General features: G+C 46.6%; 4 protein-coding genes and 1 pseudogene across 9 annotated transcripts; 3 read left to right on the forward strand and 2 right to left on the reverse strand.

Annotated features, from left to right (window-relative positions):
- The first annotated feature begins 7,955 nt into the window (after positions 1-7,955).
- On the forward strand, positions 7,956-23,159 carry LOC142921696 (heterogeneous nuclear ribonucleoprotein L-like). Of its 4 annotated transcripts, XM_076063003.1 has the most exons (13): positions 7,962-8,303; positions 10,185-10,303; positions 12,560-12,797; positions 13,179-13,264; positions 13,396-13,492; positions 14,930-14,999; positions 18,233-18,319; positions 18,800-19,047; positions 19,403-19,524; positions 20,204-20,405; positions 20,977-21,034; positions 21,862-21,957; positions 22,416-23,159. In XM_076063003.1, the coding sequence occupies exons 1-13, from the start codon at positions 8,079-8,081 to the stop codon at positions 22,469-22,471; spliced, it is 1,704 nt and encodes a 567-aa protein (XP_075919118.1). In that variant the 5' UTR covers positions 7,962-8,078; the 3' UTR covers positions 22,472-23,159. The 4 variants fall into 4 exon arrangements, with proteins under 4 accessions (XP_075919120.1, XP_075919118.1, XP_075919119.1 ...); XM_076063004.1 differs by lacking the exon at positions 10,185-10,303 and having other exon boundaries at positions 7,965-8,303; positions 12,582-12,797; XM_076063006.1 differs by lacking the exon at positions 10,185-10,303 and having other exon boundaries at positions 8,177-8,303.
- Positions 23,160-61,478: 38,319 nt separating this feature from the next.
- Positions 61,479-73,758, reverse strand: LOC142921697 (uncharacterized). Of its 3 annotated transcripts, none has more exons than XM_076063008.1 (8): positions 73,561-73,758; positions 70,385-70,525; positions 70,164-70,241; positions 69,313-69,405; positions 69,025-69,130; positions 67,565-67,731; positions 66,428-66,679; positions 61,479-62,263 (listed from the first exon to the last, which is right to left on the reverse strand). In XM_076063008.1, exons 2-8 carry the CDS (start codon positions 70,473-70,475, stop codon positions 62,076-62,078), a joined length of 975 nt encoding a protein of 324 aa, XP_075919123.1. In that variant the 5' UTR covers positions 70,476-70,525; positions 73,561-73,758; the 3' UTR covers positions 61,479-62,075. The 3 variants fall into 3 exon arrangements, with proteins under 3 accessions (XP_075919123.1, XP_075919122.1, XP_075919124.1); XM_076063007.1 differs by having other exon boundaries at positions 70,152-70,241; XM_076063009.1 differs by lacking the exon at positions 70,164-70,241.
- Positions 73,759-85,069: 11,311 nt separating this feature from the next.
- Positions 85,070-88,107, forward strand: LOC142921698 (uncharacterized; annotated as a pseudogene).
- A 1,335-nt stretch (positions 88,108-89,442) lies between these two features.
- Positions 89,443-95,684, forward strand: LOC142921699 (uncharacterized). The gene is made up of 3 exons (XM_076063010.1): positions 89,443-89,518; positions 91,339-91,433; positions 93,543-95,684. The coding sequence occupies exon 3, from the start codon at positions 93,553-93,555 to the stop codon at positions 94,528-94,530; it is 978 nt and encodes a 325-aa protein (XP_075919125.1). The 5' UTR covers positions 89,443-89,518; positions 91,339-91,433; positions 93,543-93,552; the 3' UTR covers positions 94,531-95,684.
- Positions 95,685-104,447: 8,763 nt separating this feature from the next.
- On the reverse strand, positions 104,448-106,497 carry LOC142921701 (gap junction gamma-1 protein-like; the record flags this gene model as incomplete). Its single annotated transcript, XM_076063013.1, has 2 exons — positions 106,170-106,497; positions 104,448-104,730 (listed from the first exon to the last, which is right to left on the reverse strand). Coding segments are annotated over exons 1-2 (585 nt in total), but the record flags the coding sequence as incomplete, so codon positions are not given.
- Positions 106,498-144,179: the final 37,682 nt, after the last annotated feature.

Here is a 144,179-nt window from a genome sequence, read left to right on the forward strand (position 1 = left end):
TGTGGGACGGCATTTTCATGGTCATCTGCTCTTAAAGCACACCAGAGAACACACACGGGAGAGAAACCCTTCAAGTGCACTGTATGTGGGAAGAAATTTTCAGATTTATCTACTCTTAAAAAACACCAGAGAACACACACGGGAGAGAAACCCTTCAAGTGCAGTGTGTGTGTGAAGGCATTTTCACGGTCATCTGCTCTTAAAACACACCAGAGAACACATACAGGAGAGAAACCCTTCTTGTGCAGTGTGTGTGGGAAGACATTTTCTGATTCATCTGCTCTTAAAACACACCAGAGAACACACACGGGAGAGAAACCCTTCAGGTGCACTGTGTGTGGGAAGACATTTTCAGATTCATCTACTCTTATAAAACACCACAGAACACACACGGGAGAGAAACCCTTCAAGTGCAGTGTGTGTGTGAAGGCATTTTCACGGTCATCTGCTCTTAAAACACACCAGAGAACACATACAGGAGAGAAACCCTTCTTGTGCAGTGTGTGTGGGAAGACATTTTCTGATTCATCTGCTCTTAAAACACACCAGAGAACACACACGGGAGAGAAACCCTTCAGGTGCACTGTGTGTGGGAAGACATTTTCAGATTCATTTGCTCTTAAAACACACCAGAGAACACACACAGGAGAGAAACCCTTCATTTGCAGTGTGTGTGGGAAGGCATTTTCACGGTCATCTGCTCTTAAAACACACCAGAGAACACATACAGGAGAGAAATCCTTCTTGTGCAGTGTGTGTGGGAAGACATTTTCTGATTCATCTGCTCTTAAAACACACCAGAGAACACACATGGGAGAGAAACCCTTCAGGTGCACTGTGTGTGGGAAGACATTTTCAGATTCATCTACTCTTATAAAACACCACAGAACACACACGGGAGAGAAACCCTTCAAGTGCAGTGTGTGTGGGAAGGCATTTTCACGGTCATCTGCTCTTAAAAAACACCAGAAAACACACACGGGAGAGAAACCCTTCAAATGCAGTGTGTGTGGGAAGGCATTTTCACAGTCATCTGCTCTTAAAAAACACCAGAGTACACACGGGAGAGAAACCCTTTAAGTGCAGTGTGTGTGGGAAGGCATTTGCACATTCATCAAATCTTCAAGTACACCAGAGAACACAGAAGCATCAGAAGATCCACAAGGAGTGGAGTCTGAAATCAGCTTGTGAAAGTCAAAGTGCCGCAATGAGCCCATCCCTCATGAAACATGAACTGGAAAAAAATCCCAGCTTGGACACTTTTAAAGGTATCGAGGTGAAATATGAAGAGGTGAAGGTGAAATGTGAAGAAGTGATGGTGAAGAGCGAAGAAGTGAAGGTGAAATGTGAAGATGAAGATTCAACTCCAAAATGGGACCTTCACATCGATGGAGGCAACGTAAAGCAGGAGGAGAATTCTGACTGAGGCAGAGCGAGGCAACTCCCAGCAGTTTGTGGAAGTGGAGGTGTGGGTGGACTTCCTCCTTGACAATCCAAAGTCAAGTGGAGACCCGGTAGATGTGTAAGCCAGAGACGATGTCGCTACAATAGATGCACCTTTGTCACGGGCCTTTAATGACAAGAACGTGAAGTTGAACACTTTGTGGGCCCATGGGTTGGGTAGATCTGTAACCAGGAGCGAGAGACAATAAGCTCCCAAGCATTCACTATGTTATAACAATTGCATTTACACGGTGCTTGCTTTATCGCCTCAGCAACTCAAAGTTTCGTGTCGTACCTCGTCTGAAACACTCGAAGAGCATCCCCAAGTAGCAGCTGCCCCTGTGTGGTACAAGGTGGTGGCCCTGCACCGGCCTGCATGTGGACAAGAGCCTGTCAGTAGGGGGCGATGATTGATGCGTCATCTCAGTTGTGTTGTTTGTAGGTAATCTTGATTCGAAGCTGTCGTGACTGCAGGAATCCACACTCTTGAGTTATTTCGGTAAAGTCACCACGTGGGTAGAAACATAACAGATCACGGCGTTTAGATCACAACACAAGCAATCGTCATCAGGTGGGACAACCACAGCAATAGAAACTGCTGAAGTAGTAGGCGCCTACTCCAGCAGTTTCTTCTTCTTGCTGCTGTGCTTGTCCCACCTGATGACGATTGCTTGTGTTGCCATCGAAACGCCGTGATCTATTATTTGTAGCGTAATGTTTAGAATTTGATACATTTTGACCCAGACGCCAGCATGCAACGGCCTACTCGTTTTGAATGACGCAACAATAGTACGTTGTACATACACTGTTAAGTAGACGGTGCGTATTTGTAAAATAACTTCTTGTTAATACGATTTAACGTGATGCAGTCAATTTCGCTGCAGTAATTCAATGTTGTTAATATGCCCGTCAATAATTTAGAATTAATACTTGTCTGATTGTGCGCGTAAATGTAACATTTTATCTGAGGGTCAAACATTGAATAAGTGATGTTAGGACAAAGTGTGTGTGTGTGTTTTGGAAGTAACCTGTACAGATAACTCGGGTGAGACCCGTTGTTCTTGTGATACAGGTCAAAGGGTACTTTTGTGTTTCACAAAGCGTCTGCCTCTGGAGCAACTCATTGTCTTTGAAATAGGGAGCACGCTCGGATCATTTATCAGTTACAAGGCATACCACTTAAAAGTTACACGTATAGGAGGAGGTACATTCTCTACAACACGAATTGTAGTTTTGTCTTACGTGTTGACGTAGATTTTGTCTAGCTAGGACTATAAATGCTCCTTGCTGATTGACGTCTGGATGTTCGTACCTATCGGTTGAAGCAAACCCCACTGCTGTTGTTGAGACGCTGTGCACCAATAAGGGTCCAACACATTGACGGCCTTCAGGCCAGGAAAGTCACAACATTTGCACACGAAGGACGCATTCACGCAAGTACCCCATGCTCCGTTTTGAAGTTTTAAAATGAAGCATCTTTGAATTGTGTTGTGTTTTGAATTAGATGATTTTATTTCTTCATTAAAAGCTTGTATCAATTTACATCTGGAAGACTTCGTTGAAAAGGACATTTCGTGTGAATTTTCTCTCAACGTTAAGTGGATGGCCTTGCCGGGGGTTCGGTTCAATGCGGACACAAACAGTGTACACACACACAGTGTATACACACATACAGTGTACACACAGTACACACACACAGTGTACACACACAGTGTATACACAGTGTACACACACAGTGTACACACACACAGTGTATACACACATAGTGTACACATACACAGTGTACACACACAGTGTACACACACACAGTGTACACAAACACAGTGTACACACACAGTGTACACACACACAGTGTATACACACAGTGTACACACACACAGTCTACACACACAGTGTACACACACAGTGTACACAAACAGTGACACAGCGACACACACAGTGACAAAAACAAAGATACAAAGATCCCCCATATAGCCTTAGACTGTAGGGGCAAGTGCTGTTAGCGAGCACCTATGAAGGCCTGAACGGTACACGAGGGGGTGGGTGGCCAGCACCACGCCCGACCGCCTTTGTCTCCCTAGTGGCAATGTTTACACACCGCACCAGGTACTCATTTTAGGCTGAGTCGACCTAGGGGAAGCCCGGGACCGGTTCAGATAATCGTCACTGGTGTTGGCCGTGAGCGGGAATCGAACCCGGGTCGCCAGGTTCATAGCGCAGCGCGCTAACCGCTACACTATCGCTCCCCACACACAGTGACACACAGCGACACACACACAGTGACACACAGTACATCACACAGTGTACACACAGTGACACACAGTACACACACACAGTGTACACACACACAGTGTACACACACAGTGTACACACACACAGTGACACAGTGTACACACACACAGTGTACACAGTGACACAGCGACACACAGTGACACACGTGGTGTCAATAAAGTTACAGACACCACGTGGTGTCAATAAAGTTACAGGAACCGCGTGGTGTCAATAAAGTTACAGCGGCCTAGAGGGGCGGACCGCGAAGCCTCGGCGAAAACTTCGTGCCAGTAAAACCCCTCACACCCCCTAGGCAGGGATCCCCTTGACCCCTCACACCCCCTAGGCAGGGATCCCCTTGACCCCTCACACCCCCTAGGCAGGGATCCCCTTGACCCCTCACACCCCCTAGGCAGGGATCCCCTTGACCCCTCACACCCCTAGGCAGGGATCCCCCTATGGGCAGTGTTGAGTCTATGGTGTGGTGTTGAGTCTATGGTGCAGTGTTGAGTCAGTGGGCAGTGTTGAGTCTATGGTGCGGTGTTGAGTCTATGGTGCAGTGTTGAGTCTATGGTGCAGTGCTGAGTCTATGGTGCAGTGCTGAGTCTATGGGCAGTGTTGAGTCTATGGTGCAGTGTTGAGTCAGTGGGCAGTGTTAAGTCTATGGTGCGGTGTTGAGTCTATGGTGCAGTGTTGAGTCTATGGGCAGTGTTGAGTCTATGGTGCAGTGTTGAGTCTATGGTGCAGTGTTGAGTCTATGGTACAGTGCTGAGTCTATGGTGCAGTGCTGAGTCTATGGTGCAGTGTTGAGTCTATGGTGCAGTGCTGAGTCTATGGTGCAGTGCTGAGTCTATGGTACAGTGCTGAGTCTATTGTGCAGTGTTGAGTCTATGGTGCAGTGCTGAGTCTATGGTGCAGTGCTGAGTCTATGGTGTAGTGTTGAGTCTATGGTGCAGTGCTCAGTCTATGGTGCAGTGCTGAGTCTATGGTGCAGTGTTGAGTCTATGGTGCAGTGTTGAGTCTATGGTGCAGTGCTGAGTCTATGGTGCAGTGCTGAGTCTATGGTACAGTGCTGAGTCTATTGTGCAGTGTTGAGTCTATGGTGCAGTGCTGAGTCTATGGTGCAGTGCTGAGTCTATGGTGTAGTGTTGAGTCTATGGTGCAGTGCTGAGTCTATGGTGCAGTGCTGAGTCTATGGTGCAGTGTTGAGTCTATGGTGCAGTGTTGAGTATATGGGCAGTGTTGAGTCTATGGGCAGTGTTGAGTCTATGGGCAGTGTTGAATCTATGGTGCAGTGTTGAGTCTATGGTGCAGTGTTGAGTCTATGGTGCAGTGTTGAGTCTATGGTGCAGTGTTGAGTCTATGGGCAGTGTTGAGTCTATGGTGCGGTGTTGAGTCTATGGTGCAGTGCTGAGTCTATGGTACAGTGTTGAGTCTATGGTGGTGCAGTGTTGAGTCTATGGTGCAGTGTTGAGTCTATGGGCAGTGTTGAGTCAGTGGGCAAACGTACAAAATCAGCGGGGGATCAAATACTTTTTTCGTCATCTCAGTTGTGTTGTTTGTAGGTAATCTTGATTCGAAGCTGTCGTGACTGCAGGAATCCACACTCTTGAGTTATTTCGGTAAAGTCACCACGTGGGTAGAAACATAACAGATCACGGCGTTTAGATCACAACACAAGCAATCGTCATCAGGTGGGACAACCACAGCAATAGAAACTGCTGAAGATCCCCCATATAGCCTTAGACTGTAGGGGCAAGTGCTGTTAGCGAGCACCTATGAAGGCCTGAACGGTACACGAGGGGGTGGGTGGCCAGCACCACGCCCGACCGCCTTTGTCTCCCTAGTGGCAATGTTTACACACCGCACCAGGTACTCATTTTAGGCTGAGTCGACCTAGGGGAAGCCCGGGACCGGTTCAGATAATCGTCACTGGTGTTGGCCGTGAGCGGGAATCGAACCCGGGTCGCCAGGTTCATAGCGCAGCGCGCTAACCGCTACACTATCGCTCCCCACACACAGTGACACACAGCGACACACACACAGTGACACACAGTACATCACACAGTGTACACACAGTGACACACAGTACACACACACAGTGTACACACACACAGTGTACACACACAGTGTACACACACACAGTGACACAGTGTACACACACACAGTGTACACAGTGACACAGCGACACACAGTGACACACGTGGTGTCAATAAAGTTACAGACACCACGTGGTGTCAATAAAGTTACAGGAACCGCGTGGTGTCAATAAAGTTACAGCGGCCTTGAGGGGCGGACCGCGAAGCCTCGGCGAAAACTTCGTGCCAGTAAAACCCCTCACACCCCCTAGGCAGGGATCCCCTTGACCCCTCACACCCCCTAGGCAGGGATCCCCTTGACCCCTCACACCCCCTAGGCAGGGATCCCCTTGACCCCTCACACCCCCTAGGCAGGGATCCCCTTGACCCCTCACACCCCTAGGCAGGGATCCCCCTATGGGCAGTGTTGAGTCTATGGTGTAGTGTTGAGTCTATGGTGCAGTGTTGAGTCAGTGGGCAGTGTTGAGTCTATGGTGCGGTGTTGAGTCTATGGTGCAGTGTTGAGTCTATGGTGCAGTGCTGAGTCTATGGTGCAGTGCTGAGTCTATGGGCAGTGTTGAGTCTATGGTGCAGTGTTGAGTCAGTGGGCAGTGTTAAGTCTATGGTGCGGTGTTGAGTCTATGGTGCAGTGTTGAGTCTATGGGCAGTGTTGAGTCTATGGTGCAGTGTTGAGTCTATGGTGCAGTGTTGAGTCTATGGTACAGTGCTGAGTCTATGGTGCAGTGCTGAGTCTATGGTGCAGTGTTGAGTCTATGGTGCAGTGCTGAGTCTATGGTGCAGTGCTGAGTCTATGGTACAGTGCTGAGTCTATTGTGCAGTGTTGAGTCTATGGTGCAGTGCTGAGTCTATGGTGCAGTGCTGAGTCTATGGTGTAGTGTTGAGTCTATGGTGCAGTGCTCAGTCTATGGTGCAGTGCTGAGTCTATGGTGCAGTGTTGAGTCTATGGTGCAGTGTTGAGTATATGGGCAGTGTTGAGTCTATGGGCAGTGTTGAGTCTATGGGCAGTGTTGAATCTATGGTGCAGTGTTGAGTCTATGGTGCAGTGTTGAGTCTATGGTGCAGTGTTGAGTCTATGGTGCAGTGTTGAGTCTATGGGCAGTGTTGAGTCTATGGTGCGGTGTTGAGTCTATGGTGCAGTGCTGAGTCTATGGTACAGTGTTGAGTCTATGGTGGTGCAGTGTTGAGTCTATGGTGCAGTGTTGAGTCTATGGGCAGTGTTGAGTCAGTGGGCAAACGTACAAAATCAGCGGGGGATCAAATACTTTTTTCCCTCACTGTAGTAGAGACGATGGGACGAAGGGTGCTACTTCATGTATTTTTGGTAAGCCGTATAATCTTGGTGGCCTGGCAGCAGAAGGTTTCAACGAGAACTGTTTGGTTTGATCAATTAATGTGGTTGAATCAGAAATGATTTTGGTTTGTATGACGAGGCTGTTGGTGGGATCTCTTTTTATTTTTGTATAGCTACCATCATTGAGTAATTCTTTAATTTTGTTGTTATATTCTATTTTATCCATGATGACAGTGGCATTGACCTTGTCGGCTGAGAGGATGACAATGTCATCCCTCTTTTTTTAATTCATATAATAATCAGATTTCATTATTTTTATTTATTTATTCTTATTTAAATATAATCAAATTTGATTAGTTCCATTTTAAACGAAATTTTATTTACTTATTATTTAAAATAATCAAATGTGATTATTTGTGGTTATAAAGAAAGGCTAAATTATTAATTAAATATTTCTGCCTTTATTTATTATGTAAAAGTGATCGAAATAGGTCAATTATTTTATTATTTAATCATTATTATTGAAAAATAATCCAATTTGATTATTTTAACTTATAATGTATATTTCTTTATTATTTTAAACAATCACATTTTATTATTTTAATGTATGTTTTTTATTTATTTAATCTTATTTAAAAAATAATAAAATGTGGTTTTTATTTATTCTTATTTAAAAGTAATAAAATGTGATTATTGGATTTTTTTATTTATTTATAATGCTTTTACAATAATCAAATTTGATTATTTTTATTTATCATTTATTATTATTTATCATTTATTATTATTTATTTAATATTATAAAAATATAATCAAATTTAATTGTAGTCCGAGTCCGACCTAGGGGGAGGCCCACGACTGCTTCAGATCTCCGTCGCCGGCCCCAGTCGGCCGAGAGAGGCGTCACGTGACGAGTGGCTGTGGGGTCACACCAAGCCGCGCGAACATCGCCAGAGGCCACATCGATCCGAGAATCGATGTCACGCGTTGGAATCGCCCCGCCGCCGCCGCCCGCTGCTGCCGCTGACGCTCGGCGATCCGCGCGGGCGTCGTTTTCGAGCGACAAGATCGCGAATCGATTCCCTCCGGCGCTCCACGCCATCACGATGTTGACCACCGCCGCCGCCTCCGCCGCCCGGCACGCGGCCAAGCGCCTGGGAGTCAATGGCGAAGGCAACGACCGCGTCCAGGCGGGCGCGATGGTGAGCGTCAGTGACGAGCGACTTGACGAGGTGTTTTTATAACGAGAAGATGTTTATTTTACTCCTCCTCGCCCAGAGCCTCGTTGTGAGGCCTGGGCCAGAGGCTTCACTCAGGCGACGTGCCACCACCACCACCAGCCGTGTTTATATTATTTAACGTGATTGTTTAGCTTTGTAACTCGCAGATTCCAGTGCCGTTGCGAAGAGCTTCTCGTTGTTGGTGTTGGGGATGGACCACGCGGACCACAGCATCGCTAGGCTCTGCTTACGTTCAGTAAAACGCGTTTTGGTAAACGTGGATTTCGTGTTCGTTAACACTTTGGGCTATTTCCAGTGTAATTTTTTTAGACGGCGTTTTCTCTTCTAAGGGTGTGTATTCTCTTTGCACTGAACTAAAATAATAAAAATATGAAACAATAAAAACATTACTCATTGTTTTTTTCGGTAAAGTCACGTATGTAGAAATACAATTAAATTATATTTAAAAAAACAATCACGACGTTTCGATCACAACGCAAGCGATCTTCATCAGGTGTCAAGAACAAATCACGGAGGTAAATACAGCAAAAGATGAGAGACGAGAATTCAACAAACCTGAAACAACATTATGTGAAGCACATCCAGTCAGGCCAACAACACAGTTAGACACTTCCTGGCGGACCACGAATAAAAACATTGCCTTCCAGGAGAGATTCGTTCATGAGGCTATCCACATATACAAGCACAGAGACAATTTCAACCGAGAAGATGGATTTTGGCTTAGCAATCATTGGAAGGATTTGTTAAACCATTTCGGGTCTTAATTGTTCACGCTTACGGTGGCTTTCAGACCGCATCCATTATTTTCGTCTCCCCCCTCCTCTTTTCAGAACATAGATGGACTCGTCCATCTGAACAAACTCTCAAATCGCTCTCCGTGGTGCTGACGTTAAAAAAACGCCACTTTTATTCAAATTTTCTTGCTGTGGTTTTCACACCTGACGATGATTGCTTCTTGTGTTGCAGTCAAAACGTCGTGAGAATTGTATTGTTTTATATTTTTATTATTTTATTGTTTCCCTTCTACGTGGTGACTTTACCGGAAGAACCAAGAATATTAATCCCTGCAGTCACGAAAGCTTTAAATCAAAAGTTAAAATACTAATTAAGTTAAAATACCGATGTGTTAAATGTCCCACGCGATGGCGTCGTGGGGTAGCTCTTCGACCCTCCCCAATGTGATTAAAAACTTTGCGGAATAATAAAACTTTACAGCGTCTACAAAAGCGCACCTGGCGGTGGGGGATGCGAGTTCCAGAGTTTGTAACTCGAGGGCCGTTTAGATTTAAAGTTAAACTCGCGAACGTTCTTAGCGATTACTGAAATGATGGCACTGAGCTATGGCCATTTTTTGCCAAACGGATGCAGATTTAAAAACCCCTTTAATGCAAGTGTCTGCATCTGCTCCGATATCACTTGCCGGCGATGTTAGCCGTGGCTTTATTTTGGTGATTTTGAAAAAGTTTTATGGTTTGGCCATGTTTGTTTTGTTGTAGTACGGAGTTAGACTGATGGCCTTAATCTAAGTTGTCTTGTGGTTGTTGTTGTTGTTTGACTTGCATCCCACTGGGATTTTTGCACACAGCGTTGGTGTACGGTGCTATTTCAAGGATTATTTTGCTGATTTTTCCTGGATTTTCTGTTTGCACAGTCACATAATCACTGTAAGATGTTTTTCTTGTTCATGTTTTTGTTTGTTGCGGTTGCACCCGATTCAAGAGCCGAATGGCTCACAGGGCTATACCAAATAAATGAAACTGAAAACTGTCTTCTCGGTATAGGAGGAAACAACAGCTTTGCACAATAGTCGTGTTGAGTTTGCTTCCTTGCCGACGTGCACAGGACACGTTTGAGGACCCACACAAGCCCCCACCGTCAGCTGTGGTTCACGTGCGGGGACTCTTGGACACAGCCCTCGAGTCGGACCTCGTGGAGGCCGTGCGGCACTTTGGCCTAGTCAGGTGACCAGTCGGTGGTGACCGTTGCCCGCATGGGGAAGGAAGCTGTATTATTGTTATTGTTGTTTACCGAAAACACCAAAGATTAATTCCTGCAGTCACGAAACCTTTGAACCAAGTTTAAACCGCCTCTACGGGGAGGTATAAGGTCTGTATCTTTGTGTCTGTCTTTGTGTTGTCTTGTGTTGTCTGTGTGTTGTCTCTGCTTGTGTATCTGCCTTTGTGTCTGTGCTTGGATTTGTTTCTCTGTGCTGTCTCTGCCTGTGTGTCGGTCTTGGTGCTTCCGAATGTTTGCTGCCGTGCTCCACTTTGCTCTATGCATACCTGATGCTAAAATGTCCCATTGTCTCTCAGCCTTGCCTTCTCATGCTAATATGTCCCATTGTCTCTCAGCCTTGCCTTCTCTGCCTATTTAAGGCGACTTCACTGTGTGCTTGTACCTGTGCTGGTCCGCTCTACTTTAATGTCTATGTGTGTGTGTGCCGTCTGTATCTTAAATTTCATACTTAACTTGCAATTTAGCAATCTTTGAAATAACGTAATCAACCAGGCTTTGCGTTAATTGTGTTTTGACCGACCGTCTGTGTTGCTTTATTTGGTTTCCAAATTCTGCTAAACTCTTGTCTGTTTGGTATGCTTCTCTCTCTGTGTCCCCTATTGTGTCGGTGTTAGTTCCCCCTACTTGGGTGTCTGTGTATACATCTGAGGTTATGTGTCTCCCCTCTCTCGTAAATTTAGCTCTTCTGTACCTGATGATGGCTGCTTGTGTTGCAACCGAAACGTCGTACGCTATTATGTTATTTTATTATTTCTTATTTATACGTGACTTTACCGAAAAAAACAAAGATTATTGTTATTATAGTTGTTATTATTATTGGTGTTATTATTGTTGTTATTATTATTGTTGTTATTATTGTTGTTATTATTGTTGTTATTGTTATTATTGTTGTGGTGGTGGTGTTTGCGGACGTGGAGTGAACGTAGACCTTGGAAATTCGAATATTACCGATTTTCGCTTCGACAACTCAAGAAATTGCATAACACGAAAATACTCGATGGTTCTTAAGCACGGGGTGGGAGATGCCCTTTCTGGGGGCGCAAGACGTGCCAGATTATTTTTAACAAGGTAAATCATCGAAACACATTGAGCACGGGCACGTAAGCACCGCTACTTTGTTCCATCAAACCTCTAAATTAATAAACATTGTACGTTTTAAAAAAAATATTGAGAACCAAAGGGGGGGTGGCAAGGCTGCAGATTAAAGCTCAAGAACCACTTCCGTAAATAAAAAGTCGTGGCCGCGTGTGGCGGCGGACGAGAGGGCGCGGCGTTGCCCACGTCACGGCGTGATCGGCGACGCCGGGCGTGGCTTACTCGGGGCCTTTACAGCCTCAAGTGACCAACCAAAAACCGCTTCATCATCTTTGGGGTTCTTTCGGTAAAGTCACCACGGCGTAGAATGAGAATAAAATAATAAATCGATCAAAATTAAAATAACACGATAAAATTCTCACGACGTTTTGGGCCACAACACAAGTGGCCTTCATCAGGTGAAGGGACGAGACTGCCAAACTGAAATGGGACAGTTTCGTCCCTTCACCTGATGAAGGCCACTTGTGTTGTGGCCGAAACGTCGTGAGAATTGTGTTATTTTATTGTATTAATTTATTATTTTATTCTCATTCTACGTGTTGGTGACTTTACCGAAAGAACCAAAGAAGATTCATCCTTGCAGTCACGAAAGCTTTAAATCGAAACAAAAACCGTTTGTTTTTCAATTTTCCCAAGTCACGAATTCCCTCCGAATTAAAGTGCCGCTGCTGCTTTTGTTGTGCCGTCTGACAAAAGCGGCACACGTTCAAGTGTGATTAGTAACCGTGTTAAAAATTAATATCTCGTATTGAAATGGTGCACACACGTACCTTGTTTATGTACGTTTGAAGAGGCTTCGTTTGTCAGGTGATACATCGACAGAAGAAGACTATATTACCCTAAAGATGTATTTTAAATATAATTATATTCTTACAGTACATTCAATTGCAACGTACTACACTGCCAAACTGAAATGGGACGTGGCATCTAACCTGCATCCAACCAGTCTCCACTCCGTTGCATGCATTGAAACATTTCTTGAGATCAAATGAGGTGACTTGGAGCAGACCAACCTCGTGTTTAACATTAACAACAACAGGCACGCGTTTTAAAGTCGGCCACATCTTTGAATAACGGCACTCGTTTGAATCGCTCCCTCCGTGCAGCTACGTGGTGATGATACCCAAGACGCGGCAGGCGCTGGTGGAGTTTGAAGACCCGGAGAGCTCCTGCAGCTGCGTCGACTACTTGTCCAAGGGCTCCGTCTACGTGTGTGGGCAGCCGGCCTACTTTAACTTCTCTACCAGCCAGAAGCTTTGGCGCCCTGGTGTCCCGGGGGACAACGGCAACAGCAACCACGTCCTGCTCTTCACCATCCTCAACCCCATCTACCCCATCACCACGGTGGGCATTGTTACACTTACAGCAGCTGGACATTAATGTGTGAATAGTTTGTCGGGTGTGCCATGCACACACGCGCGTGTTTCATTTATACGAGTGAAATTATGTCCGTTTTGGATTACAGTGAATGGCTTTGCTAAGGAAATTACATTGATCCTTTGGTTCATTTGAGGCAATTGAAGTCGTGTTTTTTGTTTGTGCTTCGAAGTCTACCAATGGCATTGAATAAAAAACAATATATAGACCTAATGTTGATTTTGGAAAGCGTTGATGTCCTGTATGGCTCGATCTTAAAAATTCACTGGAAAAAAAGCTTTTCAAATTTACTTGGTAATGCGTGCAAAATCACCTCGCTGCGTTTGTGTGCTCCATGTGGTCCTGCAGGATGTGCTTTACAACATTTGCAAACCATTTGGGCCTCTGCAACGCATTGTGATCTTCAGGAAGAATGGCCTGCAGGCCTTTGTGGAATATCCTTTCAACGAGATGCATAACCGTAACGATATATCCGCCATTCACGTAATTTTACGTGTTATTTTGGAGATGCTAAATGTATTGTTATTAAAATGAAATGGTCGTGTTTTCCTTAATTTTTGGCCACGTTTGTTTCGGTTGAGAGCGCCGAAAGAGCGAACTCATCTCTGAATGGAGCGGACATCTATTCGGGCTGCTGTACTCTTATAGTGGAGTATGCGAGGGCAAGTACAACCGATATTTTGTACATTCACAAGTGTGTGCACCACAACCTGGTTTTTTTCACCCGCAGACCAAAGATTTCATTTAATATACTGAATTGACCACTTTGGTGAGCAAATAATGCTGAATACACACGGCAATTCATTGCTAGATGAGGGCTTCCGCACTCGATGCCTGTTGTGGGGGTTATTTGACTTGTGTGCGGGGTAAAGGAGTGTAGCATATATTGTGGCAGCATAGAAATACAATGCACCCAATGGATTTTACAGCTGCCCACCACACAGCCCCACAACCTACAACAACCCATTGTGCATGACGGGCATCCTTGCCGTTGTCTAAAGTCAAACTTTTCCCAATTGATATTACCGTGTGAGGGTGGTTCTCATCTGAGCCAGTGCCCTGAGCCAGTTAATGGAAAATTCGCATCCAGTGGGAAGGGTAGAGTTGGTTTTTAATTCGATTTTATTTGGTGACGGGTGATTAACATTCAGCCATAGACCGCTTTGCGAGACCTGCAGAGTACCTGAGGGGAGATGTTACATTGTTAGCAGGAAATAAAATTACAGAACAGTAATAACGAATGCATCATTTTCATAACGGGGTTATGGCACTTCAACATTTTTGAGGTATACGATCAAGGCTAACGCTTTACAGTACACGAGGAACACTGCGAATAAATAATACCGAGTTAGGCAGAGCATGCCAAACTTGTGCAATTAAACAAGTTTCGAATTTAAATAGGCCACCGAGGGATAGCGATTTTTATCTGCAAACACGAAGGGAGCTTGTTCCAACGAAGAGGGATAATCAACACGTGATCTTAAAAAAAAAACTGGTGGCAGAAGGCCACTGTTTTCCCACAACTCCGATAAGCATGCTTTTGCTACGTACGGTGCGAAAGTTTAGCTTATCGTTGACTTCCTACGTGTGGCAGCTCTTATTCATTCATCTCCCAGGAAGTTAAGGGTTGCGTTAAGTACCTCGGCTTCACCGCAAGTTGCGTGCCGTAATTGTCTCGGGGGTAATGACCGCTTAATAATTATTATGCTTGTAAATTTTAAATGGTTCTAAAGTTTCGATTTAAAGCTTTCGTGACTGCAAGGATTCATCTTCTTTGGTTCTTTCGGTAAAGTCACCACGTAGAATGAGAATAAAATAATAAAATAAAACAATCAAATTATCACGACGTTTCGGCCACAACACAAGGTCGGGACGACAGGTTTGTTCCTATCACCTGAAGAAGGCCACTTGTGTTGTGGCCGAAACGTCGTGAGAATTTTATTGTTTTATTTTATTTTTTTATCCTCATTCTACGTGGAGACTTTACCGAAAGAACCAAAGAAGGTTCTAAAGTTATATAATTTTTTCCCAGCATCTATGCCCTATATGCTGGCCACGAATAATGTTTATCTTTTCCCCCTGCTGTGTCCTCTTTACAGGCGACGCGTCTGAATGTGTTTAAAAATGACTCTGAGACCTGGGACTTCACCAACCCTGGCCTCAAGCAAGGTAAGACCAATATCGAGCATATCAGAGCCGCGCTCTCTCGTCAGCTGGTGGTGGTGAGCCCTCGGTGTGTGGGGGGGGGGGGTGACGTTTTTAACGCAAGGGGAGGGGTGTGCACGGCGTGATGAAACAGGCATTGACTATTTCTGTACGCGGCCGGCTTCGCCGTGTTATACTTGAAGATCAGTGGCCAAGTAGAGGGGGAAGTTTGGAGCGTTCTCAAGAGGATAATGCAGCTTCTGCACTTGAGATTTTGGTTGCAGAAAAATGTCACACCTGCAGACACTTGGTTGTCTTGAAGCACATTGGTGTACTGTTTACAATCTACAGAACTTGGTCGTTGTCACAGGAAGTTATTTGAAACGCCATTCCCCTCTTTTGTATCAATCACTGCAATTGTGTAGAGCTGGTCAAGGTTATTTTCGTTTATACCTATCATCTCCATATATATAAAAGGCAAAGTTGTGAATATGTGTGTCTGTTCAAAATGTTTAGCGTACTTCCCGACATGCAACAAACTGGAAATTTGCCATGTGGGTACTTTCCAGACTGTATACCGTGCAAACATTACACAAATACACTTTTGTTTTTGGGGGGGGGGGAGCTCGATAATGCATTTATTTTTTGCACGGCAAGTGAGCTGTGACGTCAAATCTGTCACGTGACCCGTAGTGTAGCGGTTAGCGCTACGCTGCGCTACGAACCCGGCGACCCAAGTTCGATTCCCGTTCACCGCCACCACCGGTGACGATTATTTTAACCGGTCCTGGGCCTCCCCTAGGTCGACTCAGCCTCAAACGAGTAACTGCTGTGGTGTGTGAACATCGCCACTGGGGAGACAAAGGCGGCCGGGCGTGGTGGATCCAAGTCCCGGGCGAAGCCGGGTAGTAACAGCTAGCGCAACATATAACTAAATAATCTTTGTGTTTTTTTAGCCCATGCTAAGCTTGCGTAGTTTACTCTGGGCAGATTGGTTTTAAACTCGTGCCCGTGTACTTTGTTTTTTCTAGTTTACCCTTCAGAACAATTTGGCAGTATAAGTGAATGTTGTGAAGAACAGGATTCACAAGGAGGCATGTGGCTGCTGGAGTGTTCAATAATCCATTGGATTAATTTTTTTGTTACCATTAAAGCTGTTGCCCTGGTACTGGACATGCGATAGACATTGCCATTAAGTTGGTGGCGTTTTAGATTTTGATCAGCTTTGAAGATTTTCCCAACGTCAAGTGCATGTGGCCCATGGGCGGGTACTCGGTTGTTCGGGGTGTATCAAGGCTGGGCATTTTTACACTACAGTGTAAAACCTTGCATTGCGAGCATAATTCGTTCCGGGAACGTGTTTGTAATCCAAAGCGCTCGTACATCAAAGCACTCGTCTATCAGTTGTGTGATCACGTGACTCACGGCAGTACAAAGTGTGTCTACACGTACACTGCTCGTATTGCAAGACCTCGCTCGTTTATCAAGTTAATATTTATTTACAATTTTAGCTCGTCTTGCAAAACACTTGCAGACCAAGTTACTCGCAATCCAAGGTTTTACTTTTATATTTAGATTTACCAGGGTGTGTGTCTGTTGGATCAGAAGTAGGTGCCAACTTTCACTGGCATATTTGAGGTGGACATTGCACGTTGCGTTTTTATATTTTGTAGGGTTGAGAAACCTTGACTGCATTATGTGGTGTCTGGATACTAAGCGGAGAAGCTTAGAGGATGTCAGAAAAGCCGATATTTACGATTGAAAATATCACTTATTATAAAGTAACCCTTTTAATTTGGTACGATTGAGCCTGAACAGGAAAATGGTATCTTTGTCCCGAGTACATTGTGTGTACGCACAGATATTAGTTTCCGAAGAGGTAAGTCTCGCCACTTTATCAAGGGAGCTTCAGGGACACGGTGCGGTTTGATTTAATCGCCAAATTTCCGTAAACGCTTCGAAGAGTATTTTCCTCACTCCCAACATCAACGCTACAAGGAGCATCTGCGAGCATTGCCGCACACAGAAGCACACGGAGGCAATTTGCAAGCAACACACGAGCAATCAAGCGCCCGGCAGCCAACAGCCACCGACGTGAACGGCGACGACACGAACGGCGACATTGGCGACATCCTCGTCGGCACTTGGGAGGCACCAGGGACCAAGCAACCAACACGCCGCCACCGCTGTGACACGCACGGCCGACCCGCGCACCCCACGCCTGCAGCGCCACGTCACGGAACACTCGGCGCAGCACGCTGCATCCGCTGCACCACAACCGCCACGTGCCGCTTGGCAGAGGCCATCGGATAACCCGCGTCCAGCCGCAGGCACCGGGGGACACGGCGCTGACAGACCGGCAAAGCACCGGAACCGCCGCGAAGAAGCTGGGAGCGACGAAAGCCCGCATTCACCGCGAACGGGACTTGGAAATAAGCCGAACGGAATGCGTGCCGATGCGTTTGGGGCTTAAAATCGCTCCGTTGGTGAGAATTTACCTCCACGCTCGTACGTTTAGACTGCCTTGCTAAAGTTTTGTTTGCAAACGAGGCTTTTGACATTGCAGATGCCAGACACAACGCATTTCGCATCGGTTTATAAGCGGCGATCTTTTTCATTTTAAAGGTTCGTAAGGCCCCGTCGCCCACTTCAAGCGTCCCAATTTTAAGCCCCAAACCAAAAAGGGTCGCCGGAGAGCGAGAGGTGCGGTGGCACGGACAACGCGGGGGGGTCCGTTTGTGCCGAGTGTGACTGCTGTTGGCGCAGGAAAGAAGGTGCCGGCCTTTCTGTTGCATCCTCCTCGCGATGGGTCGTCAGCCGCCGCCCGACTCTGGGCAACTTTGTGTTCCCGTCGAAGCGTAGACTGGGTAAGAAACGAGCGGGCATCGCAGGCGGCAACCACGGACACTCGCTGACGCCGCACCTCGGAACAATTTGTCGCGTGCATCTGTACACCTCCAATAAATTTTGTTTTTTTCTTCTTCTTGCGATGAGCATTTCTTTACGCGCTGTATTTTGTATGGCACTCGTTATTTATGTTGTGCCGTGTGAAATCTGCATTTTTAAAATACCGCCGATTGTTTTATGGGCAGACGCAGCGCGCCCCCTTGTGGAGTGTGCCCGGAATTTCTTAATGTGTTGGTAGTGTGAATGTTCTGGGTGCAGAATTAATTTTTTGGATTGTCATATTTTGTGCAGCAGTGAGCGCTTATGTTTCCCGTGGGTGAATTTGGTGATCGTTTTTTTGTTGTTTTCAGAGGGCAATGCAGTGATGCCAGCGAAGCAAACGTCTCTCCTTGGCGAACATCCCAAAGCACACGCTTGCGGTGGTGGCGACTGTGGAGGTAATCCCTTTGTTGCGAATGCTGTAATTTCGGTTTCCTTCAGCTTGCTGTCAGATTGAAAGAACCTGCTGCCTGTTGAGAACATTTCTTATTTGGAATTAGTGTTAAGGTGCATCCTAAAAACCTTTTTTTGCGGTTAACAATTGCAACGTACGAGTTGCTTTGTGTTTTAAGAGACGATATTTCCAACAGTTATCAGATGTATTGGGTATTTAAAACAAGCTATGCTGAATAAGAGCTTGGTGGGCCTCAACCTAAAATAAAAACTAGTTTAGTCTTCCCTAGGCAACTGAGTCTTCTGGACCAATGTTTTCCAGTGTCTCCAAGGGGTAGAGTGGTGAATCCTGGGTTGCCTGATCTTATAGGAAAGGGCACACGTGTGTGTAGGATGATGGCTGTGGTAAATCTGTTTTTCAGAGAAGTTTAGAGAGTTTCAGCTGTTCACGATGCGTTTCCCCCTCTTGTGTATTTGCGTCACAGGCCACCAGCAGCCATCGCCACCGGGCGTCGACTACGGATCTGGCGGCGACGGCATGGGCATGGGCGGTGGGGGAGGAATGGGCATGGGAGGAATGGGCAACCTGGGTGGTACCCAGGGCCAGCACGTGCAGGCCATGATGAACCAGCAGGCCGACAACAAGGTCCTCATTGTGTACGACTTGGACGCCGAACGCTTCAACTGCGACCGCGTGTTTAACATCCTCTGCCTCTTCGGCGACGTGGAGAAGGTGCCTTCGCTGGGTGTTGCGCGCACCTGCTTTGAAATGAGTCCCCGTTTTTTTTCTTCCAAAGGTTCAACCGCGGTGCAATGCGTACGCATGCATGTGGTGCACGTCGTGCGCTGATCGTGTTATATAAAGTGGGAGATTCACACGACCAAATTTGTTCACCGATTGACAACATACACATTTGGTCATTTTCTTTACAAAAATGTACCCAATGCGAAGTGTTCTTTGTGCATGTTTTCTAATGGCCCCTCGGCCAACACTTCACATTTCAACAATGCGTTACAACGAAACTTGTAGATATTTTCGTGCAAGATTGCGCGATGCTGAACCGTCTTACGGGTTGTTATTTTTGTAGGTTAAGTTCCTGAAGAGCAAGCCGGGAGCCGCCATGGTCGAGATGGGAGATCAGTACGCCGTGCACAGGGCGGTTTTTCACCTCAATATGTCTCAGATCTTTGGAAATAAAATCAACCTCTGGTGAGCCTTTTTGTTCCCGTGTTAAATTGGTAAATGTAACTCGTCATATCCTGTTAATGTAATTGGATACTGCTTTCTCTTTAGGGAAGACACTTTAGTAAATATTTAGTGCAAGTGACGAAATTTTAGGACGGTGAAAAAGAGAGCTGATGAATACCGTGAACGAAACACTTGTCACACAGCTCACGAGGACCCCGATTACTTGCTGTCCAGAGCCTTTATTGAAGTGGCGAACATGAAATTTGGATTCTAGATTTGAAGCTTTACGGGGAGGGCCTTTATTGAAATAGCGAACGTGAAATTTGGATTCTAGATTTGAAGCTCTACGGGGAGGGCTTTCACCTATCTGTTAGAGCTTTCAACAGACAACGGGACAAGAAGTCAAAGCTCATCGAGACGCTGACCTTCCTCAAAAGATGCCGCGACAACAAGCTTAAAGGACGCGACCTGGGCTTGCTGTCTTCACTCCAACGCTGTCCTCTGGACAGTCCGGTCCCTTCACCTGATGAAGGCCACTTGTGTTGTGGCCGAAACGTCGTGATTTTTTGTTATTTTATTTTTTACCCACGTGACTTTACCGAATCGAACCAAAGAGCACATGAAATTTGGAACGTGATAAAATAAAAACTAAAAACAGTTTCTTCGCGCTATTCCCTCCCTTCCGCCCTCGTCTCGGCAGCGTGTCGAGGCAGCGGTCGATTGTGCCGGGCCAGGCGTTCGAGCTGCCGGACGGCACCGACAGCTACAGGGACTACACAGGTTCTCGCAACCACCGCTATGCCGACAGCGAGAAGGCGGCGAAGAACCGCAACCAGCGTCCCACCGCGGTGCTGCACTTCTTCAACGCACCCACGGACATCACGGCCGAGATGTTCGCGCAGGTCCGTGCCCCCGCCGCCCCTTCAGCCTGCTGCCAGCAGCGCAGAAGGGGAGCGCGTTCGGTTTCTTTAAAAGTTTTCCCAGGTGAAGCTTTTATAAATATTCAAGTCCAAAGTTTGCACGTGAAACAATCGTGGGTTTTTAAGATGAGCCTATTGATGTTGTGGAGTTTGTGGTGGCCCATGACACGTTTCCTGTGACGGGACAAATGTTAAATGGTGTAATGTAGTTTCCTTTCAGCGGTTAAAACATAAGATGTATAAATAATGCAGTCGATGTTCCAAAGGGACTTTTTTGTTACAGACTAGACAACACCTCGCGTTAATTTGTCCTGTTTAATACATTACGATTCATATTCATTCGTATTCGAAAGCTTTACATTTCAGTCTTTGGACATTGTTTCTGCAAATGGTTGCATTCCCCCTGAGTCTATGCTTGGTGTTCACACTAATCTGAGCACTTTGAAAGACTGCTCCAAAGCTGGCGAATGTAAATTTAAAAATGGAAAACGGGATTGGTGCACGTTAACTGTTACCAACTATAACGTGAACGCCGCCCGTTCTGTCCCCGCAGCTGTGCGACGAAATGTCGATTGCGAGGCCCCGCTCTTTCAAAGTGTTTTCTGGAAAAAGTAAGTCCCGCAAAGTATGTTTATTATTTATCTTACGTGTCACGGCACAGAATAAATCGTGTACTGTATTCTCCATGCAATCGTCGCTTGATTTACAGCACGACACCAGATGATCTGCAACGTGTGCTATGAGGCCATGCTCAAGAAACCCTGTGAGAAATTCTCTCCCGAGAGCAGTCCTTGCTATTCACTCGCGCCCAAGCTGACTGAAGCGTGTTAGCGTAGCCAAGGCATCGGACTGAAGCCTTCCTGCTGCAGAAATTCACCGACGACTGACACCATCCTTTAAACACGGCTTCTTTAGGTAAAGTCATGTAGAAGGGAAACAACAAAATAATAAATATATACAAACACAGACAATTTCAACCGAGAAGATTGATTCTGGCTTAGCAATCATTGGAAGGATTTGATAAACCATTTCGGGTCTTAATTGATTGTTCACGCTTACGGTGGCTTTCAGACCGCATCCATTATTTTCGTCTCCCCCCTCCTCTTTTCAGAACATAGATGGACTCGTCCATCTGAACAACTGCCAAATCGCTCTCCGTGGTGCTAACGTTAAAAATAACCGCCACTTTTTTAAAATTTTCTTGCTGTGGTTTTCACACCTGATGATGATTGCTTGTGTTGCAGTCGAAACGTCGTGAGAATTTTATTTTATATTTTTATTATTTTATTGTTTCCCTTCTACGTGGTGGTGACTTTACCGAAAGAACCAAGAATATGAATCCCTGCAGTCACGAAAGCTTTAAATCAAAATGGCGAAGGGTGTTGCGTTTTACACGACCCAAATGACTCTATGAGCGACGGTCCGTCCACGTGTCCAGCCGATAGGAGCGTGTCCGGCCTGATGGAGTGGGAGACCAAGAACGATGCCATGGAGGCTCTGGCGTGCATTAACCATCACCCCCTGAAGAACGCAAGTAAGTTGTGGGGTGTTGGCCATTTGTGTTGGTGCGATGACATTGAAGCGGGGCTGCATTATCGGCAAATCTTTGGTCGTACGCTCTGTTGAGCACCTAATGTTCAGATTTGGGGGGGGCGCTTGTTATTACCATAGCACCATCTGTGTACACTGGCTGCCTAGCAGCCTTGGGTGAAATTGCAGGAAGCGAAAGCAGTTGTAGATTGTTATATTATATATTAACAGGTTGTTATTTATGGGCGATTTGGATTTCGTTGTTGTTCTTTGCATATACAGAATGGAATTGAAAGTTGACATAGCCAAGCACTTTCACTTATCACAACTCAACGTTATCTTAGCTCCCTGAACGAGTTTGTTGACATCGACAAAGACCCTCCTAAGAATTGCTTCATTGTTTTAAGTTTTTGTGTGCTCCAGTGAAGACGTCATGTGGCTCCCCTGTTTTTATTTTCTCAGATGTTCCATACCTCTACACCCTCAAACTGTGCTTCTCCACTGCCCAGCCTTCATAGAAGACAACTCAACATGTTTCATGCCGTATTGAACGTCGGTGTCAACATCATTGTCACTTTGTGTACTATTTGTGAATGTCCCATCACTCTTGTTGAAAGTTAACCGTGGGTATAGGTCGAAAGTGCAATTGACGCGTTTACATTTTAGTTGTCATTTTTTGGAGGATTAATTTAGATTTCTATATTGACTGTACCGAAAGATTTTAAAGGTCGCAGTGGAAATGAAGAATGTTGAAATTAAAATAATTATGATTAGTCTCCTTAACCTGCCGAGTTTGTCTGCCGTGTGCATTGCTATTTTGTCCATGAGCCCCAAACCAGATTTCACTTGGCAGTCCTCGGGTGCCGTAACTTTAGCGGCTCCAATTAATTTACAATTTGGGGGGGTTCTCAACTTGCTCATAGCCAAAGTTTTTGCTCCCACCACGAGTGATGCTCCTTTCTTGCTGTAGCCCATGGCACTAATATTGCCCATTTAATTTCATAACGGAGAGCTCTGAAATAAATGCCAAAGAGACCCTTTTGGGGGGGGCTGGTAAAAATATACCCCGACTCATTGAAAATCCCATTGAAAAACATGGGTTGGCATTCTGTACAGTGCGTGTATTTAGCAGGTTAATACGCTTGCAAATATAAACCCCAAGAGAAAATAGAACAGTGTTTGAAAATAAAAGTATGGAGAGATGCATGTTTGACATCGAACTGGAATCGATTGAACATGAGCGTGGAGACATGAAGGAAGTTGGGCATAGGGTAGGTGAGTGACTAGTGTGTGGGTGGCTAGGTGAGTGACTGAGTGACTGAGTGTGTGGGTGGCTAGGTGAGTGACTGAGTGAATGAGTGTGTGGGTGGCTAGGTGAGTGACTGAGTGAATGAGTGACTGAGTGTGTGGGTGGCTAGGTGAGTGACTGAGTGTGTGGGTGGCTAGGTGAGTGAGTGAATGAGTGACTGTGGGTGGCTAGGTGAGTGACTGCGTGAATGAGTGACTGTGTGGGTGGCTAGGTGAGTGACTGTGGGTGGCTAGGTGAGTGACTGAATGAGTGACTAAGTGTCTGTGTGGGTGGCTAAGTGAGTGAATGAGTGAGTGTGTGGGTGGCTAGGTGAGTGACTGAGTGTTGGTGGCTAGGTGAGTGACTGTGTGGGTGGCTAGATGAGTCACTGAGTGAATGAGTGACTGTGTCTGTGGGTGGCTAGGTGAGTGAGTGAATGAGTGTGTGGGTGGCTAAGTGAGTGACTGAGTGAATGAGTGACTGAGTGTGTGGGTGGCTAGGTGAGTGTGTGAATGAGTGTGTGTGGGTGGCTAGGTGAGTGAGTGAATGAGTGACTGAGTGTGTGGGTGGCTAGGTGAGTGAGTGACTGAGTGTGTGGGTGGCTAGGTGAGTGAGTGACTGAGTGTGTGGGTGGCTAGGTGAGTGAATGAGTGACTGTGTGGGTGGCTAGGTGAGTGAGTGACTGTGTGGGTGGCTAGGTGAGTGAATGAGTGACAGTGTCTGTGTGGGTGGGTAGGTGAGTGACTGTGTGTCTGTGTGGGTGGCTAGGTGAGTGAGTGTTTGGGTGGCTAGGTGAGTGCGTGAATGAGTGACTGTGTGTGTGCGGCTAGGTGAGTGAGTGACTGAGTGTGTGGGTGGCTAGGTGAGTGACTGTGTGGGTGGCTAGGTGAGTGAATGACTGAGTGTGTGGGTGGCTAGGTGAGTGACTGTGTGGGTGGCTAGGTGAGTGAGTGACTGAGTGTGTGGGTGGCTAGGTGAGTGTGTGTCTGTGTGGGTGGCTTATCAGGGACGGGTCTCGTGTGGCCAGTGGTCGAGACCTGTACCTTGGCTGGGTCAGGTCAGACTAGCCTCCCCTAGGACCCCCTTAGCCGGAGGACCCCGAGACCCTAGCCCAGGAATAGGGCGAGTTAGACCGAAGCCGTACCTCCTCAGCTAGCAGCGGGTGAAGGGGCAGACCCCTTCAAGTAGAAGGCTGTATTGTATTGTGTTAAGCACCTTTGTAATAAATAAGCATTGCCTCTACCGATTCGTCTCTACGCTGTCTTAAAGAACCCACTACACATGTACAGGCATAACTCTTACGTCTTTAACCATTGAACTTGTTTTAAATACATATAAAAACTCTAAACATTTATCATGTGTACAGTATCGTAATTAAGGCGGGTACTGATACCCCAATAAAGTGCTCATATTTGGTCAGAGGAAAACCAATGCTCATTCGGTAATGCATCTCCATTGGAAGCATGTTATGATGACCTCCTACAGCGCTGTTTCACGAAGTGTTCCGTTTATCAAGAACGCATCCTGGCTGCCATAAGAGGCACGCATAAAACTGAAGGCCGCCTGGGATCAAACTTACAAAATAAGCGGATGAGAGCAGGTTGGTGCACTTTCGGAAAATGTAACTTGATAATGAAACGCAAGACCCAATCTAGATGTGACTCACTTGCAGCACTCCACTGCCCCTACTCCACACCCCCTCCACTCTCTCCTCCCTGGCTCCTGAACCCCTCTCTTACCTACATAGCCTCTTGTCACAGCAGCCCTTTTGCCCACTTCAGCAATTGTTTTCTTGCTGTGGTTGTCCCACCTCACGGCGGACGCTTGTGTTGCGCCCGAAACGTCGCGGATTTAATTTATTTTATACCTACTACGTGACTTTACCTAAAGGACCAAAGAGCGAGGCCCAATGTTTAGAGAGTTAAAGGGTATGTAAAGCAAGGCCAAAGGCACGTAGAGGCACAACCATAAGATAACATAACAGATTCTCCTGCGGAGGGAGCTGGTAGTAGGAACGTTGGGCTGCTCGGTCAATGGCCAGGGTCAACGGCGGCACCACCACGTGGTGTATTCCGTAAATATGCTCGACTGTGAGGGCGGGCATGAGCCGGCGTGAGTAGGTTACACGTTGAGTTTTATAAGGGCACCACGGGGTGACCAGCCCCTCCCCACCCAGCCCCACCCATCCCCACTCAGCCCCACCCTCCCCTCCCTCCCCTCCCCACCCTGCCACACCCACCCCACTCAGCCCCTCCACCACCCACCGCACCCAGCCCCACCCTCCCCTCCCCACCCTCCCCTCCCCACCCAGCCCCTCCCCACCCTCCCCTCTCCACCCAGCCCCACCCCTCCCATTTGTGGATGCACGACGGACGGACCCAACAATAATCCCCTGTGGGCTGGTGGTGTAATAACCAGGAGGTTCCTACCAGTATTAACTTTATAACCAAGTGTAAGCCCAGAGTCTCGATGTATTTTATTTCAGTGAGCCCTGGGTCAGCACTCATGAAACATCACGAAAGCACAGCAAGTACAAAGCAATTTTAAAAGCAGTTGCAGTAACAGCTAAGAATATATTAGAATACATTTCACAACATTTTACAATTAACATTGCCAAAAAGGTCTAACTAAAATCTGAAAACTCATACTATCTATGCAACAAAACTGAAAAGCGCTCAAATTTATAACATCCAATTATGGAATTAATAGCTTATTAAAAACCAATAAAATCCTAAGGTTGGGGGTTGACTCAGCCTATGAGCCCTCCAGGGACAATACAATTAGTACCACTAAGTAGGGAAGTAAACAGTGGTTGTCCTATGGGTCGACTCACACCCATCATTGAAATGTGACATTTATAAGACTGGTTAAGGGCCGTAAAAACACAACACCATTGCACATTTGAGCAGGAAATCAACTTTGACTTGACAATTATAAAAACTGAGTGGGCCAGGATCATGTTTAGATGTTATACAAATGTGATATAATTCCACGTGTGGAGGAGCGTTGTGAGTGAAGGATTAGCCAACAATTTGTATTTAAGTTTAGGAACCTGGCATATGAATGTTTTAAGTGCTGGTCTCGTGTAAGACCCCTGCCAAACACGCACATCTGCACCTCCACAAATGGTAGAGTCCTCCGGCTCGATTCCTCTATAGGGTTTTTTTTCCTCTGCCAGTTTTCTCCCATTACTCTGCACCTCGTTAGGCTCAAGTGAAGCCTCAATCCGGTACGAACTCAGTCAGAACATGGCATGGCCAATATGAACCCTGATGACGACCGCCGCTTGCGCTGCGATTGAAACGTCGTAGGTTTTATTTTTATTCATTTCCTTTTATTATTATTTCTATTTTACGTGACTTTACCAACAAATCCGTTGTCAATCTACCATGGGCGTTGTGAACTTCCTACGTTGCTTTTTCTCTCTGTAAATAAATACCCCAGGGCTCATGTCTGACACGACCATTACTGACGCCCTCTAGGGACTCTGTTGTAACTGCATGATTGAGTCCAGGGCTTGCCACGAGGTGGCGAGGGCTACCTCTTGTTGTCGAGCTTGTTGCAGCACCGTCGCCATTTCCCCAAACTGCATGGTCAAGCGGATATTGTAGCCTTCGTGACGTGACATGATGGAGGAGCGGATAGCATCGCACACCTGAGACACCTACAGTGGGGGGAGGGGGGGGCGAAAGGGCAATTTTACAAGCAATAATGGAGGGAAATGTTTTCAATTCCTCATATGATCGTGTTTTGTTTTCGTGGAACTGAACACATTTAAAGGAACATTTTGCATCGGTTTGAAACATTCAGGCTGGCCTGCCTCCAATCCACCCTGCGTTTAACCAGGCTGTGTTGTGAGGAACTCACATGTTCTTGAAAGATCTGGACAAAGTCACACCAGTGACTTCCTCAATGAGGCTAGACTGTGTGTAGCTGGGTCACATAGCCCACATGCCCAGCCACCGCATGCCCAATCAGTTTCTGTCTAGCCAGATAGAAGGGACTGAATGGTCATGGTACAAGCTACAGAACACAGGGGCTGCTGTGGTACAGGAGAATATAAAGCTGATTGGACTTGCCAAGGATTGGTACCAGCGTTGTCAAGATCGGCCTCTGTGGAGGAGGCTCATGAACGATGCTACTGGGCAGTTGGAGGCAGTCGCTCTGCAAGCATCAATGTAGGGTGGAGGAGCGACGCTCAAGAGTGGAGCAGTGGGCGGCTAAAACACACAAGTTGGCACAGTGGGGATCACAGGCCGTGCATCTGCCATTTACCTCGGTCAGATAACCCACAATGATCTGGGCCTGTCCAATGACCTCTTGCCTTCGAAACGGGCACCATGGATTCAAAGGCGCAAGCTATTTGGTGACATTACCACCAGTTAGTGGCGGAGCGGTGAATGGCGGCTGTTGTTGTTTTTCTTCAGATTTTTTATTTGATAATTTCTGTACTTTCTTTGTTGCTTACTCTTTTGTCAACCTTGGACTCGGGGGATCGATTTTAAATAATGAGACTATCCTGGTCCCTTGAGTTCTCACCTCGTTAAACATTTATTTGAACTAAACTTGAGGGAAACACACATTGTCACGGTAAGTAAATGCGCAACCGGTGGGCTGTAAGTCAAATGCTCTTGGAGTGTCCCACTGAGTGTTTTTTTTGTTGTTAAAATAGCTGGAGATAAGAGATAAAGCGAGATGACAGCCAAGCTCCCCCAAGAATAACGTGCGTGATGTCACGTGGCCTAATAGCCAACGTGAGGAATCCTGCCGTATGGTGAAAGAGTTGTGTCTAGCTCAGACGTGGGCAAAGTGCGGCCCGTTGGGCTTTATAATCCGGCCCGCCGAACTTGTCCAAATATTATTGCTAAATTAAATTTCCCCTTCTCCTGTAATGCCCCCGTTTCCCCATTAGATGGCGCACTTTGACCACGAGTTACGACATGTTTTTGTATTTCACATTCTTAGCTCTTTCGGTAAAATTTTGATTTAAAGCTTTCGTGACTGCAGTAATTCATATTCTTAGCTCTTTCGGTAAAGTCACGTTGAAGGGAAACAATAACATAAAATATATAAAACAGTAAATTAATTAATGCAAACCGACACACCTGATGACGACCGTTTGTGTTATGGTCGAAACGTCGTGAGAACTTTTATTGTTTTATATATTTTTTATTATTTTATTGTTTCCCTTCAACGTGGTGACTTTACCGAAAGAGCTAAGAATATGAATTACTGCAGTCACGAAAGCTTTAAATCAAAAGTTATGTTTTTGTACCGTTTATGTTCGTGCAACTTGTTAAATTGCCTTGCAAATGAATGCTTTGCTACCTGTTAAAGGCCAAATCCTTTCACGTAATGATTTTTAACACGTCATTTATATTTAGTTCACACAAACACTCCATCCATCTGTTCCTGGCCAGGCCCCTCTGTCAAATTTTAGAACCCACTGTGGCCCGCGAGTCAAAAAATTTGCCCACCCCTGGTCTAGCTAGTAAAAAAACAGAGTTTGTTGCTACGTGGGTTACATGAACGACCACTGGGTATCTGAAGAGCGCACCTCAAGAAAGGTGACTTCTAAGATCTCAACGGAAGTTGCTTACCCAAATGTACAAAAGGGAGATCAGTCATCAGATTTGAGTCAGTTTTTTTTAAGATACAGCATTTCTTTCATATGTAATCATCATTGATGATTTTTGCCAACCGTTTCCTGAAAATTGCCCTTGCACATTTTGGTCTGAAGGCTCCCCGTCAGGTTCAGTGTTACAACTCTGAGGCTTGTTTCATAATCCTTCGCGCAGTTTCAAAGCCAGAATGAGGGCGCCTAAGGACCCAGGCGTTAAGCCCCAGAGGCTCAAGAGAGCCAGACTAAGGCTACCCTGGGTCGTAGTAACATCCTCTCACCTCGAATAATAGTGAATTCTGGAACTCGTTCAACATCTCCAAGTCCCTGGCGCGTTTATCGTTAATCTCCTGCACCAGTGCTTCCAGCTCGTTTGACAGATCGTCAGAGGTGGGCCTGCCCAAGGGGGTTGAGAGCAGGGTCGAGGCTTCCACGGCGGCTGGAGATAATTGGGTGGAAGGGTCATAGTTGGTGTTGGAATCGTACCTGGTGTTGGGATTGTGACAGGTGGGAGAGAAAATGTACGAAACACAATGTGATCGTGAATTTCTGTACGGGGAGAATACGATCCAACTAGGGAGCACAATGTCCAATAGTGCAAAACTGTTGGAAATTATACTCCCTGAGAAGGTAATTATACTTCACAAAATGTATACTCCCTGGTCAGGAATACATCTTTTTTTTGTATTGCCTAACTGTCGTCTATGACTTTCTATGGCCCTGATGACCACGATCGCCATCATAACCATCCCCATCACGTGTACCATCGTCATGAACATCATCGCCATCACGATCACCACCATCATCACGATCACCACCATCACCCTCACGATCACCACCATCACCACGACCCTCACGATCACCACCATCACTACCACCCTCACAATCACCATAAAGATCTCCAACCATCACTACCATCATCATGATCACCACCAACCCCATCACGATAACCACCCTCACAATAACCACCCTCACGATCACCACCATCACTACCACCCTCACAATCACCATAAAGACCTCCAACCATCACTACCATCATCATGATCACCACCAACCCCATCACGATAACCACCCTCACAATAACCACCCTCACGATCACCACCATTACTACCATCCTCACATTCACCATAACGATCCCCAACCATCACTACCATCATCATGATCACCACCTACCCCATCACGATAACCACCCTCACGATCACCACCATTACCACAATCATTACGATCACCACCCATCACTACCACCCTCACAATCACCACCACCAACCCCATCACGATCACCACAGAGCCATCACCGGCTGTCAGAAGCGGCCTTGCTGCTGCTGCCACCACGGCCAAGTTCGTCACCTGACGTGTCCATGGCGAGGCTCTTCCACTGGCGTCCTTCACCCACAAAGACAAACACCGTTACCATCAAGATTCCCTCTCGATGGCGCAGCTGTCAACCCCTCATCAGTTGCCCCTACCTTACTACGGGCCAATTCAGAACTTAATAAAGTATTAAAGCTTTCGTGACTGCATGAAATTACTCATTGGTTTCTTCGGTAAAGTCACGTATGTAGAAATACAATAAAATTATATAAAAAACAATAAACAATCACGACGTTTCGATCACAACGCAAGCGATCTTCATCAGGTGGTATGTGCAATCCAAAGGTTGAACACGAAATGTAACACTTCTGAAATTCGTGGTCCGCCAGGAAGTGTCTAACTGTGTTGTTGGCCTGACTGGATGTGCTTCACGTAATGTTGTTTCAGGTTTGTTGAATTCTCCTTACCTCTTGGTGGACTTGTATATGTATTTATACCGACCGTGTACCTAGTATTTTTTCATTCTGTCTATGCTGCTATGTGCAATCCAAAGGTTGAACACGAAATGTAACACTCTTCTGAAATTCGTGGTCCGCCAGGAAGTGTCTAACTGTGTTGTTGGCCTGACTGGATGTGCTTCACGTAATGTTGTTTCAGGTTTGTTGAATTATCGTCTCTCATCTTTTTGCTGTATTTACCTCCGTGATTTGTTCTTGACACCTGATGAAGATCGCTTGCGTTGTGATCGAAACGTCGTGATTATTTTTGTTTTAATATAATTTTATTGTATTTCTACACACGTGACTTTACCGACAAAACCAATGAGTAATTCAGAACTTATTGATCACCCCTCGGTGCCCCTTATACATCTCAACGTTCATACTACAAAGTCTCATCACGAGTGAAAAACACAAAACATTATGCTAGTCTCCCAGTGAGAGGTTGAGGAGGGATTTGCTTGACCATACTTCACCACCCTGGTCAATGTGTACTGACCATACTTCACCACTCTGGTCAATGTGTACTGACCATACTTCACCACTCTGATCAATGTGACCTGACCATACTTCACCACGCTGGTCAATGTGACCTGACCATACTTCACCACGCTGGTCAATGTGAACTGACCATACTTCACCACCCTGGTCAATGTGTACTGACCATACTTCACCACGCTGGTCAATGTGTACTGACCATACTTCACCACTCTGGTCAATGTGTACTGACCATACTTCACCACTCTGGTCAATGTGACCTGACCATACTTCACCACCCTGGTCAATGTGTACTGACCATACTTCACCACTCTGGTCAATGTGGACTGACCATACTTCACCACCCTGGTCAATGTGTACTGACCATACTTCACCACGCTGGTCAATGCGACCTGACCATACTTCACCACCCTGGTCAATGTGTACTGACCATACTTCACCACGCTGGTCAATGTGTACTGACCATACTTCACCACGCTGGTCAATGTGACCTGACCATACTTCACCACGCTGGTCAATGTGGACTGACCATACTTCACCACGCTGGTCAATGTGTACTGACCATACTTCACCACCCTGGTCAATGTGTACTGACCATACTTCACCACGCTGGTCAATGTGGACTGACCATACTTCACCACGCTGGTCAATGTGTACTGACCATACTTCACCACCCTGGTCAATGTGGACTGACCATACTTCACCACTCTGGTCAATGTGTACTGACCATACTTCACCACCCTGGTCAATGTGTACTGACCATACTTCACCACGATGGTCAATGCGTGCTGACCATACTTCACCACGCCGGTCAATGTGGACTGACCATACTTCACCACCCTGGTCAATGTGACCTGACCATACTTCACCACGCTGGTCAATGTGTACTGACCATACTTCACCACGCTGGCCAATGTGTACTGACCATACTTCACCACGATGGTCAATGCGTGCTGACCATACTTCACCACGCTGGTCAATGTGTACTGACCATACTTCACCACGCTGGTCAATGTGTACTGACCATACTTCACCACTCTGGTCAATGTGTACTGACCATACTTCACCACCCTGGTCAATGTGTACTGACCATACTTCACCACTCTGGTCAATGTGTACTGACCATACTTCACCACTCTGGTCAATGTGTACTGACCATACTTCACCACGCTGGTCAATGTGCACTGACCATACTTCACCACGCTGGTCAATGTGGACTGACAATACTTCACCACCCTGGTCAATGTGTACTGACCATACTTCACCACCCTGGTCAATGTGTACTGACCATACTTCACCACTCTGGTCAATGTGTACTGACCATACTTCACCACTCTGGTCAATGTGACCTGACCATACTTCACCACGCTGGTCAATGTGTACTGACCATACTTCACCACCCTGGTCAATGTGTACTGACCATACTTCACCACGCTGGTCAATGTGTACTGACCATACTTCACCACGCTGGTCAATGTGCACTGACCATACTTCACCACGCTGGTCAATGTGGACTGACCATACTTCACCACCCTGGTCAATGTGTACTGACCATACTTCACCACCCTGGTCAATGTGTACTGACCATACTTCACCACTCTGGTCAATGTGTACTGACCATACTTCACCACTCTGGTCAATGTGACCTGACCATACTTCACCACGCTGGTCAATGTGTACTGACCATACTTCACCACCCTGGTCAATGTGTACTGACCATACTTTACCACGCTGGTCAATGTGTACTGACCATACTTCACCACGCTGGTCAATGTGTACTGACAATACTTCACCACGCTGGTCAATGTGTACTGACCATACTTCACCACTCTGGTCAATGTGTACTGACCATACTTCACCACTCTGGTCAATGTGTACTGACCATACTTCACCACCCTGGTCAATGTGACCTGACCATACTTCACCACCCTGGTCAATGTGTACTCACCATACTTCACCACACTGGTCAATGTGAACTGACCATACTTCACCACGCTGGTCAATGTGTACTGACCATACTTCACCACTCTGGTCAATGTGTACTAACCATACTTCACCACGCTGGTCAATGTGTACTGACCATACTTCACCACGCTGGTCAATGTGTACTGACCATACTTCACCACGCTGGTCAATGTGTACTGACCATACTTCACCACGCTGGTCAATGTGGACTGACCATACTTCACCACGCTGGTCAATGTGTACTGACCATACTTCACCACGCTGGTCAATGTGTACTGACCATACTTCGCCACGCTGGTCAATGTGTACTGACCATACTTCACCACTCTGGTCAATGTGTACTGACCATACTTCACCACGCTGGTCAATGTGACCTGACCATACTTCACCACGCTGGTCAATGTGTACTGACCATACTTCACCACGCTGGTCAATGTGACCTGACCATACTTCACCACGCTGGTCAATGTGAACTGACAATACTTCACCACCCTGGTCAATGTGACCTGACCATACTTCACCACTCTGGTCAATGTGTACTGACCATACTTCACCACGCTGGTCAATGTGTACTGACCATACTTCACCACTCTGGTCAATGTGTACTGACCATACTTCACCACGCTGGTCAATGTGTACTGACCATACTTCACCACGCTGGTCAATGTGTACTGACCATACTTCACCACGCTGGTCAATGTGTACTGACCATACTTCACCACCCTGGTCAATGTGTACTGACCATACTTCACCACCCTGGTCAATGTGTACTGACCATACTTCACGCTGGTCAATGTGTACTGACCATACTTCACCACGCTGGTCAATGTGTACTGACCATACTTCACCACGCTGGTCAATGTGACCTGACCATACTTCACCACGCTGGTCAATGTGTACTGACCATACTTCACCACCCTGGTCAATGTGTACTGACCATACTTCACCACGCTGGTCAATGTGACCTGACCATACTTCACCACCCTGGTCAATGTGTACTGACCATACTTCACCACCCTGGTCAATGTGTACTGACCATACTTCACCACGCTGGTCAATGTGACCTGACCATACTTCACCACCCTGGTCAATGTGTACTGACCATACTTCACCACGCTGGTCAATGTGACCTGACCATACTTCACCACCCTGGTCAATGTGTACTGACCATACTTCACCACGCTGGTCAATGTGTAGTGACCATACTTCACCACGCTGGTCAATGTGACCTGACCATACTTCACCACCCTGGTCAATGTGTACTGACCATACTTCACCACTCTGGTCAATGTGGACTGACCATACTTCACCACGCTGGTCAATGTGACCTGACCATACTTCACCACCCTGATCAATGTGTACTGACCATACTTCACCACCCTGGTCAATGTGTACTGACCATACTTCACCACGATGGTCAATGCGTGCTGACCATACTTCACCACGCCGGTCAATGTGGACTGACCATACTTCACCACCCTGGTCAATGTGACCTGACCATACTTCACCACGCTGGTCAATGTGTACTGACCATACTTCACCACGCTGGCCAATGTGTACTGACCATACTTCACCACGATGGTCAATGCGTGCTGACCATACTTCACCACGCTGGTCAATGTGTACTGACCATACTTCACCACGCTGGTCAATGTGTACTGACCATACTTCACCACTCTGGTCAATGTGTACTGACCATACTTCACCACCCTGGTCAATGTGTACTGACCATACTTCACCACTCTGGTCAATGTGTACTGACCATACTTCACCACTCTGGTCAATGTGTACTGACCATACTTCACCACGCTGGTCAATGTGCACTGACCATACTTCACCACGCTGGTCAATGTGGACTGACAATACTTCACCACCCTGGTCAATGTGTACTGACCATACTTCACCACCCTGGTCAATGTGTACTGACCATACTTCACCACTCTGGTCAATGTGTACTGACCATACTTCACCACTCTGGTCAATGTGACCTGACCATACTTCACCACGCTGGTCAATGTGTACTGACCATACTTCACCACCCTGGTCAATGTGTACTGACCATACTTCACCACGCTGGTCAATGTGTACTGACCATACTTCACCACGCTGGTCAATGTGCACTGACCATACTTCACCACGCTGGTCAATGTGGACTGACCATACTTCACCACCCTGGTCAATGTGTACTGACCATACTTCACCACCCTGGTCAATGTGTACTGACCATACTTCACCACTCTGGTCAATGTGTACTGACCATACTTCACCACTCTGGTCAATGTGACCTGACCATGCTTCACCACGCTGGTCAATGTGTACTGACCATACTTCACCACCCTGGTCAATGTGTACTGACCATACTTTACCACGCTGGTCAATGTGTACTGACCATACTTCACCACGCTGGTCAATGTGTACTGACAATACTTCACCACGCTGGTCAATGTGTACTGACCATACTTCACCACTCTGGTCAATGTGTACTGACCATACTTCACCACTCTGGTCAATGTGTACTGACCATACTTCACCACCCTGGTCAATGTGTACTGACCATACTTCACAACGCTGGTCAATGTGACCTGACCATACTTCACCACCCTGGTCAATGTGACCTGACCATACTTCACCACCCTGGTCAATGTGTACTCACCATACTTCACCACACTGGTCAATGTGAACTGACCATACTTCACCACGCTGGTCAATGTGTACTGACCATACTTCACCACTCTGGTCAATGTGTACTAACCATACTTCACCACGCTGGTCAATGTGTACTGACCATACTTCACCACGCTGGTCAATGTGTACTGACCATACTTCACCACGCTGGTCAATGTGTACTGACCATACTTCACCACGCTGGTCAATGTGGACTGACCATACTTCACCACGCTGGTCAATGTGTACTGACCATACTTCACCACGCTGGTCAATGTGTACTGACCATACTTCGCCACGCTGGTCAATGTGTACTGACCATACTTCACCACTCTGGTCAATGTGTACTGACCATACTTCACCACGCTGGTCAATGTGACCTGACCATACTTCACCACGCTGGTCAATGTGTACTGACCATACTTCACCACGCTGGTCAATGTGACCTGACCATACTTCACCACGCTGGTCAATGTGAACTGACAATACTTCACCACCCTGGTCAATGTGACCTGACCATACTTCACCACTCTGGTCAATGTGTACTGACCATACTTCACCACGCTGGTCAATGTGTACTGACCATACTTCACCACTCTGGTCAATGTGTACTGACCATACTTCACCACGCTGGTCAATGTGTACTGACCATACTTCACCACGCTGGTCAATGTGTACTGACCATACTTCACCACGCTGGTCAATGTGTACTGACCATACTTCACCACCCTGGTCAATGTGTACTGACCATACTTCACCACCCTGGTCAATGTGTACTGACCATACTTCACGCTGGTCAATGTGTACTGACCATACTTCACCACGCTGGTCAATGTGTACTGACCATACTTCACCACGCTGGTCAATGTGACCTGACCATACTTCACCACGCTGGTCAATGTGTACTGACCATACTTCACCACCCTGGTCAATGTGTACTGACCATACTTCACCACGCTGGTCAATGTGACCTGACCATACTTCACCACCCTGGTCAATGTGTACTGACCATACTTCACCACCCTGGTCAATGTGTACTGACCATACTTCACCACGCTGGTCAATGTGACCTGACCATACTTCACCACCCTGGTCAATGTGTACTGACCATACTTCACCACGCTGGTCAATGTGACCTGACCATACTTCACCACCCTGGTCAATGTGTACTGACCATACTTCACCACGCTGGTCAATGTGTAGTGACCATACTTCACCACGCTGGTCAATGTGACCTGACCATACTTCACCACCCTGGTCAATGTGTACTGACCATACTTCACCACTCTGGTCAATGTGGACTGACCATACTTCACCACGCTGGTCAATGTGACCTGACCATACTTCACCACCCTGATCAATGTGTACTGACCATACTTCACCACCCTGGTCAATGTGTACTGACCATACTTCACCACGCTGGTCAATGTGACCTGACCATACTTCACCACCCTGGTCAATGTGTACTGACCATACTTCACCACGCTGGTCAATGTGACCTGACCATACTTCACCACCCTGGTCAATGTGTACTGACCATACTTCACCACGCTGGTCAATGTGGACTGACCATACTTCACCACTCTGGTCAATGTGACCTGACCATACTTCACCACTCTGGTCAATGTGACCTGACCATACTTCATCACCCTGGTCAATGTGACCTGACCATACTTCACCACCCTGGTCAATGTGTACTGACCATACTTCACCACCCTGGTCAATGTGACCTGACCATACTTCACCACCCTGGTCAATGTGTACTGACCATACTTCACCACTCTGGTCAATGTGACCTGACCATACTTCACCACGCTGGTCAATGCGTGCTAACCATTGTGCCACTGCTCCCCCCGTTGCCCTAAACGTGCTCAACCTGCGCAAACATTAAAGGCCGTGTATATTACGATGATAAAATAAACATTAGGCGAGTAATTTAAGAGTTGTGTTTAATTAAAAGTTTACCTCACGCGAGCCCTCAGCGCAGCCGTTTCCACTTTTCCAGCCAAAAACAAACCGTCACCAAAACCAACACCGCAAACTCTTCACGTTCCCACTTGGACGACTAACTTCAGCTTAATTATTAATTATCTATCACTCGTGACTCACTCTCTACACACACGCGCGTGTGTACATTTACATGATGAGGAAATGTTTTACTTTGTTAACAAAACAACCTCGCGGTGGCCTTCAGGAGGTCGTGGGTTAGATCATGTCCCTGAGAGATGTTAACTACCTCGCCTGGTCTACAGGAGGTCGTGGGTTAGATCATGTCCCTGAGAGATGTTAACTACTTCGCCTGGTGTACAGGAGGTCGTGGGTTAGATCATGTCCCTGAGAGATGTTAACTACCTCGCCTGGTCTACAGGAGGTCGTGGGTTAGATCATGTCCCTGAGAGATGTTAACTACTTCGCCTGGTGTACAGGAGGTCGTGGGTTAGATCATGTCCCTGAGAGATGTTAACTACCTCACCTGGTCTACAAGAGGTCGTGGGTTAGATCATGTCCCTGAGAGATGTTAACTACCTCGCCTGGTGTACAGGAGGTCGTGGGTTAGATCATGTCCCTGAGAGATGTTAACTACCTCGCCTGGTCTACAGGAGGTCATGGGTTAGATCATGTCCCTGAGAGATGTTAACTACCTCGCCTGGTCTACAGGAGGTCATGGGTTAGATCATGTCCCTGAGAGATGTTAACTACCTCGCCTGGTGTACAGGAGGTCGTGGGTTAGATCATGTCCCTGAGAGATGTTAACTACCTCGCCTGGTGTACAGGAGGTCGTGGGTTAGATCATGTCCCTGAGAGATGTTAACTACCTCGCCTGGTCTACAGGAAGTCGTGGGTTAGATCATGTCCCTGAGAGATGTTAACTACCTCGCGTGGTCTACAGGGGGTCGTGGGTTAGATCATGTCCCTGAGAGATGTTAACTACATCACCTGGTCTACAGGAGGTCGTGGGTTAGATCATGTCCCTGAGAGATGTCAACTACCTGGCCTGGTCTACAGGAGGTCGTGGGTTAGATCATGTCCCTGAGAGATGTCGACTACCTCGCCTGGTATACAGGAGGTCGTGGGTTAGATCATGTCCCTGAGAGATGTTAACTACCTCGCCTGGTCTACAGGAGGGCGTGGGTTAGATCATGTCCCTGAGAGATGTCAGTGTGTGTGAGTGTGAGATTGTCAGTGTGTGTGTGAGGTTGTCAGCCTGTGTGTGTGTGAGATTGTCAGTCTGTGTGAGTGTGAGATTGTCAGTGTGTGTGTGTGAGAGATTTTCAGTGTGTGTGTGTGAGTGTGAGGTTGTCAGCCTGTGTGTGTGAGTATGAGATTGTCAGCCTGTGTGAAATTGTCAGCCCGTGTGAGTGTGAGATTGTCAGCCTGTGTGTGTGAGATTGTCAGTGTGTGTGTGTGAGATTGTCAGCCTGTGTGAGTGTGAGATTGTCAGTGTGTGTGTGTGAGATTGTCAGCCTGTGTGAGTGTGAGATTGTCAGTGTGTGTGTGTGAGATTGTCAGCCTGTGTGAGTGTGAGATTGTCAGCCTGTGTGAGTGTGAGATTGTCAGTCTGTGTGAGTGTGAGATTGTCAGTGTGTGTGTGAGAGATTTTCAGTGTGTGTGAGTGTGAGGTTGTCAGCCTGTGTGTGTGAGTGTGAGATTGTCAGCCTGTGTGAGTGTGAGGTTGTCAGTGTGTGTGAGTGTGAGATTGTCAGTGTGTGTGTGTGTGTGAGGTTGTCAGTGTGTGTGTGTGAGGTTGTCACAGTGTGTGTGAGTGTGAGGTTGTCAGTGTGTGTGAGTGTGAGGTTGTCAGTGTGTGTGAGTTTGTCAGTGTGTGAGTGTGAGGTTGTCAGTGTGTGTGTGTGTGAGGTTGTCAGTGTGTGTGTGTGAGTGTGAGGTTGTCAGTGTGTGTGTGTGAGGTTGTCAGTGTGTGTGAGTGTGAGGTTGTCAGTGTGTGTGTGTGTGAGGTTGTCAGTGTGTGTGTGAGGTTGTCAGTGTGTGTGAGTGTGAGGTTGTCAGTGTGTGTGAGTGTGAGGTTGTCAGTGTGTGTGTGTGAGTGTGAGGTTGTCAGTGTGTGTGTGTGAGTGTGAGGTTGTCAGTGTCCGGCAAAACAACCCCCTACCTCCTCGCGGTGCCGGACGGGCAACTCTGTCGTGGACAGCGCTGTGGGGGGAGATCCAATTTTGATTGGCTCCTCCCCTCATGGCATATGTGTCCACCACAGGGGCTAAACGGGGGCTCTGGACGGGTGCGAGGGGCTGGTAACCCCTCCACCTTCAATTAATTACCACGAAACCACGAATTAAACTGAAATATGTAACAACTAAGCTTGTGCCGGAGGCCCCGGGGGGCCAGTCGTCTATGACGTCTCCTGGCCAAACCCCAATTGGCGGAGCCAGGAGATTGAATACCTACCCTCGGGGCTACTCCAGAAACAACGAAAAGCTAATACGGGTGGCCACGTGGAATGTTCGAACGCTCACTGCAGAGGAGAGGCTGCCACTCCTCTGTCGGGAGCTGGACCGGTACCGCCTGGATCTATGCGGCATTCAGGAGGTCCAGTGGACCGGCTCTGGCTCCTGCCACCATGAGGGGTGGACAGTCCTCTACTCGGGGCAGAAGACTGCCAAACAACAGGGTGTGGGTCTTCTTTTGAACAAACGAATGAAGGGGGCGTGGGAGCGTGGCGGTGAGGTGTGGAAAGCTGTAAGCCCCAGGCTACTTTGGGCTCGCCTTCCCATCAACCGGAGGCGAGGAATGGTGGTTGTGGTTACTTATGCCCCCACCGAAGACGAACATCCGTGGAGGGATGCAGGCAAAGCCGATGAGTCAGATGCCTTCTATGACCTCCTGTCACAGGTGCTGGCTAAAGTGGCCCCTCGGGATAGAGTCATCATGTTGGGTGACTTCAATGCCCGAGTTGGTCATGATACTGGCACCTGGTCTAGAGTGATTGGAGGGCATGGGCCAGATCAGCTCAATAACAACGGTAGGAGGCTGCTAGATTTTTGTGCAGCCCATGGGCTTGTAATTACCAACACGCTGTTCCGGCATCGGCGCATCCACACAACATCATGGATGCATGCCGGGTCCAAGCAAGAACATCTGCTGGACTACATAGTGACGGACCAGCGAATGCGAGCCCATGTCCTTGACACCAGGACCTACCGTGGAGCTGATCTGCCCTCTGACCATCGACTAGTCATCTGTAAGATGCGCCTGCCATTCTTCCACTCCGGTGGTGGGTGTACACCCAGGACCCCATTCCAACCTAAAGTGGCCTGGTCTCAGTTATCTGATGAAAGTTGCAAGCGAGAATTTCATCATCGCTTGCGGCTGGGATTGGCATCGTCCCCGACTCCTCCTGATGTCGAGGGTAAATGGGCGAGGTTTAGGACTGTGACTCATGCAGCTACAATGGCTGCTTTGGGTACGCGGTCCAGACCTCCCCAGACACCCTGGATGACAGAGGAGTTGTTCAAGATGGTTGAGAAAAAGCGACAGGCCCACTGTCATCGGCTACAGAATCCCACGTCAGAGAATGAGGAGGCTTACCGCAGCCTTCGCTCGGAGGTTCGGAGAGCCGTGAGGCGCTGCAAGGATGGGTGGTGGTCGCGGGTTGCTGAGGAGATGGAGTCTGCCTCAGTGGCCCGTCATCACAAATCTCTATTTAACTCCATCAAAAAAGTAACCTGCAGCGCCACACCTATTACCATCATTAGGGGAAAAAACGGTGATCCAATCTCCGACCCCCAGGAACAGGTTTGCAGATTTGCTGAGCATTTCTGTGAGGTCCTGGGGGAGGGAAAATCCCTCAGCCAGGAAAACATCGTGGCACAAAGTGAGGATGACCCTGCTAAGGCTGCGGTGCCTCAAATATTGGAAGAAGTCACCCCCTGTGAGTGGCTGGCTGAGGTGCCATCTGTTGAGGAAGTACTGAAGGCGATCCGGAGTCTGAGATCAGTAAAGGCAGCAGGCAGAGATGATCTCCCAAGTGAAATGCTGAGTGAGGGTGGCGTTTGTGCACAGACTGCCCTATATGACATCATAACAACGGTCTGGACCACTGGAAGGGTTCCGCAGGAATGGAAGGTTGCCCTGGTGGTCCCCCTCTTTAAGAAGGGGGACCGCACAGACTGTAACAACTACAGGGGCATCTCACTCCTCAGTGTGCCGGGAAAGGTCCTGGCAAGGATTATTCAGCATCGCCTTGCCAGGCACGAGAGGCTTGCGGAGCCCCAATGCGGCTTCAGGAAAGGGCGGTCCTGCACAGATGCCATATTTTCTGTCCGTCTGCTACAGCAGAGGTGTAGGGAATTCCAACAAGACCTACATCTCTGCTTTATTGACCTGGTCAAGGCCTATGATACCATCAGTAGGCCTGGGCTCTGGGTCGTTCTTCATGCTTTTGGAGTACCTGACCCTCTGCTCACGATCATTAAGGACCTTAATGATGGTGAGCGGGCCCGGGTAAAACTACGTGGCCGGGAGTCAGAGCCATTCCCTGTACACCTTGCGGTACGACAGGGATGTCCTCTGGCTCCCACATTATTTAACATCCATTTTGACCACGTAGTTCGTGAAGCCTTCAATAGCTGTACCGGGGGAATCTCCATATGGTACAGATATAATGGGAGGCTAATCGATGCCCGGGTGCGGTCAAGGGATGGCTCCCTATTGCTCAACCACGTTATGTATGCTGATGATTTGGTAATAGCTGCTCAGTCAGAGGAGGAGTTGGAGACGCTGCTGCTGAGACTGGAGCGTGCCACTAAGAGGTGGGGCCTTACCATCAGCCCCACCAAAACTAAGCACCTGCCTGGGTATTTTGTACTATCGGACACTCCACCCCCACAACTCCCAATCGGTGATGGGGCAGTTGTGGAGAGAGTGGAGAGTTTCCCATACCTGGGCAGTGTGCTTATGACTGGCTCCAGTTTAACAGCAGAGGTCTCACTCCGAATCAGTCGAGCGGCAATATCTTTTCATCGGTTGCGTAACGCTGTGTGGAAGCTACCTGGTCTGTCGCTCCGCACTAAGCTTCAGGTCTTCTCGGCCACGGTCATTCCCTCCCTTCTCTATGCTTGCGAAACGTGGACCGCCCTAATGGAACATCTTCGCCGGTTAGAAACATTTAGGCTGGCCTGCCTACGATCCATCCTGGGTTTAACCAGACTGGATTGTGTGAGGAGCTCACAAATCCTTGAAAGATCTGGGCAGGGTCCCATCGGTGAGCTGCTCCGGCAGGCAAGGCTGCGATGGCTGGGTCATGTAGCCCGCATGCCCAGCCACCGCATGCCGAAACAGCTTTTGTTTGGCCGGATTGATGGGGCTAAGCGGGCGCGGCACGGGCTAGAGAAGAGATGGAGTGATGTGGTACAGGAGGACGTGGAGCTGAGTGGACTTGCCGATGACTGGTACCAGCGGTGTCAAGATCGGCCTCTGTGGAGGAGGCTCATGAAGGATGCTAGTGGGCAGTTGGAGGCAGTCGCCCTCCAACAACAACGGAGGGCGGAAGAGCGACGCTCACAACAGCGAGTGGAGCGCCGGGTGGCTAAAGCACAGCAGGTTGGCACAGTAGGGGGCACAGGTGGTGCATCAGCCAGTCATCTCAGTCAGTCGACCCGTGGCACCTGGGTCTGCCCCGTGACCTCCTGCCAGCGGGCGTTCGACACTTCACGTGGCCTCAGGGTGCACATAGCCTGGCACAAGCGTCGTGGTGACGTCACCGCCACTTAGTGGCGAATGGCGGTTGTTGTTGTTGTTGGTTGTCAGTGTGTGTGTGTGTGTGGTTGTCAGTGTGTGTGAGTGTGAGGTTGTCAGTGTGTGAGTGTGTGAGTTTGTCAGTGTGTAAGTGTGAGGTTGTCAGTGTGTGTGAGAGTGTGAGGTTGTCAGTGTGTGTGAGAGTGTGAGGTTGACAGTGTGTGTGTGTGAGGTTGTCAGTGTGTGTGAGTGTGAGGTTGTCAGTGTGTGTGTGAGTGTGAGGTTGTCAGTGTGTGTGTGAGTGTGAGGTTGTCAGTGTGTGTGTGAGTGTGAGGTTGTCAGTGTGTGTGTGAGTGTGAGGTTGTCAGTGTGTGTGTGAGTGTGAGGTTGTCACAGTGTGTGTGAGGTTGTCACAGTGTGTGTGAGGTTGTCACAGTGTGTGTGTGTGAGGTTGTCACAGTGTGTGTGTGAGGTTGTCACAGTGTGTGTGAGTGTGAGGTTGTCACAGTGTGTGAGTGTGAAGTTGTCACAGTGTGAGTGTGAGGTTGTCACTGACCCTGGTGAATCTTCGTCGTTGTCAAGGCCGCAGGTTTCACCTCCCTCACGACTCTCAAAATGGCGGCGAGCGAGGAGGGGGAGGAGCCAGAAAACTCCGCGTCACGTGGGAGGGGAGAAACTGAAACCTGATTGGCTCCAAGGCGGAGAGATTTTTATTTTTTTTACGGGAAAACTTTATTCTTTTTAACCGTACGACGGATTTACAAAACTCACCATCAACAATAAACACTCGCGTTGGTATTAGCGCGGTCTGATTAAAATTTTTTAAAAAAGTTATTGGTTACGTAAATATTTATAAAACGCGGTAATATCAGAAATCTCATCTGAGTTCCAAAAAAAATGACCCAAATGATATTCCGTATTCTTAGCTCTTTCGGTAAAGTCACGTTGAAGGGAACCAATAAAATAATAAAATATATATGAAACAATAAAAATTCTCACGACGTTTTGACCATAACACAAACGGTCGTCATCAGGTGTGTCGGTTTGCATAAATTAATTTATTTTTAAACGGTGTATTTATGTATTTTTAAACGTTAGCACCACGCGCAGCGATTTGGCAGTTTATTTAGAAGGACTAGTCCATCTATGTTCTGAAAAGAGGAGGGGGAAGACGAAAAATTAATGTATGCTGTCTGAAAGCCACTGTAAGCGTGAATAATCAATTAAGACCTGAAATGGTTTATCAAATCGTTCCAATGATTGCTAAGCCAGAATCCATCTTCTCGGTTGAAATTGTCTCTGTGCTTGTATATGTGGATAGCCTCATGAACGAATCTCTCATGGTAGCCAGATGGCTTACAAAGAACCTCTGTCTTGGAAAAGTCAATGTCACGTGAGCCTTGCTAGTGACGTCATGTCACCAAGGTATTCACCCCACCCCCGTCCAGCGCGCCCTTGAGAGTGACGTCACCTCTGCTTGGTCACTGCCGATATCTGTTCCGGTACAATCCTTATTTGGGCAAAGCTACGCCCAGTGACTGGTGGCTCATTAACATAATGAGTTCGTGAAAGCCGTCGCGAGTTTATTGGGACGGGTTCAGCACCCACGCCCCCATCCCTCGACATATGGCCCGGGCTCATTAACATAATTTTATTCAGTTACGGAGCCGCTCGTGGTAGGGGAGTGTCTTGTACCCCGGACGTGACGTCATGTTACCTGCTGCTGTCGTGTGACGTCCCGAGGTAACAGGAAGCGATCGCTTCGCTCTTGCACTGAAATCCGAGGTGAGAAATTATGATCGTGTGGGTGGTCGTGGTTGTTGTGGTGGTGGTTGTGGTGGTGGTGGTTGTTGTTGTTGTTTACCAAGGTAGAGCCCCTCTCTCTTTCGTAGGGATGTCAGTTGAGTAGCAGCGAGCATGGGAATCGATGTCCAGGTTGGAACTTTACAACGCGGGGCCTAGCCACGCAGGGCCTTGCCTCCTGCCCTCGCCTGATTGCGTTCACTTTAATTATCTCGCTTAAGTTTAATTTGTCTTCACCCGGCTCGCCACTTTGTAACTTTGTTTTATTGTAAATATTCACGCAGTTTTTATTTATTTTCACCAGGCCAAGCCCGCTTGAGCTGCTATACCGCTCTTGTTATCAGAAGCGACCTGCCCACAACAACACAAGGTGAGGCTTTGTCAACGTGTGTGAATGTTTTGACTTAAAACTTTGGTGACTGCAGGAATTAATATTCTTGGTTCTTTCGGTAAAGTCACGTAGATAGAAAATAAAATAATAAAATAAATGAATAATAAAAATTTTTAAATAAAGTAATAAACCCACGACGTTTCGATCGCAACACAAGTGGTCTTTATCTTATTGAATTTAATCTGTTATTTTTATTTTCTATCTACGTGACTTTACTGAAAGAACCAACAATACGTGCGTCAATGTCTATCGGTCAAAGACGCTAAGCGCGTGCCGCTGTTGACTCTGAATGTGTGGAGGGGAACACCTTCACCACGGGGAGAGAGAGAGACAGAGACACTGATAGCCTCGGCTATGTTGATTGATCCTCGATGCATTACTTGGTGGAGTGAGGAAGAATTAATGCTGAGCAGATGAAGGTGGCCAGGCATGGTTCTGGTCACACCACCACCTGTTTACTCATGGCAGTGTGTGACAGTGTCAAGTTTGTGTTTGCAGTAAAGTCTATTAACTCTATTGCACACGGAGGTTATATCAAAACATTAGTTTATTTTTGTTTTCCTAAGGAACTCTTTATAAGAATGGAAACAGGAGGTGAACACAGCACACACATTCAGCTGAAGTCGGAACTGTTCATCCGCAGCATTCAAGGACATCTGAGCCTGGATTCACACCTCTAAGTTCTGATTGAACGTTAATTTATGCATTTCTGCATAACACAAATAGTATTGTTTTCAACACCCTTTGCTATGTCAGCTGAATTTAGCTTTCATAAATATTCCTTTTGTAGTCAGACAGCTGAAATTGTGTGCTTAGAGTTTTGAGTTAACATTCATCTTGAAGATATGAAGGCTTCCAGGCATATTAATGACATTTTATCTCTCATTGTGTGCCATAACAGCCCGTGGAGAGAAACCCTTCAGGTGCACTCTGTGCTGGAAGGCATTTGCAGATTCATCAAATCTGATTCATTTGGAAAACTTTTTCACTACATCATGAATATATTAATAAGTATAGACGTGTAAGTCACGTGTGTATTCCTCTGTGCCTGACGTGTAGATGGTGTGGATATTATTTTTTTCTGTCTGCAGCTGACGCTTCCTCTGCAGAATTGGTCTGATGGAGCAAAGGCACTCAGCGCAGCTCGGTACGACAAGTCAACAATGCGACCAGCGTGCATACAGCACGGACCGGACTGGAAATTTGACACGGCACCAGAGAACTCACACAGGAGAGAAACTCTTCAAGTGCACTGTGTTTAACAAGGCATTTGCATGGCCATCAGTTTTTCAGAACCACCAGAGAACACACACGGGAGAGAAACCCTTCAGGTGCAGTGTTTGTGGGAAGGCATTTTTATGGTCATCTGCTCTTAAAAAACACCAGAGAACACACACGGAAGAGAACCCCTTCAAGTGCAGTGTGTGTGGGAAGACATTTTCAGATTCATGTACTCTTAAAACACACCAGAGAACACACACGGGAGAGAAACCCTTCAGGTGCAGTGTTTGTGGGAAGGCATTTTTATGGTCATCTGCTCTTAAAAAACACCAGAGAACACACACGGAAGAGAACCCCTTCAAGTGCAGTGTTTGTGTGAAGGCATTTTCAGATTCATTTGCTCTTAAAACACACCAGAGAACACACACGGGAGAGAAACCCTTCAAGTGTACTCTGTGCGGGATTGCGTTTGCACAGTCACCACATCTTATAGTACACCATAGAACACACACGGGAGAGAAACCCTTCAGGTGCACGATGTGTGGGATGGCGTTTACACAGTCATGTAATCTGTAAAACACCAGAGAACACACACGGGAGAGAAACCCTTCAAGTGTACTCTGTGCGGGATGGCGTTTGCACAGTCACCACATCTTATAGTACACCATAGAACACACACGGGAGAGAAACCCTTCAAGTGCAGTGTGTGCGTGAAGGCATTTGCACATTCATCTGCTCTTAAATCACACCAGAGAACACACACAGGAGAGAAACCCTTCAGGTGCAGTGTGTGTGGGAAGACATTTTCAGATTCATCTGCTCTTAAAAAACACCAGAGAACACACACGGGAGAGAAACCCTTCAGGTGCACGATCTGCGGGATGGCGTTTACATAGTCATATCATCTCATATTACACCAGAGAACACACACGGGAGAGAAACCCTTCCAGTGCAGTGTTTGTGGGAAGGCATTTTCATGGTCATCTTCTCTTAAAAAACACCAGAGAACACACACGGGAGAGAAACCCTTCAAGTGCAGTGTGTGTGGGAAGACATTTTCAGATTCATCTGCTCTTAAAAAACACCAGAGAACACACACGGGAGAGAAACCCTTCAGGTGCACGATCTGCGGGATGTCGTTTACACAGTCATATCATCTCATATTACACCAGAGAACACACACGTGAGAGAAACCCTTCAAGTGCAGTGTGTGCGTGAAGGCATTTGCACATTCATGTAATCTTGTAATACACCAGAGAACACACACGGGAGAGAAACCCTTCAAGTGCAGTGTGTGCGTGAAGGCGTTTGCACAATCATCTGATCTTGTAAAACACCAGAGAACACACACAGGAGAGAAACCCTTCAAGTGTACTCTGTGCGGGAAGCCGTTTGCAGATTCATCAACTCTTCGAAGACACCAGAGAACACAAAAGCATCGGAAGATCCACAAGGAGCAGAGTCGGAGTCTGAAATCAGCTTGTGAAAGTCAAAGTGCCGCAATGAGCCCATCCCTCATGAAACAAGAACCGGACGAAAATCCCAGCTTGGACACTTTTAAAGGTATCAAGGTGAAATATGAAGAGGTGATGGTGAAATGTGAAGAAGTGATGAGCGAAGAAGTGAAGGTAAAATGTGAAGATGAAGATTCAACTCCAAAATGGGACCTTCACATCGTGAAGCAGGAGGAGAATTCTGACTGTGAGTCAGAGTGAGGCAACTCCCAGCAGTTTGTGGAAGTGGAGGTGTGGGTGGACTTGCTCCTAGACAATACAAAGTCAAGCGGAGATCCGGTAGATGTGTAAGCCAGAGACGATGTCGCTACAATAGATGCACCTTTGTCACAGGCCTTTAATGACAAGAACGTGAAGTTGAACACTTTGTGGGCCCGTGGGTTGGGTAGATCTCTAACCAGGAGCAAGAGCCAATAAGCTCCCAAGCATTCACTATGTTATCATAATAATTGATTTTACATGGTGCTTGCTTAATCGCCTCAGCAACTCGGAGTTTTGTATCTCATCTCACACTCGAAGAGCATCCCAAAGTAGCAGCTGCCCCTGTGTGGCACAAGGTGGTGGCCCTGCACCTGCCTGCATGTGGACAAGAGCCTGTCAGTAGGGGGCGCTGATTGATGCGTCATCTCAGTTGTGTAGTTTGTAGGTAATGTTTAGAATTTGCTACATTTTCACTCAGACGCCAGCATGCAATGGCCTACTCGTTTTGAATGACAATAGTATGTTTTACATACACTCTGAAGCAGACTGCAACTTTTTTTAAAAGCTTGTTAATACGATGTAATGTGATGCAGTATATTTCACTGCAGTAATCCAATTTTGTTAATATGCCTGTCAATAATTTAAAATGTATACTTGTCTGGTTTTGTGCATACTTGTAACATTTGATCTGTAACGGTCAAACATTGAATAAGTGATGTTAGGACAAAGTGTGCTTGTGTGTTTGGAAGTAACGTACAGAGAACTCAGGTGAGACCCGTTGTTCTTGTGATACAGGTCAAACGGTGTTTTTGTGTTCCACGAAGCATCTGGAGCTACTCATTGTCTTTGAAATAGGGAGCACGCTCGGATCATTCATCAGTTACAAGGCATACCACTTGAAAGTTACACGTATAGGAGGAGGTACATTCTCTACAACACGAATTGTAGTTTTGTCTTACGTGTTGACGTAGATTTTGTCTAACTGGGACTAGAAATGCACCTTGCTGATTCACGTCTGGATGTTCGTACCTATCGGTTGAAGCAAACCCTACTGCTGTTGTTGAGACGCTGTGCACCATTTCATGGTCCAACACGTTGACGGCCTTCAGGCCAGGAAAGTCACAACATTTGCACACGAAGGACGCATTCACGCAAGTACCCCATGCTCCGTTTTGAAGTTTTAAAATGAAACATCTTTGAATTGTGTTGTGTTTTGAATTAGATGATTTTATTTCCTCATTAAAAGCTTGTATCAATTTACATCTGGAAGACTTCATTGAAAAAGACATTTCGTGTGAATTTTCTCTCGTCATTAAGTAGATGGCCTTGCCGGGGGTTCGGACACACACAGTGTACACACACACAGTGTACACACACAATGTACACACAGTGTACACACACACACTGTACACACTGTGCACACACAGTGTACACACACACAGTGTATACACATAGTGTACACACAGTGTACACACACAGTGTATATACACACAGTGACACAGTGACGCACAGTGACACAACAACAACCGCCATTCGCCACTAAGTGACGGTGACGTCACCACGACGCTTGTGCCAGGCACAGTGACACACAAAGACAAAGATCCCCCGTGTAGCCTTAACAGACTGTAGGGGCAAGTGCTGTTAGCGAGCACCTATGAAGGCCGGAACGGTACACGAGGGGGTGGGTGGCCAGCACCACGCCCGACCGCCTTTGTCTCCCTAGTGGCGATATTTACACACCGCACCAGGTACTCAGTGACACAGTGACACAGTGTATACACATAGTGTACACACACACACAGTGCACATGCACACAGTGTATACACAGTGTATGTCCACGTTGTTGCTGAGCTCACATACCCAAGGGAGGGAGCAATGGAAAATTAATCTAAATCAACTTAAACTCCAACTCTGTGACGTCACCACTCAGCATTACCTCTTCGGCGTGAAACGCCAGGGGGAGGTGTACATCGCTAGTGACGTCATGTCACCAAGGTATTCATCCTTCCCCCGTCCACCGCGCTCTTGAGCGTGACGTCAACTCCGCTTGGGTCACTACCGATATCGCTCCAGTGGCAATCCTTATTTGGGCAAAGCTACGCCCAGTGACTGGTAGCTCATTAACATAATGTGACCGTTAAAGCCATCGCGAGTTTATTGCGACGGGTTCAGCGCACACGCCCCCATCCCTCGACATATGGGCCGGTCTCATTAACATAATTTTTTTGTCTACAAACTAAGTCGCCTCTGTGGTAGTAGTTACATTGGAGAAACCAAACGCCATGTCTCGGACCGCATTCGTGAACACAAAGCAGACCTTAAACACGGTTGGACCAACACCTCGGCCGTGGCAGATCATTGTTCTAATTCAGTAGGCTCACATGCCACTGACTTTTCCAAGACAGAGGTTCTTTGTAAGCCATCTGGCTTCCATGAGAGATTCGTTCATGAGGCTATCCACATATACAAGCACAGAGACAATTTCAACCGAGACGATGGATTCTATCTTAGCAATCATTGGAAAGATTTGATAAACCATTTCAGGTCTTAATTGATTGTTCACGCTTACAGTGGCTTTCAGACAGCATACATTATAAAAAAAATTTCGTCTCCCCCCTCCTCTTTTCAGAATATAGATGGACTAGTCCTAAATAAACTGCCAAATCGTTGCGCGTGGCGCTAACGTTTTTTTATAAATAAATAAATGCGCCGTTTAAAAATAAATTTATGCAAACCAACACACCTGAAGACGACCGTTTAAGTTATGGTCGAAACATCGTGAGAATGTTTTATTGTTTTATATATTTTATTATTTTGTTGTTTCCCTTCAACGTGACTTTACCGAAAAAACTAAGATTATAATTTTTTCAGTTAGCCGCTCTTGGGAGGGAAGTGACATCATGCTACTTCCTGCTGTCGCGAGGTAACAGGAAGCTGCCGTGTGCGCGCTTGCACTGAAATCCGAGGTGAGAAATTCTCATCGTTGTGGTGGTTGTGGTGGTGGTGGTTGTTGTTTAGAGCCTCTCTCTCTCGTAGGGATGTCAGTTGAGTAGCAGCGAGCATGGGAATCGATGTCCAGGTTGGAACTTTACAACGCGGGGCCTAGCCACGCGGGGCCTTGCCTCCTGCCCTCGCCTGATTGCGTTTACTTTAATTATCTCGCTTAAGTTTAATTTGTCTTCACCCGGCTCGCCACTTTGTAACTTTGTTTTATTGTAAATATTCACGCAGTTTTTATTTTCTTTTGTTACCAGGCCAAGCCCGCTTGAGCTGCTATACCGCTCTTGTTATCAGAAGCGACCTGCCCACAACAACACAAGGTGAGGCTTTGTCAACGTGTGTGAATGTTTTGACTTAAAACTTTGGTGACTGCAGGAATTAATATTCTTGGTTCTTTCGGTGAAGTCACATAGATAGAAAATAAAATGAAAATAACAGATAATATTTTTTTATTTTTTTAAATGAAGCAAAAAACCCCACAACGTTTCTATGGCAACATTAATGTTGAAGATGCGAGGGTTTACAGGAATATTTATGACATTTGCCCTCTCATTGCGTGCCATGACAGTGCTGTTTGCACAGTCACACATAGTCACTGTAAGATGTTTTTCTTGGTCGTGTTTTTGTTTTTTTGCTTGTTGTGGTTGCACCCGATTCAAGAGCCGAATGGCTCACGGGACTATAACCAAAATAAATCAAACTGAAAATCAAAATACTGAAACCGCGTGATGAATTTGGGAAAGTTTTTCACTGCATCTCCAAATATATATAAAAGGCAAAGTTGTGATTTTGTGTGTTGTCTGTTCAAAATGTTTAGCGTACTTCGCGACATGCAACAAACTGGAAATTTGCCATGTGGGTACTTTCCAGACTGTACACCGTGCAAACATTATACAAATACACTTTTGTGTTTTTTAGGGGGGGAGGGGAGCTCAATAATGTATAGATTTTTTGGACGGCAAGTGAGCTGTGACGTCAAATCTGTCACGTGACCCTCGCATGTGGAAGAGGAACGCATTGTAGTGTAGCGGTTAGCGTTGTCTGTGTGTTTGTGTCTGTGTGTGTCTGTGTGTGTGTGTCTGTGTGTGTGTGTCTGTGTGTGTGTGTCTGTGTGTCTCTGTGTGTGTGTGTCTGTGTGTGTGTGTGTCTGTGTGTGTCTGTATCTGTGTGTGTGTATGTGTGTCTGTGTGTGTGTGTCTGTGTGTGTCTGAGTGTCTGTGTGTGTATCTGTGTGTGTGTGTGGAAGAGTAACTCATTGTAGTGTAGCGGTTAGCGCTACGCTGCGCTACGAACCCGGCGACCCGAGTTCGATTCCCGCTCACGGCCACCACCGGTGACGATTACTTGAACCGCTTCTGGGCCTCCCCTAGGTCGACTCAGCCTCAAACGAGTAACTGCTGTGGTGTGAACATCGCCACTGGGGAGACAAAGGCGGCCGGACGTGGTGGATCCAAGTCCCGGGCGAAGCCGGGTAGTACAGCTAGTCATGAATACATGAATGAATATAGACGTGTAAGTCACGTGTGACTGTATATATTCATTCCTCCATGGCTCGATACTGACGTGTAGATGGTGTGGATATTCTTATTTTTTGTCTGCAGCTGACGCTGGTCTGATGGAGCAAAGGCAGTCAGCACAGCAGCTCGGTACGACAAGTCAACATTGCGACCGGCGTGCATACAGCACGGATCGGACGGGAAATTTGACACAGCACCAGAGAACTCGCAAAGGAGAGAAACCCTTCAAGTGCACTGTGTGTGACAAGGCATTTGCATGGCCATCAGTTCTTGAGACCCACCAGAGAACACACACAGGAGAGAAACCCTTCAAGTGCAGTGTGTGTGGGAAGACATTTTCAGATTCATCTGCTCTTAAAAAACACCAGAGAATACACACGGGAGAGAAACCTTTCAAGTGCAGTGTGTGTGGGATGGCATTTTCACGGTCATCTGCTGTTAAAACACACCAGAGAACACACACGGGAGAGAAACCTTTCAAGTGCAGTGTGTGTGGGAAGACATTTTCATATTCATTTGCTCTTAAAACACACCAGAGAACACACACGGGAGAGAAACCCTTCAAGTGCAGTGTGTGTGGGAAGACATTTTCAGATTCATCTGCTCTTAAAAAACACCAGAGAACACACACGGGAGAGAAACCTTTCAAGTGCAGTGTGTGTGGGAAGACATTTTCATATTCATTTGCTCTTAAAACACACCAGAGAACACACACGGGAGAGAAACCCTTCAGGTGCAGTGTGTGTGGGAAGGCATTTCCAGATTCATTTAATCTTCAAAGGCACCAGAGAACACACACGGGAGAGAAACCCTTCAAGTGCAGTGTGTGTGTCAAGGCATTTTCACAGTCATCTGCTCTTAAAAAACACCAGAGAACACACACGGGAGAGAAACCCTTCAGGTGCAGTGTGTGTGGGAAGGCATTTTCACGGTCATCTGCTCTTAAAACACACCAGAGAACACACACGGGAGAGAAACCCTTCAAGTGCAGTGTGTGTGGGAAGACATTTTCAGATTCATCTACTCTTAAAAACACCAGAGAACACACACAGGAGAGAAACCCTTCAGGTGCAGTGTGTGTGGGATGGCATTTTCACGGTCATCTGCTTTTAAAACACACCAGAGAACACACACGGGAGAGAAACCCTTCAGGTGCAGTGTGTGTGGGAAGGCATTTCCAGATTCATTTAATCTTCAAAGGCACCAGAGAACACACACGGGAGAGAAACCCTTCAAGTGCAGTGTGTGTGTGAAGGCATTTTCACAGTCATCTGCTCTTAAAAAACACCAGAGAACACACACGGGAGAGAAACCCTTCAGGTGCAGTGTGTGTGGGAAGGCATTTTCACGGTCATCTGCTCTTAAAACACACCAGAGAACACACACGGGAGAGAAACCCTTCAAGTGCAGTGTGTGTGGGAAGACATTTTCAGATTCATCTATTCTTAAAAAACACCAGAGAACACACACGGGAGAGAAACCCTTCAGGTGCAGTGTGTGTGGGATGGCATTTTCACGGTCATCTGCTCTTAAAACACACCAGAGAACACACACGGGAGAGAAACCCTTCAGGTGCAGTGTGTGTGGGAAGGCATTTCCAGATTCATTTAATCTTCAAAGGCACTAGAGAACACACACGGGAGAGAAACCCTTCAAGTGCAGTGTGTGTGTGAAGGCATTTTCACAGTCATCTGCTCTTAAAAAACACCAGAGAACACACACGGGAGAGAAACCCTACAGGTGCAGTGTGTGTGGGAAGACATTTTCAGATTCATCTGCTCTTAAAAAACACCACAGAACACACACGGGAGAGAAACCCTTCAAGTGCAGTGTGTGTGGGAAGGCATTTCCAGATTCATATCATATTAAAACACACCAGAGAATGCACGCAGGAGAGAAACCCTTCAAGTGCAGTGTGTGCGGGAAGGCATTTGCACATTCATCAAATCTTCAAGTACACCAGAGTACACACATGGGAGAGAAACCCTTCAAGTGCAGTGTGTGCGGGAAGTCATTTGCACATTCATCAAATCTTCAAGTACACCAGAGAACACAGAAGCATCAGAAGATCCACAAGGAGTGTAGTCTGAAATCAGCTTGTGAAAGTCAAAGTGCCACCATGAGCCCATCCCTCATGAAACACGAACCAGAAGAAAATCCCAGCTTGGACACTTTTAAAGTTATCGAGGTGAAATATGAAGAAGTGATGGTGAAGAGGGAAGAAGTGATGAGTGAAGAAGTGAAGGTGAAATGTGAAGAAGTGATGGTGAAGAGGGAAGAAGTGAAGGTAAAATGTGAAGATGAAGATTCAACTCCAAAATGGGACCTTCATATCGATGGAGGCAACGTGAAGCAGGAGGAGAATTCTGACTGTGAGGCAGAGCGAGGCAACTCCCAGCAGTTTGTGGCAGTGGAGGTGTGGGTGGACTTCCTAGACAATACAAAGTCAAGTGGAGACCCGGTAGATGTGTAAGCCAGAGACGATGTTGCTACAATAGGTGCACCTTTGTCACAGGCCTTTAATGACAAGAACGTGAAGTTGAACACTCAGCTCCTAGGTTCAACCTGCAGAGTAAGAACGGCCAGTCTTTGTGGACCTGTGGGTTGGGTCAATCTCTGACCAGGAGCGAGAGCCAATAAGCTCCCAAGCATTCACGATGTTCTCATGATAATTGCTTTTACGCGGTGCTCGCTTAATCGCCTCGGCATCTCGGAGTTTCGTATCTCGTCTGAGACGCTCGAAGAGCTTCCCCAAATAGCAGCTGCCCCTGTGTGGCACCGGGTGGTGGCCCTGCACCGGCCTGCATGTGGACAAGAGCCTGTCAGTAGGGGGCAATGATTGATGCGTCATCTAGGTTGTGTAGTTTGTCGGCAATCTTGATTCGAAGCTTTCGTGACTGCAGGAATCCATACTCTCTCGTTATTTCGGTAAAGTCATCACGTGGGTAGAAACATAACAGATAACGGCGTTTAGATCACAACACAAGCAATCGTCATCAGGTGGGACAACCACAGCAAGAAGAAGACGCTGAAGTAGGCGCCTACTTCAGCAGTTTTGTCTTCTTGCTGCTGTGGTTGTCCCACCTGATGACGATTGCTTGTGTTACGATCTAAACTCCGTGATCTATTATTTGTAGCTAATGTTTAGAATTTGCTACATTTTGACCCAGACGCCAGCATGCAATGGCCTCGTTTTGAATGACACTGCAATAGTTTGTTGTACATACACTGTTAAGCAGGAGTTGCGTATTTTTAAAATAGCTTCTTGTTAATACGATGTAACCTGATGCAGTATATTTCACTGCAGTAATTCAATTTTGTTAATATGCCTGTCAATAATTACGAATGAATACTTGTCTGTGCGTATTTTAAATGTTATTCTTTTATAAGGTGATGTTGATATCGAAAACTGACACATAGCTGGCATGCCATAAATAGGAAATTAACTCTGCTTATTCGAATCAATGTATTCATATATGTTGATAAACTGTTTCAAGCAGATTTTGTCTCTTAACGGCGACTACAGGGACCACGTGATTGTTTAAAAATGTCTTTGATTATAACTATAATTGCCTACAATTCGTCATGTGTAGCTTATTTAGACTACAATTTATTCACTACCCAAAATGTATTTACTTGAAAACATAGAGCTGATATTTGTAAGCAGTCTTTTTTATTTATACGTTTGAAAAAATATATTTGCACAAATTGAACTTGTTCAGATACAAGGTGAATTCACAAGGCTTTGTAAAAAATCCAATATTTCAGAATTTTGCCTTAACGGAGAATATTTTAAAAAATGTTGGTAACAATAAAGATTCAGAAATATATATTGTGCCGTGTCTACAATTTTATTGTAAAGTGGAATTGGTAAAAAAAAAATGTATTTGTACACGTATAGGCGTTGTGGTCCATAAGTCTGGTGACACAGAGGAATTGTGGTCCATAAGTCTGGTGACACAGAGGCATTGTGGTCCATAAGTCTGGTGACACACAAGTTTCATTTATTAGGTATAGCCCTGTGAGCCATGCGGCTCATAAGTCGGGTGCAACCGCAACAAACATAAGTCTGGTGACACAGAGGCGTTGTGGTCCATAAGTCTGGTGACAGAGGCGTTGTGGTCCATAAGTCTGGTGACACAGAGACGTTGTGGTCCATAAGTCTGGTGACACAGAGGCGTTGTGGTCCATAAGTCTGGTGACACAGAGGCGTTGTGGTCCATAAGTCTGGTGACACAGAGGCGTTGTGGTCCATAAGTCTGGTGACACAGAGGCGTTGTGGTCCATAAGTCTGGTGACACAGAGGCGTTGAGGTCCATAAGTCTGGTGACAGAGGCGTTGTGGTCCATAATTCTATGGGCTGTGTTGAGTCTATGGCAGTGTTGAGTCCATGGGTAGTGCTGAATCTATGGGCAGTGTTGATTCTATGGGCAATGTTGAGTCTATGGTAGTGTTGAGTCTATGGTAGTGTTGAGTCTGTGGGTGGTAGTGTTGAGTCTATGGGTGGTAGTGTTGAGTCTATGGTAGTGTTGTGTCTATGGTAGTGTTGAGTCTATGGGTGGTAGTGTTGTGTCTATGGTAGTGTTGAGTCTATGGGTAGTGTTGAGTCTATGGTAGTGTTGAGTCTATGGTAGTGTTGAGTCTATGGGTGGTAGTGTTGTGTCTATGGTAGTGTTGAGTCTACAGTGAAGGAAAAAAGTATTTGATCCCCTGCTGATTTTGTACGTTTGCCCCATGACAAAGAAATGATCAGTCTATAATTTTAATGGTAGGTTTATTTGAACAGTAAGAGACAGAATAACAACAAAATCCAGAAAAACGCTTCGCTACGTGGCCACGAGTGACGGTGAAATATGAAGAAGGGGCGACCCTGAAGCGTGAAGGTCAGGAATCTTCTCCGGGTGCTCCTCCTCCCACGTTTGCAGGCGCCTATCACCGTCATCACAGCATCCCAATGGCAGTATTCTCGACACGAATATCTCGAGACTCAAGGAGGCTATTCTGGACAAATTCATTCGCGGTATTCTTATTATTGTAATCCTCATGTGTGTATGTTGAACTTCTTTCGCACAGTACGTAGCAAACCTTGCTATACATCCTAAATAGAAGAGTCATCCTATGCAGAGGCCGGTGCCTGCCAATAAATGTATAATTTCCACCCTCAAGCTCAGATGAGAGCCGTCAAATGTATATTTGACAATGGTGACACTTTGATTTGTGTTTCTGGATAAGGTTAACATATAGGTTGCATTTTGCATTCAAACAGATGATTATACAGGAATACAGCTTCTGACCTTCAAGTGTGCATAACGTTCATTTTATTTAAGCCGAGATGCCATTCATTAATGTGAATGGAAATAAGCTCAAATATATGTTTTATGAAAGTATACCACATTGATGAAATGTATGGTGTGCATTATTGAAGGTCTGTGAACTTTCTAACAGTTTTCCCAGGAAGTGAAGAAACTTGTCAAGCATTTCTAAAACACTTTATATAAACAAGGTTAATGTTTTAATGGTATCTGTGAAAGCAGAGGATGGAGCTCTTTTTTCATCAGCGGAGTACGGTGCCCACACTCCTCTTACACAGCAACTCTTTGAGTTATGGATCACGCAGAGATCGTAAAACTCTGCACGCCCGACTTGCAGGGCAGCACTGTGGTGTCTGTAAGAGCATTCATTTTGATCTATGCACGTAGTCTTCAGTCTCGGTGGTGCTTTCCTGGGTAAATATTCTAATGAAATATGGATGATGAACGTTAGCAACTGCTCAATCTGCTGTGTGTGTATATTTACATTTCTGCTCTAATTTGATGCGTGAGAAGGGGAGATCCATTTTTCACTTAATGGGAACCAGTCTTCCCGAAAAAAGACTGCAGTATAGTGGTTGTACAAATATACTTACAGCTTTGTTGAACAGCACCACTCACCTTCATTACAGTGGAGATAACCCATGTATATCAGTTCACCAACATTGATCTGTTGTTCACACATTACTAAGGTTGTGGTTATGGTGGTGGAAACAGAAAAATGCATTTGTGGGGGCTACCGTCCCCCGCCATCACCGAATTGTCGGGGCCGTTGGCCCCCGACTCCCCCGTTAAATTCATACCACTACCACAACTGCAACACCCGTTGTATGATTATGCCCGTGGGTACCCGTGTACCTCACGGCGCAGCTCTACTCACGCAGTAACCACCGCCAGCAGCATCGCGTGCTTGAATTGTGTAATCTTGTTTCATTTACCTTCGCAGCCGGTCGGAAGCAACTAATTAGGCCACGCTGCGCAATTCCCGCTCACCAATTGATCTCTACACGCTACACGCGCGGCGCGTGCCGTGAGCGCCGCTGCTCCTGCACGTCCCCGTACTGGCGCGGGCGAAGTGCAACCAGTACCACACAATGCAGAGGCTCACCACACCACGCACGAGTGCATTTAATGATCGAAGGACCCGTACTTTAATTCCCAGGGCGATAGCACGTTGCTGCTGCCCCGGCATGCGCGTCAAGCCCCGAGTGGACTCACCCGTGCGAGCGTAAACACATGGGTAAAATTACTCACTCACGCGCAAACAAAAGAATCACCGCGGGCAGACTCGCCACACCACACACCGCCCCTCCGTACTCACAGAAACAACACAATACGGTTTATACCCTACGGACGGTTTATTCCCCACGAATAAACGAACTAGACTGTGCGTGTCAGTACGGACCAGCAGGACAGGTCTAACCTATCTCGCTACTGCCTGATACTTAATCGACCTGTCTGCCCTCTATTTTCTCTCCCCGTGCTTCCCCAAAGCGTCCCTTTTTATCCTCCTTTCAAAGCCCTCGCACCGCCCATCCGCGGTGCATCACGGGTCAGGCCGTTAATCTGCGGTGCATCATGGGTAGGGCCGTTAATTCGCGGTGCATCATAGGTAGGGCCGTTAATCCACGGTGCATCATGGGTAGAGACGCTAACCCGCGGTGCACCATGGGTAGAGACGCTTAACCCGCGCTGCCCCGCTCCCCACCTGTCTGCTGGTCCGCGTGTGTCCTAGGCATCTCCTCACTGCAGTTCTCAGCGAGTTCTCCGTGGTAGGTGAGTGAGTGGGTAGGTGAGTGAGTGGGTAGGTAGGTGAGTGGGTGGGTAGATGAATGGGTGGGTAGGTGAGTGAGTGGGCGAATGACTGGATGGGTAGATGAGTGGGTGGGTTGGTAGGTGAGTAGGTGGGTAGGTGAGTGGGTGGGTAGGTGAGTGGGTGGGTAGGTGAGTGAGTGGGCGAATGACTGGATGGGTAGATGAGTGGGTGGGTGGGTAGGTGAGTGGGCGAATGACTGAATGAGTAGATGAGTGGCTGGGTAGGTGAGTGGGTAAGTGAGTGAAAGGGTGGGTGAATCGGTTGGTGGGTGAGTGGGAGGGTGGGTGTGGATGTGTACTGTGATGCATCTGCCAATTGTCTCAAGTCAGTCAACCCATGGCATCTGGGTCTGTCCCGGGACCTGTCAGCGAACTTGGCCTAAGCTCCGTGGTGATCTCACGGGTGGTCGGGGCATTTAAACTGGAGCATGATGTGTTTATTTTGCTCCCCATAGAATGTGGAGATTTTACGTGGTAACAACTTCTTTAAACACCACCGAGGCGTCGTTAAGCGTCTCTTTCAAACCGTGATAGTTTGCGAACGGTAGTTTCCCTTATCTCCAGATATATAAAAGGCAAAGTTGTGATTATGTGTGTCTGTTCAAAATGTTTAGCGTACTTCCCGACATGCAACAAACTTTAAATTTGCCATGTGGGTACTTTCCAGACTGTACACTGTGCAAACATTATAAAAATACACTTTTAGCTTCTATTTTAGGGGGGGGGGGGGAGCTCAATAATGCATTTATTTTTTGCACGGCAAGTGAGCTGTGACATCAAATCTGTCACGTGACCCGCGCACGTGGAAGCGTAACGCATTGTAGTGTAGCGGTTAGCGTTGTCTGTGTGTGTCTGTGTGTGTGTCTGTGTGTGTCTGTGTGTGTGTCTGTGTGTGTGTCTGTGTGTGTGTCTGTGTGTGTCTGTGTGTGTGTCTGTGTGTCTGTGTGTGGCTGTGTGTGTGTCTGTGTGTGTCTGTGTGTGGGGGGGGGAGCGGTAGTGTAGTGGTTAGCGCTACGCTGCGCTACGAACCCGGCGACCCGAGTTCGATTCCCGCTCACGGCCACCACCGGTGACGATTATTTCAACCGGTCCTGGGCCTCCCCTAGGTCGACTCAGCCTCAAACGTGTAAATGTTGTGGTGTGAACATCGGGAGACAAAGGTGGCCGGACGTGGTGAATCCAAGTCCCGGGTGAAGCCGGGTAGTTAAAGCTCGTGCTGTTATATTCACAATCAGATGTTTTTATTTCGACTCGAGGAAAATCGGTGAAATCGGAAGCCAACGATAGGCCCCAGTTGTGGGCCCTTCTGAACCTGGTAACAAAATAATATTCTTAATCAGTGATGTCCTCACCTAAGCGTGTGAGACGAGACGGACGCACAAGACTCTAGTCTCCCGTTGCTGTACATCACTCACAGAGCACCACAGCGCCCCCCCCCCCCCACCAGATCCACAACAGCGTTCGCCCCGCAAGACTAAGGCAGCTTCTCCCTGCCTCAGCTGGACCATCAACAACGGCAACATTTGTGTCAACAACAGCAGCAACAGCTAACTTGGCGCCTTTATCATTATGTCTTCAGCACGGCAGCAGCAGCAGCATGGAACAACTTCAGGGCATGACTCAGTCGCAACTCGCGTTTAAAATCGTCACGCAAGACGGCTCTCCGCGAGACGTCGCGGGCACACGGCGCGTCACTTTTCTCCCCCAATAAAACTCGGACAACGTAAATGCGTGGAAACGAGAAACGATGTCGGAACGCAACGGGGCATCGCAAATCGTAAAGATTTTTGCGAGAGCGAGAAAGAAAAGCTTCCTTCTAGACGTCGCCGCCGCGCGCCAACGACGGCACCAGCGTGAGCAGAAGCGCCGTGGCCCAAGCGGCACCGGGGCAGCAAGACGCCTTGCTGGTGGCAGACGCCCGCCCCGCTGACGTCGTCGCCGCCGCTGACGTCGTCGCTGATGACGTCGTCGCCGCTGATGACGTCGCTGATGATGTCGTTGCCGCTGCAAAGGGGCAAGCGGAGAAACGAGACGTCAGTCGCCATCGCTATGATGAGAGCAATGTACGAGTACCGGGGGGCCTCTTACAACCCTCCGCCTCCTCCTCCATCTCCACCACCACCAACACCACCAACATCACCACCAACACCACCACCAACACCACCACCAACACCACCACCAACACCACCAACACCAACACCACCACCAACACCACCAACACCACCACCACCAACACCACCAACACCACTAACACCACCAACACCACTAACACCAACACCACCACCACCAACACCACCAACATCACCATCACCAACACCACCACCAACACCACTAACACCACCACCACCAACACCACCAACACCACCGCCACCATCTCCACCACCACCAACACCACCACCTCCTAGGAGATGGAAGATTTGTTGGAGGTTGTTGATAGTTGAGACTGAAACCTCTTCCTCACTTGTTCACTCTGCCACTCACCCAATCATTCAGAGAGACGATCCATAACACTACGTTTAAAGCTATTTGGTAAATTAAAACGCCGACTGTCACATCATCGACGTTGGGTGCCCGATTGTAACTCCTCTGCGGTGAGCGGTGGACCACCACCAACACCCGAGTGTCAACAACGCTCTTTGCCAAAACAGCAAACCCCTGCCTAGAGTTGCGATGCTGAGAATCTTTTTTATTTTCAAAGCGTTCTTTTATCTCCGTTTGACCGGAACTTTGTTGACTGCCCTCGATGTGTGCACCTCCGTGAGTCTATGGGAGCCTTTAACATTGAAGTCTATGGGACCCTTTAACAGTGAAGTCTATGGGAGCCTTTAACAGTGAAGTCTATGGGAGCCTTTAACAGTGAAGTCTATGGGAGCCTTTAACAGTGAAGTCTATGGGAGCCTTTAACAGTGAAGTCTATGGGAGCCTTTAACAGTGAAGTCTATGGGAGCCTTTAACAGTGAAGTCTATGGGAGCCTTTAACAGTGAAGTCTATGGGAGCCTTTAACATTGAAGTCTATGGGAGCCTTTAACATTGAAGTCTATGGGAGCCTTTAACAGTGAAGTCTATGGGAGCCTTTAACAGTGAAGTCTATGGCAGCCTTTAACATTGAAGTCTATGGGAGCCTTTAACATTGAAGTCTATGGGAGCCTTTAACATTGAAGTCTATGGGAGCCTTTAACAGTGAAGTCTATGGGAGCCTTTAACAGTGAAGTCTATGGGAGCCTTTAACAGTGAAGTCTATGGGAGCCTTTAACAGTGAAGTCTATGGGAGCCTTTAACATTGAAGTCTGTGGGAGCCTTTAACATTGAAGTCTGTGGGAGCCTTTAACATTGAAGTCTGTGGGAGCCTTTAACATTGAAGTCTGTGGGAGCCTTTAACATTGAAGTCTGTGGGAGCCTTTAACATTGAAGTCTGTGGGAGCCTTTAACATTGAAGTCTGTGGGAGCCTTTAACACTGAAGTCTGTGGGAGCCTTTAACATTGAAGTCTGTGGGAGCCTTTAACAGTGAAGTCTATGGGAGCCTTTAACAGTGAAGTCTATGGGAGCCTTTAACAGTGAAGTCTATGGGAGCCTTTAACAGTGAAGTCTATGGGAGCCTTTAACAGTGAAGTCTATGGGAGCCTTTAACATTGAAGTCTATGGGAGCCTTTAACATTGAAGTCTATGGGAGCCTTTAACATTGAAGTCTATGGGAGCCTTTAACATTGAAGTCTATGGGAGCCTTTAACATTGAAGTCTATGGGAGCCTTTAACATTGAAGTCTGTGGGAGCCTTTAACATTGAAGTCTGTGGGAGCCTTTAACATTGAAGTCTGTGGGAGCCTTTAACATTGAAGTCTGTGGGAGCCTTTAACATTGAAGTCTGTGGGAGCCTTTAACATTGAAGTCTGTGGGAGCCTTTAACATTGAAGTCTATGGGAGCCTGTAACATTGAAGACTATGGGAGCCTTTAACATTGAAGTCTATCGGAGCCTTTAACATTGAAGTCTATCGGAGCCTTTAACATTGAAGTCTATGGGAGCCTTTAACATTGAAGTCTATGGGAGCCTTTAACATTGAAGTCTGTGGGAGCCTTTAAAATTGATGACTGTGGGAGCCTTTAACATTGAAGTCTGTGGGAGCCTTTAACAGTGAAGTCTATGGGAGCCTTTAACATTGAAGTCTATGGGAGCCTTTAACAGTGAAGTCTATGGGAGCCTTTAACATTGAAGTCTATGGGAGCCTTTAACATTGAAGTCTATGGGAGCCTTTAACATTGAAGTCTGTGGGAGCCTTTAACATTGAAGTCTGTGGGAGCCTTTAACATTGAAGTCTGTGGGAGCCTTTAACATTGAAGTCTGTGGGAGCCTTTAACATTGAAGTCTGTGGGAGCCTTTAACATTGAAGTCTATCGGAGCCTTTAACATTGAAGTCTATCGGAGCCTTTAACATTGAAGTCTATCGGAGCCTTTAACATTGAAGTCTATGGGAGCCTTTAACATTGAAGTCTATGGGAGCCTTTAACATTGAAGTCTGTGGGAGCCTTTAAAATTGATGTCTGTGGGAGCCTTTAACATTGAAGTCTGTGGGAGCCTTTAACAGTGAAGTCTATGGGAGCCTTTAACATTGAAGTCTATGGGAGCCTTTAACATTGAAGTCTATGGGAGCCTTTAACATTGAAGTCTATGGGAGCCTTTAACATTGAAGTCTATGGGAGCCTTTAACATTGAAGTCTGTGGGAGCCTTTAACATTGAAGTCTGTGGGAGCCTTTAACATTGAAGTCTGTGGGAGCCTTTAACATTGAAGTCTGTGGGATCCTTTAACATTGAAGTCTGTGGGAGCCTTTAACATTGAAGTCTGTGGGAGCCTTTAACATTGAAGTCTATGGGAGCCTGTAACATTGAAGACTATGGGAGCCTTTAACATTGAAGTCTATCGGAGCCTTTAACATTGAAGTCTATGGGAGCCTTTAACATTGAAGTCTATGGGAGCCTTTAACATTGAAGTCTGTGGGAGCCTTTAAAATTGATGTCTGTGGGAGCCTTTAACATTGAAGTCTGTGGGAGCCTTTAACAGTGAAGTCTATGGGAGCCTTTAACAGTGAAGTCTATGGGAGCCTTTAACAGTGCAGTCTATGGGAGCCTTTAACAGTGAAGTCTATGGGAGCCTTTAACAGTGAAGTCTATGGGAGCCTTTAACAGTGAAGCCTATGGGAGCCTTTAACAGTGAAGTCTATGGGAGCCTTTAACAGTGAAGTCTATGGGAGCCTTTAACAGCGAAGTCTATGGGAGCCTTTAACATTGAAGTATATGGGAGCCTTTAACATTGAAGCCTATGGGAGCCTTTAATATTGAAGTATATGGGAGCCTTTAACATTGAAGTCTATGGGAGCCTTTAACATTGAAGTCTATGGGAGCCTTTAACAGTGAAGTCTATGGGAGCCTTTAACAGTGAAGTCTATGGGAGCCTTTAACAGTGAAGTCTATGGGAGCCTTTAACAGTGAAGTCTATGGGAGCCTTTAACAGTGAAGTCTATGGGAGCCTTTAACAGTGAAGTCTATGGGAGCCTTTAACATTGAAGTCTATGGGAGCCTTTAACATTGAAGTCTATGGGAGCCTTTAACATTGAAGTCTATGGGAGCCTTTAACATTGAAGTCTATGGGATCCTTTAACATTGAAGTCTATGGGAGCCTTTAACATTGAAGTCTGTGGGAGCCTTTAACATTGAAGTCTGTGGGAGCCTTTAACATTGAAGTCTGTGGGAGCCTTTAACATTGAAGTCTGTGGGAGCCTTTAACATTGAAGTCTGTGGGAGCCTTTAACATTAAAGTCTGTGGGAGCCTTTAACAGTGAAGTCTATGGGAGCCTTTAACAGTGAAGTCTATGGGAGCCTTTAACAGTGAAGTCTATGGGAGCCTTTAACAGTGAAGTCTATGGGAGCCTTTAACAGTGAAGTCTATGGGAGCCTTTAACATTGAAGTCTATGGGAGCCTTTAACATTGAATCCAAGCATGAATGGAGCAAGCACTTGGGAACCCGAGCAGCCAATGGAGATTCACGGGGTGGCCAGAAACCCAGTTTTTTTAAAACCCAGGACTTTCCGCGCCGCCGACCTCATTGGGCTGACCACGGCCATTTGCATCGTCAGGGTGGACAGACGATCCAAGCCGCCGCCCTCCCGCGTACCTGGCGAGGTAGCTAACAGCTCGTCGTCGTCATCCTCGCCATCGTCAGCACCGCCGTCACGGCCGCTACCGGCGTTGGGGGCCGATGGCGAGGACGTAGAGGCCTCCTTGCCATCGTCCTGGCCCTCCTCCTCGTCCTCCTCGTCCTCCTCCTCGTCCTCCTTGTCCTCGTCCTCCTCCTCGTCCTCCTCCTCGTCCTCCTCCTCGTCCCCCTCCTCCTCCTCCTCGTCCTCCTCCTCACCGTCCGACGCCACTGTGGGGGTGGTTGTGGGGGTGATGGTGGTGGTAGTTAATGGTGGTGGTGGTGGCGGCGGCGGGTGTAGCGGTCTACGCCGTGCTACGCCGCGCTACGAACCCGGCCGAACCCAAGTTCGATTCCCGCTCACGGCCACCAACACGCGGTGATGATTATCTGAACCCGTCTTGGGTCTCCCCTAGGTCGACTCGGCCTCAAACGAGCACCCGGCGCGGTGTGTGGCGAACATCGCCAGCACCGGGGAGACAAAGGCGGTCGGGCGTGGCGCTGGCCACCCACCCCCTCGTGCGCCGTGCCGGCCTTCACAGGTGCTACTTGCTAACAGCGCTTGCCCCTGCGGCCTGTTGAGGCTACACCAGACGTGGGCAATGTACGGCCCCCGGGCCTTCTAGGGCCCGTTGGGCTTTTTAATCTGGCCCGCCGAACTTGTCCAAATATTATTATTATTAAATTAAATTTTACCTTTCTCCTGTAATGCCCCCATTTCCCCATTAGACGGCGCTGTTTTCACGATGTTTGATCAGTCACGTTACGACATATTTTTGTATTGTTCAGATTCGTGCAATTTGTTAAATTGCCTTGCAAATAAATGCTTTGCTACCTGTTAAAGGCCAAATCCTTTCACGTAATGATTTTTAACACGCCATTTATATTTAGTTCACACAAACACTCCATCCATCTGTTCCTGGCCCGGCCCCTCTGTCAAATTTTAGAACGCACTGTGGCTCGCGAGTCAAAACATTTGCCTACCCCTGGGCTACACGGTGGGGGATCTTCGTCTTCGATGGCGGCGGTTGCGGTGCGGCAGCGGTTAACGGCTCGGCGCCGGATCGGAGAGGAATTCCGGCCGGCGGGTTTGTTGCCGGCGGCGACTTTGCTCACCTTCCACGGAGAGGTGCGCCCGCAGCTGGCCGGTGTTCAGGTTGTTGATGGCGAAGCAGGTGTAAGTGTTCGAGTCCTCGCGCCGCAAGTCCACGATGTGAAGGGTGCCATTCTCGAAGATCTGGAAGCGCTCGCCCTCAACATTCAAGCTCTGGTAGTTCCTGAACCTGGCGGTGCGCGGGAAGGCGTGGGGGGCGTGGGGGGCGTGGGGGGCGTGAACCGTTGAGGTTTGACGGCGATGCCGTCGGGGGATTTGAGATCCGGGGTCGGCTGCTTCGCGAGACGCGGAGGCGAACGTCCCGGGGGACGTTGGGGCGGCGAGGTTCACGCGGCCCTCCGCCGCGTTGAGTGCCCCTCTCTCGCTCTCTCGCTCTGAGCCACGTCTGCGTGGCGGCCATCGACAGTCGCCCTACCCCGCCCCCGCGCGCGCGAAATTATAAATGTTAGCCTATGGGAGCCTTTAACATTGAAGCCTATGCGAGCCTTTGACATTGAAGTCTATGGGAGCCTTTGACATTGAAGTCTATGGGAGCCTTTAACAGTGAAGTCTATGGGAGCCTTTAACATTGAAGTCTATGGGAGCCTTTAACATTGAAGCCTATGGGAGCCTTTAACATTGAAGTCTATGGGAGCCTTTGACATTGAAGTCTATGGGAGCCTTTGACATTGAAGTCTATGGGAGCCTTTAACAGTGAAGTCTATGGGAGCCTTTAACATTGAAGTCTATGGAAGCCTTTAACATTGAAGTCTATGGGAGCCTTTAACATTGAAGCATATGGGAGCCTTTAACATTGATGCCTATGGGAGCCTTTAACATTGAAGTCTATGGGAGCCTTTAACATTGAAGTCTATGGGAGCCTTTAACATTGAAGTCTGTGGGAGCCTTTAACATTGAAGTCTATGGGAGCCTTTAACATTGAAGTCTATGGGTGCCTTTAACATTGAAGTCTATGGGAGCCTTTAACATTGAAGTCTATGGGAGCCTTTAACAGTGAAGTCTATGGGAGCCTTTAGCATTGAAGTCTATGGGAGTGTTCTATGTTGAACTTCTTTCGCTCCGTACGTGGCCAGCCATGCAAACCCGCTGGCGGCATTCCAAAACAGACTCGGCTCTCGTGCCTCTGATTAGCACGGTTGGCCACATAGGGTGCGAAAGAAGTTCAGGGCACGTACACATACAGAGAGACCCACAGACACCCAGATCCACGGAGGCACAGATTAGCACGGTTGGCCACGTAGGGTGCGAAAGAAGTTCAGGGCACGTACAGCCCTCGCGACAGGGAGCTTCGAGGCGCGTCGTCAGGGCCGTCGTTTGCGACATGGCCGGGTAGCTTCTGAAAAACAGCTGCACGGCTCGGTGGGCATCAGGCGGTGAAATAAACAAAAAGAGTCTCCAGCGAGCGGAGAGCGAGAGGAGAGGCGGAGAGGGACGGACGCTCAGGCGCGGCGTTCGGTCTCACCACAGGATGGTGGCGGGCGGCCACACCGAGCACTCCATGTACACCGCCTCTCCCTCTCTCGCCCTGTACATCCTGTCTTGCTCCGACAGCATCGACGGGGGGTTGGCTGTGTGAGGCGGTGGTGGGGGGGGGGGGCAGAGACAGCGAGCGGGCAGAGGTCGCTCCCGAGGGTGGGGGGGGGGGGGGTCGCTCCGGGCCGAGCAAGTACTTGCAGTGTTGCACCTTAACAAACTGCGTACTCAACTGGGCCCTGTACGTGTGTGTGTATGTGATGTCGCAACCGTGCACCTTTCCGTCGTGTTTCCGGAGGTTGCTGCTTTGCTGCATACACCTGATGTGAGCTTCTTTGGTACCGTATGTGGCCAGAGATGATAACCGCAGCTGCGGGCGAAAATACAGCAGAGTGTTAGTAGGGTCTCTGTGTGAGTAGTGTGTGGGTCTCTGTGTGAGTAGTGTGTGGGTCTCTGTGTGAGTAGTATGTGGGTCTCTGTGTGAGTAGTGTGTGGGTCTCTGTGTGAGTAGTGTGTGGGTCTCTGTGTGAGTAGTATGTGGGTCTCTGTGTGAGTAGTGTGTGGGTCTCTGTGTGAGTAGTGTGTGGATCTCTGTGTGAGTAGTGTGTGGGTCTCTGTGTGAGTAGTCTGTGGGTCTCTGTGTGAGTAGTGTGTGGGTCTCTGTGTGAGTAGTGTGTGGGTCTCTGTGTGAGTAGTCTGTGGGTCTCTGTGTGAGTAGTCTATGGGTATCTCTGTGAGTAGTGTGTGGGTCTCTGTGTGAGTAGTCTGTGGGTCTCTGTGTGAGTAGTGTGTGGGTCTCTGTGTGAGTAGTCTGTGGGTCTCTCTGTTAGTAGTGCGTGGGTCTCTGTGTGAGTAGTCTGTGGGTCTCTGTGTGAGTAGACTGTGGGTCTCTGTGTGAGTAGTGTGTGGGTCTCTGTGTGAGTAGTGTGTGGGTCTCTGTGTGAGTAGTGTGTGGGTCTCTGTGTGTGAGTAGTGTGTGGTTCTCTCTGTGTGAGTAGTGTGTGGGTCTCTCTGTGTGAGTAGTGTGTGGGTCTCTGTGTGAGTAGTATTTGTGTCTCTGTGTGAGACCCACAGAAACCCACACACTACTCACACAGAGACCCACACACTACTCACACAGATACCCACAAGTGTTTCGAGTACTCGGCCCCGCTTGAACGTCGAAGTGCTTCGTTGAAGCCATCATTTGCAAGAGCCGGGGCGCTTCTGAAAAAAATAAGAGCCACGAAGCTCAGTGGGCATTGCCTGGTGAAGTCAAAAGTGTCGAGTTTAATCGATGGCCTTTAGTGGGAGTAGCTTTGAGAGGGGGCATCGTCTCAAGTGGGGTAGCGGCGCTGTTTGCTACTCACGGTCAAGCGGCAGGGCGAAGGGGTTGTGACGGTCGCCCAGCACAACGATCAGCAAGGCCACTAAACGGGTGGTGGTGTGGAAAGCCTCCATTGGGGGGGGGGGGGTGGCAGATGGTCGGCCTGGAGGCTTCCTTCACTTGGCTAGGAGGGGTGAAGGGGAGGGAGTAGGAGGAGCAGTGGAAATGATATTTATTTAGACTGCAAGAGGAGGAATCCAAAGCGCTACGAAGCTCTTTTTGTCACAGATGTCCAGCTGTGGCACTGGGTCAAAACATGACAACAAACACTAAACAAAAACACGGCGTGAGTGCAGAGTTACAGGAAGAGTAAACAAATCACTTTAAAAAAATCTATACTAATAAAAGTAACCAATGTTTAATGTTGCCACGTGAAGCACACCACCGTGCTACATAGCTCTTTTTAAGAAGAGACCTGGCCCACAAATAGTGGGCTGATATCAAGTGGACATTCAGGGCAAAATACTCTAAACGCGTGGCGTTTCGGAATGTGGAGGGGAAAAAACCGGAGGACTCGGGGAGAGAAATCCACGCGGCCGCGGGGCGCGAGAAACGTCAACTCCAAAGATACAGCAGGGAGTGTCAGGGTCGGTATCAAACCCCACGACCTCCTGTGCACCAGGTGACAACCATGCCGGGTTAAAGACCTCCTCCTTCACAAGGGACAATTGGATGCATGCCTAAGGCTCCCTCGTTGATGGACACGTTCCTCCTGCGTTGAGCAAAATGTTTAGGTTCTCATCGTTTCGCAGAGGCTGCATTTTTTGCCACCGCAGAAAACGAACGTTGGGGGAAACGCCTCCTCACATCGGACTCTTTGTTTTTTGTTCGCTAAAGTCACGTAGGTAAAAAAATCAATAAAATAAATAAATTTTAAAAACAACTCAATTAAAATCACGACGTTTCGGAGGCAGTAGCACAAGCTTCCGTCTTGAGGTGGAAACCATCACGGTAAAAATTGCTACATCAAGTGAAGAGAACTCTAAGCCAATTCTAGATTTAAAGCTTTCGTGACTGCAAGGATCCATACTCTTTGGTTCTATTCGGTAAAGTCACGTAGGTAAAAAATAAAACAACAAAAATCACGACGTTTCGGCCACAACACAAGCGGCCTTCATCAGGTGAAGGGATCAGGCTGTCTCGAGGGCAGCACTGGAGTGAAACACAGCCACGCTCAGACCGTGGACAGCTTAAAGGTCGCGGTCTGAGCATGGCTGTGTTTCACTCCAGCGCTGTCCTCGAGACAGCCTGATCCTTTCACCTGATGAAGGTCGCTTGTGTTGTGGCCGAAACGTCGTGATTTTTGTTTTATTTTTTACCTACGTGACTTTACCGAATAGAACCAAAGAGGAACTCTAAGACACCCGAGATTGTATACAGGTTAAGGGGGGGGAGAGACAAGAAGGGCCGTGGGGGGGGGCTAAGTTAAGCCGCCTTCTGTTATGCTGCAGGGGGTTGGGGACGGAGAGATGGCCGTGTGCAGGTTGAAGAGCATTACACACGTGAACCAGAGGCAGGAGGCAGTAGTTAAGCTGACAAACTGGTTGCCTTGCAGAGCATACTGCTGTAAACTATAAGGCTGCTAAAGTTTAACTTGGGTTTAACTTTATTTTTTTTACCTCCGCGACTTTACCGAAAATAAGCCAGAGTATGAATCCTTGCACATCACGAAAGCTTCAAATCTAGCGCCTCACATCGTGTTAGTTTGGCACCGATGTTCGTGCTGATTGTTTTAAACTAGATCAATAAAACAACATTGATTACACCCCCAGCTCAGGTTTTTTTTTCCCATCAATGAAACAGCCCCTGAAGTGAGAGCACCTTCCAGGATAGAAACCAACACTGCCGCACGTCTGTCCAAGAGCTGTGTAAAAAAACAATTGAGTTGAAAAAAATGTCAAGCCGACAGGGAAAGGGGCTCCTGGCAACTTTGACCGCCAGCCAGGTCGATGTATTGGTAATGAGAATGTGCAATTTGTTTTATCCTTGGAAACACGGACTATGAATAAAACGAGATATTCTTAGCTCTTTCGGTAAAGTCACGTTGAAGGGAAACAATAAAATAATAATATATATAAAACAATAAAAATTCTCACGACGTTTCGACCATAACACAAACGGTCGTCATCAGGTCGAATTGTCGTGAGAATTTTTATTGTTTTATATATTTTATTGTTTCCCTTCAACGTGACTTTACCGAAAGAGCTAAGAATATGAATTACTGCAGTCACGAAAGCTTTAAATCTAAATTTAAAACGAGATACTCGCAGAGTTTACGCTTCTGAATGTGCACTTGTTCAAGCGATTCACTCGGTCTAAGAGGCAGACGCACAGTAAATTATTGGGCGGCACTTTGTAAGCTCCTAAGGTAGACAAAGCGAGCTTGAACACGACGCGCTCGAGTGAAGTCTTTGAGCGACGCATAGTTCATAGTTCATTTATTTGGTATAGCCCTGTGAGCCATTCGGCTCTTGAATCGGGTGCAACCGCAACAAACAAAAAACATGAACAAGAAAACATCTTAAAGTGATTACGTGACTGTGCAAACAGAAAATACAGGAAAAAAATATCAAAATATTCCTGAAATAGCACCGTACACCAACGCTGTGTGCAAAAATCCCAGTGGGATGCAAGTCAAATAACAACAACAACCACAAGACAACTAAGATTAAAGCCATCAGTCTAACTCCGTACTACAATAAACAAAAACATGGCCAAAACAATTTTTTTCGAAATCACCAAAATAAAAGCCATAAATGCAATGTAACAGTGATCATAGGGAGTGTGACCGAATTTTTAACAATAAACTACATAAATAAATTATAACACCAAAATCTAGAGCCATAATTTAGGCCACTGAATAGCAGTGGCAGCTAGGGTTCTACAACTCCTCTAGAGCACATTGACACGCGTGCATTGCAAATAATTCAAGTTTAAAACACGCAGCAAAGATTCGTTACAAAGGCCTAGCGGCAGCCTTCACGCATCCTTTGGAAGCTTGCTAACCCACAACATAACCTAGAGACCATCTTCCAGGTCTCTATGGAGACCATCGCATGACAGCGGCATCTGTAGCCGGCCAAAGTGCCGCCTCGGCCGGCTGGGCAATCTAGCCGAGACCGGTGACACTCCCGGAATAGGCCTCAACGCGGCACTCACCAGCGCAACGCTGCGTAGGTGTCTGGGGAGGGGGTCTTAAGCTATATCCTCCTTCGTGGTGAGGTTATAAACAAAACAATGTCCTCGTGTGGTCGTGGTGGAGGAGGAGATTCGACGTTCCGTGCCTCGAATCACAGGCAGGCGACTCGGTGGGGCTGTTATCACGTGAGGCCTTAGCAGGGCGCTTTTATAAATCGTAGTGCGGATAGGCGAACACGCAGTGCGAGCGAGGCTCAGATTCTGTAGAACTGATAAACACTGCCCATAGACTCAGCACTGCCCATAGACTCAACACTGCCCATAGACTCAACACTGCACCATAGACTCAACACTGCCCATAGACTCAAGACTGCACCATAGACTCAGAACTGCACCATAGACTCAACACTGCCCATGGACTCAACACTGTCCATAGACTCAACACTGTCTATGGACAGTGGCCTAAAATATGGCTCTAGATTTTGGTGTTATAATTTATGTAGTTTATTGTTAAAAATTCGGTCACAGTCCCTATGATCACTGTTACACACAGTGTACACACATTGTGTACACACACGGTGTACACACACAGTGTACACACACACAGTGTATACACACAGTGTACATACACACATAGTGAACACACACACACAGTCTACACGCACAGTGTACACACACACAGTGTACACATACACACAGTGTACCCACACAGTGTACACACACACAGTGTACACACAGTGTGTATACACATATTGTATACACACAGTGTACACACACACACAATGTACACACAGTGTACACACAGACAGTGTACACACATACACAGTGTACACACACACACATACAGTGTATACACACAGTGTATATACACACACAGTGTACACACACAGTGTGTAAACACACAGTATACACACAGTGTACACACACACAGTGTATACACACAGTGTACACACACACAGTGAACACACACACAGTATACATGCACAGTGTACACACACATAGTGTATACACACAGTGTACACACACAGTGTACACACACAATGTACACACAGTGTACACACACACAGTGTACACACACACAGTGTACACACATACACAGTGTACACACACACACAGTATACATGCACAGTGTACACACACACAGTGTATACACAATAATGTCCACGTTGTTGTTGTAGCTGAGCCCACGCACCCAAGGGAGGGAGCAATGAAAATGAATCTAAATCAACTTAAACTCCAATCCCGCTGTGACGTCGCCACTCAGCTTTACCTCATTGGCGTGAAACGCCAAGGGGAGGTGTACCTCGCTAGTGACGTCATGTCACCAAGGTATTCACCCCTCCCCCGCGCTCTTGAACAGAGGTCACCTCCGCTTGGGTCACTGCCAATATCGTTCCAGTGCCAATCCTTATTTGGGCAAAGCTACGCCCAGTGACTGGCGGCTCATTAACATAATGTGTTCGTTAAAGCCGTCGCGAGTTTATTGCGACGGGTTCAGCACTCACGACATAACGGACGGCAACATTAACATAATTTATTCATTCTCTAATTTAATTAGTTACGGAGCAGCTCATTGTGGGAGGAGCGTGTCTCGTTCCCAGGAAGTGACGTCACGTCACCTGCTACCGTGTGACGTCCCGAGGTGAGAAATTCTCATTGCGATTGTGGTTGTGGTGGTGGTTGTTGTTTACCAAGGTAGAGCCTCTCTCTCGTAGGGATGTCAGTTGAGTAGCAGCGAGCATGGGAATCGATGTCCAGGTTGGAACTTTACAACGCGGGGCCTAGCCACGCGGGGCCTTGCCTCCTGCCCTCGCCTGATTGCATTCACTTTAATTATCTCGCTTAAGTTTAATTTGTCTTCACCCGGCTCGCCACTTTGTAACTTTGTTTTATCGTGAATATTCACGCAGTTTTTATTTTCGTTCTTTTGTTTGCAGGCCAAGCCCGCTTGAGCTGCTATACCGCTCTTGTTATCAGAAGCGACCTGCCCACAACAACACAAGGTGAGGCTTTGTCAACGTGTGTGAATGTTTTGACTTAAAACTTTGGCGACTGCAGGAATTAATGTTCTTGGTTCTTTCGGTAAAGTCACGTAGATAGAAAATAAAATAAAAGATAATAAATGTAATGAAAAATAAAAAAAATGGAAAATGAAGCAAAAAACCCACGACGTTTCGATCGCAACACAAGTGGTCTTTATCTTATTAAATTTAATCTGTTATTTTTATTTTCTATCTATGTGACTTTACTGAAAGAACCAACAATACGTGTGTCAATGTATCTATCGGTCAAAGACGCTAAGCGCGTGCCGCTGTTGACTCTGAATGTGTGGAGGGGAACACCTTCACGGGGAGAGAGAGACAGAGACACGGATAGCCTCGGCTATGTTGATGATCCTCGATTCATTACTTGATGGAGTGAGGAAGAATTAATGCTGAGCAGATGAAGGTGGCCAGGCATGGTTCTGGTCACACCACCACCTGTTTACTCATGGCAGTGTGTGACAGTGTCAAGTTTGTGTTTGCAGTAAAGTCTATTAACTCTGTTGAACACGAGGATATACAAAACAATAGTTTCTTTTAGTTTTCCTCTGGAACTCTTTGTAAGAATGGAAACAGGAGGTGAACACAGCACACACATGCAGCTGAAGTCGGAACTGTTCATCCCCAGCATTCAAGGACATAGCCTGGATTCACACCTGAGTTGCGATTGAACGTTAATTAATGCATTTCTGCATAACAGAAATAGTATTGTTTTCAACACCCTTTGCTATGTCAGCTGAATTTAGCTTTCATAAATATTCCTTTTGTAGTCAGCCGAAATTGTGTGCTTAGAGATTTGCGTTACCATTCATCTTGAAGATATGAAGGCTTCCAGGCATATTAATGACATTTCCCCTCTCATTGTGTGCCATAACAGCCCGTGGAGAGAAACCCTTCAGGTGCACTCTGTGCGGGAAGGCGTTTGCACGTTCATCAAATCTGATGAATTTGAGAAACTTTTCATTGCATCATGAATATATTAATTAGTATAGACGTGTAAGTCACGTGTGACTATATATGCATTCCTCTGTGCCTCAATACTGACGTGTAGATGGTGTGTATATTATTTTTTTCTGTCTGCAGCTGACGCTGCCACTTTGTAAATTTGTTTTATTGTAAATATTCACGCAGTTTTTATTTTCTTTTGTTAGCAGGCCAAGCCCGCTTGAACTGCTATACCGCTCTTGTTATCAGAAGCGACCTGCCCACAACAACACAAGGTGAGGCTTTGTCAACGTGTGTGAATGTTTTGACTTAAAACTTTGGTGACTGCAGGAATTAATATTCTTGGTTCTTTCGGTAAAGTCACGTAGATAGAAAATTAAATTAAAATAACAGATAATAATTTTTCTTTTTTACAATGAAGCCTAAAACCCCACAACGTTTCTATGGCAACATTAATGTTGAAGATGCGAGGGCTTACAGGAATATTTATGACATTTGCCCTCTCATTGCGTGCCATGACAGTGCTGTTTGCACAGTCACACATAATCACTGTAAGATGTTTTTCTTGGTCGTGTTTTTGTTTTGTTGCTTGTTGTGGTTGCACCCGATTCAAGAGCCGAATGGCTCACGGGACTCTAAGCAAAATAAATCAAACTGAAAATAAAAAAACTGAAACCGCGTGATGAATTTTGGGAAAGTTTTTCACTGCATCTCCAAATATATAAAGGCAAAGTTGTGATTGTGTGTGTTGTCTGTTCAAAATGTTTAGCGTACTTCCTGACATGCAACAAACTGGAAATTTGCCATGTGGGTACTTTCCAGACTGTACACCGTGCAAACATTATACAAATACACTTTTAGGTTCTTTTTGGGGGGTAGAGGGGAGCTCAATAATGTATAGATTTTTCCACGGCAAGTGAGCTGTGACGTCAAATCTGTCACGTGACCCTCGCACGTGGAAGCGTCACGCATTGAAGTGTACCGGTTAGCGTTGTCTGTGTGTGTGTCTGTGTGTGTGTGTCTGTGTGTGTGTGTCTGTGTGTGTGGAAGAGTAACACATTGTAGTGTAGCGGTTAGCGCTACGCTACGAACCCGGCAACCCGAGTTTGATTCCCGTTCACGGCCACCACCGGTGATGATTATTTGAACCGCTTCTGGGCCTCCCCTAGGTCGACTCAGCCTTAAACGAGTAACTGTTGTGGTGGTGTGAACATCGCCACTGGGGAGACAAAGGCGGCCGGACGTGGTGGATCCAAGTCCCGGGCGAAGCCGGGTAGTACAGCTATTCATGAATATATGAATGAATATAGACGTGTAAGTCACGTGTGACTGTATATATTAATTCCTCCATGGCTCGATACTGACGTGTAGATGGTGTGGATATTCTTATTTTCTGTCTGCAGCTGAGGCTGGTCTGATGGAGCAAAGGCCCTCAGCACAGCAGCTCGGTACGACAAGTCAACAATGCGACCGGCGTGCATACAGCACGGATCGGACTGGAAATTTGACACAGCACCAGAGAACACACACGGGAGAGAAACCCTTCAAGTGCAGTGTGTGTAGGAAGGCGTTTTCAGATTCATTTGCTCTTAAAACACACCAGAGAACACACACGGGAGAGAAACCCTTCAAGTGCAGTGTGTGTGGGAAGGCATTTTCAGATTCATCTCATCTTCAAAGACACCAGAGAACACACACGGGAGAGAAACCCTTCAAGTGCAGTGTGTGTGGGAAGACATTTTCAGATTCATTTGCTCTTAAAACACACCAGAGAACACACACCGGAGAGAAACCCTTCAAGTGCAGTGTGTGTGGAAAGGCATTTTCACAGTCATTTGCTCTTAAAAAACACCACAGAACACACACGGGAGAGAAACCCTTCAAATGCACTGTGTGTGGGAAGACATTTTCAGATTCATCTACTCTTAAAAAACACCAGAGAACACACACGGGAGAGAAACCCTTCAAGTGCAGTGTGTGTCGGAAGACATTTTCAGGTTCATTTGCTCTTAAAACACACCAGAGAACACACGGGAGAGAAACTCTTCAAGTGCAGTGTGTGTGGGAAGGCATTTCCAGATTCATCTAATCTTAAAAGACACCAGAGAACACACACGGGAGAGAAACCCTTCAAGTGCAGTGTTTGTGGGAAGGCATTTTCACGGTCATCTGCTCTTAAAAAACACCAGAGAACACACACGGGAGAGAAACCCTTCAAGTGCAGTGTGTGGGGAGGCATTTGCACAGTCCCCACATCTTCAAGTACACCAGAGAACACACACAGGAGAGAAACCCTTCAGGTGCATTCTGTGCAGGATGGCGTTTGTGCATGTGTCACATCTTCAAAGACACCGGAGAACACACGGGAGAGAAACCCTTCAGGTGCATTCTGTGCGGGATGGCGTTTGCACAGTTGCCACATCTTAAAGTACACCAGAGAACACACACGGGAGAGAAACCCTTCAAGTGCAGTGTGTGTTGGAAGGCGTTTGCACATTCATCTGCTCTTGTAGTACACCAGAGAACACACGGGAGAGAAACCTTTCAAGTGTACTCTGTGCAGGCAGATGTTTGCAAATTCATCAAATCTTCAAGTACACCAGAGAACACAAGCATCAGAAGATCCACAAGGAGTGGAGTCTGAAATCGGCTTGTGAAAGTCAAAGTGCCACCATGAGCCCATCCCTCATGAAACAGGAACCGGAAGAAAATCCCAGCTTGGACACTTTTAAAGGTATCAGGGTGAAATATGAAGAGGTGATGGTGAAGAGGGAAGAAGTGATGGTGAAGAGCGAAGTGATAGTGAAATGTGAAGAAGTGATGGTGAATAGCGAAGAAGTGAAGGTGAAATGTGAAGATGAATATTCAACTCAAAAATGGGATCTTCACATCGACGGAGGCAACGTGAAGCAGGAGGAGAATTCTGACTATGAGGCAGAGCGAGGCAACTCCCAGCAGTTTGTGTGAAGTGGAGGTGTGGGTGGACTTCCTAGACAATCCAAAGTCAAGTGGAGACCCGGTAGATGTGTAAGCCAGAGACGATGTCGCTCCAATAGATGCACCTTTGTCACAGGCCTTTAATGACAAGAATGTGAAGTTGAAGACTAATTTCTTAGGTTCATCCTGCAGAGTAAGAGCGGCCAGTCTTTGTGGACCTGTGGGTTGGGTTAATCTCTCACCAGGAGCGAGAGCTAATAAGCTCCCAAGCATTCACGATGTTCTCATGATAATTGCTTTTACGCTTTGCTCGCTTAATCGCCTCGGCAACTCGGAGTTTCATGTCTATCTCGTCTGAGACGCTCGAAGAGCATCCCCAAGTAGCAGCTGCCCCTGTGTGGCACAAGGTGGTGGCCCTGCACCGGCCTGCATGTGGAAAAGAGCCTGTCAGTAGGGGGCGATGATTGATGCGTCATCTCGGTTGTGTAGTTTGTAGGCAATCTTGATTCGACGCTTTTGTGATTGCAGGAATCCACACTGTCTAGTTATTTCGGTAAAGTCATCACGTGGGTAGAAACATAACAGACCACGGCGTTTAGATCACAACACAAGCACTCGTCATCAGGTGGGGCAACCACAGCAAGAAGAAGACGCTGAAGTAGGCGCCTTCTTCAGCAGTTTTGTCTTCTTGCTGCTGCGATTGTCCCACCTGATGACGATTGCTTGTGTTGCGATATTTGTAGCTAATGTTTAGAATTTTCTACATTTTGACCCAGACGCCAGCATGCAACGGCCTACTCGTTTTGAATGACACTACAATAATTTGTTGTACATACACTGTTAAGCAGGCGGTGCGTATTTTAAAAATAGCTTCTTCTTAATACGATGTAACCTGATGCAGTATATTTCACTGCAGTAATTACATTTTGTTAATATGCCTGTCAATAATTACGAATGAATACTTGTCTGTGCGTATTTTAAATGTTATTCTTTTATAAGGTGATGTTGATATCGAAAACTGACACATAACTGGCATGCCATGAATAGGAAATCAACTCTGCTTATTCGAATCAATGTATTCATATATCTTGATAAACTGTTTTCAAGCAGATTGTCTCTAACGGCGACTACAGGGACCACGTGATTGTTTAAAAATGTCTTTGATTATAACTATAATTGCCTACAATTCATCATGTGTAGCTTATTTAGACTATAATTTATTCACTACCCAAACTGTATTGACTTGAAAACATAGAGCTGATATTTGTAAGCAATGTCTTTGTTATTTATACGTTTGAAAAAAAATATTTGCACAAATTGAACTTGTTCAGATACAAGGTGAATTCACAAGGCTTTGTCAAAAATCCAATATTTCAGAATTTTGCCTTAACGGAGAATATTTTTTTAAATGTTGGTAAAAATAAAGATTCAGAAATATATATTGTGCCGTGTCTACAATTTTACTGTAAAGTGGAATTGGTAAAAAAAATTGATGGTTCAATGAGCCACTCTGTCTACGGGAAAGCTACCCATACGGATGCTTACCTGAAACCGGATTCCCACCACCATCCATCCCAGAAGAATTCCCTCATCAAGACTCTGCACCATAGAGCCCAATGCATATCTGACCAGGAACACATAGGCAGTGAACTCAAGCACGTACACCACGCTCTTAAGGCTAATGGTTACTCCGACTACAATCCACAAAGCTATCACTCAAACCATGAAGAAGGACCCTCTTGAGGCTTTCAAAACCATCACTTTGCCCTACATTGCGGGGATCACAAAAAAGATCTCCAAAATCTTGAATAAACACAAGATCCAGGTCCGTTTCAACACATTACATAAAATCCGTGATCTGGTTCCGTCTGTAAAAGATGTGATTCCAGACATACAGTACCCTGGTGTCTACAAACTAAGTTGCCTCTGTGGTAGTAGTTACATTGGAGAAACCAAACGCCATGTCTCGGACCGCATTCGTGAACACAAAGCAGACCTTAAACACGGTAGGACCAACACCTCGGCCGTGGCAGATCACTGTTACAATTCAGTAGGCTCACATGACATTGACTTCTCCAAGACGGAGGTTCTTTGCAATCCATCTGGCTACCATGAGAGATTCGTTCATGAGGCTCTCCACATATACAAGCACAGAGACAATTTCAACCGAGAGGAAGGAATTCTGGCTTAGCAATCATTGGAAGGTATTGATAAACCATTTCGGGTCTTTTGATTGTTCACGCTTACGGTGGCTTTCAGACAGCATACATTAATTTTTCGTCTCCCCCCTCCTCTTTTCAGTACATAGATGGACTCGTCTTTCTGAATGACTGCCAAATCGCTCTCCATGGTGCTAACGTTTATAAATAAATAGATACAAACCGCCACTTCTTTCAAATGTTTCTTGCCGTTGGTTTTCACACCTGATGATGACTGCTTGTGTTACAGTCGAAACGTCGTGAGAGTTTTATTGTTTTATATATTTTTTATTGTTTCCTTTCAACGTGACTTTACCGAAAGAACCAAGAATATAATTCATTGTTTGTTATGGTCGTGTTACATTTTAAACAGAAAATGTTTATGTTTGCGGGACCTCTTTGGCCCAGAATTAAAATGGTGACAGAGAAAGGGACGTGGCGTGAACACCTACACACACTCAGTGTACACACAGAGTGTACACACACAGAGAAAGGGACGTGGCGTGAACACCTACACACACTCAGTGTACACACACACACAGAGTGTACACACACAGAGAAAGGGACGTGGCTTGAACACCTACACACACTCAGTGTACACACACACAGAGTGTACACACACAGAGAAAGGGACGTGGCGTGAACACCTTCTGCCTATAAACAAACAGCAGCAGCAGCAGTGGCTGTGAAGGTGTTGATCTGACTGGTGTCAGAACATCACAACAACAACAACAACCACCACCACCAGGGTGATGGAGGGTGGTGGTGAAGGGTGGTGGGGGTGGGGGTAGTAGTGGAGGGTGGTGGGGGGGGGTGGAGGACTCCCCGGGACTGCCAAGTGGTGGCCTGTGTCTGTATGTGTACACACAGACAGTGTACACATACAGAGTGTAAACACACAGTGTACACACACAGTGTACACACACAGTGTACACATACAGAGTGTAAACACACATGTCGTGAGAATTTAATTGTGTTAATTTATTAATTTATTATTTTATTCTCATTCTACGTGACTTTACCGAAAGAACCAAAAAAGATGAACACACACAGTGTAAACACAGTGCATACACACAGTGTACACACACAGTGTAAACACAGTGCATACACACAGTGTACACACACAGTGTACACACACAGAGTGTACACACAGTGTACACACACACAGTGCATACACACAGTGTACACACACACACAGTGCAAACACACACAGTGTACACACACACGGTGTACACACACACAGTGTACACACACACACAGTGTACACACACACGGTGTACACACACACAGTGTACACACACACACAGTGTACACACAGTGTACACACACACAGTGTACACACACACAGTGTACACACACACAGTGTATACACAACAATGTCCACTTTGTTGTTGTAGCTGAGCCCACACACCCAAGGGAGGGAGCAATGGAAAATGAATCTAAATCAACTTAAACGCCAATCGCGCTCTGTGACGTCACCTCTCAGCATTACTTCATTGGCGTGAAACGCCAGGGGGAGGTGTACCTCGCTAGTGACGTCATGTCACCAAGGTATTCACCCCTCCCCGTCCACCGCGCTCTTGAGCGTGACGTCACCTCCGCTTGGGTCACTGCCGATATCATTCCAGTGCCAATCCTTATTTGGGCAAAGCTACGCCCAGTGAATGGCGGCTCATTAACATAATGTGTCCGTTAAAGCCGTCGCGAGTTTATTGCGACGGGTTCAGCACTCACGACGTTAACGGATGTCTACATTAGCATAATTTATTCATTCTCTAATTTAGGAGCGTGTCTCGTACTCCGGAAGTGACGTCATGTCACCTGCTGCCGCGTGGCGTCACGAGGTAACAGGAAGTTATCGCTTCCTGCACTGAAACCCGAGGTGATAAATTCTCATTGCGATTGTGGTTGTTGTGGTGGTGGTTGTTGTGGTGGTGGTTGTTGTTGTTGTTTACCAAGGTAGAGCCTCTCTCTCTCTCGTAGGGATGTCAGTTGAGTAGCAGCGAGCATGGGAATCGATGTCCAGGTTGGAACTTTACAACGCGGGGCCTAGCCATGCGGGGCCTTGCCTCCTGCCCTCGCCTGATTGCATTCACTTTAATTATCTCGCTTAAGTTTAATTTGTCTTCACCCGGCTCGCCACTTTGTAACTTTGTTTTATTATAAATATTCACGCAGTTTTTATTTTCTTTTTCACCAGGCCAAGCCCGCTTGAGCTGCTATACCGCTCTTGTTATCAGAAGCGACCTGCCCACAACAACACAAGGTGAGGCTTTGTCAACGTGTGTGAATGTTTTGACTTAAAACTTTGGTGACTGCAGGAATTAATATTCTTGGTTCTTTCGGTAAAGTCACGTAGATAGAAAATTAAATGAAAATAACAAAAAAATGTAAATAAAGCAAAAAAACTCACGTCGTTTTGATCGCAACACAAGTGGTCTGTATTTAATGTAATTGTATTATCTGTTATTGTTATTTTCTGTCTACGTAACTTTACCGAAAGAAACAAGAATACGTGTGTCAATGTCTATCGGTCAAAGACGCTAAACGGAGTGACACACAAACTCCAAATATACAGCAGGCGTCAGGGTCGGGATCGAACCCACGACCTCCTGTATACCAGGTGAGGTAGTTAACATCTCACCACGGAGAGAGACACGCAAACTCCAGTTAGCCTCGGATATGTTCGTTGATACTCAATTAATTACTTGGTGGAGTGAGGAAGCATTAATGCTCAGCAGATGAAGGTGGCCAGGCATGATTCTAGACACGCCACCGCCTGTTTGCCCAGTGACAGTGTACAGTTTGTGTTTGCAGTAAAGTCTATTAACTCTGTTGAACACGGAGGTTATATCATAACAGTAGTTTACTTTTCTTTTCCTCTGGAACTCTTTATAAGAATGGAAACAGGAAGTTAACACAGCACACACATTCAGCTGAAGTCGGAACTGTTCATCCCAGCATTTAAGGACATCTGAGCCTGGATTCACACCTCTAAGTTGCGATTGAACATTAATTTATGAATTTCTGCCTAACACAAATAGTATTGTTTTCAACACCCTTTGCTACGTCAGCTGAATTTAGCTCTCATAAATATTCCTTTTGTAGCCAGACAGCTGAAATTGTGTACTCAGAGTTTTGGGTGAACATTCATTTTGAAGATACGAGGGCTTCCAGGCATGTTCATGACCATTTGCCCTCTCATTGTGTGCCATAACAGCCCGTGTGATGAATTTGGGACATTTTTCCACTATATCATGAATATGTGAATAAGTATAGACGTGTAAGTGACGTGTTACTGTGTATATATGCTTTCCTCTGTGCATCGATACTGACGTGTAGATAGTGTGGATATTATTTTTTTCTGTCAGCAGCTGACGCTTCCTCTGATGCTTCCTCTGCAGAATTGGTCTCATGGAGCAAATGCACTCAGCGCAGCTCGGTATGACAAGGCTCCAATGCGACCGGTGTGCATACAGCACGGATCGGACTGGAGATTTCACACGGCACGAGAGAACTCACACAGGAGAGAAACCCTTCAAGTGCAGTGTGTGTGACAAGGCGTTTGCACGTTCATCTGCTCTTGTAGAACACCAGAGAACACACACGGGAGAGAAACCCTTCAAGTGCAGTGTGTGTGGGAAGGCGTTTGCACATTCATCTACTCTTGTAATACACCAGAGAACACACACGGGAGATAAACCCTTCAAGTGCAGTGTGTGTGGGAAGGCATTTGCACATTCATCTGCTCTTGTAATACACCAGAGAACACACACGGGAGAGAAACCCTTCAAGTGCAGTGTGTGTGGGAAGGCGTTTGTACAGTCATCTAATCTTGTAGAACACCAGAGAACACACACGGGAGAGAAACCCTTCAAGTGCAGTGTGTGTGGGAAGGTGCTTGCACATTCATCTGCTCTTGTAATACACCAGAGAACACACACGGGAGAGAAACCCTTCAAGTGCAGTGTGTGTGGGAAGGCGTTTGCACAGTCATCTAATCTTGTAGAACACCAGAGAACACACACGGGAGAGAAACCCTTCAAGTGCAGTGTGTGTGGGAAGGCGTTTGCACATTCATCTACTCTTGTAATACACCAGAGAACACACACGGGAGATAAACCCTTCAAGTGCAGTGTGTGTGGGAAGGCGTTTGCACATTCATCTGCTCTTGTAATACACCAGAGAACACACACGGGAGAGAAACCCTTCAAGTGCAGTGTGTGTGGGAATGCGTTTGCACAGTCATCTAATCTTGTAGAACACCAGAGAACACACACGGGAGAGAAACCCTTCAAGTGCAGTGTGTGTGGAAAGGTGTTTGCATATTCATCTACTCTTGTAATACACCAGAGAACACACACGGGAGAGAAACCCTTCAAGTGCAGTGTGTGCGTGAAGGCGTTTGCACGTTCATCTCTTCTTGTAGAACACCAGAGAACACACAGGAGAGAAACCCTTCAAGTGCAGTGTGTGTGGGAAGGCGTTTGCAGATTCATCAAATCTTCAAGTACACCAGAGAACACACACGGGAGAGAAACCCTTCAGGTGCATTCCCTGCGGGATAACGTTTGCACAGCAACCACATCTTCAAGTACACCAGAGAACACAGAAGCATCAGAAGATCCACATGGAGTGGAGTCTGAAATCAGCTTGTGAAAGTCAAAGTGCCGCAATGAGCCCATCCCGCATGAAACACGAACCGGAAGAAAATCCCAGCTTGGACACTTTTAAAGTTATCGAGGTGAAATATGAAGAGGTGATGGTGAAGAGGGAAGAAGTGATGGTGAAGAGGGAAGAAGTGATGGTGAAATGTGAAGATAAAGATTCAACTCCAAAATGGGACCTTCACATTGATGGAGGCAACGTGAAGCAGGAGGAGAATTCTGACTGTGAGGCAGAGCGAGGCAACTCCCAGCAGTTTGTGGAAGTAGAGATGTGGGTGGACTTCCTAGACAATCCAAAGTCAAGTGGAGACCCGGTAGATGTGTAAGCCAGAGACGATGTCGCTACAATAGATGCACCTTTGTCACAGGCCTTTAATGACTAGAATGTGAAGTTGAACACTCATTTCCTAGGTTCAACCTGCAGAGTAAGAGCGGCCAGTCTTTGTGGACCTGTGGGTTGGGTCAATCTCTCACCAGGAGCGAGAGCCAATAAGCTCCCAAGCATTCACGATGTTCTCATGATTATTTCTTTTACGCTTTGCTCGCTTAATCGCCTCGGCAACTCGGAGTTTTGTGTCGTACCTCGTCTGAAATGCTCAAAGAGCATCCCCAAGTAGCAGCTGCCCCTGTGTGGCACAAGGTGGTGGCCCTGCACCGGCCTGCATGTGGACAAGAGCTTGTCAGCAGGGGACGATGATTGATGTGTCATCTCAGTTGTGTAGTTTGTAGGCAATCTTGATTCGAAGCTGTCGTGACTGCAGGAATCCACACTCTTGAGTTCTTTCGGTAAAGTCACCACGTAGTAGAAACATAACAGATCACGGCGTTTAGATCACAACACAAGCAATCGTCATCAGGTGGGACAACCACAGCAAGAGAAACTGCTGAAGTAGTAGGCGCCTACTCCAGCAGTTTCCTCTTATTGCTGCTGTGCTTGTCCCACCTGATGACGATTGCTTGTGTTGCCATCGAAACTCCGTGATCTATTATTTGTAGCGTAATGTTTAGAGTTTGCTACATTTTGACCCAGACGCCAGCATGCAACGGCCTACCCGTTTTGAATGACACAACAATAGTATGTTGTACATACACTGTTAAGCAGACGGTGCGTATTTGTAAAATAACTTCTTGTTAATACGATATAACGTGATGCAGTCAATTTCGCTGCAGTAATTCAATGTTGTTGATATGCCCGTCAATAATTTAGAATTAATACTTGTCTGATTGTGCGCGTACATGTAATATTTTGTCTGAGGGTCACACATTGAATAAGTGATGTTAGGACAAAGTGTGTGTGTGTTTTGGAAGTAACCTGTACAGAGAACTCTTGTGTTTCACGAAGCGTCTGCCTCTGGAGCAACTCATCGTCTTTGAAATAGGGAGCACGCTCGGATCATTAATCAGTTACAAGGCATACCACTTGAAAGTTACACGTATAGGAGGAGGTACATTCTCTACAACACGAATTGTAGTTTTGTCTTACGTGTTGACGTAGATTTTGTCTAACTAGGACTAGAAATGATCCTTGCTGATTCACATCTGGATGTTCGTTACCTATCGGTTGAAGCAAACCCCACTGCTGTTGTTGAGACGCTGTGCACCAATAATGGTCCAACAGATTGACGGCCTTCAGGCCAGGAAAGTCACAACATTTACGGCACACGAAGGACGCATTCACGCAAGTACCCCATGCTCCGTTTTGAAGTTTTAAAATGAAACATCTTTGAATTGTGTTGTGTTTTGAATTAGATGATTTTATTTCTTCATTAAAAGCTTGTATCAATTTACATCTGGAAGACTTCATTGAAAAGGACATTTCGTGTGAATTTTCTCTCGTCATTAAGTAGATGGCCTTGCCGGGGGTTCGGACACAAACAGTGTACACACAGTGTACACACACACAGTGTACACACACAGTGTATACACACATAGCATACACACACAGTGTATACACAGTGTACACACACACACAGTGTACACGCACACTGTACACGCACACAGTGTATACACTGTACACATACACAGGGTATACACTGTACACACCCACAGTGTACACACATACAGTGTATACACAGTGTACACACACAGGGTACACACACAGGGTACACACACAGTGTACACACACAGTGACACACACAGTGACACATAGTGTACACACAGTGTACACACACACAGTGACACAACAACCGCCATTCGCCACTAAGTGGTGGTGACGTCACCACGACGCTTGTGCCAGGCACAGTGACACAGTGTACACACACACAGTGTGTACACACACACAGTGTACACACACAGTGTGTACACACACTGTACACACACAGTGTACACACACAGTGCACACTGTGTACGTGTACACACAGTGTACACACACACAGTGTACACACACACAGTGTACACACACAGTGTACGCACACACAGTGTACACACACAGTTTACATACACACACAGTGTGTACACAATAGTTTCAGTTGATATATATCTGGTATACCCCTGTGAGCCATTCGGCTCTTGAATCAAGTGCAACCACAACAAACAAGAACAAGAAACACATCTTAAAGTTACTACTTTGTGTGACTCTGCAAACAGAAAATCCATGAAAAACAGCAAAATGTTCCTGAAAAAAGCACCGTACACCAACGCTGTGTGCTAAAAATCCCAGTGGGATGCAATGTCCACGTTGTTGTTGCTGAGTTCAAGGGAGGGAGCAATGGAAAATTAATCTAAATCAACTTAAACTCCAATCCCGCTCTGTGACGTCACTACTCAGCATTACCTCATCGGCGTGAAACGCCAGGGGGAGGTGTACCTCGCCAGTGACGTCATGTCACCAAGGTATTCACCCCACCCCGTCTACCGCGCCCTTGAGCGTGACGTCACCTCTGCCTGGGTCAACTTGCGTTATCTGTTCAAGTACAATCCTTATTTGGCCAAAGCTACGCCCGGTGACTGGCGGCTCATTAACATAATGTGTTCGTGTCGACCGTCGCGAGTTTATTGCGACGGGTTCAGCACCCACGCCCCATCCCTCCACGTATGGGCCGGGCTCATTAACATAATTTATTTAAATTAAGACCCGCTCGTTGCGGGAGGGGAGTGTTCTTGTACCACGCAAGTGACGTCATCTCCTGCTGCTGCGTGACGTCACGAGGTAACAGGAATCTGCCGCTCTGCGCGTGAACTGAAATCCGAGGTGAGAAATTCTCATTGCGATTGTCGTTGTGGTGGTGGTTGTGGTGGTTGTTGTTGTTGTTTACCAAGGTAGAGCCTCTCTCTCTCATAGGGATGTCAGTTGAGTAGCAGCGAGCATGGGAATCGATGTCCAGGTTGGAACTTTACAACGCAGGGCCTAGCCACGCGGGGCCTTGCCTCCTGCCCTCGCCTGATCGCGTTTGCTTCAATTATCTCGCTTAGTTGAGCAATCTTTGTAAGAAAGTAATCTACCAGGCTATGCGTTCATTGTGTGTTGACCGACTTTCTGTGTTGGATTGCATTACATTTCCAAATTTTACTCAGTTTATTTGATTAAGTGTGGTTTTGATTTAAAGCTTTCGTGACTGCAGGGATTCATATTCTTGGTTCTTTCGGTAATGTCACCACGTAGAAGGGAAACAATAAAATAAGAAACCACAGCAGGAAACCACAGCAAGAACATTTTCTTGCTATGGTTTTTGCACCTGATGATGATTGCTTGTGTTGTCGAAACGTCGTGAGAATTGTATTGTTTAATATTTTTATTATTTTATTGTTTCCCTTCTACGTGACTTTACCGAAAGAACCAAGAACATAAGTGTGCTTTCTCTCTCTCTCTCTGTGTCCTCGTGTTATTATTCCTGCAGTCACCAAAGTTCCAAATCTCTCATTGACACAAGGCTGTAATTATAATATGTTATAATAATTATATTATATGGGGGGGGGACATATCCCCCCCCAATAATCAAATATGCTCAAAATGTCCACCCAATATATTGCTATAAAAATATTTTTTAAAAGAATAATTGCGATGCTATGTTAATAAAAACAATTTGCTAAACCTTGGCCACAAAATGTGGACTTGTCTTCATATAACAATGCATAGATTTCTGTTTATATGATTGCAGTGTACTTTATGAACCCTAATCTCTGCCATTACATACTATGAAACAAGAAAAGGTAAAAAAGAAAAAACAGAGCAATGTAATACAACATTATACATTATTGTATCAAATAAAAAAATCCATCCCATGTGTTAGTGAAATTTTTCAATATTTTATGAAATGTCAGGAAATTAGTTTTCAAATTTAGATTTTTTTTTCTGCGGGGGACCCCAGACCCCCTGGAAGATTTGGTCCCCCCCAATGTTGACTCCATGGCTACGGCCTTGCATTGACATGCTAATATCTCTACACCCCCTCCCCTCTCTGCCCCCCTCTCTCTCTATTTAAGGCCTCAACACAGAGGCGTTGTTTCTCTGTGCCTATGTGTGTATCTCTCTCTGTGTGTCTCTGTTATCTCTCTCTATGAGTCTCTGTGTCTGTGTTTTGTCTCTCAAATTGAGCAATCTTTGGAAGAATGTTATCAACCAGGTGGGGTGTTGACTGTTATGTTAGCCGACTCTCTGTGTTGTATTGCATTACATTTCTAAGTTTGCTAGGTTTGTTTTCTCTTTCATTTGTACCTGATGATGATTGCTTGTGTTGCAATCGAAACGTCGTATGCTATTTGCACACAGCGTTGGTGTACGGTGCTTTTTGTGGAATATTTTGCTGTTTTTCCCTGGATTTTCTGTTTGCACAGTCACATAGTCACTTCAAGATGTTTTCTTGTTCATGTTTTTTGTTTGTTGCGGTTGCACCCGATTCAAGAGCCGAATGGCTCACAGGGCTATACCAAATAAATGAAACTGAAACTTTTAATTAAATTATTTTTTCTACGTGAATTTACCAAAAGAACCAAAGAGTATCTTGCTTAAGTTTTAATTTCTCTTCACCTGGCTCGCTACTTTGTAACTTTGTTTTTTTTTAATATTCACAGTTTTTTTTATTTTTTTACCGGGCCACGCCCGCGTTGAGCTGCTGTACCGCTCTTGTTTTCAGAAGCAACCTGCCCACAACAACAATAACAACAAGGTGGGGCTTGTCAACAGCGTGGTGGTGTTCACTATAGACGCGTGGCGGTGTTCACTCTAGACACGGGGTGGTATTCACTCTAGACGCTTGGTGGTGTTCACTCTAGACGCATGGCGGTGTTCACTCTAGATGCATGGCGGTGTTCATTCTCTACATGTAGAGGGGAGACCGGGAGATCGGGAAGGAAATCCACACGACCACGGGGAGAAAGAGAGACACGCAGCCTCGGCTGTGTTGATTGATCCTCAATTAACTACTTGGTGGAGTGAGGAAGCATTAATACTGAGCAGGTGAAGGTGGCCAGGCATGGGTCTGGACAAACCACCACCTGTGAATCATACCAGTGTGTGACAGTGGTGGAGGCAGTGGGGGTGGGGTGGCACGTGCCCCCCCAACGATTCGATCGAAATCCCTAATTTTGATAGGATCATTGGGGTTTATTAGTAACGAGCTTTACTACCCAGCTTCGCCCGGGACTTGGATTCTTGTCTTGGATTAACTTCACATTCTCTTCTATTTCACTGAAATAGAAAGAAAAAAGCCGAAACAAATAAATTTACCTAAATCGGATGTTTTCACTCAAGGAAATTCAACCTTACCCGACTTCTACGTTAGGTCGATTTTGGCCACTTGGGAAGGGAATAATGACGTGGCGAGCTGAAAATAGTCACGTTCACTTAGAAATTCCAGACCGTGTTAGCTGTGCAAATTTTCATGACGCCAGAGCTCAGCATTGGAGAGGTTTTTCCTGCTTCACACAAACAAACAGATGGAATGTTCTGCTTCATATTTTAGATAGCAGTTCTACCCGTTCTTCGCACGGAGGATGTGTGTTGAACTCCGAGAAGCCAATGGCTTCATCGGCCAGGAGCGAAGCGCCAACTAAAATCTCCCGGCACGCTGTTAACAGCTCTAAGCATTGCAGAGCGCTTAACTCAGAGGTGTTGCGGGTTGACGCCAGACACTTCATGGTCATTCCCCCCCCAAAATACAAAAGACCATTTTTATATTTTTTTACATTGTGTACGGTATGAAACATACCCACATGCCAAATTTCAAGTGTGTGGCACGTTGGGAAGTATGCTAAACATTTCAAACAGACACACGTATCCACACATTTCCCTTTCATATATATAGATAAATCAGCATTTTGTGACCCCCACTGCCACCGTGTGGCATATTATTACGTGCCAGGGACTCTATGAGAGTACAACAGTCCGAGTCCATAATTGGCAATAAGTAACGGCAAAACAATTGTAAGCGACTCACAGAATTTTGCGCAGTTGAGTATACAGAGTACACGACTTCCCTGAAGGCAAACACCTTCAGCGAGCGCAATGCCGATCACACGCGTCGAATAAAAAGTAAGGGACAAGTCATTACTTACTAACAACTCCTTACTAACAACTCCTTACTTACTAACAATTATCATTTTTCATTGCTGGAGGGGTTGCCCCCCCTACCTGAAAATCCTGGCTCCGCCTCTTGAGTGTGTGACAGTGTCAAGTTTGTGTTTGCAGTAAAGTCTATTAACTCTATTGAGCACGGAGGTTATATCAAAACAGTAGTTTAGTTTTGTTTTCCTCTGCAACTCTTTGTAAGAATGGAGTCAGGAAGTTAACACAGCACACACGTGCAGCTGAAGTCGGATCTGTTCATCCCCAGCATTCAAGGACATCTGTGCCTGTCTTCACACCTCTAAGTTGCGATTGAACATTAATTTATGCATTTCTGCATAACACAAATAGTATTATTTTAAACACCCTTTGCTATGTCAGCTGAAGTTAGCTTTCATAAATATTCCTTTTGAAGCCAGACAGCTGAAATTGTGTGCTCGGAGTTTTTGGTTAACATTCATTTTAAAGATACGAGGGCTTCCAGGCATGTTTGTAACCATTTTCCCTCTGTATTGTGTGCCATAACAGCCCGTGTGTTGAATTTGGGACACTTTTCCACTATATCATGACTATATGAATAAGTATAGACGTGTAAGTCACGTTTTACTGTGTATATATGCTTTCCTCTGTGTATCGATACTGACGTGTAGATGGTGTAGATATTATATTTTTATGTCTGCAGCTGACGCTTCCTCTGACGCTTCCTCTGCAGAATTGGTCTGATGGAGCAAAGGCGCTCGGCGCAGCTCGTTACTACAAGGCAACATTGTGACTGGTGTGCATACAGCACGGATCGTACTGGAAATTTGACACGGCACGAGAGAACTCACACAGGAGAGAAACCCTTCAAGTGCAATGTGTGTGGGAAGGCGTTTGCACGTTCATCTACTCTTGTAGAACACCAGAGAACACACACGGGAGAGAAACCCTTCAAGTGCAGTGTGTGTGGGAAGGCGTTTGCACAGTTATCTGTTCTTGTAATACACCAGAGAACACACACGGGAGAGAAACCCTTCAAGTGCAGTGTGTGTGGGAAGGCGTTTGCACGTTCATCTCTTCTTGTAGAACACCAGAGAACACACACGGGAGAGAAACCCTTCAAGTGCAGTGTGTGTGGGAAGGCGTTTGCACAGTTATCTACTCTTGTAGCACACCAGAGAACACACACGGGAGAGAAACCCTTCAAGTGCAGTGTGTGTGGGAAGGCGTTTGCACGTTCATCTCTTCTTGTAGAACACCAGAGAACACACACGGGAGAGAAACCCTTCAAGTGCAGTGTGTGTGGGAAGGCGTTTGCACGTTCATCAAATCTTAAAGTACACCAGAGAACACAAAAGCATCAGAAGATCCACAAGGAGTGGAGTCTGAAATCAGCTTGTGAAAGTCAAAGTGACGCAATGAGCCCATCCCTCATGAAACAACCGGAAGAAAATCCCAGCTTGGACACTTTTAAAGGTATCGAGGTGAAATCTGAAGAGGTCAAGGTGAAATGTGAAGAAGTGAAGAGCGAAGAAGTGAGGGTAAAATGTGAAGATGAAGATTCAGCTCCAAAATGGGACCTTCACATCGATGGAGGCAACGTGAAGCAGGAGGTGAATTCTGACTGTGAGGCAGAGCGAGGCAACTCCCAGCAGTTTGTGGAAGTGGAGGTGTGGGTGGACTTCCTCCGAGACAATACAACTCAAATGGAGACCCGGTAGATGTGTAAGCTTGAAACGATGTCGCTCCAATAGATGCACCTTTATCACAGGCCTTTAATGACAAGAATGAAGTTGAACACTCAATTCCTAGGTTCAACCTGCAGGGTAAGAGCGGCCAGTCTTTGTGGACCTGTGGGTTGGGTAGATCTCTAACCAGGAGCGAGAGTCGAATAAGCTCCCAAGCATTCACTAGGTTCTAATAATTCCATTTATATGGTGCTTGCTTAATCGCCTCGGCAATTCGGAGTTTTGTGTCGTATCTCGTCTCAAACACTCGAAGAGCATCCCCAAGTAGCAGCTGCCCCTGTGTGGCACAAGGTGGTGGCCCTGCTCCGGCCTACATGTGCACAAGAGCCTGTCAGTAGGAGGCGATGGTTGATGTGGCATCTTAGTTGTGGAGTTTGTAGGTAATGTTTAGAATTTGATAAATTTTGACCCAGACGCCAGTATGCAATGGCCTACTCGTTTTGAATGGCGCAATAGTATGTTGTACATACTAAAATAGCTTCTTGTTAATGCGATGTAACCTGATGCAGTATATTTCAGTGTAGTAATTGAATTTTGTTAATATGCCTGTCAATAATACTTGTCTGATTGTGTGCATACATGTACCATTTTGTCTATGAGGGTTAAACATTGAATAAGTGATGTTAGGACAAAGTGTGTGTTTTGGAAGTAACCTGTACAGATAACTCAGGTGAGACTCATTGTTCTTGTCATACAGGTCAAAGGGTATTTTGTGTTTTCAGGAAGCTTCTCCCTCTGGAGCAACTCATTGTCTTTGAAATAGGGAGCACACTCGGATCATTAATCAGTTACATGGCATACCTCTCAAAGGTTACACGTAGAGGAGATTCATTCTCTACAACACAAATTGTAGTTTTGTATTACGTGTTGACGTAGATTTTGTCGAACTAGGACTAGAAATGCTCCTTGCTGATTAACGTCTGGATGTTCACAACCAAGGGTTGAAGCAAGGCTGACCGCCTGCGGCGCCCCTCACAACCATTTGCGGCCTTGGGCCAGGAAAATCACGAAATAAATTGCACAAGAACGACGCATCCACGCAAGCTCTCAATGCTCCGTTTTGAAGTTTGAAAATGAAACAACTTTGAATTGTATTATGTTTTGAATTAAATAATTGTATTTCTTCATTAACAGCTTATTCATTGAAAACGATATTTCGTGTGAATTTTCTCTCGTCGTTAAGTAGATGGCTTTGCCAGGGGTTCGGTTCGATGCGGACTTTCACCTGGTTGGGATCGCGGGATCGAGATGAGGCGACACAAAGCTTGCGAGAAGACCGTCGTCTGCAGATCGATTTCAACACGATTGAACGTCTGTTCCTGCGCCTCCGTCGTTCATGCAGGGGGCGCGTAGGTTTGCAGCACCCCATGCATGAAAATGACGGAACGTGCAGTGTTCGTCACGAAGTTGTGCGTAAGCGCCATAACAAGGCACTGTAAGCTGACCTGCCACCACGTTCACGGGTCAACGGGGCAGCCGAGAGAGAGCGCGGTGCGTAGGGGTCGACCAAAGGTTAACCCCCCCCCCCCCCTGTGAACGGAGACTGACACCCCTGACCCCCCACCCGTCCCTAAGGCCCCTTAAGACCTTTCAGAAGGTTCTGGGAGGGGGGGGGGGTCAGGAGGGGAGGGGTGACCCCGACCTGGGGATAAAAGGCCGGCCCTCTGGACGGGCCGAGGCAGTGTTCGCTAACTCAAGCCTGAAGACATCCGAAGACCTGAAGACTGGACCGGCACCCGGGGACCCTCAACCGAGGCTCTTGTTAGAGTCGGGTTGTAGCGGACCTAGGTGGCTCGGACACCCTGGGACCCTCCCCAGGCTCTAGCCAGAGCCGGGTTGTAGCAGACCAGAGGTGAGCTCCCATACCCTGGCTATGACGGTTCATCCAGTCTTCCCTTAACGCCGGGCTAAGGGACCTGTGGGTAGCAGAGCCCGGAGTGTGCAGGCTGCGATAGAAGGTAGGCTGTCACTCCCGTAGGCGATCGGGAGGAAGGGGACGTACCCCTTCGTGTTTCAGTAATGTGTAGAGCCGAGTTCGAAAGAGTTATAATAAATGCGTTGCCTCAACCAGATGTCTCCGTGTGGTTAGTTAAGGACACAACACTTATATACAGTGAGGGAAAAAAGTATTTGATCCCCTGCTGATTTTGTACGTTTGCCCACTGACAAAGAAATGATCAGTCTATAATTTTAATGGTAGGTTTATTTGAACAGTGAGAGACAGAATAACAACAGGTGTCTTTTATACAGGTAACGAGCTGAGATTAGGAGCACACTCTTAAAGGGGGTGCTCCTAATCTCAGCTTGTTACCTGTATACATAAAAAACATCTGTCCACAGAAGTAATCAATCAATCAGATTCCAAACTCTCCACCATAGCCAAGACCAAAGAGCTCTCCAAGGATGTCAGGGACAAGATTGTAGACCTACACAAGGCTGTAATGGGCTACAAGACCATTGCCAAGCAGCTTGGTGAGAAGGTGACAACAGTTGGTGCGATTATTCGCAAATGGAAGAAACACAAAAGAACTGTCAATCTCCCTCGGCCTGGGGCTCCATGCAAGATCTCACCTCGTGGAGTTGCAATGATCATTAGAACGCTGAGGAATCAGCCCAGAACTACACGGAAGGATCTTGTCAATGATCTCAAAGCAGCTGGGACCATAGTCACCAAGGAAACAATTGGTAACACACTATGCCGTGAAGGACTGAAATCCTGCAGCGCCCGCAAGGTCCCCCTGCTCAAGAAAGCACATATACATGCCCGTCTGAAGTTTGGCAATGAACATCTGAATGATTCAGAGGACAACTGGGTGAAAGTGTTGTGGTCAGATGAGACCAAAATGGAGCTCTTTGGCATCAACTCAACTCGCCGTGTTTGGAGGAGGAATGCTGCCTATGACCCCAAGAACACCATCCCCACCGTCAAACATGGAGGTGGAAACATTATTCTTTGGGGGTGTTTTTCTGATAAGGGGACCGGACAACTTCACCGCATCAAAAGGACGATGGACGGGACCATGTACCGTCAAATCTTGGGTGAGAGCCTCCTTCCCTCAGCCAGGGCATTGAAAATGGGTCGTGGATGGGTATTCCAGCATGACAATGACCCAAAAAACACGGCCAAGGCAACAAAGGAGTGGCTCAAGAAGAAGCACATTAAGGTTCTGGAGTGGCCTAGCCAGTCTCCAGACCTTCATCCCATAGAAAATCTGTGGAGGGAGCTGAAGATTGAGTTGCCAAACGTCAGCCTTGAAACCTTAAGGACTTGGAGATCTGCAAAGAGGAGTGGGACAAAATCCCTCCTGAGATGTGTGCAAACCTGGTGGCCAACTACAATAAACGTCTGACCTCTGTAATTGCCAACAACGGTTTTGCCACCAAGTACTAAGTCATGTTTTGCAGAGGGGTCAAATACTTATTTCCCTCATTAAAATGCAAATCAAATTATAACATTTTTGACATGCCTTTTTCCGGATTTTGTTGTTGTTATTCTGTCTCTCACTGTTCAAATAAACCTACCATTAAAATTATATACTGATAATTTCTTTGTCAGTGGGCAAACGTACAAAATGAGCAGGGGATCAAATACTTTTTTCCCTCACTGTAAAAGAGTAAAGCCAGTGGGTTTTCAAAGTACCTTCCTTTTACAGAATACATTTCACGTGAGCCCACCGCATTAAAACAATGCTCAGCTGAGCGGGGCGAGCCACGGGGGGGGGGGGGGGGGGGGAGCACCTTTGTCACATTCTGTAACTCACGTGACTTCTGCCGCGACAATGTCGGGATGTTTCGCCTGAGGATGACTGCTCGTGTTGTGATCGAAACATCGTGATTTCTTTTTTTATTATTATTATTATTTTTTCTTCTACCTACGTGACTTTACTGAAAGAACCAAAGAGTATGAAAGACGTCTTGTCTGCTGATCTTGTTCATATCCGTGTACATCGATATCCCACATTGCTTACATGTACACACCACACACAATGAAATAAATAGAAACTAGAAGACTTTCGGGGATGGGCAAAGATCGAGGAATCTCTTTCAATGGAGCGAGTTAAGTGTGTTCGATTCAACATCTCTCTGTACGTCTGTATCTCTGTTTGCCTCTGTGTCTCTCTCTGCCTGTGTCTCTCTGTCTTTCTTTCTCTGTCTCTGTGTTCCTCTTGTCTGTGTCTGTCTGCCTGTCCTGTCTGTCTGTGTGTCTGTCTAAAGCACAGCAAGTTGGCACAGTAGGGGGCACAGGTGGTGCATCAGCCAGTCATCTCAGTCATCTCAGTCAGTCGACCAGTGGCACCTGGGTCTGCCCCGTGACATGCCAGCGGGCGTTCGACACTTCACTTGGCCTCAAGGTGCACATAGCCTGGCACAAGCGTCGTGGTGACGTCACCACCACTTAGTGACCAATGGCGGTTGTTGTCTATCATAAAATAAAATAATAAACCACTAATGTAGACTGTAGCCTGGTATCAAAGCAATATTGCTGACGGTTTCCATCTGAAAACGGAAGCTTGTGTTGCCTCCAAAACGTCGTGATTTAATTTAGTTTTCATTTATTTTATTTTACCTACGTGTCTGTGTTTAGTGGGGGTGTGCGTGTGTTTAGTGGGTGTGTGCGATTGATCACATTAAACTTACTCAATTAGCATCAATTAACATGAAATACACAATAATAATTTACATTTCCCAAATTATTGAATATTTTTCAGAAAAACAATACATACAACACTGTGTCACCTGCCGTTCAGATTTGGCCACAGCTGTTCACAAACCGCATAGCCAGCATCTTAAACGCCTTTTGGTTTGACAAAATATAAATCGGAGCAGGCTGTTACGGTATAATAACGACGTGCCCGCTAAACTCAGGCCCTCTTATCCACCGATGAACGAGGAAGTTTAATAAAACAACGAAAACAGAAACTCACGCAAATTAAGAAGTAAGCTAAAGTAACAAAAATATTTGGGTTGCTTTAATCAAAACACACCTCCATATTGATTAAAAACTCACGCAAACATTCCCCCCCCCCCCCCCCCGACTCGTGCATTTATACGTTGGCCGAATGCGAAAGCCACAATGCCACACAAAACGCGTTCTAAGGAGATTTGAACTCTCAACGCTCTGGGTTACAAACCCAGCGCCGAATCCCCCGAGCCACGAGGCTGGGTGCCGGCGTGCCCCCCGTGCCGTCGCGAGCGGGTTAGCGGGGTGCCCGCGCTCTGCCGCTTGAATCGTAAAAGCGCAGACGGTCGCCTCCGATTGAATCTCGACGGAAGAATGTCAAGAAGACCTTCAAAGTCGAGACGATCCAAATGGCGGCGGCGCATTGGGGGGGCCGAGTAAATGGAACGTGGGATGGCAAAAAGCGATTGAGCGATAACGACGCCCGAGAGTAATACTAGCACGCTAAACCCAAGACTTGCGGGAGGCGTCGCCAGCGTCTTGCTCGGGGGGCTCCTGGTGGGGCCTCGACGTCACTCCCAGCTCCGTCTGAAGTTGCTGCACCTCGTCAAGGAGCTGCCACAATTCTGACGGTGACATCGCTCTGGGACCCGTCGTCGATTCCGGCTCGACGGCATCTGCGACCCTAGAAACGAGTCGAATTTCAAGAAGAGTATTTTCATTAACAAAAAAATATATATACACTCTCCATGATAGAGGTTTTTTTGGTTATATCGCATGTATAGTGCAGTGTATAGTGTAGTATAAAGTGCAGTGTATAGTGTAATGTATAGTAGTATAAAGTGCAGTGTATAGTGTAGTGTATAGTAGTGTATAGTGTAGTGTATAGTGTAGTGTATAGCGTAGTGTATAGTAGTGTATAGTGCAGTGTATAGTGTAGTGTATAGTGCAGTGTATAGTATAGTGTAGTGTATAGTGCAGTGCATAGTGTAGTGTATAGTGCAGTGGATAGTAGTGTATAGTGTAGTGTATAGTGTACTGTAGTGTGTAGTGTAGTGTACAGTGTAGTGTATAGTGTAGTGTATAGTGCAGTGCATAGTGTAGTGTATAGTGCAGTGGATAGTAGTGTATAGTGTAGTGTATAGTGTACTGTAGTGTGTAGTGTAGTGTACAGTGTAGTGTATAGTGTAGTGTATAGTGTAGTGTATAGTGCAGTGCATAGTGTAGTGTATAGTGCAGTGGATAGTAGTGTATAGTGTAGTTTATAGTGTACTGTAGTGTATAGTGTAGTGTATAGTGTAGTGTATAGTGTAGTGTATAGCGCAGTGTATAGTGCAGTGTATAGTGTATAGTGTAGTGAATAGTGCAGTGTATAGTGTAGTGTATAGTGCAGTGTATAGTGTAGTGTATAGTGCAGTGGATAGTGCAGTGGATAGTGCAGTGTATAGTGCAGTGTATAGTGCAGTGTATTGTAATGTAGTGTATAGTGCAGTGTATAGTGCAGTGTATAGTGTAGTGTATAGTACAGTGTATAGTGCACACAACATCTACATACATATTCTTAGCTCTTTCGGTAAAGTCACGTTGAAGGGAAACAATAAAATAATAAAAAATATATAAAACAATAAAACCGGATTCCCACCACCATCCATCACAGAAGAATTCTCTCATCAAGACTCTGCACCATAGAGCCCAATGCATATCCGACCAGGAACACATAGGCAGTGAACTCAAGCACGTACACCAAGCTCTTACGGCTAATGGTTACTCCGACTATACAATCCGCAAAGCTATCACTCAAACCATGAAGGACCCTCTTGAGGAGCCTTTCAAAACCATCACTTTACCCTACATTGCGGAGATCACAAAAAAGATCTCTAAAATCTTGAATAAACACAAGATCCAGGTCCGTTTCAACACATTACATAAAATCCCTGATCTGGTTCCGTCTGTAAAAGATGTGATTCCGGACATACAGTACCCTGGTGTCTACAAACTAAGTTGCCTCTGTGGTAGTAGTTACATTGGAGAAACCAAACGCCATGGTTCGGACCGCATCCGTGAACACAAAGCAGACCTTAAACATGGTAGGACTAACACCTCGGCCGTGGCAGATCATTGTTATAATTCAGTAGGCTCACATGACATTGACTTTTCCAAGACAAAGGTTCTTTGTAAGCCATCTGGCTACCATGAGAGATTCGTTCATGAGGCTATCCACATATACAAGCACAGAGACAATTCCAACCGAGAAGATGGATTCTGGCTTAGCAATCATTGGAAAGATTTGATTAACCATTTCAGGTCTTAATTGATTGTTCACGCTTACAGTGGCTTTCAGACAGCATACATTAATTTTTCGTCTCCCCCCTCCTCTTTTCAGAACATAGATGGACTCGTCCTTCTAAATAAACTGCCAAATCGCTGCGCGTGGCGCTAACGTTTTTTTTAAATAAATAAAAACACTGCAAAAAAATAAATTAATTAATGCGAACCGACACACCTGATGATGACCGTTTGTGTTATGGTCGAAACGTCATGAGAATTTTTATTGTTTTATATATATATTGTATTATTTTATTGTTTCCCTTCAACGTGACTTTACCGAAAGAGCTAAGAATATGAATTACTGCAGTCACGAAAGCTTTAAATCAAAATCTATATACATAGCTATCAACACATACACTACACTATACACTACACACACAACATCGATATACATAGCTATCAACACATACACTACACTATAAAATATACACAACATATATATAGCTATCAACACGTACACTACACTATACACTACAAACACAACATCTATATACATAGCTATCAACACATACACTACATTGTACACTACACTATAAACTACACACAACATCTATATACATAGCTATCAACACATACACTACACTATACAGTATACACTACACACACAACAGCTATATACATAGCTATCAACACATACACTACACTACACACACATCTATATACATAGCTATCAACACGTACACTACACTATACACTACACACAACATCTATATATATAGCTATCAACACATACACTACATTATACACTACACTATAAACTATACACAACATCTATATACATAGCTATCAACACATACACTACACTATACACTACACACATCTATATACATAGCTATCAACACATACACTACACTATAGACTACACACAACATCTATACATAGTTATCAACACATACACTACACTATACACTATAAACTACAAACATCTATATACATAGCTATCAACACATACACTACACTATAAACTACACACATCTATATACATCGCTATCAACACATACACTACACTATACATTACAAACACAACATCTATATACATAGCTATCAACACATACACTACACTATACACTACAAACACAACATCTATATACATAGCTATAAACACATACACTACATTGTACACTACACTATAAACTACCCACAACAGCTATATACATAGCTATCAACACATACACTACACTATACAGTATACACTACACACACAACATCTATATACATAGCTATCAACACATACACTATACACTACACACAACATATATAGCTATCAACACATACACTACATTATACACTACACTATAAACTATACACAACATCTATATACATAGCTATCAACACATACACTACATTATACACTACACTATAAACTATACACAACATCTATATGCATAGCTATAAACACATACACTACATTATACACTACACTATACAATACACACAACATATATATACATAGCTATCAACACATACACTACATTATACACTACACTATAAACTATACACAACATCTATATATATAGCTATCAACACATACACTACATTATACACTACACTATACACTACACACAACATCTATATACATAGCTATCAACACATACACTACATACTACACTATAAACTACACACATCTATATACATAGCTATCAACACATACACTACATTATACACTACACTATAAACTATACACAACATCTATATATATAGCTATCAACACATACACTACATTATACACTACACTATAAACTATACACAACATCTATATGTAGCGGTTGGGAAGCTGACGGAACCGTTATTATTTCCCTTCCACGTGACTTTACCGAAAGAACCAAGAATAAGAGACAGCTTTGTTTAGAGCCTAGTCTCAAACAGTGTTAGATGAGAGGACAATGCCACTACGAAGACATTGACAGCTCGGGGTGAGACACACGAGGCTCTAAAGAAAGCTGTCTCTGGTGTGGAACAATCAGTTTCAAAGACAATGCATCATCATCTCGTAGACTACCAGAGCATGTTTTTTTCTGTTTGCATGTTCATTACAAGTACCGTGTGCGTGGCCAATGCAGTGAGATGATTCCTTGCAAGAGGTTTACGTTTGGTGTTATCACGTTCACACAGCTGTTTTATTACTAGAAAGGGTAAAACCAATTCTTATATTTTGTTACTGGCAAGGGAGGTCCCATGATGTTTTTTGCTGTTGTCATCATCGGCGAAACGTCACGGAAACTCGAATCGTCGGCGTAGTTGGGGGTCACTCTCTGACACGCAGCCGGCGAGTGTCGAGCCGGTAGCGACCCGGCACGTTTCGTTTACGTGACGCAACGCCGCTACTACAAGTTGACGGCTTTGACGAGACGACGCTTTAGTTTCTCGCGATCCAACACCGAAGCCGACAACCTCCGACACAGTCGGTCGCACGCGTGCCGAACTTCTTCCGCACCCCCCCCCCCCCGACCGTGGCCAACCGCGCCAGCGAGGCCCCCCACCTGCTCCGTAGCCGGTGCCTCCCGCTCAGCGAGTCGTGGATGGTGCCCAGCCCCAGGTAGGCAATCTCGGACAGTTCGAGCAGGAGGCTGAGACTGGCGACTGCGTACATGACCAGAAGGAAGACGGTCTTCTCTGTGGGGCGCGACACAAAGCAGTCGACGCTATTCGGGCAGGGATCACGGACGCACTTGAAGCGCGGGGCCACCTCCAAGCCATACATCAGGTACTGCCCCACCAGGAAGCCAACCTCGGCCAGCGTGCGGGCCAGCAGCTGGAGGGTGTAGGCCACCATCAGGCCGTCCGTCTTGATCCACCACCGCTCGTTGTGCTGCTTCCCCTTGCCATCTTCTTCACCCTCCACCTCCTCCACCTTCTCCTCCTCTTTCTCCGTGCATTCAACCACGCGGTCGGGGCCGCCGGCTCGCTTGGCTCGCTTGGTTTGTTCGTCTCGCTTGTACTCGATCCTACCACGACAGAGAGCGGCGGCGTTTAAGTTTCACCCCTCAGTGTGAAACGTCGCGAGCAAATGGAAATATGCACTCGCTATGAAACGCGACATTACGACGAACAGCGACAGCTACGAGGCTGTCCGGGATTCCACTTTCACTTCTGATCGTCGCCTCTGAGAGACCACTTAAAGTGTCCGTGCCGGTGGCAATGATCTGAATCGGTCCTGGGCCTACCCTAGGTCGACTCAGCCTCGAATGAGTAGCTGATGCGATTTGTAAAAACTTTGCCAACTGGGGAGAAAAATGCAGCCCGGCGTGGCTTTGGCCATAGACCCCCCTCGTGTGCTTTGAGGCGCCGCTCACGAGCAGCGCTTATCCCGACAGCCTGTGAAGGCTACATGGGGGATTTTTGTCTTTGTGCGCGTGTGGCCCCGTGTGCGTCCGCGTGTGTCTGTGTGTGCGTGGCCTTACCGTGCACGTAGCCTGGCACAAGCACCGTGGTGACGTCACCACCGCTTAGTGGCAAACGGCGGTTGTTGGTGTAGATGTCTGTGCGCTACAAGCAAGCCAGCATCGGGACTCGAGGTAAGTGAAAATATTTACCTTCCTTTATTTTACGCTTTATTTACTACTAGCGGGAAGCACCCGGCGTTGCCCGGGGGAAAATATATTGAAAAACTTCTCAAAACTTAAAAACATAACATATACAAATGAAAAAAAAACGATGATCATTACCTCATTCATAAAAATTAGCGCAGCGGAAAAAAAACGTACGCTCGTGCGCCAAGATTCGATTCTTTAGATCGCGCAAAGGAATTGAAGTTTGTAGATTTCTTTAGAATCGGCCTATTCCCGTTTAATTGATACCACAAAAGCTCACCAGATATCGATTCTCGCCACACTTCATCATCATTCCCCCCCCACCCCCCCCAAAAAAAAACAAGTCTATTTTTATAATGTTTGCATGGTGCACAGTATGGAAAGTACCCACATGGCAAATCTCAAGTTTGTTAAATGTCAGGAAGTACGCTAAACATTTTGAACACATTCACAAATTTCCCTTTTATACATATAGATACACTATGCAATTATAATATCGCATGCAAATGTATTATATTTCTTATTGTTGAAGAGTTTAACAATGCTTCCCTTTTTGCTGTTGAACCGCAGAATATATTTTACGACGCTGACCATATGCGTGTTTAAACACAGCGCACATTCGCCCTCCTGAACTGAACTAGCCGTTCGGACATACTGACAGGGGGCTCGGGAACGGAACTCCGTTCCTAAGTCAAGGGGAAACCTTGCCGGCCCTTTCACCGTTCAAACTCGTGACCAAATCGACGGCGCAGCCTAATTAAAAAACAAATTAAAACATTTCCAACTGCGGGCAGCCATTCAAATTTCCACCGTAGCTCCCCCGCTGTGAAAACTCCCTCCGGGTACCTCCGCACCTGGTGATGAGATGCACGGCGAAGCCGAGGTACATGATGGTGGGCGTGGCGACCGCGATGATCTGGAACACCCAGAAGCGGACTTGGGAGAGTGGGGCGAAGCTGTCGTAGCAGACGTTCTCGCAGCCGGGCTGCTCCGTGTTGCACGAGAAGCTGCCCTGCTCGTCGTAGTAGATGGACTCGCCGGCGACCGTCGTGAGAATGATGCGAAAGATGAGGAAGGTGGTGATCCACAGCTTGCTCAGGAAGGTGGAGTGCCGATGAACCTCCTCCAGCAGCTGCGTGAGGTAGCCCCAGCTCATCGTGGCCGCCAGTCAGATGCAGCGATGCCGCTGCGGGGAAACGTTCACCCGAGTTTGTACAGGCACTACTCTACTTACAAACCTTCAACTTAAAGACTTTTAGAGATAATAAAAAAAACCTATCCCGTTTGCCCATCAGATTTACCATGGAGGTCGAAAAAGATGGCAAACTACCCTTTCTGGATGTCTTAATTAAAAGGAGACATGATGGTTCAATGAGCCACTCTGTCTACAGGAAAGCTACCCATACAGATGCTTACTTGAAACCGGATTCCCACCACCATCCATCCCAGAAGAACTGCCTCATCAAGACTCTATACCATAGAGCCCAATGCATTTCCGACCAGGAACACATTACCAGTGAACTCAAACACGTACACCAGGCTCTCAGGGCTAATGGCTACTCCGACTACACAATCCGCAAAGCCATCACTCCAGTCATGAAGAAGGATCCTCTTGTGGAGCCACTCAAAACCATCACCTTACCCTACATTGCAGGGGTCACTAAAAAGATCTCCAAAATCCTGAATAAACACAAGATCCAGGTCCGATTCAACACAGTACACAAAATCCGTGATTTACTTCCATCTGTAAAAGATGCTCTTCCAGACATACAGTACCCGGGCGTTTACAAACTAAAGTGCCTCTGTGGTAGTAGCTACATTGGAGAAACCAAAAGACATATCTCGGATCGCATCCGCGAACATAAAGCAGACTTGAAACACGGTAAGACGAACTCCTCTGCCGTGGCAGATCACTGTTACAATTCAGTGGGCTCACATGACATTGACTTCTCCAAGACGGAGGTTCTTTGCAAACCAACTGGCTACCATGAGAGATTCGTTCATGAGGCCATTCACATATACAAGCACAGAGACAATTTCAACCGAGAAGATGGATTCAGGCTCAGTAACCACTGGAAAGATGTGTTAAATCATTTCTGTTCTTAATTAATTGTAATTTTACGATGACCTTCAGACCGCAGCTCTTTCGCCAGCATTGCCTCTTAATACCTCTCACACCACGGTTAATGGTATGGTTTACAACATGGAGTATACTAGGGCTTCGCAGCTGTCTCTCTCCCCCTCCTCTGTTCCGACCATGGACGAACTCGTCCGTCTGAACGGGGCCCGTAGCTATCCGTGGTACGGAAATTTGAGGGTAAGAATCCACCCATTTTTTCGCCATATAGCATTGTGATATATAACGACTTATGGTTGGTAGCTTAGCTGATTGGAGAATATAGAGTTTATTGATAACATGAAGGTAATTTATATTTTAGTTTTTATTGGTTCACTATATAGTACTGTGAATAGCTCAGATTTGTAGTCATTTCTGTGACCAGTCACTAGCAAATCACCCAGTTATTTCAATGCTAAATTCGCCTAGTTATTTCAATGCTAAATTCTCCTGTTTTGATTTGTACTAAGTGCCTCGGTGAATGTGTATGCTCTGACTTCAACGTAACTATTTCTGTAGCAGTTACAAGCGAATGCCTTAATTTAGCTATTTCAATGCTAAATTCTATGCTAATTCCTTTTAACAATGGGTGCCTCTGCGGATGTGTATGCTTTGACTTTTAACATAGCTATTTCTGTGACCAGTCACAAGCTAATCATTCAGCCTTTTCAATGCTAAATTTTATGCTAATTCCTTCGTCAAGGCTCTTTGTTCCTCTCACACAGCTTAAAAGCCGTGATCTGAACGTGGCTCTCTCACTCCAGCGCTGTCCTACCAGACAGTCTCGCTCCCTTCACCTGATGAAGGCCGCTTGTGTTGTGGCCGAAACGTCGTGAGAATATTATTGTGTTATTTTATTTTATCAATTTATTATTTTATTCTCATTCTACGTGACTTTACCGAAAGAACCAAAGAAGATAATTCACTCCTATTGTGCTGTATTGTCTCTATTAATAATAATTTGCTAGCTTTGTGTAGTATTTGGTTAGCTTTAGAAGACTTTATGTGATGTGTTATTTTAACTGCGTTTGGTATTACCTTTGAATCTCTGCACCTTTTGAGGAACGCCAGTGAAGATATCAATTTCATCCGCTTAATGCGAAGCTTCTCCAATTTTCTGGTTTTAAGAAAAGTATCCTCCCCATAGAGGTTAGTCAGTTTAACAGTATCATCAATGAGACAGTATCATCAATGACTGTACAATTTCACTTTGATAACACATGGTCCCCGCATGAAGCGATGGTTATTAGTGAAAGAGAGAGTTATTAGAACATGGAAATGCTATACTAAACAAAAAACGTAACTTATAATGAATGATTATACTTGAATTATTCCCGCAGTATCGCAATCGTTATTGATCATAGATCATATGCAACCCTTATCACGTTGTTAGCACACTGGGTCACAGAACAGGTGATTATTCTGTAGAGTACGTGAGAACGTGCGGCGATTACGAACGAAAGGTACTTTAAAGATTATACGATGATAAGAAAAACAATTAAAACAGTTATTATTCTCAAAGGCACAAATCTCAACAGATACATCGGCAGATTATCTGACTACATAATGGCTTGGAGTAAGGGCATGCGATGGGGTGCTCCTTTCTCCTGAAGACCTCACCTGATACCAAGTTTTAATTAATTGTGGACCAGATCGCCTGATGAGGATCTGGTGGGACACACCCTTCCCCACAAGAGCGTGGCTCTACGGGAGAAGGTGTCAAAAGTAAATTCGTATTGATGGATCTGTTGAATATTTATGCGATTAAGAGTACAGCCCACTAAATAGTAAAGAGGACAACTATGGATATGCTTATAACGACACATGTATGAACACTCGGTCTCGTCGTGACGCCTTCACAGCCACTGATGCCCGATAGACTTGAGTGTTGGCTTCTGGTTTAAGGACCCGTGTATGTTTGAGTGACATGAATTGTTTTGAATAGTCAGTGTTCGGAGTCGAACTTCGTGTCAAACAGACGCCTGCTTGTCGTGTGGTGAGGGGGCGGTGCGCGTCATACGTATCAGTCGATTCGGCGGTCACCGTGTTGAACGGATTCGGATGTCGTCGATACGCTGCTGCAGGTCAGGATACGGTCGGTAGATGGCGCCACAGCTCGCTCGCAGCGTGCACGGTGGTTGAGTGTTGACCCGGGTGCGCACTCGGCTGGCGATGCATGGTGTGCACGCAGCCTTGTCGCCAAACAGCGACCCTCACCACCCCGGCGGCAGCAGAGACCTCCGTGTCGGCAGAGGCTGACCCACGCAGGGGCGAGTTGAGCTGTCAAGCGGGTCTTGCCCGCCTGCAGATGAGATGGGGAGCTGCTCCAATGAGTCGAGCCCCCGATGGCCGGCTCCGGTGAGCCGATCGAACTCAGCTGAGTTTCCGATGAACTGCGGACGAGTCGAGCCGACCCGTTGGCCGCAGCTCGCTCCTGAGTCGACCCCCCCGGTCGAACTGAGGTTTCAATGTTCAGGATCCTCTTTTTATGCCCAAAAATCCCTTCACTCGGACCCTGCCCACAAGGCGGGGTTTCTTCCGATTTTTGCTGTGTCAGGGTTTGTCCGTATGTATCTGCGTCCGTGTGTGTGTCAGTGTGTGTCAGTGTGTGTTCTTGTGTGCATATTCCGTTGTCACCCTCCTTCCATAAAACCCACAAGTAAAACAATCAAATGTTATAAATTGTCTCGAAGGCGCCTCTCTGTCTGGGTACACAACCTGGAGGGAGGGGCGATATTCCCTCCGACTTTCACCGACGCACCAAGAAACGGTTAAGGTTTTTAAAGTTAACATTTATCCCTCACAGTTTCACAGTTATGCTCTGTATGTAACCCAAGGTCTGGGTTAGCTTCCGTTGTGGTATTGTACTTAATGTCAAGGGAAGGTTTTCCCCCCGAGCGTATACACACTCCTACCCCGCGCTGCGGGGATACAAAGACGGCCGGAATCTCCCTTTCTTTCCAACCTTGGGTTTAACACCGCCCAAGTCATTATGCAGTTTATGTTTTGTGTAAGCCTCGGTGAATGGTGCCAACACGAATGTTAAGTAGGAAATAATGCACTGTGATTTTTATTAGCCTGGTATTTTCGCTGAAATGCGTTGACACTCTAAGGTCCCGCCCTTATTCTCTTTTCAGTCTCTCTACACTCTTTGGCCCTCACTCTCTCTAGCGCGTGGTGACCGCTGTTTTCGCTGACGCCGCCAATTCAAGGCCTCATTAATTTCCATCACTCCGTGTAGGTGAGGGCGGGTTAGCCCTGGAGTCAGTTCTGGTTTTCGTCTGCCTCTCAGCACTTGGTCTGTGACCTCTGACCCCGGGATTTATCTAATTTGATGGCCTGTCTAGCCCCGGCTTGCTGTTGTTAGGTTGGTTGGTTGTTCCTGGCTTTTTGCCTACGTTTGCAGTTTGCTGCGCTTATTTTCCTTTCTTCTCCAACCTTATATCCACTCTGCTCATTATTCGCTCATGTCTGGGTTAGAACATTCATGTTGACTTCGGAAAACCTGATTGTTATAGGCTTTGGGTCCAGTCGTATAAAAATTATTAAAATATGAAAATAGATTTAATGTTAAACCAATAGACGGTTGATGGTTACATTGATGTAGCTATTGGCAGGGTTCAATTGAAGTTGGTGTGAAGATCAATAACTTTAGCCTACCCTGTCGTTGAATTCCGATGTTAAGTTACTTTAATAGTAATGTAGAACCAATCAGCTTTTTGACTGAACTATATCTAGGCTAACGCAAACTCCCAGTGACCCTGGCTTGGTGTGTTTACGTCAGCCCCTTGCAATCCGCTGTGCTCTGCTCTCTATCTGCTCCCTCTGACCCTGGGAGGGCTCTTAATGTCAAAATCGTATTAGTGGGTCATGGTAAAGAGAACCTCCACATGCCATGCGGAGGCCTGGTTTGGTGTTTTTATTCATTATTATATTAAAAAAACAATAGAAACATGTATCTATATGTATCGGAAAATTACCTGTTAACATTAAGATGGAAAAGGGGCCTAGATACAACAGTGTCAGGTGGTGTGTGTCAGGTGGTGTGTGTGAGGTGGTGTGTGTGAGGTGGTGTGTCACGTGGTGTGTCAGGTGGTGTGTGTGAGGTGGTGTGTCACGTGGTGTGTGTGGTGGTGTGTGTGAGGTGGTGTGTGAGGTGGTGCGTGTGAGGTGGTGAGTGTGAGGTGGTGTGTGTGAGGTGGTGTGTCAGGTGGTGTGTGTCACGTGGTGTGTGTCAGGTGGTGGTGACCCGGGGTTCGATTCCCGCTCACGGCCGACGCCGCCGGCGACGATCATCTGAACCGGTCCCGGGCCTCCCCTAGGTCGACTCGGCATTAAATGAGTACCCTGGTGCGTTGTGTAAACATCGCCACTGGGGAGACAAAGGCGGCCAGGGGTGGTGCCGGCCACCCGCCCCCTCGTGTACCGTTCTGGCCTTCATAGGTGCTCGCTAACAGCACTTGCCCCTACAGTCTGTTAAGGCTACACGGGGGATCTTTGTCTCTGCGTGCGCGTGCCAAATTGGTAAGAGTTTGCCGATAAGTTTAGAGCTCTGCTCATCGTCGTCGTCATTATAAAATCCTGGAGGAACTTTCCGCCCAGTTTCCTGCTCGCTGTACGAGTTGACGTTGGTCGCGACAGCCAACGGGGACGTGTCAAACTAACACCGACAAGACCTGGGGATTCCTTCGCCGGTCGCTTTTATTGTACCACATCTGCCCCTGGCGCCAAGGGAAGCGTCTCATCGGTCGGTGTCCAGGGTGAGAATCCGTCAGAATGTACGCGGGGCAGTCGTGGTGTAGTGGTGGTGGTGGTACAAAGTGTTACAGTCGTGGTGTGGTGTAGTGTGGTGTAGTAGTAGTGTAGTAGTGGTGGTACAACGTGTTACAGTTGTGGTGTGGTGTAGTGTGGTGTAGTAGTGGTGTAGTGTGGTGTGGTGTAGTGTGGTGGTGTGGTGTAGTGTGGTGTAGTGGAGTTGTGGTGTTGTGTGGTGTGGTGGTGTTGTGTGGTGTAGTGTGTAGTGTGGTGTAGTAGTGGTGTGTAATGGTGTGGTGTAGTAGTGGTACGTGTTACAGTCGTGGTGTGGTGTTGTGGTGTAGTGGTGGTGTGTAATGTACTGCAGTGGTGAAGTGGTGTGGTATTGTGGTGTAGTGTAGTATGTAGTGTACTGTAGTGGTGTGGTATTGTGGTGTAGTGTAGTGTGTAGTGTACTGCAGTGGTGTAGTGGTGTGGTATTGTGGTGTAGTGTGGTGTGTAGTGTACTGCAGTGGTGGAGTGGTGTGGTAGTGTGGTGTAGTGTAGTGTGTAGTGTACTTTAGTGATGTGTGGCTGGGCGCAGTTTGGTGATGTAGTTGTAACTGAGGGTGTCGTTTCAAACGAGACGTACAACTTAAGAGAGAGAGAGACAGAGAGACAAACTCCCTTTACTGCCGAAACACGCATGAACACTCGTAAATGTGCACAGTCACCAGTGACACACGTGTTATAACCAACTCACTCACCAACTCACTCACCAACTCCCTCACCAATCACTCACCAGTGACACACGTGTTATAACCATCTCACTCACCAACTCACTCACCAATCACTCCCTCACCAACTCACTCACCAACTCCCTCACCAATCACTCACCAGTGACACACGTGTTATAACCATCTCAGGCATGCCACGTACGGTGCAGCCCCTATCTACAATGTCACCAAGCTTTTCAGTTCCAATCAACAAAGCTGAATGGGTGGGTGGGTGGATCAATGGGTGGGTGGGTGAGTGGGTGGGTGAGTGGGTGGGTGAGTGGGTGGGTATGTGGGTGAGTGAGTGAGTGGATGAATGGGTGGGTGGGTGGGTGAGTGGGTGAGTTGGTGAGTGGATGAATGGGTGGGTGGGTGGGTGAGTGGGTGGGTGAGTGGGTAGGTATGTGGGTGGGTGAGTGGGTGTGTGGGTGAGTGAGTGGATGAATGGGTGGGTGGGTGAGTGGGTGGGTGAGTGGGTGGGTGAGTGGGTGTGTGGGTGAGTGAGTGGATGAATGGGTGGGTGGGTGAGTGGGTGGGTATGTGGGTGGGTGAGTGGGTGTGTGGGTGAGTTTAGGCCTGGGCTCTGGGTCGTTCTTCGTGCTTTTGGAGTACCTGACCCTCTGCTCATGATCATTAAGGACCTTCATGATGGTGAGCGGGCCCGGGTAAAACTACGTGGCCGGGAGTCAGAGCCATTCCCTGTACACCTTGGGGTGCGACAGGGATGTCCTCTGGCTCCCACATTATTTAACATCTATTTTGACCACGTAGTTCGTGAAGCCTTCAATAGCTGTACCGGGGGAATCTCCATATGGTACAGATATAATGGGAGGCTAATCGATGCCCGGGTGCGGTCAAGGGATGGCTCCCTATTGCTCAACCACGTTATGTATGCTGATGACTTGGTAATAGCTGCTCAGTCAGAGGAGGAGTTGGAGACGCTGCTGCTGAGACTGGAGCGTGCCACTAAGAGGTGGGGCCTTACCATCAGCCCCACCAAAACTAAGCACCTGCCTGGGTATTTTGTACCATCGGACACTCCACCCCCACAACTCCCAATCGGTGATGGGGCAGTTGTGGAGAGAGTGGAGAGTTTCCCATACCTGGGCAGTGTGCTTATGACTGGCTCCAGTTTAACAGCAGAGGTCTCACTCCGAATCAGTCGAGCGGCAATATCTTTTCATCGGTTGCGTAACGCTGTGTGGAAGCTACCTGGTCTGTCGCTCCGCACTAAGCTTCAGGTCTTCTCGGCCACGATCATTCCCTCCCTTCTCTACGCTTGCGAAACGTGGACCCCCCTAATGGAACATCTTCGCCGGTTAGAAACATTTAGGCTGACCTGCCTACGATCCATCCTGGGTTTAACCAGACTGGATTGTGTGAGGAGCTCACAAATCCTTGAAAGATCTGGGCAGGGTCCCATCGGTGAGCTCCTCCGGCAGGCAAGGCTGCGATGGCTGGGTCATGTAGCCCGCATGCCCAGCCACCGCATGCCGAAACAGCTTTTGTTTGGCCGGATTGAGGGGGCTAAGCGGGCGCGGCACGGGCTAGAGAAGAGATGGAGTGATGTGGTACAGGAGGACGTGGAGCTGAGTGGACTTGCCGATGACTGGAACCAGCGGTGTCAAGATCGGCCTCTGTGGAGGAGGCTCGTGAAGGATGCTACTGGGCAGTTGGAGGCAGTCGCCCTCCAACAACAACGGAGGGCGGAGGAGCGACGCTCACAACAGCGAGCGGAGCGCCGGGTGGCTAAAGCACAGCAGGTTGGCACAGTAGGGGGCACAGGTGGTGCATCAGCCAGTCATCTCAGTCAGTCGACCCGTGGCACCTGGGTCTGCCCCGTGACCTCCTGCCAGCGGGCGTTCGACACTTCACGTGGCCTCAGGGTGCACATAGCCTGGCACAAGCGTCGTGGTGACGTCACCGCCACTTAGTGGCGAATGGCGGTTGTTGTTGTGTGGGTGAGTGAGTGAGTGGATGAATGGGTGGGTGGGTGAGTGAGTTGGTGAGTGAGTGGATGAATGGGTGGGTGGGTGAGTGGGTGAGTTGGTGAGTGAGATTCTAGTTATTTACCACAAGACGGCAGCATTGAGTTGCGAAATAATTTGTGTGGGGGGAGTGGTGGTGCAGTGGATAGTGCACGTTGTGTGTGTGAGTGGGGAGTGGTGGTGCAGTGGTTAGCTCACTCACTGACCAACTCACTCATCAACTCACCAACTCACTCACCAATCACTCCCTCACCAACTCACTCACCAACTCCCTCACCAATCACTCACCAGTGACACACGTGTTATAACCAACTCACTCACCAACTCACCAACTCACCAACTCACTCACCATTCACTCCCTCACCAATCACTCACCAACTCCCTCACCAATCACTCACCAGTGACACACGTGTTATAACCATCTCACTCACCAACTCACCAACTCCCTCACCAATCACTCACCAGTGACACACGTGTTATAACCATCTCACTCACTAACTCCCTCACCAATCACTCACCAGTGACACACGTGTTATAACCAACTCACTCACCAACTCCCTCACCAATCACTCACCAGTGACACACGTGTTATAACCATCTCACTCACCAACTCCCTCACCAATCACTCACCAGTGACACACGTGTTATAACCAACTCACTCACCAACTCCCTCACCAATCACTCACCAGTGACACACGTGTTATAATCAACTCACTCACCAACTCCCTCACCAATCACTCACCAGTGACACACGTGTTATAACCATCTCAGGCACGCCACGCACGGTGCAGCCCCTATCTAAAATGTCACCAAGCTTTTCAGTTCCAATCAACAAAGCTGTCAAAGAGCAAAAAATACCGAAATCAAAACCAAAAAATAGGGCATGCTAAAAACCCGTACGTTGCACACAAAATGCACACGTTTTATTTTAAAACGGCTATGTGTGGATAAGCAGCATTTCCTAAATAGCTGCATTGTGGTCCTCTTGCTTGAGGTCATTATCAACCCCACGTGGAGTAAATGTCACTGACAGCAGCAGCAGCAGTGATACACTGCAGTGATACACTGCTGCTGCTGCTGTTCTAATGCTGTTCTAATTTACACTATACACTACACTATACACTACAATATACACTACTATACACTACACTATACACTACTATACATTACACTACACACCACACTATACAGTACACTATACACTACTCTACATTACACTATACACTACACTATAAACTACACTATACATTACACTATACACTACACTATACACTACTATACATTACACTATACACTACACACTATTATACATTACACTATAAACTACACACTATACACTACACTATACACTACACACTGTACACTATACACTACTATACATTACACTATACACTACATTGTACACTACACACAATACACTGCACTATACACTACACTACAACACTACTATGCACTACACTATATACTACACTAAACACTACACTATACACTACACTATACATTACAGTAAACACTACACTACACACTACACTATACACTACACTACTATACACTACACTATACACTACACTATACACTACACTATTATACACTACACTACTATACATTACACTATACACTGCACTATAGACTACACTATACACTACACTACTATACACTACACTACACAGTACACTATACACTACACTAAACACTACTATACACTACACTATACACTACACTATACACTACACTACTATGCACTACATTATACACTACACTACTATACACTACACTACTATACACTACACTCCTATACACTACACTACTATACACTACACTACTATACACTACACTATACACTACACTACTATACACTATACATTACTACACTATACACTACTCTATAAACTACACTACTATACACTACACTATACACTACACTACTATACACTACACATTACACTACACTACTGTACACTACACTATACACTACTATACACTACACAATACACTACTATACACTACACACTAAACTACTATACACTACTATACACTACACTATACACTACACTATACACTACTATGAACTACACTATACACTACACTATACACTACTATACACTACACTATAAACTACACTATACACTACACTACTATACGCTACACTATACACTACTGTACACTACACTATACACTACCCTATACACTACTATACACTACACTACTATACACTACACTACTATACACTACACTATACTACACTATACACTACTATACACTACACTATACACTACACTACTATACAATACACTATACACTACTATACACTACACTACACACTACACTACTATACACGAAACTACTATACACTACACTATACACTACTATACACTACACTATACAATACTATACACTACTATACACTACACTATACACTACACTATACACTACTATACACTACTACACACTACACTATACACTACTATACACTACACTATACACTACTACACACTACACTATATACTACACTATACACTACACTATACACTACACTAAACACTACACTATAGATTACACTATACACTACACTATACACTACACTATACATTACACTATACACTACACTATACACTACAGACTACACTACACTACACACTACTATACATTACACTATACACTACACTATACACTACACTATACACTACACTATACACTACACTACTATGCACTACACTACACACTACACTACTATACACTACACTATTATACACTACACTACTATACACTACACTATACACTACACTATACACTACTATACACTACACTATACACTACTATACAATACACTATACACTACTATACACTACACTATACACTACACGATACATTACACTATACACTACTATACACTACACTATACACTACTACACTATACACAACACTACTATACACTACACTTTACACTACTATACACTACACTATACTACTACACTGTACACTACACTATACACTAATATACACTACACTATAAACTACACTATACACTACACTACTATACACTACACTATACACTACTGTACACTACACTATACGATACATTACACTATACACTACCCTATACACTACTATACACTACACTATACACTACTACACTATACACTACTACACACTACACTATAAACTATAATACACTACACTACTATACACTACACTATACACTACTATACACTACACACTACACTACTATACATGACACTACACTACTATACACTACACTATACACTACTATACACTACACTATACACTACTATAAACTACACTATACACTACACTACACACTACTATACAATACACTATACACTACACTATACTATACACTACACTATACACTACACTACTATACACACCACTACTATACACTACACTATACACTACTATACACTACACTATACACCACACTATACACTACACTATACACTACTACACTACTATACACTACACTATACACTACTATACTCTACACTATAAACTACACTATACACTACCATATACACTACACTATACTATACACTACTATAAACTACACTATACACTACACTATACACTACAGTATACTATACACTATACACTGTACACTACTATACACTACACTGTACACTACTATACACTACACTATACACAACACTATTATACACTACACTACTATACATCACACTATACACTACTATACACTACACTATACACTACACTATACACTACACACCACACTATACTACTATACACTACACTATACACTACTATACACTACACTATACACTACACTACACACTACTATACACTACACTATAAACTACACACTACACTATACACTAAAGACTACACTATACACTACAGACTACACTACACTATACACTACTATATACTACACTATACACTACACACTACACTACTATACACTACTCTATACACTACTATACACTACACTATACACCACTATAAACTACACCATACACTACACTATACACTACTATAGACTACACTATACACTACTATACACTACACTATACACAACACTACACTACTATACACTACACATACACTACTATACACTAGACGATACATTACACTATACACTACTATACACTACACTATACACTACTACACACTACACTATAAACTACTATACACTACACTATACACTACTATACACTACACTATACACTACTATACACTATACTATATATTACACTATACACTACATTATACACTACTATACACTACACTATACACTACACTATACACTACTATACACTACACTATACACTACTACACACTACACTACTATACACTACACTATACACTACTACACTATACACTACACTATACACCACACTATACACTACAATATACACTACACTATACACTACTATACACTACACTATACACTACACTATACACTACACTAAACACTACACTATACAATACATTACACTATACACTACTATACACTACACTATACACTAAACACTACACTATACACTACACTATACACTACTATACACTACACTATACACTACGATACACTACACTATACACTACTATAAACTACACTATACACTACACTATACACTACACTACACACTACTATACAATACACTATACACTACACTATACTATACACTACACTATACACTACACTACTATACACACCACTACTATACACTACACTATACACTACTATACACTACACTTTACACCACACTATACACTACACTATACACTACTATACACTACACTATACACTACTATACTCTACACTATAAACTACACTATACACTACCATATACACTACACTCTACTATACACTACTATAAACTACACTATACACTACAGTATACTATACACTGTACACTACTATACACTACACTGTACACTACTATACACTTAACTATACACTACACTATACACAACACTATTATACACTACACTACTATACATCACACTATACACTACTATACACTACACTATACACTACACACCACACTATACTACTATACACTACACTATACACTACACTATACACTACACTACACACTACTATACACTACACTATAAACTACACACTACACTATACACTAAAGACTACACTATACACTACACTATACACTACAGACTACACTACACTATACACTACTATATACTACACTATACACTACACTAAACACTACACTATACACTACACTACTATACACTACACTATACACTACCTTACACTACTCTATACACTACTATACACTACACTATACACCACTATAAACTACACCATACACTACACTATACACTCCTATAGACTACACTATACACTACTATACACTACACTATACACAACACTACACTACTATACACTACACATACACTACTATACACTACACGATACATTACACTATACACTACTATACACTACACTATACACTACTACACACTACACTATAAACTACTATACACTACACTATACACTACTATACACTACACTATACACTACTATACACTATACTATATATTACACTATACACTACATTATACACTACTATACACTACACTATACACTACACTATACACTACTATACACTACACTATACACTACTACACTACTATACACTACACTATACACTACTACACTATACACTACACTATACACCACACTATACACTACAATATACACTACACTATACACTACTATACACTACACTATACACTACACTAAACACTACACTATACAATACATTACACTATACACTACTATACACTACACTATACACTAAACACTACACTATACACTACACTACTATACACTACACTATACACTACTATACACTACTATACACTATTATACACTACAATATAAACTACACTATACACTACACTACTATACACTACACAATACACTATACTATACACTACACTATACACTACTATACACTACGCGATACATTACACTATACACTACTATACACTACTATACACTACACTATACTACTACACTACACTATTATACACTACACTACACACTACTGTACACTAGACTATACACTACTATACACTACTACCACCACTACCACCACAACTGCCACAACTACTACCACCACTACAACTAATACCACAACTACTACTACCACAACTACTACTACTAACACTACAACTACTACTACCACAACTACTACTACCCCAACTACTACTACCACAACTACTACCACCACTACCACCACAACTGCCACAACTACTACAACTACTACCACCACTACCACAACTACTACCACAACTACTACTACCACAACTACCACCACTACAACTACCACAACTACCATAACTACCACCACAACAATTACCACAACTACTACTACCACTACTACCACTACCACAACTACCACCACTGCTACCACAACAACTACCACCACTACCACAACTACCACCACTACTACCACCACTACTACCACTACCACCACCACTACCACAACTACTACCACTACCACAACTACTACAACAACTACCACAACTACCACCACTACTACTACTACCACAACTACCACAACTACTACCACCACAACTACCACCACTACTACTACTACCACAACTACTACCACCACCACTACCACCACTACCACCACCACCACTACCACCACTACCACCACTACCTCTACTACCACCACTACCACAACTACCACAACTACCACCACTACTACCACCACTACTAACACTACTACCACCACTACCACTACCACCACAACTACCACCACTACCACCACTACCACCACAACTACCACCACTACCACCACTACTACCACAACTACCACCACTACCACTACTACCACCACCACCACCACCACCACTACCACAACTACCACAACTACTACCACTACCACAACTACCACAACTACCACCACTACTACCACTACCACCACAACTACCACCACTACCACTACTACCACTACTACCACCACTACTACCACTACCACTACCACAACTACCACAACTACTACCACAACTACCACCACTACTACCACAACTACCACCACTACTACCACCACAACTACCACCACTACCACAACTACCACAACAACTACCACCACTACTACCACCACTACTACCACCACCACTACCACCACAACTACCACCACTACTACTACTACCACAACTACTACCACTACCACCACTACCACCACCACCACTACCACCACTACCACCACTACCACTACTACCACCACTACCACAACTACCACAACTACCACCACTACGACTACCACTACTACCACCGCTACCACCACAACTACCACCACTACCACCACTACCACTACCACCACAACTACCACCACTACCACTACTACCACAACTACCACCACTACCACTACTACCACAACTACCACAACTACTACCACAACTACCACCACTACTACCACTACTACTACCACTACCACCACAACTACCACCACTACCACCACTACCACTACTACCACAACTACCACCACTACCACTACTACCACCACCACCACTACCACAACTACCACAACTATCAAAACTACCACCACTACTACTACTTTCTTTTTTGTGTTTGAAGCAGCCTGTATCACCAGAGGCAGGGGCTAACAAACCATCATCACCATCATCACCATCATCATCATTGTCATCATCATCATCATCACCATCGTCACCACCATCACCATCATCACCATCGTCACCACCACCACCATCGTCATCATCGTCACCATCACCACCACCATCATCGTCACCACAACTACCATCACACTGGGCAGTGAGACACTGGTGGTGAGGGAGACTTTGAGGGTTTGTTGGAGCTGCAGCTTCCTCCTCAGTGTACGATGACGATGTCACGGCACACCGGACACACGCCACTCTCCTAAGACACACACACACACAGACACACACACAGTGACACACACACACACAGACACAGTCACACACACACACACAGACACACACACACACTGACACAGTCACACACACAGACACACACAGACACACACACACAGACACACACAGACAATCACACAGACACAGTCACACACATAGACACACACACACAGACACACACACACAGATACACACACACACAGACACACACACACACAGATACACACACAGACACACACACACAGACACGTACACACACACACGTACACACACACACAAAGATCCCCCATATAGCCTTAACAGACTGTAGGGGCAAGTGCTGTTAGCGAGCACCTATGAAGGCCGGAACGGTACACGAGGGGGTGGGTGCCCAGCACCACGCCCGACCGCCTTTGTCTCCCTAGTGGCAATGTTTACACACCGCACCAGGTACTCATTTGAGGCTGAGCCGACCTAGGAGAGGCCCGGGACCGGTTCAGATAATCGTCACTGGTGTTGGCCGTGAGCGGGAATCGAACCCTGGTCGCCAGGTTCATAGCGCAGCGTAGCGCTAACCGCTACACAACCGCTCCCCATACACACAGACACACACACACAGACACACACACAGACACACACAGAAACACACAGACACACACACAGACACACACACACACAGACACACATACACAGACACACAGACACACACAGACACACACAGAAACACACAGACAGACACACAGAGAGACACACAGAGATAGAGAGGCAGACACAGAGACAGAGAGACGGACAGAGAGAGAGACACACAGAGAGAAAGAGAGAGACACAGAGAGACACAGAGAGACAGAGAGAGAGACAGAGACACAGATAGAGACACAGACAGAGAGAGACAGAGAGAGACACAGAGAGAGACACAGAGAAACAGAGCGAGACAGAGAAAGACACACAGAGACACACAGAGACAGAGAGAGACACAGAGCCAGAGAGAGAGACACAGAGACAGAGAGAGACACAGAGAGAGAGACACACACAGACCGAGTGAGAGAGACAAACACAGAGACAGAGAGAGACACACAGAGAGAGAGAGACAGAAAGACACACAGAGACACAGAGACAGAGAGAGAAACAGAGAGAGACAGAGAAACAGACAGACAGACAGAGAGAAAGACAGAGAGACAGAGAGAGACACACAGAGACACACAGAAACAGAGAGATACACACAGAGACAGAGAGAGAGACAGAGAGAGAGTAGGAGAGAGACAGATACACACAGAGACAGATACACACAGAGAGACACAGACACACAGACCGAGTGAGAGAGACAAACACAGAGACACAGACAGAGAGAGACAGAGAGACACACATCATCATCACCAGCATCACCAACAACAACAACATCATCACCAGCATCATCAACAACAACATCATCATCACCAGCATCACCAACAACAACATCATCATCACCAGCATCATCAACATCATCATCACCAGCATCATCAACAACAACAACATCATCATCATCACCAACATCACCAACAACAACAACATCATCACCAGAATCAACAACAACAACATCATCACCAGCATCACCAACAACAACATCATCACCAGCATCATCAACATCATCATCACCAGCATCATCAACAACAACATCATCATCACCAACATCACCAACAACAACAACATCATCACCAGCATCAACAACAACAACATCACCAGCATCACCAACAACAACAACATCATCATCACCAGCATCATCAACATCATCATCACCAGCATCATCAACAACAACATCATCATCACCAGCATCACCAACAACAACATCATCATCACCAGCATCACCAGCATCATCAACAACAACATCATCAACAACAACATCATCACCAGCATCATCAACAACAACATCATCATCACCAGCATCATCAACAACATCATCACCAGCATCATCAACAACATCATCATCACCAGCATCATCAACAACAACATCATCATTACCAGCATCATCAACAACATCATCATCACCAGCATCATCAACAACAACATCATCATCACCAGCATCACCAGCATCAACAACAACAACATCATCATCACCAGCATCATCAACAACAACATCATCATCACCAGCATCACCAAAAACAACATCAACATCACCAGCATCATCATCATCATCACCAGCATCATCAACAACATCATCACCAGCATCATCAACAACATCATCATCACTAGCATCATCAACAACATCATCATTACCAGCATCATCAACAACATCATCATCACCAGCATCATCAACAACAACATCATCATCACCAGCATCACCAGCATCAACAACAACAACATCATCATCACCAGCATCATCAACATCATCATCACCAGCATCACCAAAAACAACATCATCATCACCAGCATCATCAACATCACCAACAACAACAACATCATCATCACCAGCATCATCAACAACAACATCATCATCACCAGCATCATCAACAACATCATCATCACCAGCATCACCAGCATCAACAACAACAACATCATCATCACCAGCATCATCAACAACAACATCATCATCACCAGCATCACCAACAACAACATCATCATCACCAGCATCATCAACATCACCAACAACAACATCATCATCACCAGCATCATCAACAACAACATCATCATCACCAGCATCATCAACAACAACATCATCATCACCAGCATCACCAGCATCAACAACAACAACATCATCATCACCAGCATCATCAACAACAACATCATCATCACCAGCATCACCAGCATCAACAACAACAACATCATTATCACCAGCATCATCAACAACAACATCACCATCACCAGCATCATCAACAACAACATCATCATCACCAGCATCATCAACAACAACAACATCATCACCAGCATCATCAACAACAACATCATCATCACCAGCATCAACAACATCATCATCACCAGCATCACCAGCATCATCAACAACAACATCATCATCACCAGCATCACCAACATCATCATCACCAGCATCATCAACAACAACATCATCATCACCAGTATCACCAACAACAACATCATCACCAGCATCACCAACAACAACATCATCATCACCAGCATCACCAACAACAACATCATCATCACCAGCATCACCAACAACAACATCATCATCATCACCAGCATCATCAACAACATCATCATCACCAGCATTATCAACAACAACATCATCACCAGCATCACCAACAACAACAACATCATCATCACCAGCATCATCAACATCATCATCACCAGCATCATCAACAACAACATCATCATCACCAGCATCACCAACAACAACATCATCATCACCAGCATCACCAGCATCATCAACAACAACATCATCAACAACATCATCACCAGCATCATCAACAACAACATCATCATCACCAGCATCATCAACAACATCATCACCAGCATCATCAACAACAACATCATCATCACCAGCATCATCAACAACAACATCATCATCACCAGCATCACCAGCATCATCAACAACATCATCATCACCAGCATCATCAACAACAACATCATCATCACCAGCATCACCAGCATCAACAACAACAACATCATCATCACCAGCATCATCAACAACAACATCATCATCACCAGCATCACCAACAACAACATCATCATCACCAGCATCATCAACATCACCAACAACAACAACATCACCAGCATCATCAACAACAACATCATCATCACCAGCATCATCAACAACAACATCATCATCACCAGCATCAACAACAACAACATCATCATCACCAGCATCATCAACAACAACATCATCATCACCAGCATCACCAGCATCAACAACAACAACATCATCATCACCAGCATCATCAACAACATCATCATCACCAGCATCATCAACAACAACATCATCATCACCAGCATCATCAACAACAACATCATCATCACCAGCATCATCAACAACAACAACATCATCATCACCAGCATCATCAACAACAACATCATCATCACCAGCATCAACAACAACAAACATCATCATCACCAGCATCACCAGCATCATCAACAACAACATCATCATCACCAGCATCACCAACATCAACATCATCATCACCAGCATCATCAACAACAACATCATCATCACCAGTATCACCAACAACAACATCATCACCAGCATCACCAACAACAACATCATCATCACCAGCATCACCAACAACAACATCATCATCACCAGCATCACCAACAACAACATCATCATCACCAGCATCATCAACAACATCATCATCATCATCACCAGCATCATCAACAACATCATCACCAGCATCAACAACAACATCATCATCACCAGCATCACCAACAACAACATCATCATCACCAGCATCATCAACAACAACATCATCATCACCAGCATCACCAACAACAACATCATCATCACCAGCATCACCAACAACAACATCATCATCACCAGCATCATCAACAACATCATCATCATCACCAGCATCAACAACAACATCATCATCACCAGCATCATCAACAACAACATCATCATCACCAGCATCACCAGCATCATCAACAACATCATCACCAGCATCACCAGCATCATCATCAACAACAACATCATCATCACCAGCATCATCATCATCATCATCATCACCAGCATCATCAACATCACCATCACCAGCATCAACAACAACATCATAATCATCACCAGCATCACCAGCATCATCAACAACATCATCATCATCATCACCAGCATCATCAACAACAACATCATCATCACCAGCATCATCAACAACAACATCATCATCACCAACAACAACATCATCATCACCAGCATCACCAGCATCATCAACAACAACATCATCAACAACAACATCATCACCAGCATCATCAACAACAACATCATCACCAGCATCATCAACAACAACATCATCATCACCAGCATCATCAACAACATCATCATCACCAGCATCATCAACAACAACATCATCATTACCAGCATCACCAGCATCATCAACAACATCATCATCACCAGCATCATCAACAACAACATCATCATCACCAGCATCAACAACAACATCATCATCACCAGCATCATCAACAACAACATCATCATCATCACCAGCATCACCAACAACATCACCATCACCAGCATCACCAGCATCACCAACAACAACAACATCATCATCACCAGCATCACCAACAACAACAACATCATCATCACCAGCATCATCAACAACAACATCATCATCACCAGCATCACCAACAACAACAACATCATCATCACCAGCATCATCAACAACAACATCATCATCACCAGCATCACCAGCATCACCAACAACAACATCATCATCACCAGCATCATCATCATCACCAGCATCATCATCATCACCAGCATCACCAGCATCACCAACAACAACAACATCATCATCACCAGCATCATCAACATCATCAACATCGTCACCACCACCACGAGCTGGTGGGCATCACCTGTAGCCAGGTGTGGATGCAGGCTGCGTGGAAGTGTGCATGCTGGCAGGGCAGCCTGCACATCACGGCTCCATCCACAAGCACCTCCAGGCAAATGATGCAGCTGGGGGGCGAGAGGGGGGGGGAAATGAATGTGTGAGTGTGTGTATGTGTGTATGTGTTTGTGTGTATGTGTGTGTATGTGTGTATGTGTGTGAGTGTGTGTGTATGTGTGTGTGAGTGTATGTGTGTGTGTATGTGTGTAGTGTGTGTGTATGTGAGTGTGAGTGTGTATGTGTGTGTGTATGTGTGTGTGAGTGTATGTGTGTGTATGTGAGTGTATGTGTGTATGTGTGTGTATGTGTGGGGAGTGATAGTGTAGCGGTTAGCGCGCTGCGCTATGAACCTGGCGACCCGGGTTCGATTCCTGCTCACGGCCAACACCAGTGACGATTATCTGAACCGGTCCCGGGCCTCCCCTAGGTCGACTCAGCCTCAAATGAGTACCTGGTGCGGTGTGTAAACATCGTCACTAGGGAGACAAAGGCGGTCGGGCGTGGTGCTGGCCACCCACCCCCTCGTGTACCGTTCCGGCCTTCATAGGTGCTCGCTAACAGCACTTGCCCCTACAGTCTGTTAAGGCTATACGGGGGATCTTTGTCTTTGTCTTTGTATGTGTGTGTGTGTATGTGTGTGTATGTGTGTGCATGTGTGAGTGTGTATGTGTGTGTATGTGTGTGTGTGAGTGTGTGGGTGTGTGTGTATGTGTGTGTATGTGTGTGCATGTGTGAGTGTGTATGTGTGTGTATGTGTGTGTGTGAGTGTGTGGGTGTGTGTGAGTGTGTGAGTATGTGAGTGTGTGTGAGTGTGTGTGAGTGTGTATGAGTGTGTGAGTATGTAAGTGTGAGTATATGAGTGTGTGAGTATGTGAGTGACTGTGTGAGTATGAGAGTGTGTGTGTGAGTGTGTGTTTAATTGTGTGAGTATGTGAGTATGAGTGAGTGAGTGTGTTTAATTGAGTGTGTATGTGAGTGACTGTGTGAGTATGAGAGTGAGTGCATGAGTATGTGAGTATGTGTGTGTGTGTGAGTTTGAGTGTGTGAGTATGAGAGTGTGTGTGTGAGTGTGTGACGATGATGATCATGATGATCATGATGGACATGATGATGGTGATGATAACGACGATGATGTTGATTGTGATGACGATGAGAGTAATGAGTACTGTGTTGACGTCTGGTCGAGGCTGGCTGAGTATCTGTGTGTGGCGAGTCTTCTTGTTTCCTCAACACTGAGCTGGTACACAGGATCGTCACGCAGATAATCCTAAAGAAACATCAAAACCATCACCAGCATCACCATCGTCATCATCATCATCGTCATTATCATCACCATTATCATCATCATCTTCGTCATCATCATCACTGCCATTATCATCGTCATCATCACCACCTTTATCAACATCATCATCACCACCATTATCATCGTCATCATTATCATCATCGTCATCATCTTCGTCATCATCATCACCACCATTATCATCGTCATCATTATCATCGTCATTATCGTCATCATCATCACCACCACCATCATCGTCATCATCACCACCATTATCACCATCATCATCACCACCATTATCATCGTCATCATTATCATCATCGTCATCATCTTCGTCATCATCATCACCACCATCATCATCATCGTCATCATCACCATTATCGTCATCATCATCACCACCATTATCATCGGCATCATCACCACCATTATCACCATCATCACCACCATTATCATCGTCATCATTATCATCTTCGTCATCATCATCACCACCATTATCATCGTCATCATTATCATCATCGTCATCATCTTCGTCATCATCATCACCACCATTATCATCGTCATCATTATCATCGTCATTATCGTCATCATCATCACCACCATCATCATCATCGTCATCATCACCACCATTATCACCATCATCATCACCACCATTATCGTCATCATTATCATCGTCATCATCTTCGTCATCATCATCACCACCATCATCATCATCGTCATCATCACCATTATCGTCATCATCATCACCACCATCATCATCATCGTCATCATCACCACCATTATCACCATCATCATCACCACCATTATCATCGTCATCATTATCATCATCGTCATCATCGTCGTCATCATCATCACCACCACCATCATCATCATCGTCATCATCACCATTATCGTCATCATCATCACCACCATTATCATCGGCATCATCACCACCATTATCACCATCATCATCACCACCATTATCATCATCATCATTATCATCATCGTCATCATCTTCGTCATCATCATCATCACCACCATTATCGTCATCATTATCATCATCGTCATTATCGTCATCATCATCACCACCATCATCATCATCATCACCACCACTATCACCATCATCATCGTCATCATCATCACCATCGTGATCACCACCGTGACCATCGTCACCAGCGGTACGTATGTACGTACATATAAAGACACAGATCCCCCGTGTAGCCTGGAACAGGCTGTAGGGGCAAGTGCTGTTAGCGAGCAGCACCTATGAAGGCCGGAATGGCACACGAGGGGGTGGGTGGCCAGCACCACGCCCGGCCGCCTTTGTCTCCCCAGTGCTAGCGATGTTGACTACACATCGCACCAGGTACTCATTTGAGGCTGAGTCGACCTAGGGGAGGCCCAGGACCGATTCTAAAAATGGCTGTCACTGATGGTGTTGATGGCTGTGAGTGAGCGGGAATCGAACTTGGGATCACACACACAGACACACACAGACACACACACACAGACACACAGACACACACACACAGACACACACACAGACACACAGACACACACACACAGACACACACAGACACAAATACACAGACACACACAGACACAGACAGACACACACACAGACACACACACACAGACACAACAACAACAACCGCCATTCGCCACTAAGTGGCGGTGACGTCACCACGACGCTTGTGCCAGGCTATGTGCACCCTGAGGCCACGTGAAGTGTCGAACGCCCGCTGGCAGGTGGTCACGGGGCAGACCCAGGTGCCACGGGTCGACTGACTGAGATGACTGGCTGATGTACCACCTGTGCCCCCTACTGTGCCAACCTGCTGTGCTTTAGCCACCCGGCGCTCCGCTCGCTGTTGTGAGCGTCGCTCCTCCGCCCTCCGTTGTTGTTGGAGGACGACTGCCTCCAACTGCCCAGTAGCATCCTTCACGAGCCTCCTCCACAGAGGCCGATCTTGACACCGCTGGTACCAGTCATCGGCAAGTCCACTCAGCTCCACGTCCTCCTGTACCACATCACTCCATCTCTTCTCTAGCCCGTGCCGCGCCCGCTTAGCCCCCTCAATCCGGCCAAACAAAAGCTGTTTCGGCATGCGGTGGCTGGGCATGCGGGCTACATGACCCAGCCATCGCAGCCTTGCCTGCCGGAGGAGCTCACCGATGGGACCCTGCCCAGATCTTTCAAGGATTTGTGAGCTCCTCACACAATCCAGTCTGGTTAAACCCAGGATGGATCGTAGGCAGGCCAGCCTAAATGTTTCTAACCGGCGAAGATGTTCCATTAGGGGGGTCCACGTTTCGCAAGCGTAGAGAAGGGAGGGAATGACCGTGGCCGAGAAGACCTGAAGCTTAGTGCGGAGCGACAGACCAGGTAGCTTCCACACAGCGTTACGCAACCGATGAAAAGATATTGCCGCTCGACTGATTCGGAGTGAGACCTCTGCTGTTAAACTGGAGCCAGTCATAAGCACACTGCCCAGGTATGGGAAACTCTCCACTCTCTCCACAACTGCCCCATCACCGATTGGGAGTTGTGGGGGTGGAGTGTCCGATGGTACAAAATACCCAGGCAGGTGCTTAGTTTTGGTGGGGCTGATGGTAAGGCCCCACCTCTTAGTGGCACGCTCCAGTCTCAGCAGACACACACACACACAGACACACACACAGACACACACACACAGACACACACACATAGACACACACACAGACACACACACAGACACACACACAGACACACACACACAGACACACACACAGACACACACACACAGACACACACACACATAGACACACACACAGACACACACACAGACACACACACACAGACACACACACACAGACACACACAGACACACACACAGACATACACAGACACACACAGACACACACACACACACAGACACACACACACAGACACACACACACAGATACACAGACACACAGACAGACACACACACACACAGACACACAGACAGACACACACACAGACACACACACACACAGACACACAGACACAGGGCTAGGCCGTCTTCACCTCGTTGCCGCTGTGGTTACCACCGCTGGTACTTGGCTGTGGCAAAGACAGCATCAGACGCAGCCTCTGGGTGTCTTCAGTTAGACAAGGGGGGTGGGAGTCAGACACAACACCTCCAGTTAGACACGGGGGGGTCAGACACAACACCTCCAGTTAGACACGAGGGGGTCAGACACAACACCTCCAGTTAGACACGGGGGTTGGTGGTCAGACACAACACCTCCAGTTAGACACGGGGGGTGGGTCAGACGCAACACCTCCAGTTAGACATGGGGGGTGGGGGTCAGACACAACACCACCAGTTAGACACGGGGGGTCAGACACAACACCTCCAGTTAGACACGGGGAGTGGGTTCAGACACAACACCACCAGTTAGACACGGGGGGTGGGGGCAGACACAACACCTCCAGTTAGACACAGGGGGTGGGAGTCAGACACAACACCTCCAGTTAGACACGGAGGGTGGGAGTCAGACACAATACCTCCAGTTAGACACGGGGGGTGGGAGTCAGACACAACACCTCCAGTTAGACAGGGGGGGGGGGTGGGGGTCAGACACAACACCTCCAGTTAGACACGGGGGTTGGTGGTCAGACACAACACCTTCAGTTAGACACGGGGGTAGGGTCAGACACAACACCTCCAGTTAGACACGGGGGGGGTCAAACACAACACCACCAGTTAGACACGGGGTCAGACACAACACCTCCAGTTAGACACGGGGGGTGGGGTCAGACACAACACCTCCAGTTAGACACGGGGGGTGGGAGTCAGACACAACACCTCCAGTTAGACACAGGGGGGTCAGACACAACACCTCCAGTTAGACACGGGGGTTGGTGGTCAGACACAACACCTCCAGTTAGACACGGAGGGGGGTCAGACACAACACCACCAGTTAGACACGGGGGGTGGGAGTCAGACACAACACCTCCAGTTAGACACAGGGGGGTCAGACACAACACCTCCAGTTAGACACGGGGGTTGGTGGGAAGACACAACACCTCCAGTTAGACACGGGTGGGGGTCAGACACAACACCTCCAGTTAGACAGTGTAGTGTAGTAGTGTATAGTGTAGTGTATAGTGTAGTAGTGTATAGTGTAGTGTATAGTGTAGTGTAATGTATAGTGTAGTGTATAGTGTAGAGTGTAGTGTATAGTGTAGTGTATAGTGTAGTATATAGTAGTGTATAGTGTAGTGTATAGTGTAGTGTAGTAGTGTATAGTGTAGTGTATAGTGTAGTGTATAGTGTAGTGTAATGTATAGTGTAATGTATAGTGTAGTGTATAGTGTAGTAGTGTATAGTGTAGTGTATAGTGTAGTGTATATGTAGTGTAGTAGTGTATAGTGTAGTGTATAGTGTAGTAGTGTATAGCGTAGTGTATAGTGTAGTATATAGTAGTGTAGAGTGTAGTGTATAGTGTAGTGTAGTAGTGTATAGTGTAGTGTATAGTGTAGTGTATAGTGTAGTGTAATGTATAGTGTAGTGTAGAGTGTAGTGTATAATGTAGTAGTGTATAGTGTAGTGTATAGTGTAGTGTATAGTGTAGTGTATAGTGTAGTGTAGTAGTGTATAGTGTAGTGTATAGTGTAGTGTATAGTAGTGTAGAGTGTATTGTAGTAGTGTATAGTGTAGTGTATAGTGTAATGTAGTGTATAGTGTAGTGTATAGTGTAGTGTATAGTGTATAGTGTAGTAGTGTATAGTGTAGTGTATAGTAGTGTATAGTGTAGTGTATAGTAGTGTATAGTGTAGTGTATAGTGTAGTGTATAGTGTAGTGTATAGTGTAGTGTATAGTGTAGTGTATAGTAGTGTATAGTGTAGTGTATAGTGTAGTGTGTAGTGTAGTATATAGTGTAGTGTATAGTGTAGTGTGTAGTGTAGTATATAGTGTATAGTGTAGTGTATAGTGTAGTGTATAGTGTCGTGTATAGTGTAGTGTATAGTAGTGTAGTGTATAGTGTAGTGTATAGTGTAGTGTATAGTGTAGTGTATAGTGTAGTGTATAGTTACGGTGCTACTCACCAAGGCTGTGGTTGCCACGCAGCACCTGGGAAGGGGGGCGGAGGAGAGGTGACAATGAGACAGTGGCTAGAATATGTTGTCTACCTCACCTGCTACGGAGGCCTATCGACTCACCCAGAGACTCACACAGAGACTCACACAGAGACTCACACAGACACCCATAGACTCACACAAACACCCATAGACACACAAACACTCATAGACTCACACAGAGACTCACACAAACACCCATAGACTCACACAGAGACCCACAGACTCACACAGAGACTCACACAAACACCCATAGACTCACACAAACACCCATAGACTCACACAGAGACTCACACAAACACCCATAGACTCACACAGAGACTCACACAGACACCCATAGACTCACACAAACACCCATAGACTCACACCAACACCCATAGACTCACACAGAGACCCACAGACTCACACAGAGACTCACACAAACACCCATAGACTCACATAAACACCCATAGACTGACACAGAGACTCACACAAACACCCATAGACAAACAAACACCCATAGACTCACACATAGACTGACACAAACACCCATAGACTTACACAAACACCCATAGACTGACATAGAGACTCAAATAGACACCCATATACTCACACAAACCCCCATAGACTGACATAGAGACTCACACAGACACCCATAGACTTACACAGAGACTCACACAGACACCCATAGACTCACACAAACACCCATAGACTGACATACTCACGCAGACACCTATAGACTCACACAGACACCCATAGACTGCCACAGAGACTCATGCAGACACCCATAGACTGACACAGAGACTCACACAGACACCCAGAGACTCACACAAAAAGCTCACCGAGATCCACACTCACACAGAGACCCAGAGACTCCGAGACCCATACACACTCACACACAAACACCTATACACTCACACACACATAGACACAAACATCTGCACACCTACAACTCAACAACAACATTAAGTGGCGGTGACATCACCACGACGCTTGTGCCAGGCTATGTGCACGTTGAAGCCACGTGAAGTGTCGAACGCCCGCTGACAGGAAGTCACAGGGCAGACCCAGGTGCCACGGGTCGACTGACTGAGATGACTGGCTGATGCACCACCTGTGCCCCCTACTGTGCCAACTTGCTGTGCTTTAGCCAACCCAGCGCTCCGCTTTGTTGTGAGCGTTGTTGTTGGAGCTCATCATCCTCCTGTACCACATCAATCAATCTCTTCTCTAGCCCGTGCATCGCCCGGTTAGCCCCCTCGAACCGGACAAACAAAAGCTGTTTGGGCATGCGGTGGCTGTGCATGCAGGCTACATGACCCAGCCAACGCAGCCTTGCCTACCGGAGGAGCTCACCGATGGGGCTTTGTCCAGAAATTTCAAGGATAAGTGAGCTCCTCACACAACCCAGCCTAGTTAAACCCAGGATGGATCATAGGCAGGCCAGTCTAAATGTTTCTAACTGGCAAAGATGTTCCATTAGGGGGGACCACGTTTCGCAAGCATAGAGAAGGGAGAGAATGACCGTGGCTGAGAAGACCCGAAGCTTCGTGCGGAGCGACAGACCAGGTAGCTTCCACACAGCGTTACGCAACCTATTAAAAGATAATGCCGCTCAACTGATTTGGAGACCGCTGCTGTTTAACCGGAGCCGGTCATGAGCACACTGGTCGGGTATGGGAAACTCTCCACTCTCTCCACAACTGCCCTATCACCAATTGGGTTGTGGGGGTTGAGTGCCCGATGGTACAAAATACCCTGGCAGGTGCATAGTTTTAGTGGGGCTGATGGTAAGTCCTCACCTCTTAGTGGCAAGCTCCAGTTTCAGCAGCAGCGCCTCCAACTCCTCCGCTGAGTAAGCAGTAATTACCAGATCATCGGCATACATAACATGGTTGAGCAATAGGGAGCCACCCGGGCATCGATCAGCCTCCCATTGTATCTGTACCAGATGAAAATTCCTCCGGTATAGCTATTGAAGGCTTCGCGAATTATGTGGTCGAAATAGATGTTAAATAATGTCGAAGCCAAATGACATCCCTCTCGCACCCCAAAGTGAGCAGGGAATGGATCCGACTCCCGGCCACGTAAATTTACCCAGGCCCGCTCACTATCTTGAAGGTCCTTAATGATCGTGAGCAGCGGGTCAGGGACTCCAAAAGCACGAAGACCAACCCAGAGCCAGGCCTACTGATGGTATCATAGGCCTTGACCAGGTCAATAAAGCAGAGATGTAGGTCTTGCTGGAATTCCCTACACCTCTGCTTTAGCAGACGGAAAGAAAATATGGCATCTGTGCAGCAACGCCCTTTCCTAAAACCACATTGGAGCTCTGCAAGCCTCTCCTCAGCGTGCCTGGCAAAGCGATGTTAAATAATTCTTGTCAGGACCTTTCCAGGCACACTGAGGAGTGATATGCCCCTGTCGTTGTTACAGTCTGTGCGGTCCCCTTACTACAAAGTGGGGGACCACCAGGGCATCCTTCAAATCCTGCAGAACCCATCCAGTGGTCCAGACTGTTGTTATGATGTCATGTAGGGCAGTCTATGCACAAATGCCACCATCCCTCAGCATTTCGCTTGGGAGATCATCTCTGCCCGGTGCCTTTCCTGGTCTCAGGCTCTGGATCGCCTTCAGTACTTCCTCAACAGATGGCACCTCAGCCAGCCACTCACAGGGGGTGACTTCTGCTTCCAATATTTGCGGCACCTCAGCCTCAGCAGGGTCATCCCCACTTTGTCCCATGATGTTTTCCAGGCCGAGGGATTTCACCTTCCCCAGGACCTCACAGAAATGCTCAGCAAATCTGAAAACCTGTTCCTGGGGGTTGGAGATTGGATCACCGTTTTTTTCCCCTAATGATGGTAATAGGTGTGCCGCTGCAGGTTACTTTTTGATGGAATTAAAGAGCGATTTGTGATCACGGGCCATTGAGGCAGATTCCATCTCCTCAAAAACCCACGAGCACCACCCATCCTTGCAGCGCCTCACAGTTCTCCGAACCTCCGAGAGAAGGCTGCGGCCAGCCTCCTCATTCTCTGACGTGGAATGCTGTAGACAATGAGAGTGGGCCTGTCGCTTTTTCTCAGCCAGCCTGAACTTGTCCTCTGTCAGCCAGGGTCTCTGAGGAGGTGTGGACCACGTACCCAAAGCAGCCATTGCAGCTGCATGAGTCACAGTCCTAAACCTCGCCCATTTACCCTCGACATCTGGAGGAGTGAGGGACGATGCCAACCCCAGCCGCAAGCGATGATGAAATTCTCGCTTGCAACTTTCATCAACTAGTTGAGACCAGGCCGCCTTAGGTTGAAATGGGGTCCTGGGTGTACACCCACCACCGGAGTGGAAGAATGGCAGGCGCATCTTACAGATGACAAGTCGATGGTCAGTCGGCAGATCAGCTCCACGGTAGGTCCTGGTATGAAGGACATCGGCCCGCATCCGCTGTTCTGTCACTATGTAGTCCAGCAGATGTTCTTGCTTGGACCCGGCATGCATCCATGATGTTGTGTGGATGCGCCGATGCCGGAACAGCGTGTTGGTAATTACAAGCCCATGGGCTCCACAAAAATAGCAGCCTCCTACCGTTGTTATTGAGCTGATCTGGTCCATGCCTTCCAATCACCCCAGACCAGTTGCCAGCATCATGACCAACTCGGGCATTGAAGTCACCAAACAAGACGACTCTATCCCGAGGGGCCACTTTAGCCAGCACCTGTTACAGGAGGTCATAGAAGGCATCTGACTCATCGACCTTGCCTGCATCCTCCCAAAAGATGTCCGTCTTCGGTGGGGGCTTAAGTAACCACGACCACCACTCCTCGCCTCTGGTTGATGGGAAGGCGAGCCCAAAGTAGCCTGGGGCTTACAGCTTCCCACACCACACAACAACAACCGCCATTCGCCACTAAGTGGTGGTGACATGACCACGACGCTTGTGCCAAGCTATGTGCACCCTGAGGCCACGTGAAGTGGCGAATGCCCACTGGCAGGAGGTCACGGGGCAGACCCAGGTGCCACAGGTCAACTGACTGAGATGACTGGCTGATGCACCACCTGTGCCCCCTACTGTGCCAACCTGCTGTGCTTTAGCCACCCGGCACTCCGCTCGTTGTTGTGAGCGTCGCTCCTCCGCCCTCCGTTGTTGTTGGAGGGCGACTACCTCCAACTGCCCAGTAGCATCCTTCACGAGCCTCCTCCACAGAGGCCGATCTTGACACCGCTGGTACCAGTCATCGGCAAGTCCACTCAGCTCCACGTCCTCCTGTACTACATCACTCCATCTCTTCTCTAGCCCGAGCCGCGCCCGCTTAGCCCCCTCAATCCAGCCGAACAAAAGCTGTTTCGGCATGCGTTGGCTGGGCATGCGGGCTTACATGACCCAGCAATCGCAGCCTTGCCCGCCGGAGGAGCTCACCGATGGGACTTTGTCCAGATCTTTCAAGGATTTGTGAGCTCCTCACACAATCCAGTCTGGTTAAACCCAGGATGGATCGTAGGCAGGCCAGCCTAAATGTTTCTAACCGGCGAAGATGTTCCATTAGGGGGGTCCACGAAACCACGAGTTAAACCACACCACACACACACACATACACACAAACACCTACACACCACACACACACAAACACCTACACACTCACACACCTACACACAAACACCTACACACACACACACCTACACACTCACACACCTACACACTCACACACCTACACACACACACGTGGGTGAGTGTGTGCGTCCTGACCCTCACCTCTTCCTCCTCACCCTCCTCCTCTTCCTCCTCCTCCTCCTCCTCCTCCTCCATTTTCTCACCAGCAACACCATCACTACCACCATCACCACCATCACCCCCACCATCATCACCACCACCACCATCACCACCAGCACCACCACCAGCACCACCACCATCACCACCATCACCCCCACCATCACCACCAGCACCACCACCAGCACCACCACTACCACCACCACCAACACCACCATCACCACCACCACTACCACCATCACCACCACTACCACCACTTCCACCACCACCACCATCACCACCACCACCACCACCATCACCACCACCATCACCACCAGCACCACCACCAGCACCACCATCACCACCAGCACCACAACTACCACCAGCACCACCACTACTACCATCACCACCACCAACACCACCATCACCACCACCACTACCACCATCACCACCACTACCACCACTTCCACCACCACCACCATCACCACCACCACCACCACTTCCACCATCACCACCATCACCGGCGCCAGCTCCTCTTCCACGTGCAGGCGTCTCGGCCTCCCCCGTACAGTGGCGGCAGTGGACCTGTGGGAGGCAGAGAGACGAGGGCTGGTGCCCAGCGCTCCTCAGTGTGACCACTACCGCCATCGCCACCACCATCGCCACCACCGTCACCACCATCGGCATCGCCACCACCGATATCATCACCACCATCGCCACTATCGTCACCATCACCACCACCACCACCCCGACCACCACCACCACCGTGGTGGGTCACACACACCCCCACACAGACACAGACACACACACAGGGTCACACACACAGGCACCAACCCACACACACCCACACACACACAGGGTCACACACACAGGCACCAACCCACACACACACACAGGGTCACACACACAGGCACCAACCCACACACACACAGGGTCACACACACAGGCACCAACCCACACACCCCCACACACACACAGTCACATACACCCACAGGGTCACAACAACCGCCATTCGCCACTAAGTGGCGGCGACATAACTTCGTGGCTACGTGACGTCACCACGACGCTTGTGCCAGGCTATGTGCACCTTGAGGCCACGTGAAGTGTCCAACGCCCGCTGGCAGGAGGTGCCGAGCCCGTTTAGCCCCCTCGATCCGGCCGAACAAAAGCTGTTTGGGCATGCGGTGGCTGGGCATGCGGCTACATGACCCAGCCAACGCAGCCTTGCCTGCCGGTGAAGCTCACAGATGGGACCTTGCCCAGATCTTTTAAAGGATTTGTGAGCTCCTAACACAATCCAGCCAGGTTAAACCCAGGATGGATCGTAGGCAGGCCAGCCTAAGTGTTTATAACCGGCGAAGATGTTCCGTTAGGGGGGTCCACGTTTCGCAAGCGTAGAGAAGGGAGGGAAAGACCGTGGCCGAGGAGACAACCCCCTACATCCTCGTAGTGCCGGACGGGCAATGCTGTCGTGGACAGTGCTGTGGGGGGAGGGCCAATTCCGATTGGCTTTTCCCCTCAAGGCGTTTGTAGCTACCACAGCGGCTAAATGGGGGCTCTGGATGGGTGCGAGGGGCTGGTAACCCCTCCACCTTAAATAAATTACCACAAAATCACGTGACAAAATATATCTAACAAACACACACACACAGGGTCAACAACAACAACAACCGCCATTCGCCACTAAGTGGCGGTGATGTCACCACGACGCTTGTGCCAGGCAGGGTCACACACACACACCCCCACACACACACAGGGTCACACACACACAGGGTCACACACACAGGGTCACACACACAGTCACACACACCCACGCAGGGTCACAAACACACACACAGGGTCACACACACACAGACAACCACCCACACACACACACACAGGGTCACACACACGTAGTGTCACACACACCCGCACACACCCCCACACACACCCAGGGTCACAAACACACCCCCACATACACACAGGGTCACACACACGCACACACCCCCACACACACGTAGTGTCACACACACACAGGGTCACACACACACACAGGGTCACACACACACACAGGGTCACACACACACACCCCCACACCTGTGGGCACGCTGCAGACGGCGTGATCTGAGTCATCGTTCTCTTCCTCCTGCCGGAGACGGAGCTGTGGACAACCAGGGTGACAGTGAGACTCACAGTGACACTCACAGTGACACTCACAGTGACACAGTGACACTCACAGTGACACTTAGCCACAGTGACACTCACAGTGACACTCACAGTGACACTCACAGTGACACTCACAGTGACACTCAGCCACAGTGACACTCAGCCACAGTGACACTCACAGTGACACTCACAGTGACACAGCCACAGTGACACTCAGTGACACTCACAGTGACACTCAGCCACAGTGACACTCACAGTGACACTTACAGTGACACTCACAGTAACACTCACAGTGACACTCAAAGTGACACTCACAGTGACACTCACAGTGACACTCAGCCACAGTGACACTCACAGTGACACTCACAGTGACACTCAGCCACAGTGACACTCACAGTGACACTCACAGTGACACTCAGCCACAGTGACACTCACAGTGACACTCACAGTGACACTCAGCCACAGTGACACTCACAGTGACACTCACAGTGACACAGCCACAGTGACACTCAGTGACACTCACAGTGACACTCAGCCACAGTGACACTCACAGTGACACTCACAGTGACACTCACAGTGACACTCAAAGTGACACTCACAGTGACACTCACAGTGACACTCAGCCACAGTGACACTCACAGTGACACTCACAGTGACACTCAGCCACAGTGACACTCACAGTGACACTCACAGTGACACTCAGCCACAGTGACACTCAGTGACACTCAGTCACAGTGACACTCACAGTGACACTCACAGTGACACTCACCCACAGTGACACTCACAGTAACACTCACAGTGACACTCACAGTGACACTCACAGTGACACTCAGCCACAGTGACACTCACAGTGACACTCACCCACAGTGACACTCAGTGACACTCATCCACAGTGACACTCAGTGACACTCACCCACAGTGACACTCACAGTGACACTCACCCACAATGACACTCACAGTGACACTCACCCACAGTGACACTCATCCACAGTGACACTCACAGTGACACTCACAGTGACACTCAGTGACACTCATACACAGTGACACTCACCCACAGTGACACTCACCTACAGTGACACTCACAGTGACACTCACCCACAGTGACACTCAGTGACACTCACCCACAGTGACACTCACAGTGACACTCACCCACAGTGACACTCACAGTGACACTCACCCACAGTGACACTCACAGTGACACTCACAGTGACACTCACCCACAGTGACACTCACAGTGACACTCACAGTGACACTCACACACAGTGACACTCACCCACAGTAACACTCACCCACAGTGACACTCAGTGACACTCACCCACAGTGACACTCACAGTGACACTCACCCACAGTGACACTCACCCACAGTGACACTCACAGTGACACTCACAGTGACACTCACCCACAGTGACACTCACAGTGACACTCACAGTGACACTCACCCACAGTGACACTCACAGTGACACTCACAGTGACACTCACACACAGTGACACTCACCCACAGTAACACTCACCCACAGTGACACTCAGTGACACTCACCCACAGTGACACTCACAGTGACACTCACCCACAGTGACACTCACCCACAGTGACACTCACAGTGACACTCACAGTGACACTCACCCACAGTGACACTCACAGTGACACTCACAGTGACACTCAGTGACACTCATACACAGTGACACTCACCCACAGTGACACTCACTCACAGTGACACTCACAGTGACACTCACAGTGACACTCACAGTGACACTCACCCACAGTGACACTCACCCACAGTGACACTCACAGTGACACCCACAGTGACACCCACAGTAACACCCACAGTGACACTCAGTGACACCCACAGTGACACTCACAGTGACACTCACCCACAGTGACACTCAGTGACACCCACAGTGACACTCACAGTGACACTCATCCACAGTGACACTCACAGTGACACTCACCCACAGTGACACTCACAGTGACACTCACAGTGACACCCACAGTGACACCCACAGTAACACCCACAGTGACACTCAGTGACACCCACAGTGACACTCACCCACAAAGACACCCAAAGTGTCATGCTGCTGACAGTTGGGCTACATTAACATAAGCTGCCCCGCTTATCCTGCTGACACCTGGGCACATTAACATAAGCTGCCCCGCCCATGCTGCTGACACCTGGGCTACATTAACATAAACTGCCCCGCCCATGCTGCTGACGACACTTGGGCCACGCCCATTTTCAACCTTTATAAACAATTTGCCTTTAGAGGCTGACCCCCTTTGCCTGATGTGTGTACACACACATTCTCTGGAAAGAACCAGAGAATGTGTGTGTAAGTGTGTGTGTGTAAGTGTGTGTGTGTAAGTGTGTGTGTGTAAGTGTGTGTAAGTGTGCGTAAGTGTGTGTAAGTGTGTGTGTAAGTGTGTGTAAGTGTGTGTAAGTGTATGTGTGTGTGTGTTGGTGTGTGTGTAAGTGTGTGTAAGTGTGTGTGTGTAAGTGTGTGTTGGTGTGTGTACGTAAGTGTGTGTGTGTAAGTGTTAAGTTTAACAGCAGAGGTCTCACTCCGAATCAGTCGAGCGGCAATATCTTTTCATCGGTTGCGTAACGCTGTGTGGAAGCTACC

The sequence above is a fragment of the Petromyzon marinus genome, unplaced genomic scaffold (assembly GCF_048934315.1).
Source record: "Petromyzon marinus isolate PM22_M1 ecotype Great Lakes invasive population unplaced genomic scaffold, UKy_Petmar_22M1.pri1.0 PM_G_Scaffold_85, whole genome shotgun sequence".
Classification (NCBI taxonomy): domain Eukaryota; kingdom Metazoa; phylum Chordata; class Hyperoartia; order Petromyzontiformes; family Petromyzontidae; genus Petromyzon; species Petromyzon marinus.

Bases quoted from the DNA above. Each gene is read 5' to 3' on its own strand.
- LOC142921696 (XM_076063003.1), top strand. From the start codon at position 8,079: ATGTCACGCGTTGGAATCGCCCCGCCGCCGCCGCCCGCTGCTGCCGCT. The intron at 13,265-13,395 runs ATATCCTTTCAA...ATTTTTGGCCAC, and splicing joins GGCCTGCAGGCCTTTGTGGA to GTTTGTTTCGGTTGAGAGCG. The intron at 13,493-14,929 runs GCAAGTACAACC...TCCTCTTTACAG, and splicing joins TTATAGTGGAGTATGCGAGG to GCGACGCGTCTGAATGTGTT.
- LOC142921697 (XM_076063007.1), bottom strand. From the start codon at position 70,475: ATGGAGGCTTTCCACACCACCACCCGTTTAGTGGCCTTGCTGATCGTT. The intron at 70,242-70,384 runs GTGAGTAGCAAA...TATTTTTTTCAG, and splicing joins CTTCGCCCTGCCGCTTGACC to AAGCGCCCCGGCTCTTGCAA. The intron at 66,680-67,564 runs GTGAGCAAAGTC...CCACCCCCACAG, and splicing joins GGCGCACCTCTCCGTGGAAG to TGGCGTCGGACGGTGAGGAG.
- LOC142921699 (XM_076063010.1), top strand. From the start codon at position 93,553: ATGGAGCAAAGGCGCTCGGCGCAGCTCGTTACTACAAGGCAACATTGT.